General features: G+C 44.1%; 5 protein-coding genes, 1 non-coding gene and 2 pseudogenes across 8 annotated transcripts in view; 3 read left to right on the top strand and 5 right to left on the bottom strand.

The window, feature by feature from the left end:
- The window catches only part of SARS1 (seryl-tRNA synthetase 1), a 21,657-nt gene extending 2,598 nt beyond the window's left edge, over positions 1 to 19,059 (bottom strand). The window contains exons 1-7 of the mRNA XM_059375632.1: positions 18,845 to 19,059; positions 10,535 to 10,605; positions 6,461 to 6,538; positions 5,325 to 5,483; positions 4,185 to 4,328; positions 3,273 to 3,428; positions 92 to 313 (exon numbers count right to left, since the gene is read on the bottom strand). Coding sequence (XP_059231615.1) covers positions 92 to 313; positions 3,273 to 3,428; positions 4,185 to 4,328; positions 5,325 to 5,483; positions 6,461 to 6,538; positions 10,535 to 10,605; positions 18,845 to 18,980 — 966 coding nt within the window. The 5' untranslated portion in view covers positions 18,981 to 19,059. The remainder of the gene's footprint in view (positions 1 to 91; positions 314 to 3,272; positions 3,429 to 4,184; positions 4,329 to 5,324; positions 5,484 to 6,460; positions 6,539 to 10,534; positions 10,606 to 18,844) is intronic.
- Positions 543 to 625, top strand: LOC132002290 (U4 spliceosomal RNA; annotated as a pseudogene).
- Positions 19,060 to 26,355: 7,296 nt separating the features above from the next.
- Positions 26,356 to 95,463, bottom strand: ELAPOR1 (endosome-lysosome associated apoptosis and autophagy regulator 1). 2 transcript variants are annotated; one of them, XM_059375628.1, is made up of 22 exons: positions 95,147 to 95,463; positions 61,094 to 61,214; positions 58,788 to 58,980; positions 52,869 to 53,016; positions 52,301 to 52,381; positions 51,613 to 51,718; positions 51,330 to 51,479; positions 43,820 to 43,908; positions 40,227 to 40,404; positions 39,912 to 40,040; positions 39,421 to 39,511; positions 37,383 to 37,488; positions 36,935 to 37,072; positions 36,158 to 36,421; positions 34,002 to 34,175; positions 31,178 to 31,358; positions 30,775 to 30,871; positions 30,200 to 30,301; positions 28,738 to 28,864; positions 28,482 to 28,660; positions 27,786 to 27,951; positions 26,356 to 26,673 (listed from the first exon to the last, which is right to left on the bottom strand). In XM_059375628.1, the coding sequence occupies exons 1-22, from the start codon at positions 95,297 to 95,299 to the stop codon at positions 26,632 to 26,634; spliced, it is 3,015 nt and encodes a 1,004-aa protein (XP_059231611.1). In that variant the 5' UTR covers positions 95,300 to 95,463; the 3' UTR covers positions 26,356 to 26,631. The 2 variants fall into 2 exon arrangements, with proteins under 2 accessions (XP_059231611.1, XP_059231610.1); XM_059375627.1 differs by having other exon boundaries at positions 26,356 to 26,642; positions 95,147 to 95,460.
- LOC132000614 (large ribosomal subunit protein eL29-like) lies at positions 84,098 to 85,077 on the bottom strand (annotated as a pseudogene).
- An 888-nt stretch (positions 95,464 to 96,351) lies between the features above and the next one.
- Positions 96,352 to 105,671, top strand: CFAP276 (cilia and flagella associated protein 276). Its single transcript, XM_059374219.1, has 5 exons — positions 96,352 to 96,547; positions 103,849 to 103,965; positions 104,483 to 104,598; positions 104,958 to 105,088; positions 105,525 to 105,671. Exons 1-5 carry the CDS (start codon positions 96,467 to 96,469, stop codon positions 105,593 to 105,595), a joined length of 516 nt encoding a protein of 171 aa, XP_059230202.1. The 5' UTR covers positions 96,352 to 96,466; the 3' UTR covers positions 105,596 to 105,671.
- A 1,487-nt stretch (positions 105,672 to 107,158) lies between these two features.
- LOC132002392 (small Cajal body-specific RNA 2) lies at positions 107,159 to 107,569 on the bottom strand. The gene has a single exon (XR_009399877.1). It is a non-coding gene; the product is annotated as a small Cajal body-specific RNA 2 (non-coding RNA).
- Positions 107,570 to 108,794: 1,225 nt separating this feature from the next.
- On the bottom strand, positions 108,795 to 114,261 carry TMEM167B (transmembrane protein 167B). The gene is made up of 3 exons (XM_059375626.1): positions 114,113 to 114,261; positions 112,020 to 112,151; positions 108,795 to 111,268 (listed from the first exon to the last, which is right to left on the bottom strand). Exons 1-3 carry the CDS (start codon positions 114,120 to 114,122, stop codon positions 111,186 to 111,188), a joined length of 225 nt encoding a protein of 74 aa, XP_059231609.1. The 5' UTR covers positions 114,123 to 114,261; the 3' UTR covers positions 108,795 to 111,185.
- An 11,492-nt stretch (positions 114,262 to 125,753) lies between these two features.
- On the top strand, positions 125,754 to 139,846 carry TAF13 (TATA-box binding protein associated factor 13). 2 transcript variants are annotated; one of them, XM_059374218.1, is made up of 4 exons: positions 125,754 to 125,840; positions 126,703 to 126,781; positions 129,997 to 130,094; positions 139,647 to 139,846. In XM_059374218.1, the coding sequence occupies exons 1-4, from the start codon at positions 125,814 to 125,816 to the stop codon at positions 139,746 to 139,748; spliced, it is 306 nt and encodes a 101-aa protein (XP_059230201.1). In that variant the 5' UTR covers positions 125,754 to 125,813; the 3' UTR covers positions 139,749 to 139,846. The 2 variants fall into 2 exon arrangements, with proteins under 2 accessions (XP_059230201.1, XP_059230200.1); XM_059374217.1 differs by lacking the exon at positions 139,647 to 139,846 and adding an exon at positions 132,675 to 133,796.
- Positions 139,847 to 142,131: the final 2,285 nt, after the last annotated feature.

The raw sequence follows: 142,131 nt of genomic DNA, 5'->3' as shown, positions 1-142,131 counted from the left end.
GGTCTGAGCACCACAGAGCCTGCTGCCCCTCTAATCACCCCAGAGATATCGAGAGAAGGCTCCTACTCCTCACCCTGACCTGTCCACTCACCTTCTCAAACTGATGGACTCGGAAGATGCCGCGGGTGTCTCGGCCATGGGAGCCCACCTCCTGGCGAAAGCAGGTGGACAGGCCGGCATATTTGATTGGCAAATCCTCGGGCCGCAGCCACTCGTCCCGGTGCAGAGCAGCAATGGGCTGCTCGGAGGTGGCAATCAGATATTTCTCATCATAGGAGTTGTCATCAGACTTTTCACTGCCTTTGCCAATCACCTGGAGGAGGAGGGACCCCTACTAGTTAAGAGTGAGGGATGGGGACCTCAGCTAGAGCAAGAAACCATAGGGAATGCTAAGAAGACAAAGGAGGGAATGGGTCACTCCAAAATGGGAACCCTCCTAGAGATCGAAAAAATGCAAATTAAAAGGAAAGAAAATATTCTGGTAATTTTTTTTTTTTTTTTACTGATCTAATAAATAAAACATTTATATATAATATATGATAAGCTTTGCGCAGTGGCAGTATCGTAGCCAATGAGGTTTATCCGAGGCGCGATTACTGCTATATATAATATATGATAAACCAATGACAGCAGTGCAATAAAACCTGAGCTAGTAGCAATATACATCAATCCACTCAACAAACATTTGTTAGGCATTTGTAAGGGCCAAGTTTGCCAGTGCTGGCCAAGAGGAGACACAGTCTCTGCTCTCTTGGTGCTTATGAATTAGTGCAGGATTACACTCCTTCAAGAATCACTTTGGTGTTCCACTGAAGAAAGTAACACAGAAGAAAAAAAGGTATAAACAGGACAAAGTTCATTGTAACATTACTTATGGATGGCAAAAAAGGAAGCCCCCTGAATACTTCCACAAGGGAAGAGTCGGCTATCCTACATCCAGACCACGTAATATTATGTAACCATTTGAAAATGTTGGCAATGAAGACCACCAAGGAACAATGAAATAGGCTTCTGATGTACTGCTAAGGCAATCTATAGACATTGTGATTAGAAGAATGAGAAAATGATGGCTGTATGAAAAAAGCCCCCCAAAGTGTATTAAAAATGACAATTATGGGGTGCCTGGGTAGCTCAGTGGGTTAAGCCTCTGCCTTCGGCTCAGGTCATGATCTTGGGGTCCTGGCATTGAGCCTTGCGTTGGGCTTTCTGCTCAGCAGGGAGCCTGCTTCCTCCTCTCTCTCTGTCTGCCTCCCTGCCTACTTGTGATCTCTGTCAAATAAATAAATAAAAATTTTTTAAAAAATGACAATTATATGAGGTAATGAGAAAGAAGATGATATCCCCTATCATTTCCAAATTTTCTGTCACGTGGTATTATTTTAATTTTAAAAAGAGGAGGGTGGAAACCTGCTCTGGGTCAGCATTTGGGGATCTGGAAGATGACATTGCTATTCTACAGTGGGAAGTTAGCCACTAGCCACAAGTGGCTATTTAAATTAAACTAAAATGTAGTTCCTCGGTTTCCACTAGCCACATTTCAAGTGCTCAACAGCTATGCGGCTGATGCTGTCAAACTGGACAGTAGCTACAGAACATTCCCATCACTGCAGAGAGTTCTACTGGAGAGCACGGCTCCAGAGAATTCATAAACTGAGTTTATTCAGCAAGATGGGCCAGCCCAAACTGTCACTATGGGGACTCTCACTATGTGAGTCTCCCTGGACAGGGATCCAAGAAGCATCTGCAGAGAGATAGAGAATGTAGGAAACATAGCAGGGACACCTGCTACCTAGTGTCTCTCTCATAACCCTCATGTAAGCTTCTCCTTGACGTTACCCACGGAACACCCTTCTAAAGCTCTGTGATGATCCAATCTGGGGGTTGAGATGAGGAAAAGAAGAAAAGAGATAACAGCTTTTGACCGATACATGAACACATTTCTCTCCACATTAAAATAAAGAAACGGGAAAGAAAGAAAGAACAAACGAACACATGCACGCACGCCTGGGTGGCTCAGTTAACCGTCCGACTCTTGATTTTGGCTCTGGTCATGATCTCAGGGTCATGGGATCCAGCCCTACGTTGGGCTCCCTACTCAATGCAGAGTCTGCTTGAGACTCTCTCTTTCTCTGCCCCTCCCCGCCTTGCTCTCGCTTGCTCTCTCTAAATAAATAAATACATAAAATCTTTAAAAAAAGGGAAGAAGTGGGGGAGGACACCAAGGTTAGAATAGTCCTTAGGGTTTAGAGAACATTTTGCTTCCCACGGCATTCTGAATGAGAACATAATTTGAACTCATCAACAGGATCCAGTGGGAAGAAGTTCTATTAAATTCCTAAGGGGCACCTGGGTGGCTCAGCGGGTTAAGCCGCTGCCTTCGGCTCAGGTCATAATCTCAGGGTCCTGGGATCGAGCCCCGCATCGGGCTCCTTGCTCAGTGGGGGGCCTGCTTCGCTCTCTGCCTCTCCCTGCCACTCTGCCTGCTAGTGTGCACGCTCTCTCTCGCTTTCTCTGACAAATAAATAAATAAAATCTTAAAGAAAAAAAAAATTCCTCTCTAAGGTAAGTCATGTGAGCCCAGGAACACTGTCTAACTCCTCCCCAGTAAGAGCCAAGTCATCCCCTTCTGACAGAACAGTCTTGGAGGGGAAGGACAGGTGAAAAGTAGACTATGCTGTGAGGGGCAGCCGGTAGCAGAACCTCTAGAAATTCTGAGTACTACAGGTGGCGGTGAAGACAGCTCATCAAAATGAGCTTCTGACTCTGAACGTGAATCCTCTCATTCTCCCTGAGATGCTCTGGGGTTGAGAAAAAGCCCCAGACTGGAAGCCACATCAATCCCAAGGGAAATATGTCTTCCCCTCTAGCTTCTAGTCCGGGGTTAGGAATAGGAGGATATGGGAAGATCAGCCGCTTCTACAATTGTCTTTAGTCCAAGCACTCAAAAAATGTGCTTTCTTCTGAAGCTCATGGTGTTAAAAGTATGCTTCATTTAGGTAAGTCATATAGATTATCTGGGGAAAGATAAAACAGGCTCTATATCTGCACTGTCCAGTATGGTAGCCACTAGCCACATGTGGCTACTTGTTAGAATTAATAAAAATGAAAATTCTATTTCCTCAGTTGCACTAGCTACATTTTAAGCACTCAACAGTCATGATACAGGCAACCTCCACACCATAGAAGTTCTCCTGGACAGTACTGCTCTGTATCTTTGAGGTTAAACTTTTTATAACTTAAGTCATCCTGTCACACTACCCCAGGCTACTTACCTTATAGAGTTCTTCATCAAACTGGCTGAGCTGCGCCACTTCTTGCATGACCTCCTTCCTCATGAAAAAGGGGGTATAAATGGGGGTGTAGCCCCGACTCCCCAAGGTGCGAAGGGCATACTGGATGAGCGCCTGTTCCAGGAATACCAGGACACCCTACAGGAGCAGAGACAAAGCACTGTGTGACTGGGTTCTGTCGCCATCACATTCATCTGTTACAATTTACACTCAGAGGCAACTGGGGGCCCAGGGGAGGCCAGCAAAGACAGTGAACCTCAACACCTGATTGAAGAGATTCTTTCTTGATACCAATGCCCAGCCCATCATCCAGGCACACTGTCAGGAGAAGCAAAGCGAAGCAGAAAGGATGATTTGCTCAGGGTGCACAGGAGAGCTTTCTTGCACTAATTTTAAACAGCAGACATGTGTGTGTATGTAGAACATACTCTGTATATATGTATCCCCAAAATTGTTTTGGGGGATGCCCTCCCAGAAGTCTTCTTTGAATTCATCAGCCCTCTGCCCCAACTACTCCAGGTCTGCTGCCTCTGCTTACCTGTTCTCATAGCTCTCTGGGCCCACCCACCCGGCAGCACTCATCAGTGGGTTTCAACTCTTCATTACTTGTCTCACGGTCCAGTTCCACTCAGCCCCTTAAAGGCAGCCTGCTCTGATCCAGACAGCACATGTCTCCATAATGGAGGATCACATAGGGGCTCTGGTTCTAGGGAATTCGAAGCAGCATTCTCCTGCCTCAGAAAGCGAACTGCATCTGACTGCCAATCCATTTGCAGGAGAAAGGCAGGAGAAGTGGTGGATTTGTGGGCCTCTTTAAGTAGGTTATGTTTTCCGCACAGTTTTTTTTTTAGCTCCTTCTTTAGAATCCCATCGCCAAGGGTTCCTGACTCTTACCTTCAGGAAATAGCCTCGACTTCCAGCCACCACGGCCCCCTTTTCGCCTTCAAAGCCATCTACCATCACCACCAGGTCCACATGAGAGTACTTCTTCCTGACTGTACAATCGCCCCAGATCCTCTCTACTTTGTTGTCAGCATCCTAAGGAAAGAAGACGGGTGACCGCTGAACTGCACAACCTCCAGCTTTCCAAACCCCATTCCAAGAACAGCTTAGAGATTTGCAAAACTACTGCTTAACTCAAACAACTAGGTTTTGGTCGTTGTGTCCAGAGACTAAGGAAAAGAATTTGCTAGAGAATTTGTGTTCAATGGAGAAATAAACATTTACAGATTCCTAGAAGTGATTCTAACTTTGGAACTGAAATCATGAATTTTTAAGAGATCTGTCCTATTCTCACATTTGTTTTTTTGTGTTTTTTTTTTACCCTTTTAAATGACTCCTTGAAAATCCTGCTACATGACATCCACCCCCCCCCCAACCCCCATCAGCATCGCCTGGGGTGCAGAGGAGAATGTAGACTTTTTTTTCTTTCCAGGCTCTCATTGGTTCTGGGGCCATATGAGGGCGGGCTCAGAGCCCTGACCTCCCAAGTCTCCCACCCCAGCCTACAGTGAGTTTAAGGGCTCGTTCACCAGGGAATGAATGAAAGAGGCACAGATGGGCCCAGCCATGGCTGGGGTGTCAGAGAACAAAGGCTGGGCTCAGAGCAGCTTTGTGCTGGGGAAGCTCCCACTCAGCAGGAAACTTTTATCATGCAGATTTCCCTGCAACCTGCAGCTTCTCAGTGGGGTGTGGGTGAGGGGTGAGGTTGATTTCGCAGATCCCTCCCACAGGACTCACTGCTACCATGGGCAACACGCAGTGGAGGACAGCAGCCCGATTTAGAAGAGATTTCTGGGCCAGGAGTCTCCTCCTACCTGCTGTCTCTGCTACTTCCCAATCAGGCAAGGATCTGACTCTTTCAATTCTCAATTGGTGGGCAGAGCGAATATACAAAGAGCCTGCTTCTGACACAGGCCTATTATACAGAGAGTGCCAGCTTTTCCCAGTGCCCCTCCCGCCCCCGCCCCCACCCCCTCCCCAACAGAGGGGAGCGCCAGGCAGGCTGCCGCCCGCTGGGGCACGGACACCTACCTCATCATTGCTGATGGGCACGGAGGGATGCAGGAGGTTCCCGATCTCTCGGAGGTTCTCAAACCGCTCTGCTTCCAGTTTTATCCGCTCGGCATCACATTTTAGGATGGCCTCATCGATGAGGAGTCGGACTTTTTTGATTTGTGAGACTTTCAGGTTCTGTAGATAAACAGGCCAGGCCGGCACCCAAGCCACAGCAGGTCAAGGTACAGAGGAGGAGTAAGATTCTGTCGCCCTCACCTTGTTGTGCTCAAATGACAACCCTTGCAAAAGCATTTTAAAAATCAACAATGAAGGCTTTCGAAGAACTGAGATTTATTTGAAATGCACGCACACAGCTTTACCCTGACAAATGTGTTGGCATTTTCTTCAGGGGTACCTAAGGAAGAGTTGGATTAATTCTGGCCATTCTTCTTAGTCCTATATATCTCAGGGGTTTTAATACTGTATCTCTTTTAAGAGCTCTTTCTCTTAATGCATACTTTCTGATATTCCTGATGAAATCAATTTAGCACTCTTATGTACTACATTTAACCGTTCTCTAGGGAGATTACAAATTTATTAGAAGCAAAAGAACCTGTCCTAAGCTTCTTTTGTATTCCTTTTTGCAAGTGTATCAAATTACTGATTTCGTGGCGATGGGAGAGCCCTTAGCAAGTGGGGCTGCGCGGGAGCGGTGACCCCAAGCCACCCCTTCGAGCCCCCGCAACTCTGCTTTTCTGTATTTATGCTCTTGCCATGATTTTGTGCTGCAGGTTTACAAAAGGGTTCGGTGACTAACAAACTTGAAAATTACTTCTCTAGGTTCACTGTTGTGAATATTTACTGAATTGTGGCAAACTGAAAAAAAAATCCTTGACTTTGTGAAAACGAAATTCTATGAACCAAAGGTAGTTGGGCTCCTTTTTCCTCTTCTTCCTACTCTTGACTTTTCTACTCCATCCATCCCCGTCTCTGCGATCTAATAAATACTCAAGGATTGAAACCAACAAGAGTGGAGGGGGACATTTCCCAGCTGCACACATTCAAGGAGGCTGCAATGCTGTGTGGAGCCGAGTGTCAGCACTTGCTTGTCTAGGAACAAAGTCACGATGAAAGAACAGAAATCCAGTCTAGAAAAAAGTACAATAACTTACAGCTAAAGTGTCTACAGTGAGGTCATCGAGATTTAATACATCCTCTGGAATGGACTCATCTCCCACTGGCTCTTTTTTCTGCAGGGGAAACAAAACCAAAAAAATCCCAATACTATTAAATAAAAGAAAATTTCTGACCGAGTTTTACAAGGGCACACCAAATTAATATATAAACTAACCACAGAATTTTCTACACAACTGTATCTAAGAGCTGCAGCCTGTGAGAGAAAAATTTAGTGAGAAAATTTTAAGTCCTCATCCTGCCATTTTCTGGCTTTTTGGATCCTGGACAGATCAATTAATCCATCAGGGTCAAAGGGCTGTCATCAACAGGAATGTAAGAAGAATGTCCTCTCTAGACATAGAATAGTTATGGGCACCAAGAAGGTGTGAAAATGCTCGTATCACTGCCCAGCTCCGGGGCAGGTGCCTGGATGTGAATCTGAATCCCTGGCCACTCCCTAAGAAAAATCCCAGCACTGAGGCTAAGGGGGAAAAAAATGGATGGGATGATAGAATCGTAGGACACTGAGGAAAACAAAATTTTTGAGGAAAAGTCACCAAATCTAGAACCAAGTTTAGAGCAATCAGTGCAACTTAGCAAAACTGGAGAACATAAGCAGGGCTAGATTTTCTGGCCTGGTTCTCTTCTCACCCATTTTTGTGATATTCTGTCAGATCATTTTCAATCCTCGCCCAGAGCCATGGAGAAGATAAATTGAGTCAAATTCTTCCCAAATTAGAAATAGTTAAAGAAAATTATCACAGGCCATTATAACAAGATATGTACAACTTCAGCAAAACTTGCATAAGAGTAAGTTGAGGAGATTCAGGGTCTGCTTTGCAAGTATAAGTCATGTCGTATTCTAAAGATTTTTTAAAAAATTCTATACATATAACAATAGGCAATTATGTTTATACAACCTCATATACCACTGCACAAAACTGAGTCATAAGAAAGAACTATATTTTCTTGGGGTAAAACGTAGAAATCCTTTAGATTTATTACACAATCGCATATACTAAAGTGAGAAGTCAAGATGCTAACCATAACCAAACTCACACCTTTCAGTGACTCAAGTAAAATCATCTTAAAAAGTTGCAAACGGGGGTGCCTGGGTGGCTCAGTGGGTTCAAGCCTCTGCCTTCGGCTCAGGTCATGATCCCAGGGTCCTGGGATCAAGCCCTACATCAGACTCTCTGCTCAACAGGGAGCCTGCTTTCCCCTCTCCCTCTCTGCCTGCCTCTCTGCCTACTTGCGGTCTCTGTCTGTCAAATAAACAAATAAAATTTTTTTTAAAAAAAGTTGCAAACGTCTGAAAATCTCAGAATGAGTCTTGCTTAAGAATAAGCAGAGACTAGGGGCGCCTGGGTGGCTAGGTGTTGTTAAAGCCTGTGCCTTCGGCTCAAGTCATGAGGATTGAGCTCTGCAATGGGCTCTCTGCTTGGCAGGGAGACTGCTCCCACCCCCACCCCCACCCACCTGCCTCTCTGCCTACTTGTAATCTCTGTCTATCAAATAAATAAGTTAAAAATCTTATATATATATATTAAAAAAAAAGAGTAAGTAGAGACTACTGAGGTAGAAAGAAATGGCCTAAACCTCAAGATTTTGCCAAGAGAGCTGAGGTCCCTTTGCTATCTGATAATCCCTCAGAGCAGCAAATTTAAGTTCTGAGTTCAAGTTCTGACTCTGCAACTAACTTACAATGTGATTTTAAGCAGGCTCCTTAATTTCCTAAGCCTATTCTCTTGCCCTTTTAATAAGGTTGACAACGGTACTACCTACACTCCAGGTTTGCAGCAAAGATGAAAAACCAAAATGAAATGAATACTTTCAAGTGCTATACATATTAAAGCACTTTTTTTTTTTAAAGATTTTATTTATTTGGGCGCCTGGGTGGCTCAGTGGGTTAAGCCGCTGCCTTCGGCTCGGGTCATGATCTCAGAGTCCTGGGATCGAGTCCCGCGTCGGGCTCTCTGCTCATTGGAGAGCCTGCTTCCCTCTCTCTCTCTCTGCCTGCCTCTCCATCTACTTGTGATTTCTCTCTGTCAAACAAATAAATAAAATCTTTAAATATAGAAATTTCCTTTAAAAAAAAAAAAAAAAGATTTTATTTATTTATTTGATAGAGATCACAAGCAGGCAGAGAGGCAGGCAGAGAAGGGGTGGGGATGCGATGCAGGGCTTGATCCCAGGCCCCTGGGATCATGACCTGAGCCGAAGGCAGAGACTCTAACCCACTAAGCCACCCAGGTGCCCCTATTAAAGCACTTTTTAAGACCATTCTAATGGATAGGAAGGGAGAACACTCCTTGTGGGGCTACAGTGAAGGGATCTAACAATGCTACTGCAAATTAAAACACTTCCATCTTCTAGCTAGGAAAACACTAGGCTGGTACTATCTGTATGTGCCCCAAAGAATACACAGGCACGAGTGTACACTGGTATTTACATAATTATGGGGCCTCTGACATGCAAATGATTAAGCATCATGGGTCCCAAAAGGAAGAAAACTTTATGATTGTCGGTATCAATTTCCACAGCCAGTGAAAAGCTGAAAGTGTAACAAAATACTGGTAAAGAGAACAATTCAGACTATCATGAAGTGTACTAGAATCCAGAGGGAGTCTTTTGTTATGTTCTTTTCTGGTTCAGGTTCCAAAATTTTATAATTTTTTTGATTTAGTTGAGAAGTTTACAACTTAAAAATGAGACAGATTTGAGGGAGCATTTAATATGTTTTTTAAAAAATGACTAAGGAGCTAAGAGGATATTTTTGAGGAAAGATTAAAAGCATAAACTATTCTGGATAGCAAAGCCAGGCCAAGCAAAAACTTAACATTCTTCAAGCACAGGAAAGATTTTTTGGATGAAGGCCAGTAACGACTTGCCCTCTGCTGTTACTTGCAATTGCTGAATAACTACAGGGTTCTAGGCATTGTGCCAGCTTCTCTACATTTAAAAAAATTAGTTCTCACAATTCTGCTCTATAGGTGAATGTTAGTATTGTCATTTCACAGATGAGAAAACTGAAGCTTAGAAATTAACTTGACTGAAGTCACATAGCCAACAATCTAGGATTTGGACTTCATATCTGTGCCCTTTCCATTAAAGAGCACGACTACACTGAGACAAAGAATCTCAAGTCCACCCTAAGAAAATCTTTCTGTCACTGTAGATTGGGCTCAAGAGGTAATTAGATAAGATTACTGGTGGAATTTATATTACTATAAGCACAAAACAGACAACGAATGAGCAACATTGCAAGAATCTTATCTTGCTACAGACTGAGTATTTGTGTATCCCCCCAAACTTGTATGTTGAAACCTAATCCCCAGAGTGATGGTGTTTGGAGGTGGGGTCTTTCAGAGGAGATTAGGTCATGAGGGCAGAGCTCTCAGAAATGGGGTTAGTGCCCTTCTAAGAGACCCCAGAGAGCTCCCTTCTATCAATGTGAGGACACAATGAGATGACGGCTATTTATGAATTGGGAAGTGGGCCCTCACCAACACGGAATCTGCCAGCACCTTGATTTTGGACTTCTCAGTCTTCTGAACTGTGAGAAATAAACTGCTCTTGTTTAAAAGCCACCCAACCTGTGGTATTCTTTTTTTTTTTTTTTTTTTAAAGATTTCATTTATTTATTTGACAGAGAGAAATCACAAGTAGATGGAGAGGCAGGCAGAGAGAGAGAGGGAGGGAAGCAGGCTCCCTGCCGAGCAGAGAGCCCGATGCGGGACTCGATCCCAGGACCCTGAGATCATGACCTGAGCCGAAGGCAGCGGCTTAACCCACTGAGCCACCCAGGCGCCCGACTCAACCTGTGGTATTCTGTTACAGCAGCTTGAAGGGTCTAAGATTTATAGGACAGAAGACAGACTCACTGATCCCTGAAAGTGCCTCTTAGTCCCCTTTCCCACTTCCTTCCTCTCTTTTTAAAATATCTGTCCCTTTCGTAAGAAATTCAGTAGCTCACAGAATTAGACACTAGATTAGAAATTATGTGAGCACCAAGAGTGAGATTAAATACCTCTGCTTAAGCTCCCAAGAATGTTACCTAGTTCTCTTACCTTCATTTTCTCTCCAATTGTCTTGCTGCACAGGTTCTTCAGCTTGTTCAAGTTGTCTGCCCGAAATCTGCCTGAAGAATAAAGAATCCAAGAATCTCCTTAGACAGACCTAAAGGATCTCATGAAATTGTGAAATCTTACATCTTTAGAGGCCCAAATTTAGCTGGCATATATTGGTGACAGTAGGGTTCTCCCTGCATTTGGTGACAAGGAAAAGGCCCTTCTGAGAATGAAATTGGAAACTACCATAATCTGGACAATGCCATGGTCAAGTAACAGATCTGAGGAACCTAGAAAAAACTCAAATAACCATAACCTGCTCAATTTTCTAAAATCCATTGAAAGAAACTATGTGATATGCACTGGGATCTGGAAAGAGAGCAATCCTGTTTCAAGTCCTGTGAACGTGGTTACAGCATCTTTGTGCATCTCTGTGCTGGCAATAGTTAATGTTACTCCCTTTGCTGGGACAAAATCTCACCGGACAGCCTGGAGAAAAAGTTTCTTGTGCTTTAATTTCTTTGGGGAAAGACAGTGCACTAATCAGCCTACATGGGTATTTGGGGCCAAACTATTATATCGGTACTGCGGTTCATTAAGCTAAGTCTAATGAGCAAAAATCAGACCTCTTGAATCCAGGCTCAAGGACCAACATGGTAAACAGCAAGTTTTTGACAGGTGACATGACAACTAGAAATGAGACAGCTCCTTGGCAGCTATTTTTTTTAAGGTTTTGCCAAACTTGAACTAAATGTCAGTACAAAATGATCTAACTACTTTCTCATTCACTTACTTGGATTAAAGAGATGGGAACAGAAGAGTGGTCACCAGGGGTTGGAGGGGAGAGGGGAACGAGAATGCACTACAAAGAGACAGTGAGAGGGATCTCTGTGATGATCTCTGTGTCCTGTCCTAGACAGTGTGACAGTGGTTATACAAATCTACACATGGGATAAAGTTGCAGAGAACTACACACACACACGCACACACACAAGTGCATGTAAAACTAGTGAAATCTGAATAAGGTCTGTGAATTATAGCAATGTCAATTTCTTGGCTTTGATACTGTACCAGTTGTGTTAGATATCATCTGTGGGAGAAACTGGGTAAAGGGTACATTGGAACTCCTTTTACTATTTTTGCAACTTTATGGGAACTTTTAAGTATTTTAAAATAAAAAGTCTTTAAAAATTTTATTTAGTCCCTCCTATTTGCAAGGCCCTGTATTAAGTGCTGGGAATAAAAAAGAAAATAGCATGCTAGGTGCTGAAAGTAAAAGAAAATAAGACAATTAAAAAATAACAGTGCTGAATGTTTCAATCAATGAATATAGTATATCCCATCACTATCTTTAATTTCTCTCAGCAATGCTTTTACAGTTTTCAGTGCAGAGATCTTGAATGTCACTTATTAAGTGTATTCTAGGCATCAGATGCTTTTTGTTATTTATATATAGAAATATCTTGTGATCTCTGTCAAATGAATAAATAAAATCATTTTTTAAAGATTTTATTTATTTATTTGACAGAGAGAGATCACAAGTAGACAGAGAGGCAGGCAGAGAGAGAGAGAGAGAGAGGGAAGCAGGCTCCCTGCTGAGCAGAGAGCCCAATACGGGACTCGATCCCAGGACCCTGAGATCAGGACCTGAGCTGAACGCAGCGGCTTAACCCACTGAGCCACCCAGGCACCCCTGAATAAATAAAACCTTAAAAAAAAAAGAAATATCATTGATTCTGTATATTGTATAGAGTGATCTTGCTAAAGTTAATTTTATTGGTTTATCTATCCTTAATATTTTATTTATTTAATTTGTCCAAGAGAGAGCACACAAGTAGGGAGAGGGGCAGGGGCAGGACCCTGGGATCATGACCTGAGCCAAAGGCAGACACTTAACTGATTAAGCCACCCAGGCGTCCCAAATTTACTTTATTTTTTAAAGAGTTATTTATTTATTTATTTGACACACAGAGAAAGAAAGATAGAGACAGAGAGAGATCATAAGTAGGCAGAAAGGCAGGCAAAGAGAGAAGAAGCTGGCTCCCTGCTGAGCAAGGAGCCTGATGTGGGGCTCAATCCCAGGACCCCTGAGATCATGACCTGAGCCAAATACAGAGGCTTAACCCACTTAGCCATCCAGGTACCTCCCAAATTTACTTAATTTTAATAGTTCAGGTCTGCATACATAATCTAGTCATCCACAAATAATGACAGCTTTACTTCTGTACCAGTCTTTTTTTTTTTTTTTTTAAATAATTGATATATAACATCGTATTAGTTTCAGGTATACGACATAATGATTTGTTATTTGTATACAATGCAAATGATTACCACAGCAAATCTGGTTACCATCTGTCATCACACTCTATTCTAATTTTTTTCTTCTTTTTTTTTTTTTTTAAAGATTTTATTTATTTATTTGACAGATTACAGGTAGGCAGAGAGGCAGACAGAGAGAGAGGGAGAAGCAGGCTCCTCGCTGAGCAGAGAGCCCGATGTGGGGCTCGATCCCAGGACCCTGAGATCATGACCCGAGCCGAAGGCAAAGGCTTAACCCTCTGAGCCACCCAGGTACCCCTTTTTTCTTCTTTTTTAAAGCAGGCTTCATGCCCACTGTGGGGCTTTAACGGACAGCTCTGAGATTAAGAGTCGCATGCTCTACTGACTGAGCCATCAGGCACCCCCCTTTTTTTTTGGCCTTATATCATACTCTCTAGAACCTTTAGCATGATATGAATTAGAAGTGGTGGTAGCAGATGTCCTTGTCTTGTTCCCAACCTCAGAGGGAAAGCATTTGGTACTTCATCATTAAGAATATTAGCTATATGGTGCCTGGGTGGCTCAGCTGGTTAAGCAACTGCCTCAGGCTCGGGTCATGATCCTGGAGTCCCAGGATTGAGTCCCACACCGAGCTCCCTGCTCAGCAGGGAGTCTGCTTCTCTCTCTAACCCTCTCCCCTCTCAAGCTCTCTCTCTCTCTCACTCTCTCAAATAAATAAATAAAATCTTAAAAAAAAAAGAATGTTAGCTATAGGGGACGCCTGGGTGACTCAGTCAGTTAAGCATCTGCCTTCTGCTCAGGTCATGACCCCAGAGTCCTGAGATCAAGTCCCACCTTGGGCTCTCTGCTCTGCCAGGAACCTGCTTCTCCCCTTACCTGCTGCTTCCCCACTTGTACTTTCTCTCTCTGCCAAATAAATAAATAAAATCTTAAAAGAAAAAAAAGAATGTTAGCTATAGGTTTTTTGATAAATATCTACTACTAGATTAAGGCAGTTCCCTTCTATTCCTAGCTTCCTGCATTTTACCATGAGCAACTGGAGCAACACAGGAAAAAATGAACTTGATCCCCATCTCACATCATACACCAAAATCAATGTGGGATGAGTCATCCACCTAAATGTGAAAGGCAAAGTAATAAAACTTCTAGAAAAAATATTGGAAAATCTCTTCAGGAACTTGAGATATGAAAAGATTTCATAAACACAGGAAGCACAAACTACAAAGAGGAGATCTATAAATTAGACTTCATTAAAATTAATATATTTTTAAAAGATTTATTTATTCATTTTAGAAAGAGAACGAGAGTGCATGAATGGGAGGAGGGGCAGAAGGAGAGGGAGAGAATTCTCAAGCAGACTCCCTGCTGAGTGTGGAGCCCCCTAGAACCCTGAGATCATGACCTGAGCTAAAATCAAGAGTTGGACACTTAAATGACTGAGTCATCCAGGTGTCCCTAAAATTAGTAATTTCTATTCCTTAAAAGACTGAAAGAGCAAGAGGCAAGTTATAGACTGGGAGAAAATGCGTACAATATACATATCTGACAAGCCTTCCATCCAGAAGGGATAAAGAATTCCTACAAATCAATAAGAAAAAGACAAACCACCAAATAAAAACTGGTCAATATTCTTGAACAGACACTTCTCAAAACAGGCTATCCAAATACTAACAGGGACATGAACAAGCGTTCAGTATCTTTAGTCACCAGGAAAATGCAAATTAAACCAACAATGAGATACCACTATATACCCACCAGAATGGCTAAAACTAAATTAAGTATTAAATTAAAATCAAATTAAAAAGACTGCTAATATTAAGGGCAAAGAGGTATAAAACTAGAGTTGTTATTTTGCTGGTGGGAGTGTTGACTGCTATAACTACTCTGGATAACTATTTGGAAATATCTACTAAATCTAAACATGTACCTACCTTATTATCCAGCAACTCCACTTGTATACACTGAACAGAAAGGAGTGCTTATGTCTACCAATAGACACACAAAACAATGTTCATAGCACTTTATTCATAATACCCTCAAACTGTAACAAACCAAATGGCTATCAACAGAATTGACTGATACAGCTATATGATAACTGGTGTATTTACATAATGGAATACTGTGCGGCAATGAAAAAGACCAAGCCACCACTTCACATGAAAAGATGGAATAATCTTACAGATATAATTTTGAGAGAAGCCCAAATCAGGCAAATTAATTTTGCCTGATTTTGAACTCAATGTTAATGGAAAAATATATGCTATGTAAGTCCATTTACATTAATTTCAAAATCAGGCAAAATTAACTGATGGTGACAGAGCGCAGATAAGGTTATTTTTGGAAAGGGCATGAGGGAGCCTTTATTGGGGTGCTACAAATGTCTCTGATCTTGACCTGGGTGGTGGTTAGACAGGTATACAGCTTTGTAAAACCCATCAAACTACACATTAAAATCTATACAGTTCGCTGAATACATCTCAGTAAAAAAAAAATAAGTTTAAAAAGGTTGTACATAAAAATACCATAAATGTGACAATTAAACATATGAGATAATATATGGAGAATACACAAATAAGGGAGTGCTATGGGAGCAGAGTTGGTCTGGCAAGGAAGGCTGATGGGAGCGGGAGAAGCAGGTTGATAAGGAATATTCCAAGCAGCAGCAATAATCATGGACGTGTAAAAGACCATACAGGTAGTGTAACAAGGCTAGAACAAAGATTGGAGGGGATATGTGGGAGAGTGACAGAAGAAGAGGCTAGGAGGACATGCGGGACATGCGGGGCTTTGTAAATTGTGTTAAGTAATTTGTATTTTCACGCTTTAGGGCTACACTGTCTGATATGGTAGCCAACAGCTAAGTGAGCCTATTGAGCATTTGAAACACGGCAAGCCCAAACTGAGATACATTGTACGTATAAAATACACACCAAATTTTGAAGACTTGTAAAAAAGAAAAAGAATGTAGGGGTGCCTGGGTGGCTCAGTCGGCTAAGAGTCTGCCTTCGGCTTAGGTCACGATCCTGTGGCCCTGGGATCGAGCCCCATGTTGGGCTTTCTGCTCCGTGGGGAGTCTGCTTGTGCCTATTACCCTTCCTCCTGTTCTCTCTTTGGCCCACTCTCTCTATCTCTGTCAAAAAAAAAAAATTCTTAAAAAAAAAAAGAAAATGTAAAATATCTCAATTTTTATACTGATCATATGTTAAATATACAATTTTTGATATACTGAGGTAGTTATAGTATCTTACTAAAATGAACTTCTTGTTTTTCTTTCCCTAATTGGCTACCAGAATGTTTACAAATTTATTTATTTGAGAAAGAGAGAGAGAGAGTATGGGTGCATGCATGAGCAGGGGGAGAGGGAAGAGGACAGGGAGAAGCAGACTCCCTGCTGAGTGTGAAGCCAGATGCAGGGCTCCACACAACTCAGGGCTCTATTCCAGTACCCTGAAATCATGACTTGACCTGAAGTCAGAAGTCAGACACTTAACTGACTGAGCCAGGTAGGCGCCCTCAGACAGCACTGCTTTAAGGTAAGAATGTCACAGCAAGACTTAAATCCAGATATCAAATGATTCGATTTCCATTCCATACAGATCACATGTCCTGGATGTGGCAATAGGCTCACCTATTGCATCAGGTGAGACTAAGGTAAAACTGAAAGCCGTTAGAAAGTTCTCCCAAAGAGAAGGACCTGGCTTAAGGCATGTGCAGTAAGTCGGTAAAGAGAAATTTCATTCAGTATAGCACAGGCTAGATAGAATTCCTGTAACTACCAGCAGATTTCAAGATACACTAGTAGTTTTGGAAATAGTTGAGAAATCTAGCAGCTTTGGAAATAATTGAGACAGGGGTGCCTGGGTGGCTCAGTGGGTTAAGCCACTGCCTTCGGCTCAGGTCATGATCCCAGGGTCCTGGGATCGAGTCCCACATCAGGTTCTCTGCTCAGCGGGGAGCCTGCTTCCCTCTCTCTCTGCCTGCCTCTCCATCTACTTGTGATTTCTCTCTGTCAAATAAATAAATAAAATCTTAAAAAAAAAAAAAAAGGAAATAATTGAGACAAATCCTTATTGTATGTTCAAATGCGCTATTTTACTCTAAATTTAAAAAGAAGAAATCACAGTTTGAATCCTTGGAGTTAGAAGAGTTGTGGTAAACACCAATATGATACTATGATTCCACGTTCTATCAGATACCTGTGTTTCACACAGAGCCCTAGTGGCCCCTTGAATGTCCACAGGCAGACACATAGGTATACATGTGTCTAGGTTACACATCCTTGTTGCAGTCAATGACAGAAGAACCTTGATATAAAATATAAGATCAATCAATGTCCAACTTGGGCTGCCAGTGACCTGGGAAAAAATCAGTAATTCCTTTTGTCTGGCAAGAGAATATTGGGAAGGGATGTTAGGTAAAACAGAATCAAATCAACAGATGTGTTGAAAATGAACTACAAATAAACAGTTTTTCATACAGAAGGGCAAAGTGCCCTGAACACAGAAGATATTCACGAATTCAGTAAACCTTTGTCAAGTCCTTACCAAGAACCAGGTGTGGGAATTATATGTAGGTAACCTGATAACATACTGGGATTATATGTATACATGTGTATATGCATAACCTGTATGTGTATGTATACCCCAGCTATTGGGACATACAGGTAAATAAAACACAAACTTGTCCCAGAAGAACTTATCCCCTCACCACATAGCCACTCATCAAGTAAGGAACAGAACTTCCTGTAGAAGTGTACATTATACACAAAAGACTACTAAAACATTCAAAGTCACTTAACAGTTTTACAATAACCAGACTGACACAAAATCTGATACTTCTGACTTCTAATTCAGTAAAGCAGCGTCTAGGCTAATTTTTTTTCTTCCACTTAATTCCACTGCAACTCAAAAATTTAGATTTAGATTCAGGAAGTAGGATATCACAGTCAAGCAAATACCACATCTGAATGAATGAGACCACAGAATCAGCAGACAACAGAAGTTAAATCAATACTCTTTTCCTACCCAATGACCTGATAAATTTAGGAAAATCAATTTTTCTAACAGAAATCCACCACACTTTCGGACAGCGAGGGCCTTTGCAGTGTGCTGTCATAAAACCTGGCTCTCAGCTGGTTACAGACCTATTGCATCAGACGAAAAAAAAAAAAAAAAAAGAAAAGAAAGAAAGAATCACATGTGCTTGACAGCTTCCGGCCAATCAGTGACTACCCCAGTTAATCCAGGCACAAGTTGATAGGCAGACGGTTCTCTGGTTTTATTTAGCTTCACGAAAGATGCCCGGATCAGATCCTAGACCAACTCTGCTAATGTCTTTTCCGGAAAACTTGCACAAATCACAAACAGGCTCAATAATTACAAGCTTGTTCTTGCCTCACGGCACTCCTCTCCCCATGCTTGTTCTACTACGGTAAAGTCTTCCCTCGATTTTTAAAGGTATGCCTGCAGGTCAGGGGGATGGCCTCTTCCAAAGCTTTGGGATCATTGCTTTTTAGTCATGAGCGGCTTCCGAAGTCCCCAAACACTTGCAATATGGGTGGACTGAACTATTAAGCTGCAGATGTGACTCAGTCTCAGGCTGGAGCCTTTGCCCCTACCAAATTAGAGGGAGACCACTCGGGCGTTGCTGAAGATGAAAAGGGACCAAAGGAAACCAAAGATGAGTGTTCGGAAGTCCCCGAACCTCCCGCCCTAGCTTTCTTTTGGCTACCCTTGCTGCAGGAAGACTTGACAGCTCTCGCTGCGCACGCGCCATGCTCCTTCCCAGACAGCCCAGGGATCCGCACTGAGCACGCGTGGAAGGGAGCGCCCAGGGCCCGGGCAGAGGGAAAAGGCAGGATGGTCCCGGTTCGCACAGTGCGTTTTAGGGGACAGTGAGAGCCTCGGAGTCACCGCAACCAGGGAGGGGACTAACGAGGGATGGAAGCTGTGGCCTCAGGAGCAGTAACGAGATCGGAGAGATGAAGTTGGGATTAGGACCCGGGGATACCCGGCGCGTCCCGGTACTTACATCGTCGCCACTCTCCGTCTGCCTTCACCAGCTGATCTACTAGTCCCGGGTCTTTGAAGCGCTTCTCCTGAGTCTCTCGGATGAGGGCTGGGTCCCCTCCTTTATCTACCCGAAACAAATCCAGATCCAGCACCATTTTCCCTTCTCCCCGGCCAACGCTAAGGGACGTAAGGAACGTAGCACAGCGTCCAGTGACCACCGCACTGCGCCGGCGCGCTGACCCGCCCTCCCCGCGCAGGCGCAGCCAGAGAGCGCAGGCGCCCCCTCTCGGCCGGAAGCCGCTGCGTTGGAGGCAGGGTTGCGGGGAGGAGGAACGTGGAGAGGTGGGGCGTGGGCTTCTCAGGTTGTGTGCAGGTCTGGCCTGGCTAGTGGGTTGTCCCGGTCTTGTGCATCCTCCCCAGCCCCGACCTCTGTAGCATCTCTGATTATCCTATAGAAGCGAGTGCCTCAGTTTCCTCCTCATGTTAAAGGGCATCTCTCTGGTTAGGCAGAGGCCTGCCAGTATGATCTCCGGCTTGGAAGCTAGAGCTTCCGGTAGTTGCCAGGTTTTGTCTTACAAGCGTGGTTCCTAAGACTGGACCCTCTCCCTGGACCTCTGTTCTCTCCATCATCTTGAGACAAGAATATATGGCTACATGTTTTAGTCCCTGCGTTACCTCAACTCAAGATTCCTGCTCTCCTGCCTTAGAGCTAGGATACCTTTCTTTTCTTTTCTTTCTTTTTTTTTTTTTTAAAGATCCTAATTATATGTATCTGACAGAGATCACAAGTAGGCAGAAAGGCAGGCAGAGAGATAGGAGGAAGCAGGCTCCCTGCTGAGCAGAGAGCCCAGGATCATGATCCCAGAGACCCTGGGGATCATGACCAGGGCGGAAGGCGGAGGCTTTAACACACTGAGCCACCCAGGCGCCCCTAGGATACCGTTCTTAACATGATTACTGAGTAAATCAGGTTGTCCTATTACCAACCTTTCGGATCACAGGATTGGAAAGGTGAGATTGAACTATTTTAGAGAGGGGCATGAGGAGACTTTTCCACGGGGTAAGTATTCAGCGGATTTGAAGGCAGTACAAGGTATTGAAGTCACTTCTTGGGTCTATTTAAAACTCCTAGAAGGAATATTTCACCGTATTTTCATTTTATAATGTTCAGGCCCTTACAGTGAAATATTTTTATATATAATTTTTTTAAAAAGATTCTATTTATTTGACAGAGATGACAAGTAGGCAGAGAGGCAGACAGAGAGAGAGGAGGAAGCAGGCTCCCTGCTGAGCAGAGAGCCCAATATGGTGCTCAATCCCAGGACCTTGGGATCATGACCTGAGCATAAGTCAGAAGTTTAAACCCACTGAACCACCCAGGCGCCTCTTACAGTGAAACATTATGGCTACTGATTGGAGCCAAAGTTATCAAAAAGTACTGCTGATAAGGAGATTATTTAGAACCCCACCCCCAATGCCCCCCAGCTAGCTGTGCTAAGTCTGTCTTGGTCTTACAGCCATTGCATGGGCTCCTGTGATGAGGATATGGCATTGCTATCCCTGCTTTCCAACAATGTCTGCCAAGCCAACTTAGATGTAATATAGGGCAAAAGACAGTGGTGAAGCTGACAAGTAGAGATCCAGAGGGGGGCTTCGGTAAGGGGATTGTCTGGGTTTGCCTCCCTAGGTTCAGTTTGCCTAGGATGCTAGACTTAAAACAAGTGGAAAAGACATGTAGGCAGCTGCAGTCTCCTGAGAAAACATGTAAGAAAACTGTGTTAGGTTCCCTGAAACCTTCTGAGAGCAAAGTATGATAGGGGCTGACTCTTCCCTGTCAGTGAAGGCACTGCCAGAGTGTGTTCTTTGCTAAGTTTCAAGACAGTGATGGATGTTCTTGAGGGTGCACTGGGGCCCAGGCCCAGAGGAGGAGGTCCACAGGGCTAATCCTATAAGGAGGTCATCAGTATAATTGGATGGATGGCCTTAAAACTTCAGCCTCCACAAATTTCCTTAGGAATTTTCACCATTAGTCTTATCATTATATTATAGTCATCTTCCTTTAAAATGCTTATGTTAGGGGCGCCTGGATGGCTCAGTGGGTTAAAACCTCTGCCTTTGGCTCAGGTCATGATCCCAGGGTCAATCCAGCCCCACATCGGGCTCTCTGCTCTGTGGGGACACTGCTTCCACCTCTCTCTTTGCCTGCCTCTCTGCCTACTCGTGATCTCTGTCAAATAAATAAATAAAAATATTTTAAAAATAAAATAAAATGCTCATGTTACCTGATAAATATAGCAATTACCATAATGGCATACTTCATCAACTTAGGAATCATAGAATTTTTAGAGCTGGAGGTGAATCTTAGGTAATTGCTAGCCTAATAATTCCTAAACTTTTCATCACCTTGTCCCCTGTGTTTTAAAATATGTTTAACAAATGTGATTTTAAAAAATCTCAGTTTTTACCAGTTCAGTGCTGGCTAAAGTAGGAGGGCTCTCCTGGGTCTTGTTTCAGTACCTCTTTGCATTCCTTTTGGTCTTGGATCTGAAGGAGGATTTCTCAGTGTTGGACAAGCAGGCCCTACCCTCTCACTCCCCTGCTAGAAACCATCAGTGGCTACCTGTTACCCTTAGGAGACTGTCCAGATATGCCTTGCAAAGCCCTTCATGATCTGTCCTCTACCAAATTCTCTCAAATGTTCCCCTTATCTCTTGACACTCCTCCTCACATTCTCCATGCTGCGCTACCTGTAGCACACCTTTCTTGTCTCTGAGCCTTTATACAAACCCCTTCTACCTGGAAACCCCCTTCCCTCCCCTGTTTCTCCAAACTGGCCAATTCCTCCTTCCTTCGGGAAGCTCTCTGCTACGCTATTCACCCTTCCCCCCAGATCAATGCAGCACCCACCCTTCTAGGTCCCCAGAGTACAGTAGCATTATCATACTGTTTCAGGAGAAACTGACAACCCAACTTCCAGCTCGAGGCTGCCCACTCCCTTCTATCAGAGAGAGACAGTAACAACGGAAGTTATTGTTTCTGTCCTTGGATGATGTATGAGGAACCATCTAAAAATAACATGGATCAGGGAAAGTTGCCAGGATCTGGGGGGACTTTGATCCTGCCTCTTCCTGTTAGAGTTGGAAGGAGGTGTCCATTCTCCTACCACACTGTATGGTTTGGGCTATCACATTTTATGTGGAATTGTTAGCTTCAGTGCTAATATGGAATTAATATGCCAAATTCCCCCCAAATTATCGATGAACTTTTGTATATGCAACCTACATCAATTTCTTTGTCTCTTCAATAAGGCTTGTTGCTCTGTGGTTTTCAACGAATTGTCTTCTTTAAGATTTAGATCAGTATCTTCTTGCCTTGTCACCTGACAATGTATTTCACTTCTTTGTCGTTGATTGGGAAACCCTTAAAATCGTCCACATATCCATCCCACACACACATACCAGTTTTTTTCTTTTTTTAAGATTTTATTTTTAAGTAATCTCTGCATCCAACATGGGGCTCAAACTCAAAGCCCTAAGGTCAAGAGCTGCATGCTCCATTGTCTGAGCCGGCCAGGTGCCCCTCCCACAGTTTCAAGCTTGGTCATGTCTGCTGCTTGTTTGACGCACAGTATATGATTGAATTCATGTAAATTAACTGTAGTACTCTCATGTCAGTGTTTCTTCACTATTGTGTCCTCTGTGGGTGAGCCAGGGAAAGATTCACAGTGGGGTGACTTTTTTTTTTAAAAGAGGTTTTTATTTGTCAGAGAGAGAGAGAGCGAGAATGTGCACACACAAGCAGGGGGAACAGCAGGCAGAGGGAGGACCAAACTCCCTGCTGATCAAGGAGCTCGATGTTGGACTGGATCCCAGGATCCTGAGATCATGACCTGAGCCAAAGGCAGATGCTTAACCAACTGAGCCACCCAGGCATCCCTGTAGTGGGGTGATTTTGAAGGCTGGGTGGGGGTCAATCAGGTGAAAAGGAAGGGGAGGGGCAAAGGCAGAGGCATAGGCCAATGCTGGGAGGTGCAAAAGAGCTTGTGAGGGACAGTCCAAAGTTGTGTGAATAGTGAGGTGTCTGGCTGGCTCAGTAGTGTGTGTGACTCTTGATCTCAGGGTTGTGAGTTCAAGCCCTTCATTTAATGCGGAGATGACTTAAAAATAAAATCTTTTTTTTTTTTTTTTTTAAGTGTAGCTGGAGTAGATCCAATGTGGGCAGAGAGGGGGCACGTAGGCTGTTAGGGACCTTACATGCCACAACACTAACTCCGTTGCAGATGCACTTTCTTCATCCATTACAATGGGGATAGTCCTTGCCTCTAGTTTAGATTTTATACCATAAACTGGACTGATATTTAGTTAACCATCCGTACAACCAGGTACAACTCAGTCCTAGGAAAACAACCAGCTGAGGGAGAACTTTCGGAGGGGGTGGGGGAGCGGTTAAATGCCTCAACCACAGTGAAGGAAAGTACTGAGGCAGGAAAATCCAGCTAACCCTGGAAATGGTAGGTCCTGATGTCCTCTGTGATTTTCTTCGCATGTAGTCTATAAGAATCCACTTTGTATCCAAAGAAGCAAATTTTACTTGTCTTTGTAGATACATTGTTCTGTGGCTGGCCTCAGTGCCACATGGGAGAAAACTAAACTGGAAAGGAAGGGAGGGAAGATGTGAAGAGTTTTATGTATTCTCTCTTTGATCCTCACCCAATCTGGAGAAGTAAGGCATCATTAGATGCATTTTATTACTGTGGAAACAGGCTTTGGTTGTTGGCTGATTCCTCAACAGGTGGTGAGAGGCTTTCCATCCTAGGTCCCTATTGCTCTGAAGCATGCTCTTTTCTGTCACTCTGGGGTTCCAGAATGCTCTTCACCTTCAGCTTAAGCTTCCATTTCTCACTCCCCCATCCAGCCACCCAACCCGTGTTCAAGAGAAACAACTTGAAACATACGTTTTATTTCACACACACACACAAAAAAGAAAAGAAAAAAAAGGGAGGAAAATGTGATAAGTCATAGTCATCCCCTAATAAACTACAAACTCTTGGAATACAAAATAAAAAGGAAATCCAAACAGTCTTGATGGGACAAAAATTTGGTTTCACAAAGCTGAAAAATCTGTCACAAAGTCTCTGTTGTATAAATATAGTCAATCCTATCTTTAATGCAGAGTCAGACCAAAAAAAAAAAAAAAAAAAAAAAGCCTTGGCATAAGAAATCACCTGGTCCTTGAATATACCACAATGTTTGTTTATCTTCCCAGCCAAATCAGGTGATGCTTACGTGATGAGAATTACTTGTGTCTTCCAGCACTCTAGGTGACCAAATGGGATTTAAGTATTTTGTCTCCTGAGCCCACACTACCTCCCCCAGTAGCCTGTGCAAAGCACTATAGCCTTAGTATAAGAGTTAAAGGCTTTTCCCATATAAAAATCTAACATGTGTCTGTCCTAAAATTGAGCATGGTGATGGCTGCACAGTTCTTTTTTTTTTTTTTTAATATTTTAGTTCTTTGAATATATTCAAATCCATTGACTTGTACATTTTCAATGAGCCAATTGTATGGTATGTGAATTATATCTCAATGCTGTTAAAAAAAAAAATACTGAACATGTCTGAGCAACAGGTGACCCCAATTCACAGCTCAGGAGCTCCTGGCAAGACACAGGGAAGATCCATAGAAGTTGGTACACCAAGGGATAGATAAAGGGAGATGCTTAAAACGTTGTGACTCAATCAGTGGAGTTTGAGGTTGCTCTGGGGGCACTGAGGTTCAAGATGTCGGAATAAAGAAGTCAGCAGAGTAGATATTTTTTTCCTACTGCTTCCAGTCTAAGGACCATGTGTGCCTCTTGCCACAAAGAAAGTTATTCAGCAGGAAAGCAGATGCTTTCTGGGTGTTGCTGAGGCCACAGAAAACTTTCCGCTGGAGTTCAGGAGCGAAGTATCTGCATCCGTCGGGAGAAATTCCAACATCGCTTAGAGGGTCTGAGAGCCTGACTCCCCTGAGAGGAGCACGCCCCCCACCCCAGCAAAGCTCCTAGATTTATTGAACCAAAGGGACTGCCTGCCTTCAGTGATCCTACTGATGACCAGAAGTTCACAGCAGGGCCCGGTTCTCACTGACCCTTTTATAAGGGCACTGCCGGAGAAGCAGTGCCTAATCAGACCAGCAGACCATCTTGGTGGCAGATAAACCACTCTGAGAGACCATTCCCATTCTATACCTACCCTCTGGGGACCACGTGGCCACTCAGGAAAAAAAAATAGGCACAACCAAGGTTGAGTGGGCCCTCACCCAGGGACGGTCATGCCAACCTGATAGCGAGGGAGGGAGAACACCGGGAGTAAGAGAACAAGAATTTAAGCTCTTGTGCTGGTTTTGCCGTTGCAGTTACTTGAAGTTCATCAGTTACACGAGGTGCCAAAGTGGGGAGAAGGGGCACAGAGGACACTCACTTTACTCACCTTTCAGAAGGGGATCTGCCAGAAACTGGGACCAGAAGTCTTTTTCATTTTTAGCACACAGAAGAAATGAGAACAGGAAAAAGAGAAAGCTAGGGGCTCGGGAGGGTGAAGGATGACAGTTTGCTAAATATCTTTTTCAGTTCCCCTAGTCGTCTTTCCTCCAGGAAGACCGATGTGGTCTTCTGGCTGGAGTATGGGCTAGGAGTCAATTCTGGTTTTGGCCAGCCCAGAAAATGTTTATTCTGGAGCTGAGCAGATGAGTTAAGCTTAGAAACAGATATCCTGGCCACCTCGGGTCCATCCCATTGTGGGGCAGATCCCCCAGTACGGCCCCACTAAAACCTTGGCCTCCTCGTGTTCTTTCAAAATAAGATACCCCTGGTCCATGATATGCTCAAGCCTGTACAAATGGGGACCTCAAGTGCAGGACATTTTCCTTGCTGGTAAGGTTTGGCGTGTCTGTGGGTACAAGCAAGCAGAGAAGAAAGCAAGATCACCTGTGTTTGGGGCTTACCTGGTTCTCTTTAACATCATAGGGAGATGGTGGGACATTAAAAAATAAGCGGGGAGAATAAATTCACTGGGGCTTTGGGCATTTTCTTGGTGCACTTTTTCCTTTAGCTCTTGTGAGAATATTCATCGCTTATTGAGAAAAAGGAAGTCAAGTACCAGGTTTCAAAAACAAAAGGAAACTTTCCTTATTGCTTCTCTTTGTGCTTATCAAGACTTTTCTTCCCAGACCTGACTCACCTTGCCCCCAGCCTAGCCACGAAACTCAGTCTGAGCTGGTTATCCAGGAGAGAAGAATCCAGACTACCGTCACAGACCAGGAGAGAACACCAACACTCTCCTTACCCAGCCTCTCTCCTAAAGAGATCATAAGCAGAGGGCAGATCACCAGAAAAACTCCCAGCTGCTTCTGCCGTTAGGGCAGAGGAAGTTGTTTCTATACTTCAGAAGAGAGAAATATTTTCATTCCGGAGCTCTATGAATTATGAGCAGACGAAGCTATGGCTCTGGCAGCTAGACCATTTTGGGAAACAAGATGCGAGCAAGGGAGTAATATACAAACAAAGTGTGGGTATATTTGACAGGTTTGAGGCAAGCAGAAAGGAAGGTTTGGGTACTCTATAAAAAAAACCAGATATCGGAAATCCAAACTTCTTCTGATAAGGCCACAATGAAGAGATTCCCAGCAGGAAGCTGGCAGCCAAATCGCCACAGGCTTGCAAGGTGGTGTGCCCAGGTGAAGAGGCAGGGGAGGCAGGGCAGTGCCTCTTACAGGTCCATGTCTGGGCCTCCTGACGATGTCTTCAGTGGCACGGAGTCAAATCCATCAGGAGTCCTCTGAAAGAGAGATGGTGACAGGAGCTGGCTGCTGCACGGCGGCAAGATGGGGAACAAAGGAGAGAAACGGAAAAGAGGTGACAGGAGGAACCCTTATGGAATTCCTGCTTCCAGTGGCTTTGTGGAAACAGACAGAAGATACCCTCTATTCTTCTTGGTCCTTCCAGTCAGTCAGAGGGTAAGAAAAATCTTTAAAACCCCCTGCTTTGCATCTTTGCTGAATTCTAAAAACCCAGAAAGACTCAAGGGTCCCAGGGTGAATGGTTCTCCCATTGGTCTTTCACACACACACACACACACACACACACACACACACACACACACGCATCACCCTGCCGGGTTAGCACAAAGGGAATGAGATTCAGCAGTCTAAACTCCTCCTCGCCCTCCCCTGCCCATCCTGGTTACTACCTTCCCACCCACACCTGTTGGATGAACTGGTTCAGGACAGGAGGGAGGTGTGGGCTCTGGCAGGCTAGGGCTGCACAGGGCTGTGGCCCCGGAGGCGTTGCTCAGATGCTCTCTGCTGGCCCCACACCTGGCGACAGTGCTGTCAGCATAGCATTTATGAGCTTCAGATCTGCTCACCCACACACACACACACACACACACACACACACACACACACACACGGAGCCAACTCTCCCAGCTCCACAGCGCTCAGTGGTGAGCAGCGCGGCCTTAGCTATGACTCAGCCCCCACAGGACAGGACCCAGACATCAGGGGACAGCACCCTCCACTGGTCAAAGGAGAGCCTCACTTCTATCAGAAGTTGATCCTAGGGTTCGCCTCTTCCCCACCCTCCGAGAAAAAAAAAAAAAAAGGGAAATGATTCTTACAACGTGGATGGTTCAATACTCCTTCTGGAAGTTAAAAGGCCCAAACAGTCCATCAACTGGAGTGCATGTTGGGAGAGAAGGAGCCTAGTCAAGAGCAGCCTTGGGCCCCATGGGAAACAGTAATGGTGTGGAAATACAGAAGGCAGAAGCCAGGATTTTGAGGGTGGGGGGCTGGAACAGTAGGAAGGGTGGGGAGTAGAGTAGTGAGTGGTCCCTGAACAGTGTGGGACCATTCAATGTCCTAGGACTGGTGTCTTCTCCAGCCCTCCAGGCTGACCTCAGTGTGCTGGCCAGCCTCCCTACCTTAGAGGTAAATGATTTGATCTTCCCAAAGAGTGACTTCTTGCTGGTAAAAATGAGGTCATCCTCCACGTCCTCGCCTTCCATGATGGCACAGCTGTCAGCAGCTGGCAGGTCGCAGTCCTTGAGGGTAGCGTTCATCACCAGCTTGGAGTACTTGTACTCCAGTCTGTGAGGCGGGGCAATGAGAAAGGTTAGACAAGGAAATGTGGAATAAGAGAGGGGAGAGGGAGAGAGGGAGAGAGGCTGGGCCCTAAACAGGGAGCCACAGATAAGGCAACTGAAGCCTAGCAAAGTGGTGTGAGGCCTGGGCTTACAGCTAAGGAATCTTGATTTCCAGCTCAGTGATCTTCTTCCCTTAAGGCTAGCTGTGTCTGTGTTCTCAAAGCTTAATAGAAATACTGGAATGATGAGGTCATTATTTTAATTAGTAATAATAACAACAAACTAAGGATATTCTGCTTTTCCTTTGAGCATCTAACGGTCTTTTATAGACCACCATGTGGTACTGTCCCTGTTCAGGAGTCAGGACAGCCAAGGCAGCTGCTGGATAAGTGGCTCAACAAGTCTCTGGCCGGAGTCACAGGGTCCATGGCCAACCCCAGAGAAAAGCCTCATGGATTGAATTCTCAGATGTCCTCTTCCCGGTGCAGTGACCCAACCCTGCCCATCCCCAGACTCCAATACCCCATCACATACTTTTGATTCTTTTTCCAAAAGTAACAGGTCAGGACGGTGAGCAGGATGGCAGTACAGGTGCCTGCAGAGATGCCCACTTTCAGCCAGAAGTCGATGGTTTTGCAGATGGTGACTCTCTGCTCAGGCAGGGAGATGCCACCCGCACACAGCTTTGGCTCGCGCCACACGTAAGTGGTCTTCTGTTGGGGACAAAGACAAGGAACTCAGAGATTACATTCCCTTCTCTCCCAGGACGTCCCTGAGCAGAGAGACCCACCTGGATCCCGGCCACACAGCTGCTGACGATAGCGTGGTAGTCAGCAGGGGAGCAGAGCGGACAAGCAGCCAGGCTCTCCCACAGGAAGTGGAAGTTACAGCCGTCACAGGTCCCATCGGAACATGCGCTAGCAAAGCAGAAAGGAGACGTGAGGGCTTATGCGCTGGGTGGTGGCAAGAGCTGGTGGGAGTCCCATCATCTCATAGCTCTCCTCGCCAGACTCTTAGCCCCACCAGCGTCCTTCCCGCTAGTCCTTAATACAGGTTTTGCTCTCCAGTGTCCCTGATAACAAGAGGCCTTCCCAGTCTCCACCAGGTTCTCTACCCTCTGCCCACTTGTTTCTGCTACATCAGATGAGAGCTAATGTCAGGTGTCTGAGCTGTACCATGGCTGCCCCAGCCAACGCCCCCTCAGAGGCTTCTGTTCTCCCCCATGGACCTGTGACATTTTGCAAAAGCCTCTTCAATGCAGCTTCCTTGGGCGGGGGTGAGGTGGGGTGCTGGGTTTCAGGAACAGACTTAGGTCATGGATATCTGTTAGTTACTTTACTGCAATGTTTATACCAGCAAGAACAATGGTCTTATATTTTGACACCACAGAGTTAAAATATCTTGCATTGGTCCCCATCTACCCGAGCAGCTGCTATTTAGAAACAGCATTCCCTTGGGTGCCTGGGTGCCTGGGTGGCTTAGTCGGCTGGGCATGTGCCTTCAGTTCAGGTCATGGTCCCAGGGTCCTGGGATCAAGCCCTGAGTTGGGCTCCCCACTGAGTAGGGAGCCTGCTTCTCCTTCTACCCTTCCCCCCTGTTTGTGCTCTGTCTCTCTGTCTCTCTCTCTCTTTAATAAATAAATAAAATCTTAAAAAAAGAAAGAAACAGCATTCTCCAAACCATCTTCCTCAAGACATTAGCGCCCCTCAACATGTTAGTTGGGGGAAAGAAGGAGGTGAGGGAAGGGTCCTGCAATCAAATTGGTTCCAGAATTCTCAATTCAGCGCACCCAGCTATTAAACTCATAATTGGGTCCTTTGATTACGCAGAGATTGCTAAAACTGTTACTCCTCCTAATAATAGCAAGTACACACCAGACACCACAAGAAGTCCACAAGTCTCCTGGTCTCACTGAAGCCTCAAGATCACCCCCTGAGGGAACTTCCTGTTATCCTCATTTTACAGATAAGGAACAAGAGACCCAGAGAAGATAAGAAATGTATCCACGATACATAGCTGGTAACTGGAGGACATGAATCCAATAGCTGTGCCTAGCTGTCCCCGTAATGGTATGGGATTGTGAGAATAGCTTGGACTCTTCCTTCTGCCCCACTTCTGACACCTGAAGATTGAGAATTTGAAGTCATGACTGTGTCCCCAATAGCCCACTCATGCCTCTCAGAGTGTTTTCTCTTTGACTCTTGGGATGAAACGAGTCCAAAGAAGGGAGACCTTGTTACACACCCCTTTACCTCGGCAGCGACAGACGTCCAGGAGCGGGTTTCAGTGGACTGCATCGGACACGGATGGTGGTCGATCTCCCAGAACTGCAGGACTGGGTCACGTCATTGGACCTGCAGAGCAAGCCAGCCCCCGGTGGGGGTAGAAGTCACTCACCTGTTTCATTGGGGAGTCACTAAGTGAGGTCAGCACCAAACAGTTCCCTTGCTGGGGAAGTCAGGACTTGGGGGTGCACAGGAGTTGGTTTATACACTGTGAGAGTGGGGATTGGGGAGAGCTCGTCAAGGGGAAAGGCATTGGTCCAGGAGAGATTAGCATAGGCATAACACCGGAGTCTCCTAAGGCAGGAAGGGAAGTCAGCCACAGATAATCCCATATTTCTCCCTGCCTCCAGGGCAGTCCTGCCCCAATAATACCCCAGAAGCTGGGACCAGTGAACTCCCAGCCTGTAGCTGTCATGGCTGGGTCAATCTGCTAGACATCGGACATGTTCTGGCTTGATAAGTAGGTGGCTGGAGAGAGGGATGCACCAGAAACGGTGGCGGGGCTAGGTTTCCCTTGCATCGGCCTGGTCTCTCATCTTCACCTATAAAAGAAGATCACGTCCGGTATTCCCAAGGACTCCGGGTGGAAAAGTTCAGCTGGGGAGGTGATTCCATCCAGAGTCATATCTGTTGTCACCCCTGCCAAATTAGAGCTCCTAATTAGTTGTCACTAGTAGCATGAGCCAGCAACCACTTCAATTCTTCCAATACCTGTCAACATCCAACCTTCCTCCATCTCCTCACATTCCCGACTGGCTCATGAAAGGGTAAACCAAGGTTTGTCAGAGGCCCCAGGATGGAATACAAAACAGAGATCAAGAGGGTGGGCCCCTCATCTGGGGCCTTTTTATCTCAGAGCCTGGTAGCCTCACTCTCTCTTACACACTCACACACACTCACACACACTCACACACTCACACAGGCTGGAGCAGCTGGGTCACTCACCGATAAGACGGTCGGCGAGGCTGACAGGCTGCGAGGACACTCCAGCCTTGTAGCCTGTCACCTCCGGGGGGATGATGACCGCCTGGCAGACGTAGGCTGTGATGGATTTGGAGAAACCCGACTCACCCTCAGGAATCCGGAGGTCGGTGACATTGTCGGCACACACGGACATTTTCTTACCCTGGGTAGGGGGACGTAGGGAGGAAGGAATGGGAAGGAGTGAATGGTCACACAATTCCCAAAGGGGAAGAGGGCACATTGCTTTCACATCTGAAATTTCAGCCTTCCAGTGGTATGCTGCAGTGGAATGATTTCATCCTAGATCTAATTACAAGACACATTTTTTTTTTTTAAAGCTAAAAATAAGGCCTCGGTGTCCTAGTTTCTGGAACTCTGGCCCAGAGGTCGCCAAGCCTTTTTGTTTCCTCGGAGTCACGTGGGAGCCTCATATAAGCAGGGTCGGGATGGTGGCAAAGACCTGGAGTTCTAATCTACCAGCCCACCAGTTAATAGTCTTCCTTCTCCTAGCCAGATTTCTAGATAGATACTGAAATATATAACCGAGTCTCTGAAGTTTTTGAACATCTGGCTTGGCTCACATTCCCTCTCTATCTCCCTTAGTGCTTGTCGTGAGAGCACTTTCCAGACAGATTCCCAGCAGTTAAAACAGACCCCACAACTAGCCCCCTCCCTGCCTTGAGATAGGACATCTTAGAAATAATTGGAACCTAATCCACTAAAAAAAAAAAAAAAAAAAAAAAAAAAAGGACCAAGTGAAGAAAGTCTGTGTTTATGTAGAAAACATGACAAGAAATAAAATGTTCTCTAACAACCCTCACTGTAGAGAACTCTGGAAGATGGTAAGATTAAGTCTCCTTCTTCCTGGAGATTTTGTAATAGAGGAAATACTGAGGTATTATTCCTTCAACAACATTACATTTATGGAATATCAGTATATAATGTGTCAGCATAAAATCATTTGTTCACTACTTTAAATTTGAGTGTACTAAACCCAAAGAATAAATACAAAAGCACTTATTCAAAAGGATATGTACACCCCTAAGTTTATTGCAGCATTATTTACAAAAGCCAAATTGTGGAAGCTGCCCAAGTACCCACTGATAAATTAATGGATAAAGAAGATGTGGCATATATACACAATGGAGTATTATTCAGCCATAAAAAGGAATGAAATTCTGCCTTTTGTAACAACATGGCTGGAGCTAGAGAGTATTATGCTAAGAGAAATAAACCAGTCAGAGAAAGACAAATACTATATGATTTCACTCATATGTGGAATTTAAGAAACAAAATAAATGAACAAAGGAAAAAAGAGAGAGAGAGAGCGAGGGAGGCAAAGCAGGAAAGAGACTCTAAACTATAGAGAACAAGCTGATGGGTGGGAGAGTGGGTGAAACAGGTGATGGAGACTAAGGAATGTACTTGTGATGAGCACCAGGTGATGTATGGAAGTGTCGAATCACTACATTGTACTCCTGAAACTAAGGTAATACTACGTTACATTCTAGTAATGTATGTTAACTACCTATACTGGAATTAAAATTAAAAGCTTAGTAAAATGTTTAAGAATGGAAGTGTCCTAAGCACTTACCCTGTCAGATTTCCAATATTCTAAATTTTATTACAAGTGAAGTTATGTCAATTGCTAAATCTGGTGATTCTTAGTTTATTTTTCAGATTGTAAGAAATTAGGGACAAGAGAACAGAAAGAAACCTTTGCGTTATGGTAAAACAAAGACCCATTTTTGTCTTTGAACTGACAGTAGTGTGACAGCAACAGGAGACATTTCTGAAAAGAATAAAGGGGAAAAAACCAAAAAGTCAATCTCTCCAAATTCCCTGTCTTCATCTCTCTCCCCACTCACTGAATGAAACTTTTGCTACATGGATCTTGCTTTAATCAGCCTCAGTTTCTGAGTTACCACTAACCCTTGGAAGCTTCATTTGAACTTCAAAGACTTGTAAAAACAAGATAGAGACATGCATCTCTAATCTTCCATAGATTATTTCTTTTTTTAAATTAAGATATAATTGCCATAGAACATTGATTGGTTTATTTCTTGGCGTGTTCTCTATACAAACACAAATCAACTTTTTTTCACATGTTCCAGAAGGTGGTAGAAGACTGACTGTGTGTTAAGTGAGGTCTCACTGCCACACAGGGTCTCAGACTAAAGGCTCAAGATGCCCTTTATTTTGCTGCATTTGAAACTATCTCTCCGACTGCTAATCCTGGCTTGTTTGTAATTTAGTTAAGTGCTGTAGTGCTGGGATTACTCTTTACATTTCTGTCTTTGACTTGTACATCCAACACATTTACAGCAGCGTGAAATGCCTAAAGGTAACATTCTTCCCATATCCTGGAAAGCCTTTCACATCCCTTTTAAAAAACTGCCCACAAAGTTTCTTAGAGATGAACTACATACAGTTTATTTTATCCAGTCTTTAGGAAACAAATGTCAAATGCCTTGATTAGTGAAGACTGCTCAGACTGCTCTTTAAAGGGAAAAAAAAAAAATCTTCCTCTGGCATTGCTTTTTAATATTCAGTTTGAAAGAATTAAAGTCAGGTAGGAGAAATGAATATCTTAACTCAAACACCTTTATTTTCCTAAATGTTTATATTCCAAATGATTTAATTTTAGAGGAAAACGTCCTCCGAGAGAATTATCATCACTTAGAAACGCTGGCGTCTTCTCAGTCGCCTGCTGCCTGGATTTTTGGCTTTGCGCCTGTGTCCATCTCTGGCTCTGACCCTCTGGTGTCCCATTTCGATATGATGCCCCGACACTCACACAGCTTACCTCGTTTCCACACAGACTGAGGGTAAAGTGGTGGAAATATTTCAGCCCTTTGGAAGTGAAGCTTGGCCCTCCAGCCAGAGAGACGGTGTTTGCCAAAGCCAAGAAGTTGTAGTCCAACCCCCTGGTCGGAGTGCTGGTGGAGAAGGTGCAGTCATTGTAGCACAAAGAGTGGATCTGAGGGGAAAGTCTCGGTCAGGTGGGCTGTTTGGGCGGGGCCTGAAGGGGACTGTATGGAGAGTGGCAGCTATTATCCCCAGCCTGGTCCAGTTCAGGAGTGAGAGAAGCAGACGAAAGGATTGGGTGGGCATTAAAATAAGGGAAATGGGCTAGTGAGGGTTATGTACATCCCACAGTGCACTTGTTAGCACGCATATGGTATACAGACCCGAGTCTACTATTTTTCAGTAAGGAATTCAGACAGATTTTATAGCCTTGTCTCTCTGCCTAGATGGCTGAACTCTCTCTGAGGACTTAAGGTAGCCCCTTCTTGCTTTTTAGCAGAAGACAGGGAGGCGCGAACTAGAAGGGTATTCCGGATGGCAGAAGAGAAGCTATAAGACTTTCCCGTGCCCCATTTAAAAGTCACTGAAGCCTGCCTCCTCTCTCCCAGGTTCTCTGCAGGACGCTGAGCCTCAGAGGGGATTTAGGGGACCTGGGTGCTTTTGGCTCAGGTCATGACCTTATGGGTCCTGATCTTGTGGGTCGTGAAATGGAGCCCCACAAGGGGCTCTGTGCTCAGCATGAAGTCAGCTTCTCTCCCTCTCTCTCTGTCCTCTTGCTCTCCTTCTCTCCCTCTTTGGCATAAATAATAATAATAATAAATAATAATAAGTAATAAATAAATAAATCTTTAAAAAGAGGGGACTACATCCCATAAACCCCATAAACACCTTACTCCTTTCTAGAATCTCCGTTCAGCAGCAGCCTTATGCAACTGTCATTCCCTCCCTCAGCGGCAGAGGGAGCCCTAGGGGACGAAGTTTGCAGCAAAGGCCTGGGGTGCCTGGAAGAGGTTCCCCAGGTCTCAGAACTGTGGCATTTACTGCACAGCTAAACTAAGCAGCATTTGCAGACTGTATAAATAATGCCTCACAGATGTTTGTGTATCGAAGTGTCTGTGATAAGTAAAATATAAGTTCATTTAAAAAGGATTAATGGGGACGCCTGGGTGGCTCAGTTGGTTAAGCCGCTGCCTTCGGCTCAGGTCATGATCTCAGGGTCCTGGGATCGAGTCCCGCATCAGGCTCTCTGCTCAGCAGGGAGCCTGCTTCCCTCTCTCTCTCTCTGCCTGCCTCTCCGACTACTTGTGATTTCTCTCTGTCAAATAAATAAATAAAAATCTTAAAAAAAAAAAAAAATAAAAAGGATTAATGATTTGTCTCCCTCCCTGTCCGCAAGAGACTCTTAATCTCAGGAAACAAACTGAGGGTTGCTGGAGGGGAGGGGGGTGGGAAGGATGGGGTGGCTGCGTGATGGACACTGAGGAGGGTATGTGCTCTGGTGAGTGCTGTGAATTGTGAATGAATGATGATTCACAGACCTGTATCCCTGGAGCAAATAATACATTATATGTTAATAATAAATAAATAAATAAATAAATAAAGCGTTAATGAATACTTAAGAACTTTTCATCATAGTACTTTCTTAGCTTCAGAAAGTGCATGGGGGCAACAGCACTGTTATTTTACTTTAGAAAAAACCTCTAGGATAGAAGACAGCAATGCCAGTTAACCGTATGTCCCAGCGATGGTGGGTTGCCTTCCCAAAGGAGAGGGGGGCCAACTCCCATGACAACAGGCTGCACTGAAGTAGGCTGAATGTGAGCCCAAGCTCTCATTCCTTCCCTTTAGGTCTCTGCAGAGATGCCAAATAACCCTCTGGACCGGATGGTCACAGATCTCCCTAACCCACCCCGTGAAGATGAGACTTGTCATGGCTGAGGCCTAGACCCTGAAAACCAACTTCTCTGCAGCTAAGAACTTGCTCTCCACGCTCAAAGCCTGGGCAGGTATCCTCAAGGACTCTAACCTGGGAGTGAGCTACAGGGAATGCTTGGCTATCGACCCCTCAAGAGCCCCCCCCCCCCAGGTCCTGGCACCCTCTGAGGTGGTCCATTCAGAGATCCAAGGTTAGAATGCATGATACATGGTTGGCACCTTGTTGCTCTTGGTCCCTGGACCGCAGGGCACACAGGCCTGGATGCCGTAAGGCTGGTGGGCCTTCAGGATTGTGTTCGGGGGGCAGGAGTGGCAGGTTCCTGAGTCCCGATCAATGTAGTAGCCAGGAGGACAAGAGGTGCAGGAGGAGCCCATGTCAGAGGCTTCCAGGGCACAGGGACGGCAGTAGGAGGCCACCCCGTCCATGACGTTGGTGATATTGATGGAGTAGATTTTGGCGACATCATTGGTGTACTTCCTGCCCTGGAAACGGGAGGAGAGAGGGGAGAGGCCTGAGATGTCAGCAGCAATTGGGTTCTCTAGAAATAGCAAATGACTACTTAACCCTCTTTACCCTCCAGTACTTGAGAAAAATCTGAGAAGCATACTATTCTTCTTCACTGAAGAGTAGTCCTTTGTGAACATTTTGTGTCACATTAAACCAACACGAGCCCATTCTAAATGTTCTATAAAAATATTAAGTGCCACAGGAGAAATATGCAGTAGATACCATTACATGAAAAAAGCAGGTCTCTTCCTTGTGAAAGGGGACAAAAAATGTACTTGAACTTTTAGTGCCATCTTCCTGGGAAGTCATTTGGACAAGACCAGATGCTTCTCAGGGGTGGGAATAGGCCGTTCCGTGCTTGACTCTTTCAGATCCTTCGAACCCTTGGGTTCTGAACCTCACACTCATACTTAAGCTACTTCCAGGAATTATCCTGGCTCAGAGGTCTCTTCTGGAAGCCAGGGGTCTGGAGAAGGGCAGCAGCTTACCATCTCATGAAAAGTTGTCCTCTGGAAGGCCCAGGTGAAGCTCATGGTAGCATTCTCCTCAATGATATAGGTGTAAGACTGTTTGCCTTTGGAACCTTTCCATGTCTCCACGGGAGTATTGGTCCTAGAATTCACACCCTGAATCCAAGATAGATAAGTGAAGAAGGCACAGTGGCTGGGTGGCTGGCTGGTGTGCATGGGGGGGTGGGGGGCAGTGTTCCCATACTGCTGCCATCCCGGCGGTCAGAACAGTCGGTCAGACCCATGTTAAACTGTGAAGTCCCTGAAGGACAGTCTAGGCCCTTCTGTGAAGTTACTATAAACAGGGCCATCAGTTACACTGGCGCACCAAAGGGGGCCGGCGGTCAGTTATGTTGATGGCCGAAGGGAGCCAACCTTCACAATAGTTCCCCGAAGCCCCACAGCAGACAAAAAAAGGGAAACATACCACCATGAAGTAGAGCTCACAATTCACAGAACAGATGGTCTCAAAGACAAATGTGATCCTGGCCACCTCTTTATTCTCTGTGTCTGCCGTCACTGACTGTGGAGGTCTGTGGGGGCAGAAATGAAAAGTCAGCTCCCAAGACCAGGCAGTGCTTCCTGAAGAGCCCAGACAGCAGCAAAAGGTCTGCTGGGGGACAGGATTAAGTTCTGAGGACTTTGGAAAGAGCATGGATTAAGTCCAATTCTGCCACCTGGCTATGCGATCAAATTGCAGTTTCCTCATCTGTAAAATGAAGGTGATAATACCTTTCTTATTTACCTTCCATCACTGTGGTGCGATCCAAGGGCATAACAGAGGGAGGAGTGCTTTGTAACATGCTCTAGAATCTCACTAGCAGAGTGGGGTCCTCAGACCAGCAGCATCGCCCTCACCCGAGCTTATCAGAGGCCCGGAACCTCAGGCCCCCCACACAGACCCACTGAATCAGAATCTGCACGTTAACGTGATTCCCAGGTGATGCAGAAACACATCAAGGTTCCAGAGTACCTACATGCACTTAGCAGCTCACTCTCTGGGGTGGTGAGAGATTTTCTCGGGTCAAATGAGCAGATATTTCAATTTGTCATCTCTTCAACCAAGTTCTCGGGCTGGTCCTTCTTTTGGGAAGACAGAGCCAAGCCCCAGGGAGCAGGTGGGGTAGGGGTGGTGAGTGGAAGAGGTGAGGAACCACTCTACTGGAGCAGTCAGCTTTGCAAATTAAAATGTCCTTTTGGGAATGTTACCCCCATCCCTCCAAAGCCTAAAAACCGAGCTCACCCTGCAAATGGGTTATAAATTAATTTACACTGCTCAGCGATAAGCTGAGTAAATTAAGTAAGTAAATTAAGAGAAGAGACATTATTCCTTTTGAGCAACTACCATGGGCTTGAGCACTGTGCCAGTGATGGAAAGGAGGGAGCTTGAAGAAGATAATGGAGAAGCCAGACTGGCAATAGGAAAATGCATTCAGCAGTCCTCCCTCATCTTGAAAGCTCATATGGGCAGAAGAATTCACTTTGGCTTTGGAAATCCATTTATGGCTTTTCTTTTGTCCTTGGCCATTTGCTTGTGTCCTAAGAACCACCAGTCCCAACTCCTATCTACACAGTTATGCTAACCACTGGGCTGGAAAAATCATCTCAACCTGAGTTAGTCCAAAGTCACAGACTATCAATCCCCCTGTTTTACCAACGAGGAGCCTGAAGCCTACAGCAGCATGGTGACTTCCCCGAGTTCACAAAGCCAGTAACTGGTGAAGTTCAAGTGCCTGTTTTCAGTAGAGTGTTCTTTTCACCACACCACATTGCCTGTAGTCTTTATCTTAATGGCAAACGCATTGCTTAATGTCCTAGGTCTTCTTGGGATATGGGGATCATTATGACAGCAAGAGCCATCCATTTCAGTCTTCTTGTCCCAAATGAAGACGAACTGTCTGGCCTTCTTTGTAAATTTTTAAAAATTTATTTATTTATTTATTTACTTTGGGTTTATTTACTTATTTTAGAGAGAGAGAAAGTACACAGTGGGGAGGGGCAGAGGAAGAGAGAGGATCTCAAGCAGAGTCCCTCCTGAGCTCAGAGCACAATGCGGGGCTCCATCCCACAACCATGAGATCATGACCTGAGCCGAAATCCAGAGTCGGATGCTTAACCGACTGAGCCACACAGGCACCCCTGGCCTTCTTTTTAAAAGTTGTGCGTTTGTTTGTAACATTTTATCTGATGGCGTGAAGAGGGAGAATTCAAGTAGCGAGCGTGTGGCCAATCCATGAGAGAAGCCAGGTGTGAGAGAGTGCCAGCGGGAGGTCTGCCAGTGTGGGCAGCAACTAGGAAACCACCTGAACATTCAGGTTAATGCTCTCAGACCACTACCCTGCTCCCCTCTGTTCTGAACTCATGCTTCCACACGCCAGAACCCTCTCCTCTACAACACTCCAAGCTATGTGGGACTTGGATGTGGTCAAGGTGGTGTGGGCTTCCTTTAGCTCTGTATCCCTCACCTGAATCCTGGCACAACCAGGGTGAGAATCATGAAGTCATTGTCTGAGGCTCCAACAGCTGTATATATGTGATCACCGGCCACCTCCCAGCCTGGAAAAGGAGAGGGGAGAGTCAGTGTCCCAGGGGTCCCAGGTGCAGGGAAACATGCACCCAGCTGACACTCTGAGAGAGAGAGAGAACACCGTCCTTTGAGGCATCCAGACCCACCACCAAAGCAAAACCATGTTATCTATCCTGCTACTTCGGTCAAAGACTCTGAAGATCTTAGAGCAAGCCCTTTGGAGTGTGTGCACATGGTTGCTAGCTCTGGTTCTATCTACAAAACTAAGGTCTGGCAGAACGAACGTCCATGGGGAGTGGAACATTCCAGAGGATACATGGCGTGATTAGCTCATTTTTCTGGGGATATCACTGTTATGAAGAAATGTGAAGCGGGAGAGCTCCCGGACAGCAGGGAGCTGACAGCTCACTGCGGTGAGGAGGTACTCACCAGTCATGCCCTTGTACTCAAAGTTGATCCCACTGAGGACTGTGGTTTCCATGTTCGAGGGCAGCGTGTTCCACCATTTGTATTCGAATCCTACTGCTGGCTCAGTCCCAGCTGGACAGTGGCTGCAATCTGGGGGAACCACAAGATCCGTGCCTTTAGCAATGAGGCCGCAGCCACCCTGACGGGAGCTGCTGTCCCTCAGACAAGGGACAACAGTGGTGGGCAGTGTGCACGTTCCACTGACCACTCTGAGTGCCACGCCACCCACCCAGGTAGGGGACATGGGAATGGACAGGACGCAGACAGAGAGGTTACCAGAGCCGTTGGAGTAAGAGCCGTAAGGGCAGGGCTCACAGCTGCTGTTGTTGGTTTTGAAGAAGCCCGGGTTGCAGGGCGGGCAGCGGGTCTTCACCCCAGAGGCAGGCAGCTTCACGGCCCCCTCGAGATCTTCTCCACAGATCTTCGGCTGGGCCCATTTGTACATGAGCTGGGTCTGCAGAAACGGATGAAGAATGGCTCAGCCTGTGTGGGATTTAGCACATCTTTAGAGTGGTGGTGGTAGGGGGTACTCGGGTCTATGATGAAAGTTTCATGAGGGTAGGGGACCCCCTTCTGGTCACCAATATATTCCATGCTCCTGGCCCAGAGCCCGGCACATGGCCGTGCTCAGTAAATATCCGCTAAGTGTTGCCTGGATGAAGAAGGGTATACTCAGCGAGGACATGTGTGACAGGGAGAAGGGAAGGACCAGTTGTCTCCAGAGAAAGCTCTGGTTCCAGTGTAGCATCTTATGACTACCAAGGTCACAGGAAAAGTAGCTGATGAAAATCCCAAAACATAAAAAGGGATGTCTCCATGTGTCTTCCAAGTATTTTTCTTGCTTTTGCATTTATTCAGTAGGCATGTATAGAAGCCTACTACACTTGTGTGCCAGAACTGGGAAGAGACATGGCTCCTTCCCTTTAGGGGCTCACCATCTAGCAAGGACAACAGTCGCGTAAGAACAATCTGCGTGGGTGGATGGATACTGTCTTGATGGGACATCAAGACAAAAGGGACAATGTTGGCCAAGGGCTACAAACTTCCAGTTATAAGACCAGTAAGTTCTGGGGCACTAAGTTGCATCAAGGTGATTACAGTTAATAGTACTATACTACTGTATATACCCGAGAGCTGCTTAGAGAGTAGATCTTAAATGTTTTCACCACACAAAAGGATAATTATGTGATATCATGGAGGTGTTAATTAATGCTATGGTGGTCAGCATTTTGCAATATATAAGTATATCAAATGAATACAGTGGGCACCTTAAACTTACATAAAGTTATGCATCAATTACATCTCGATGAAGTTGGGGGTAATGGGAAGAGGAAAGGTCAGCCATCAGATCAGTGGACAAGGAAAACACTGTATCTGTCACTCCATAGGGCCATCCCTACTCTTTTGATGGAGGTATGGGATACAGAAGAGGGGATGACATGGGGAGGCTCCTGGTTCCGCAGGGGAAAGCTACTTGTGTGGCCCTTGGGCCAAGTCAGAGATAAAAGGTGTAATCTACAAGAGCAAATTGCATTGAAGGGAGGATGCTCTGCTCCTGGCAGCACAGCAATGCATGTGAAAAGGTGGACCAATAAGGCATCCATCCACTTTACTCAGCATAAGAAAGGACCAGTCTTAAGAGGAGCCTGTGCTGTCTTGGGTCCTGGGGCTCCTCTCCTGACCCTCTCCATTCCACCGTGAAGAGACTCCTCCCTGTGAAGAGCAGCCAATGGCCAGAGCCCCAAACTTGGGCTCTAACCTGGGTGCTCTCTTCCTGCTTGTCCCCCGAGTCTGATGGACAGAAGGGTCTGGGGAGCAGGAACACTGCAGGGGCCATCTCCTGGAGCAGCACATGCAGCAGACCCGGAGGACTGGTCAACCTGTCCCTGAGGAACCACCAAGGCACGGCAAAGACCATAAGGGCGATCATGGGAGTGGACTCAAGTTATGGCCCTTGATTTAAAAATACAGTTTAGAAGACAAAATGAAAGCATGAGACAGAGCAGAGCCAGTGCAGGCGTGAGAGCTCTGCGAGGCAATCCTGATGAATGCATACTCCTGTGCACTCATGCTGCAGGGCTCCTCCCCTGAGCCTTGGCTGGGCTGCCAGGAGGAGCAGTGGCTCTGGCCCCGCTGAGCATCCAGAGGCCCCAGGCTGTTCTGGCAAGGGCAGACGCCCCCGCTGGCAGGCAGCAGAGCTCGCTGCCCCTCCAGAGGGCCTTGGCTGGAGGTTAGGAGAGGATACTGGAGCAGAAGGAAGCAAAGACCACCACATTCAGCCCCATGTTATGCCAAGGGGGGAGAAGAGCAGCAGGATTCAACATCCCCATTTAATTAGTGAGTCAATTGATGCCAAGAAGATGAAAATGATTTTTACAAGGTCATACAGAATCCCAGACACTGCACAACAGAGGTAAAACTGATGAGATGTGTAGCCATTCTCCCTCGGCTGCTGGGGGAGAGAACGATGCTCGAAACACGAGGGCAGGTGTGGGGAAGGGTGAGGAGTAAGAGAGGATGATGAAAAGCAATCACTGCTAAGGACCAGACTTTATCCCATGCTTATCTGGCAAGAGGAGAATTCATCCAGCCGCCCAACCAGGAAACACTTACGCATCCTAATAATAGCCAAGCCTATGCTTAACGCTGAATGCAAATTTCCCAACTTCTATCTTTCTGAGAGGCTGTGGTTTAGGGATACAGACAATTCATCTGGAACCTCTGATCTAAAACAAATCCTTCCACTCGTGCCCCTGAGCCATCCTAGCTCACTTTCTGCTGTTCCTCGAATTTGCTGGACACAAGTCAGCCTCCTCCACATGTGCTGTGTGCACAGAAACCACGGTGGCCACCCCTTGTCTCACTCAGGTCTCTGTTCAAATGTTACGTCCTCAAATGTCATCCCAACCCTCTCTAAAACAGCACTGTCACCCTTTGTCATTCTCTGTCTTTTCATCTTTTCTTAATTTTTTGCTTCCACTCACTACCATCTGATATACTCTTATTTATGTTTTATCTGTTGTCTCTCTTTCCACTGGCTCCCCAGCAAGAAAGAAGCCCCGTAAAAGTAGATGTTCCCCCACCCTGTTTGGTTAACTGCTGTATGGGAGGTACCAGGCACAGGCACAGTAAATGACTTTTGAACATGTGACCTCCTCTGAAAGGCCTTCCCTGGCTCCCCAGTCCTGGTCACGGCTCTCCCGGAGGCCCCCAGGCCCCTGCACTTCCTCCTCCTGTTCTCATCTCTCACCTTCCCTCCCAGAACAGTGAGCTCTGGGAGGGCAGGGCAGGAGCCTTCATCACGTGACCCCCAGCCGGGGCACAAGGCCTGGCAGAGCATTTGTTCTCAAATCACGCCTGCTGACTCAGAGGTGACGCAGACTACAAAGGAAAGACTCTCTGAGGCAGAAAGCCTGGGGGAAAGAAGGAACCAGCAGAGACAGAACAGTCAGCCCATTCTCCAGTGAGACAGGAAATGGGAATGAATTCCCTTTGCCAGCCGACAAAAGCAGTGCTGAGGGGACAGGTCTGATGAGTTCCATGAGGAAATAAGAGCACCATGGCCCAGAGGCGCCAAGGGAATGGGAGAAACCAAGCAAAAGAAAATGCAATGGCTTTTTTGCAACAGAGCATGTGTGAATAAGCAGTGGAACAAATGGGGCAAAAACAGTTTCTGACCTGAAGATGAAAGAGGCCATCTCGCTTTGCCTCCCCACTCCCCCTCCCAGGCCCTGGAGTCCCCACAGAGGTCTGTGGGATTTTCTCCCTGCCAGCTCCACTGACTTCTGGAACCCCAAATGTAGTAAAGCCCAAGGAGTGGGCAAAGGAGCTATCTGGGGGCCAAGGGGCTCCAAGACCATGCTACCCACCTCTCCGTTGGCATCACAGGCTGTGTGAGTATAGAAGTAATCTTTATCCGTGCAGGCCGGGCGCACTTTGCAGGAGGAGGATCCCTTCTCTAAATTGTAAAAGCAAGGACAAATAGGTGAAGTCACGTAAGAAATCAGAGCTCTTCACCACTTGCTCATGACCCTAGGACCTCCAAGACCCTGGGGTACAGCACACAAACACAGGTATTGCGGGAAGAAGAAAATCCAGCCCACCCACCCTTCCTTCTGCTTCGCTTCCAGAACCTAAAGCCCCACTCAGATACCCCCTTTGCACCTGTCCCTGGTGCTATGAGAAGGCACTGGTGGGCAGGGCATCAGGAAGGGGACGCGCCAGCGGGCCAGTGAGAGGGGTGGGGAGCCAGAGACAGCATCTTCCAGGCTAACCACAACTAACGCGGTTTTTTGAGACCTGCCATGTTCCATTTGCTTCATAATCCTGTGCAGGTGTTTTTTTCCACTCCTGAAGGATTACAGCAAATCTTAGGAAAGCTTAGGACAGTGTCTTCATACTCTTATTCCAATTCTTTCCCTGCATTTTCTCTGAATATCTCCCTCCAATGAAGGCCTTCCACCTTCGGCGTTTCCCTTTCTCCAGGCACCCACTCTCCACAAATAAGGTGGTCATTTCCTCCAACTCCACTTAAGACAAAGAGTTTTTTCCACTTTCCCCTCCCCCAAACATCCTGCCACTATCTCTAACCCTTGACCTGTTCCTAATAAAAAAGGTATCAACTATCATTTTATTTATTCTACTCTCTGTATGTTAGCTCTGCTTTAACCCTGTGAATGCTTGAATGGCAAGAACTATTTCAGTGTATCCCTCTTTAAAGCAGTGGACTTCACCTTTTTGGAATTAAAAACATTTTAAGAAACTGAAACAAAAGACCAGTTTGGTTTTTCCAGAAAAATATATGTAATTTATGCAAATTAATTTTTAAAACTTTAAAAAAAAAATTTTAAAACCAGGGAATTTATTTTCTCCAGAATGAGAACCACTGCTTCGGGCACCTGGGTGGCTCAGTCATTGAGTATCTGCCTTCCGCTTCGGGTTGTGATCCCAGAGTCCTGGGATCAAACCCCACATGGGGCTCCTGCTCAGCGGGAAGCATGCTTCTCCCTCTCCCACTCCCCCTGCTTTTGTCTCTCTCTGTCAAATAAATAAATGGAATCTTAAAATCTTAAAAAAAAAAGAAAAGAAGAGAAAAGAAAACCACTGCTTCATAGAGGACCAGTGCAGCACTATTACTACTGCTCCTGTCATTGTCATTTCTTTTTTTTTTTTTTTAAGATTTTATTTATTTATTTGACAGAGAGAAATCATAAGTAGGCAGAGAGACAGGCAGAGAGAGGAAGGGAAGCAGGCTCCCCACCAAGCAGAGAGCCCGATGCGGGACTCGATCCCAGGACCCTGAGATCATGACCTGAGCCGAAGGCAGAGGCTTAACCCACTGAGCCACCTAGGCGCCCCTGTCACTGTCATTTCTAAGGTGACTGCTGTGTCACCTGCAGGCAAGCATTTGATACAAGTGTGCCATCCTCTCTCTGTAGATTACCTGACAGGCCATGTGATAGACTGAAATGAGATTTTCAGTATTACGATCTGGGTTTGGATCCCGTTCCATTTAGTAGCTGTGTCACTTTAGGCAAGCTACTGAACCTCTCTGACTCGTAGAGCTCTCCTCCGTAGAGCATGAATAATAATATCTACCTTACCTGAGCCAGCACGTTCTTGGTGCATTGCAAGTAGGGGCTCACTAAATGCTGGTAACTATTACTCTCTGTGTTTGTGGGAATTATTATTTTTTTTTAAAGATTTTTATTTATTTATTTGACAGAGAGAAATCACAAGTAGTCGGAGAAGCAGGCAGAGAGAGAGAGGGAAGCAGGCTCCCTGCTCAGCAGAGAGCCCGATGCGGGACTCGATCCCAGGACCCTGGGATCATGACCTGAGCCGAAGGCAGCGGCTTAACCCACTGAGCCACCCAGGCGCCCCTGTGGGAATTATTTTTATTTGTTAACTGTTATGAGATTTAAAAAAAAAAAAAAAAGATGTTTTTATTTGTTTGAGAGAGAGAGAGAGCCCAGGGGAAGGGGAAGGAGGCAGAGGGAGAGAGAGACTCTCAGGTAGACTGCTTGCTGAGCGCGGAGCCCAACCTCATGACCCGGAGATCATGACCTGAGCCAAAGCCAAGAGTCTGATGCTCAATCTTCTGAGCCACCCAGGCGTCCCTTGTCATGGGATTTTATCTGTCTATCTACTTATTTATTTGACAGAGAGAGACAGCAAGAGAGGAACAAAGCAGGGGAAGTGGGAGAGGGAGAGTTGGCTTCCCACTGAGCAGGGAGCCCGATGCAGGGCTGGATCCCAGGATCCTGGGATCATGGCCTGAGCTGAGGGCAGACGTCTAACGACTGAGCCACCCAGGGGCCCCTTGTCATGAGATTTTAAATAAGGATTGAAAGTTTCTTTCTCTCCCTTCCAGTTAAGTCTTATACCTCAACTGATCCTTTCTTCTTTCTGAGGCACCAAATGAGTTCCTAGATCAGAGAATCTCCTAGTTACACCCTTGTTGGCCTGCCCTAGGGAGCTCCCTCCACTGCGTGTTCCCACACCTCTTCTGTTCCCATCTGATTAGCCTGGGCAAGAGGGAGCTACTGCCTGAGGAACAGCTGGAGTCTTCTCAGCTCATTGACTTGGTTAACAAGCAGAAGGCCCTATTCAGCCAGAGGGATCCAGGGATTCCTGCTTTTGAGAAGCTGGGCCAGGAGGATTTCGGAAGGAGATGCTGAAAACACACCATTTCCCAGGATCCAGCATAGAGGGTCTAGCAGGTTGCAAGTTCCATGTTAAAAAGTACATTTTACACAAGGACTTTTCTCTGCTTGTTCAAATATTTGCTCAACCTGATACCCTAGCTCCAGGTTTCAGCAAAAGTGGTCCAGGTGTTTATACACTTGATGATTGCTAACCTAGTTTTAATAAATGATTAACCCAAATGCTGAGCCGGACCTCGCTTCCCTAGCTCAGGTTTCATCAAGGTGTTGAAGTTGGGTACTGGTCAAGTTTGAAAGATCTGCCTAGATGTTCGGGCAAGGGAGCAAAAAGGGATTCTTCTAACGTTGGCCCAGGGAGCAAGACTGTGAGAAGATAAAGTTTATCATGGGGGCTTGGGATTCTCTCTCCGAGCTTTCCTCTTCCTTTAAGGACTTCTCCCCACCCCCAGGAGTATAATGTCCTCTCATTCAGATCCATTTCATCAAAGGAAAACATTCCCCTTGATGACTGAATCATCTAATGAAGGCTTGGTCCAGCTCAGATACCCCCTAACCTCTCTGAACTGTCCTTTATTCTTCTATACACAGGGAGATCACTCCTGCACTCTGGGAAATTGTAAAGTACTATCCAAGTGACTTGTTATCACTGTTACCTATGCTAAGAGTCCTTTCAAGGAAAGAGAGGCCAGCTGGGATAAGCCTCAATGAAAATGAACACAGTTGACCCTTGAACAACAAAGGTTTGAACCGGGAGGGTTCATTTATATGTGGAACACACACACACACCCAGAGTACAGTATTAGTATTGTAAATGTATTTTCTCTTCCTTATGATTTTCTTAATGACATTTTCTTCTCTCCAACTTCTTTTATTGTAAGAATACAGTATGTAATATAAAACACAAAATGTATATTGACCAATTGTTTATCAGTAAGGCTTCTGGTCATTAGTAGTTAAGTTTCTGGAGAGTCAGAAGTTATTGTCCCTGTACTGTTCAAGGTTAAGCTGTGATAAAATTAGTGCTTACTACAATGCCAGGCACTGTTCTAAATCTTTCATCTGTAATAGTCAGTTGATCCACACAATAACACTATGAGGTAGATGTGATTATTGCCATTCCCATTTTATGGATGAGGAAACTGAGGCACAGACAAGTGACCTGCCCAAGGTGGCAGAGCTAGTAGGTGACAGAGCAGAGATCTGAACCTTAGTAATTCCGTTCTGGAGTTCGTGCTCTTAAACCCATGCTATTCTACTAGGAAATGAATCCCTAATATTGAACATAACACAAAGGAATAATTCTTAACAATCACATTTTAGGTATTAATAAGAAAGATGCTTTTAGTCAAGCCTTTGTCCTTAACTTCTGCATTCCCATTAGTTCCACCTCAGTCTAGGCCCTAGATACCAGCAATGACGCCTGTGGAGAAATCTCCGGACTGTGGCCTCTGCTTCCAACTGTTTCCTTCCTCATTCATTTTCCCAATGGCACCTAGAGTGGTCTTTCAAAGTCAAGAGCCAAATCACATCACTCCCTAGCTTAAAATTCTTGAACGGCCCCCACTGCTTGCAGAATCAAATCCCAAATGTTCAGCAATGGCACAGAAGGGCTGGTCCGTAGTCTGTTCCCTACCCACCTCTTAGCCTTGGATGCTAGTTCTCTCCAAGTCAGCTCCTGCCCTGCTGAGTTTCTCCAAGACCCCCAAGCCTTCTGGCTTTGGCTACACTCCCTCCTGAACATCCATCAAACCACCGACTCCTCTTTCTTTCTTTTCTTTTTTTTTTTAAAGATTTTATTTATTTATTTATTTGATAGAGAGAGATCACAAGTAGGCAGAGAGGCAGTCCCCCCTCCATCGGGGGACTCTCCCCCGATGTGGGACTCGATCCCAGGCCCCCGAGATCATGACCTGAGCCGAAGGCAGAGGCTTAAACCACTGAGCCACCCAGGCACCCCCCGACTCCTCTTTCAAGACCACTGCCACTGAAGCCTTTCCTGCCTCCTCACAGAGGACTGACCATGTCCCTTCTTTGCCTCTACTGTGCGCTACACTCAGAGTTCCTATCTGAGTGGCCACTGCACAATGCACTTACCACGCTTAGGTGCTCCTATAACTACATTCCCACTTTTCGACCCAAGCCAGAAGGCAGGCACCAGCTCCAACCAAGCCCAGGCTTTGAAACTCACAGGCACTCGGGACTTATTCGTAAACGGATGACTAAATGCTCTCAGTGTCTTCTGTCCCTCCCTTTATGCACATTCCATCACAGGCTCTGATCAGATCTCTTTGCATCCTCCCCCCGCCCCCCAGCCTCGCAGGGACCCTGTATTCTGGAAGAGTCAAGTCATGATAAAAACTCACTTTCCCTTCAAAGAGGTGGATTGAGAAATGGGTAGCAGGAGAACAGACCCCGAGGGACTCAGACTCCCAACCCAACACTTTCATAACAGCTCTCTGGATAACAATTAATTTACATACAGAGTTGATCAAAACATTCCCAGAGGGGTTTTCTAGAGCCACCTTGCCATTCAAACCCTTGAACCACTGCTGGGCTGGCAAGGCAGCTGGAGACGAAGACAAACAAGGGCGCCATTGATAGAGCACGGAAGGAGAAGAGGAAATTCAAGTGGAAAAACAGGAATGTAGACTCACCGATTAAAAACTTCCCTCAAGATCTAAACATTCCTGTTCTTGCTGAAAACGACACTCATTTGGCAAGATCTGTGTCGATAACTAGGACTTTTGTTTTAGAAGCAGCGTAGAAATAAGCAGTTCATAGGGTCAATGGCTGGTCTCAGCTGGGCAAACACGTCAGGCAATGCCTGTGTGAAGGACGGGTGTGTCTGTGGACAGATTTGAGGGTCTGCTTGAGGGAGAGCCTTGAGCTGGGGGTGTGAGTGTGGCTCCGTGTAAGAAAGGAAAAATGGAATAGTTATGGGCTGTCTGGGAAGAGGGTCCTCTGGGGGGACTGCCCACCTTACACCAGAGCCCTGAGGCCCTGGGACTCCCTCACATGCCCAGGTTCTCTTTCTTAAATTGGGATACTTCAGGAAGCTATTCAGAGACTGTAGCCACAGGCTGCTACACCTGTCCCCTTATTTGCCCTCAGAATGCTGGTTTGTTTAGAGAAACAGAGAGAGAGCATAAGAGCATGCAAGCAGGTCCTGAGGGGGGGTGGGGGGGTGGGGGAGGGGCAGAGGGAGAGGGAGAGAGAATCCCAAGCAGACTATGCTGAGTGCCAAGCCAGTGGCATTGTGGGGCTCAATCCCACGACCTGAGATCATGACCTGAGCTGAAACCAGGAGTCAGATGCTCAATGGACTGTGCCACCAGGAGCCCCCAAACACTGGTTTTTAAACTATGTTCTAAGGAAGCCTTGATTTCCTGAGAAGGCCTTTGAATTCAGTGGATCATCATGCTGATAAAAGATTGTAACTTCCAGCTTTAATCTTTGCTATCAAAACATTTTGCTCATCAGGGCACTGGGTAGTCCAGTCGGTTAAGCCTCTGCCTCTTGATTTCGGCTCGGGTCATTATCTTAGGGTGGTGGGATCAAGCCTGGCTTCTGGCTCTGTACTGCAGGGGAGTGTTCTTGTCCCTCCTCCTCTGCTCCCCCACCCACCCACCCTAGCACCAACTTGCTCTCAAATAATAAATAAATAAAATCTTTAAAAATATATTTTGCTTGGGGTGCCTTGGGTGGCTCAGTCATTAAGCATCTATCTTTGGCTCAGGTCATGATCCCAGAATTCTGGGATTGAGGTCCGCACTGTCCTCCCTCCTCAGTGGGAAACCTGCTTCCCCCTCTCCCACTCTCCTGCTTGTGTTTCCCCTCTCGCTGTGTCTCTCTCTGTCAAATAAATAAAATCTTTAAAAAAAAACTTTGCTCTTCAATGCAGCCTCATGGCTCTTCTAACCTAACTCTGTTAATAGCTGTTATGAATTAAAATATATAAATGTATAACTTTTACTTACTGTATCTATTATTTATAATTATAATATTATATAAGATTTCATTTATACAGACAGGGTCACCTGGGTGGCTCAGTGGGTTAAAGCCTCTGCCTTCGGTTCAGGTCATGATCCCAGGGTCCTGGGATGGAGGCTTGCTTGGGGCTCTCTGTTCAGCAGGGAGCCTGCTTCCCTTCCTCTCTCTCTGCCTGCCTCTCTGTCTACTTGTGATCTCTGTCTGTCAAATAAATAAATAAAATCTTAAAAAAAAAATTTCATTTATACAAATTTCACTGTTTAGGGCAAAAAAAAAAGATTGCAACCTCTTTCCCTAACTTTCCTAATCCCTCTAGCCCTGACCTGCTTTTTCTTTTTGCCACAGCACCCTGCACGGTTTACTGTCTACCATACTATAATTTATTATATATTTATTATCATTCTTGTTTATTGTCGGTCTTCCCCTCCCCCTACCAGAATATAAATTCTGTGAAGTTAGGGTTTTGTTTGCTGTTGCAGTCTAGGCACCTAGAATAGGACCTGGCAGATAGGAGAGGCTCACCAACTACTTGTGAATGATTTCACTTTTGCTTCTGGAGTGATCGGTGGAGTATGGATCAGCAGGGTTCTTCCAGCGTCCAGGAGCAGGGGTTCACGAAGAGTCGTCTTCAGCATGGCCAGAAGTATGGTTCTCCTTCCTCTTTCTCCCCTAGATTGTTGGTACCCGCCGCTCCCCCAACTCTACCTGCCCTCAGGAACCTCACCTGAGTATTTGTCGGGGTCACACTGGTGGCAGGAAGTTTCCCCCTTATTTGAATAGGAGTTGGCTGGGCAAAGTTCGCAAAAAGAAGAGCCCTGCTTGTCTGCATACGTGCCAGGTTTGCAGGGAAAACATTCTGAAGTGTAGGCCACCCCTAGGGAGGAAGAACGGCATGGAGAAGCAAGGGTTGAGCCCCGAGACTAAGCCCTCTGGGGGTTGACAACCACCGCCCCCCCACCCCGAGTCAGGAAGTCCACAGACCCCAGGTCCCGCTCCCTTCTCGGTACCTGTTATGGCGATGTTTCTCACCAGCACGGGCTTGGAGATTTTGGACCACACTGAGAAGGCTGTGGTTCTCCAATAGAGAACATTATTGCCTCGATTTAGCTCGACCTAAGCCACAAACAGGAAGACAGATATCCCTAATCCATGGGATTAGCCTCTGGTAGGGACCTGTCCTCTTACCGGCTGCGGCTGCGGGGCAGCACCTTTTCTGATCCCCTTCCTGACCTTCTTCAGCTTTGCCTTTCCACCCAGCTCAGCTCAGCTCCCCTCTGCTTTGAAGCCTCCTCTTAACACCCTCTCGTGGCCTCTCCCTCACCCACATAAACCATGAGTATCTCCAAGGTGAGACCTATGAAGGGGCCTAACAGGACTGACAGGAGTGGTGAGTGGAGTTCCTGCATTCTTCTCTGGTTCTGTGTTTCCACACCCCATCCCCAGAAGACCTGGGCCTTAGAGCTGGCAAGCTGCTGATCCTTGGGGTCAGGCCACGAGTGCAAGTTATCTCCCACCCATACTCTGTCAACTCAAGAGGACAGAAACTACAATGTCCTCATCGGGTCAGACGCCTGGCCTCTAGGGACGGAGAGGTGGGAGCCCAGACTGGGAAGAACCACCCCTTGGAGGAAAAGCCCACGGCCCCTTTGCTGGTATCCCCAGGAAAGGCTCCTGGGAGGCTGGCAGGATACTCACACTGTGGAACTCCCATCCTTTCTCTGTGGTTTTCATCCACCTGGAGTCATCTACATTGGGCTGGCATTGGTCATTCTGAACCTGAGGAGGCAGGAGTTTGGGAAGAGAGTCTCAGCTTTCCAAGAAAATGGGTTCCTTACCCGCCCTGCTATCACAGCCTTCCAGAGGGCCCTTCTTATGGGAGAGGAACTGCCAATTTCCTTTAGGGACTGAGGTCAGAACACATGAAACTTGAAGCAGGGTGGGAGCTAGCTACACACACAAAACAACAGGGCATCAATGCCAAAGAAATAACTTGGAACTCAGAAGCCTTTACACACTTTTTCATGTCTGCATGGGCAAAATGCCTAGAGTCTCCAGTTCCCTCCTCTTTCCCTTCAGAGGCCCCCAGCTTCTCTCTCCTCGCCTCGAAGTGTCAGCTCATTTTGTCCACAGTTCTCTCCAGAGGGAAGACCACTGTGGAAAATCCCCAACCAGAAATACGCTTGCGATTCCTGTCAGTGGATCTGAGCCCTGGACAGTCTTTACCTCCCATCCCCCCCCCCCCCCCACAGCGACGGGAGCTTACAAAAAACTCAAAGATGATGCTGGAGTCTGGGTAGTAGTACTCAAAGTTGACCGTGCCAGACTGCTTTAGGTTGACGGCGTACATCAGCGTGGCTGTGCATTCGTCCGTGTTGGAGGAGATGTAGTCACCCAGGGGAACCCACTTGGACCTGTAAGGAAACAGAAGCCATGTTCATCAGCAGGGTCACGGCCCTCTGTGCTTTGTGCAAAGTGCAGTTCTCATGTCCTGCTAGGTCTCTGAGAAACTCCAGACTTGTGATTCACCGATGAGAATTTAGACATGAACAAGAGTGACCTCCAGATCAAGGAGCTTGGGGATAAAGCAGACACAAGGAAGACAGGTGGGTGCGTCCCCACATTCTACAGAACTATCCAGAAGATAGATGGCAGGTGTTGTGAGGGGAAGAGGGGTAACATTTATTGGTTGCTTCTTATCTCCTGGGTACTGAACTACAGTGTTTTGTATGCATGACTTCTTTTCTTTCCCATTTAATGGATGTTGAAACTGAAGCTCAGTGGAGGCCTTGCCCGATGTCATGCAGCCAGCAAGTGGCAGGGCTCAGATTTAAATCCAGGTCTTCCCAACTCCAAAGCCATCAGGGAAAGTCAGCAGACACATCCAGTCCAGCTGGTTTTCTGGAAATGCCCACTTTTGAAGAATTTTTTTTAAAAAGATTTTATTTATTTATTCAACAGAGAGAGAGAGATCACAAGTAGACAGAGAGGCAGGCAGAGTGTGTGTGGGGGGGAAGCAAGCTCCCTGCTGTGCAGAATGCCCAATGTGGGGCGTGATCCCAGAACCCGGAGGTCATGACCTGAGCCGAAGGCAGAGGCTTAACCCCCTGAGCCACCCAGGCACCCCTGGAAAGGCCCACTTTTAGATGCTGCATATAACTGGTAACTGGGAAGAAGGAAGGCCAGAGAACATCAGAGACAATCAATCTGTCTTGTAATTTCATTTTCTAAATATCTCTCAACTTGGCCACACCCTACCCCAGCGCTCTCCCTCCTCCTCCACCCCCAGCTCTGAACCAGTCCCTATCTTCCCTCCCTGTATCCAGTCCTGCCTCCTCCAATGCCTCCTCCACACTGTGGCGGCAGAGGTCCTCCAGAACAAAAATCTGACCATGCCACTTCCCTGCTGCCCTTAGAATAGGGCACAAACCCATACCTACTCTCTAGACTCCAGCTCACCAGCATTGTTTGCTTGTTTGTTTAGAGGAGCGGGAGAAGGAGAGAGAGAATCTTAAGCAGTTTCCATGGCCAGGAGCCCCCCATGGAGCTCCATCTCACCACCCTGAGATCATGACCTGAGCTGAAAACAAGAGTCAGACACTTAACTGACTGAGCCACCCAGGAAGTCCCTCCCTCCCTCTGTTTAATTCCTGTGTAATCCTGAGTCCCTCTTGTGTACCAGGCATCTTAGAATAAATGTCACCTCATTTGAGAAGTCCTCCTTGACTCTATTGGCATCTGCTATGTGTGCACTCTGAGCTGTCACCGATTCTCTTCCTGTAGCCACAGCTCTCTTCCACTTCACTTACACATATTATGAAAGATTTAAGGCCACCACTGTGCTTGAGAAATACAATACAGAGGCTGCCTGGGTGGCTCAGCCAGTTAAGCATCTGCCTTTGGCTCAGGTCATGATCTCAGGGGCCTGGGTGTGAGCCCTGGGTTGGGCTCCCTGCTCAGCGGAGAGCCTGCTTCTCCCCTCCCTCTCCTTCTGCTCCTCCCCCTGCTTGTGCTCTCTCTTTCTGTCAAATAAATAAATAAAATCTTTGAAGGAAAAAAAAAAAGAAATACAATACAGCAGAAGCCTTGGTGTACACCTGGAAAGTCTCAAGCCCTTGACTACCTTACTCCTTTCAGCCAAGTAACCACTTTCTGGAATACGGTGCTTATCATCTCCATGCGGTTCTTTACCCTTTACTGATTATACAGGTATTTCTAAACAATATGTCCTATGATCATGCTTTTTCTTGTTTTTAAACTTCACGTAAATGGCATCATACGTCTGTGTTCTGAAACTTGCTTCTTTTGTTAGTTTCAATATGATTGTGGGATTCATCCATACCCCCACACAAAGCTCCTTCTTCATGTTTGCTACTATCTAAGCTACTATCAGAGCCTTGCATGGCTCTGACGTATTTACTTACCTATTACTCGCTAATGGACTTTTAGATTGTTTCCTGGTTTTTTTGTGTGTGTTTTTTTGTTTGTTTGTTTGTTTGTTTTCGCTCTTGTACATACTCTGTTCAAGACATTCTTGTACCTCTCCTTGTATGCATGTCTGAGGGGGAAGCTGGGTGAGAGGGCATGTGAACCTCCTACTTTACCAGCTCCTGCCACAGTTCTCCAAAGTGGTTGCTACGGATGTGCCCCTCTTGGCATGTGAGAATATTCCTGTTGCTCCACAGACTCCCCAAGTTTGGAATGGTCAGACTATAAAGTTGTTGCCAATGTGACATGGTAGGCGATAATGGCTTCTTGAGCTTTAAATCTCTTTTCCTTGATTATTATCGAGGTTCACCATCTTTTCTTTGGTTTATTTGCCATTTGGCTTTCTCCTCTGGTCATATTCTAATTCCTCTTTAATTTATTTAAGTCTTCTTTAATTGTCTGTCCTCCTGGCTGGCTGACAGACTCTGTGAGAGCAGAGATCACCCTTGTCTTGCTCACATTGTTGCTCGGGCACCAAGCGTGGCTCTGGCAAACAGGAGGGACTCGGGATTACACAGGTGGGTGTGGAAAAGGGTGACCAAAGATAAGTCCATTATATCATTGTTTGGCCTGAGAGCAGCCCAGGCGATTATTAACAGTGGCCAGTGAAGGGGACCTCCAATAGTCCACTGGATTCCCCCTGAGTTTGTTAGAATAATAACAGTTCTTCGACGATGTTATTCTCAAATGGAAGCTTATCCGAAATACCTAAGCTGAGCTCATCCCAGACATCTCCCCTTAACCTAATAGTATTGATTTCTCCTGTTAAAAGAGACAACCCTTAGTGCTGATGGGCTCCATGGCATTATCTATAAATAACTCCCAAAGTGAGATGAATAATTAAAAGGATTCCGTCAGTGGGCTACATTTGCACAAGGCACCATGATTCTGGGTTTTGTTAGAGCTGTCTCTGGTGCAGATCATTTCCTGTTCAATAACAACATGTGTTGATTGATTTCTAGTGCCAGGCATTGCTCTAAATTCTTCACACGGATCATTTCATTTAACCCTCACCACAGCCTATAAGAAAAAGACCATGTTTATCACTGTTTTTTTTTTTTTGTTGTTGTTTTGTTTTGTTTTGTTTTAGGATGAGGAAATAAAGGCACTGAAATGATTAGGACACTTACCTAATCACAGAACTAATCACATAGTAATCAGTCTGATGAGTGCCGTAAAGAGAAATAGAAGATGAGCAGAGTGTATGTAATGGGAATCTATGGGGCCAGGTTTGGCAGCTCCCAGGAAGTGACTTTTAGGCAGAGACCTGAGGGTAAAGCAGGAATCAGCCAGAAGAGCTGGAGGAGACTGTGTCCAGAGAGCTAGGCGGGGAACACCTGGGTGTTAGTTGAGTGTCCGGCTTTTGATTTTGGCTCAGGTCATGATCTCAGGTTTGTGAGACAGAGCCCTGTGTTAGGCTCCTCGCTGGTGTGGAGTCGCCTTGAGATTCTCTCTCTCACCCCTCCCCCTACTTATGCATGCTGCACGCTCTCGCGCGCTCTCTCTCTCTCAAATAAATAATAAATAAATAACGTCTTAAAAAAAAAAAAAACACAAAAACAAACCCACACACAAAACAAAGACCCAGGAGTGAAGGAGCATGGTTGCCAACATGGCTGGATCCTGGCGCAATGGGCGGAAGGCTGCACCAAGGCAGGGCCATGCAGGCTGTGGCGAGATACTGGATTTTATTCCCAGAAAACAGGAATCCGTGGAATATGGAGTTTTGAGCGGGGAAGTACTGCAGTTGGCTCTATGTTTTAAGTAGATGGGTCAGCCACTGATGGCCAGGGGCCCCGCAGAGGCTGGAGTGGAAGCTGAGACCAGCTGGGGGCACCTAGAACAGGCAGGAGGTGGGTTCTGGTCAGGGTGGAGACGGTGGGGATGGATTCAGGTAAATACTCAGGTGAGCAGAAAAGCCAGGCACTCGGTTTCTTGGTACTATTTCCATGGCCGCCTTTCTGAGGGCAGTGTGGAAATCACAAAGCCTCTCTAGGTGCCCACTTCCTCTCTGTTTCTACAGAGGAGAAACATCCTTTCCCCCCTCCTGGGGATGTCTCAGGCTCCCTGAAGGTCCAGGCCCTGAAGCCTTCTGTGCTATGGAAACACAAGTTGTTATTAACCGGCCCACATCCTGTCTTGCTGAGCGGTAATGATTTCTGGACTCTCAGTGAGGTCCCCAGAGAGAGAGAAACCCTTTCTTTGTGAGGGTAAGAATTGATTGAGTGAGGGAGGCCTGCACCTTGTTTGGGGTCAATCACATTCTCTATTAAGGCACAAATGGGTCCCCTTTCAGCTTTAACCCTCTCTGGCTCTATCTCTGCTGCCAACCTTGTCATACAATGATTTTGACACAAATATTAAATTCTAAAGTGACATTAAAATTGGACCATAAAATGCCTGCTGCCTGGCTCTGATAATGGTGCTTCCTTAATTTTTTTTTCTCTATATTTCTTATTGAGAGAATAGGAGACATTGGTCCCAGTTTTAGAAAGGGGAGGGGTTTTGGTCCCAGTTTTAGGAATGGGAGACATTGGTCCCAGTTTTAGAAATCCAAGTATAACACAAGTGTAAACAATTATCAACTTCTTTTTATCCTTTTGATTGCTTGGGTATAAGAGAAACTTTCATGTGCTTTTCTCCCATCTTCTTTTATTTTTGGGGGGAGGGGGCAGAGGGTGAGAGAGAACCTTAAGCAGGCTCCATGCTGAGCACTGAGCCTGAAGAAGACTTGGGGCTCATCTCACAACCCTGGGATCATGACCTGAGCCAAAATCAAGAGTCAGACCCTTAACTGACTCAGCCACTCTGGTGGCTCTTCTCCCATCTTCTTTGTCAATAGTGAACAAGAAGCAGTGGGTGACTGTCTTTCACATCTGTACGTGCCTCCACAATTCTCCCGTAAGGACCTAACATTGCTTCGCGTACGCTACATGTTCCTTGAGAATGTCTGCACGGGGCAGTAGAAAGCTTGGGACTGGGTCTGCATTCCAGTGTCACAGGTTTGAAGCTGGGTAAAAAAAGCACGAGTCACTTAACCTCTCTGAGGCTCCTGTTCCTCATGTGTGTGAAGGGAACAATAATACCAATTTCAGAGGGTTCTTGTGAGAATTATAGAAGATAATATAGGGAAAGCATTCAGAACAGTACCTGGCACATAAAAGCCGCATCATTTAATTCTTGTTCCTGGGATTAAATATCCACAGCTACAAGAAGGATAGCTCACCAGTTCCCGAGGAACCTGGCACTGGTCCCCGGGGTCTTAAGGGGTTTGGACCGCCACTGACCAAAGCTCTGGTCCTAGCCTATCCCCCCCAACCCATAAACACTGGTTGGGCTGGCCCGTTTTAGGAGTTAGCACCAAAGCCCGGGAGATACCTAAGGCTTTGCACATTGTGTTGCACTCAAGTTGAGGAAGTTTACTCCTGATCCAAAATCCCTTGGTGGAACTCCAATTCGGTTTTGTTTGAAGTGGACTGGCCACTTAACCCTTGTCTACCTTATCCCCTTATTGCCTCCAGTTTTCCACCTTTCACAAGTGCCTGTCAGTCACCAGTAAGTTTGGATCGGTAAGAGTGTGCTGAGGTGGGCGTCATGTCCTGTGGGAAGCGGCTCTGGTCTCCCCTTGGCTACTTGGCTCTCTTGTTTCCAACCTCCCTAGCCCAGCACAGGGGAAGGGAGAGGAGGAGGCACTCACGCAGTGCAGTTCTCCACGGACTCAGTAGTGCTGTCCTCCATCTCCATGTTGGTTGAGAGGCTGGCAAAGCCATGGGGCAGCTCATCCCACTCGTCGAACCGGATGCCCGTGCCGAGAGAGTAGCGGCCCTCGGCGCACGGTTTACAGGACTGGTCCTTCATATCCAGAAACTCCCCTGCTTTGCAGGAGAAGGCTGGAACACAGAGCGGGGATAAGGGCAGGGTGGTGAGACTCCTGCCGCCTCAGGAGAACTGGGCAGCTTGTGGGCACCTGAAAAGGGGGAACAGAAGTTCGAGATCTAGGAGTTTGCCCCGCAAAGATTTAGAACCATGGCACATCTTGTATGATTCCGTGTATATGGAATGTCCAAAATAAGCAAATCCACAGAGACAGAAAGCAGATTTGTGGTGCCTGGGACTTTGCGGGGAGAGCATGGGGAGAGATTGCTTGTGGATGTGATGTTTCTTTTGGAAAAGAACTGGACAAAAACTACTGGACCTTACACATTCGAGGGGTGAATTTTATGACATACAAATTATATCTCAATAAAGCTGTTACTAAAAAAAAAGAAAAAAAAGATTTAGGGCTATAGGAACTCTGCCTTGCTGAGGGACTTTGGGCATGTCCATGACATTTCCTAAGGGAAAGCCTCAGCTATTCTAAGAACTCTGCAGTAGAAGATACCATGGCCTCTTGTGCTGACCCTTCTGTATGGTGCCCAGCCCTGTAGCCATGAATTTCCCCCTTGAGTCTTTGGCATCTGTCTCCTTTCTGGTTCCACTGCTGCCATGTTGGTCAGGATTCTCATGCCTATTGAGATAATAGTGTCCTCCTGCAGTGTCCTCCTACCTGGTTCCCTATTTCCTATTGTTTGCTCATTCTGTGGTCAGAGGTATCTTTCTAACACACTGATATGTACTATTATTCCTGTTATTTAAAAAAATCATCAGGCACTCCCCCTTTGGTTATAGACTTAAGCTCTCAGCCAAGCATTCCAAGTCTTCCATAATTTTCCCTCAACTTAACTTTCCAGCTTGATCTCCCCCTACAGGATTTTCTCTGCCTCAGCCCCCTCTGTTACCCTCCCTCTGTTGCCTCTGCCCCAGACCACATGTTCTTCCCTGGATGTGTCTGGTGTTTTTCCACCTGCAAACTTTTTGCCCAGGTGGTCTCCCCAGCTCTTCCTGATTCCCAAGCATCCATCCGTAACTCCCATTCTTCTTCACCCCATATTAACACATCGTATTGATGTGAGCCTCCTACAAGGCTCTGGGCTCCAGGGACAGTGGCCAGTGATGGGCACAGACATGGCAGGGGCTCCGCTAAGTTTTGCTGAAAAAAATGAATGGAGATGTGAATGTCTGCTTCTTCTAGAAGACTGTAGGCATCCGAAGGCAGAGACTGGGCCTTAGGTCTCTTCGTGGTTCATAGCATGTGCCCATAGGAGGAACTCAACTGAGTTGGCTGAGTTACCTGAAGATGGCTCATTTGTTAGCATTAGTCACACCTTGGTCCTGCTCAGACCCTAGCAATATCCACTCATTAATTTAACAGGCACTTGCTTACCGACTGAACCAGGCACAAGGCAAGTTTTTTTTTTTTTTTTTTTTTTTTTTTAGAATTTAAATGTCCCCAGTCTCCTTTCCAAATCTTCAAGTGTTCCTTGACCATAGTCCCTATTGTTACCCCCTCACATTTCTAGAAAGAACAGTGGAGGGGAAAGAGCTGCCAGCTGTGGAAAAGTTGGGACAACAGAGTCACAGAGGTGGGGACAGAGCTGCAGACAAGTCACCACCTTCCCCACTGCACAGGCAGCTTCATGGCTGGGTAAGATTCTCTTCCCTGAAGCGATGCCCAGTGCATTTTAAAGATCTGTTTCTGCAGAAATTCATCTTCTCTGGTTTCCTTTTCAAGAACAAAAGCAAATCACAGTCTTTCCTAGGGACTGATTGTGGCTGGTGAGTGTAGATTGGAGAGACCCGCCCAGGCACAAAAGCAAATGGATGTGAACCAAAAAAAAAAAAAAAAAAAAAAAAAAAAAAGATCTGAGTGGCACACAGCTGGAGTTGCTCATTCTTTATCCCCTGATGGGATTTCAATTAAAAGAAAAATGAAAATAAAGGCAAATTTAGATGCCCAGTTTGCAGCCATGAAATAACATTTCTGCGCCAAATCTCAAAGGGGTGGGGGGGTTAACCGAGGGAAAAATCTGATTTCTTAAGTCAGCGGCACTGTTGGGGGAGGTCCTAGTTCCGATGCTGGGAGGTTTGGGGCAAAGACCAAGGGCGAGAAGCAGGACTGCTTACAGCACTCAGTGCCCTTGACTGGGTCAGGGAGGCTGGTGCACAGGCCCGGGGTGTGCGGCACGGCGACCCTCCACCTGGATCCTGTGCTGTCACACGCAGTGTACTCGTAGTGGTACTCGGACTACAGGGGAGACAACAAAGGGCAAGATGTGCATTAGCAGGGATCAAACATTAATAGCTTTCCACCCACTGCTCACCCAGCGTGACGGCTACTGACACTGGCCAACATGGTACCACGCCAGACCCCTGCCTCCACCCCGCCCAGCAGGGAGCAAGGATCGTGGTGGCTACTGACACTGGCCAACATGGTACCACACCAGCCAATCACCCCCTTACCCCCACCTCTTCCCAGGCAGCAAGCAGGGATCGTGCCCAAATGCTTGTTAGGAAGCCTACAGGAGCTACAATGACTTGGATCCTTCCTTTCCACCCGGCCATGGTCTAGTCCTTAGAAATCCTTTCTGGGTGGTGACTCTCTTGGCCGTTGTATATAAGAAATGACCTGATAGGCAAGAGTAAGGTGAGAAGGGAAGTTCAGAACGGGCTAGAAACAGGTGCAGTTTTCTTGTCCCCAACGATAGAATTATGAGCAAGTTCTTGTTCCTGGAACGTGTGCAAAGGATTGTCACAGAAGCTGTATTTACTTGTTCTTCATACTCTCTTCTGCCCAGAAAGACTCTAAATCCCTCTTTGCATTTTATGAAAACGTCATTATTTTCACCCAGGCAGCTCTCATCACCGGAACCTATTCATACCTAATTTCTCTGTGTACTGGGAAACTCACAGTTCAGTCGCTTTCCTGAACTAAGTCTAACCTAAATAACAGCCACTACAGCCTAATCAGGCATTTCACAGAATAATAATAATAAAAAGCACTATGTGGGAGGAAAAAAGACCACCATAGATGCATCCCACGCCCTTAAACATTTCTTCCTCTTTTAAATCTTATGAGTGACAGACCACAGGATTAATGTAATTTTTGGCTCTGACAAGTATTTTATAAGCTGCCTTTACCTAACTCTATATTCAAGTGCCAGAGTACTTGGTACTATAGTATCCATAAGAAAAATAGGTTTACTGTTCCCCTTCAACCCACCTAAAAGAATGACTGCATACCACGTGTAAATGCAAGGAGCAGAGACTAAAAATGATATGGTTTTTAAGTTTGCTAATCTAAGAATGCATCAGAACCAAAAGGAGAAAACTTAACCTTTTGGAAGAGGTAAACACACTGCACTTCATCTGTTCTAAGATGCATATTTCACATTTTAACATCTGTGAAATCACAGCTGACATAATGAGAAAGCACTGTGTCATATTTTTTTTAAATATTTTATTTATTTATTTGACACAGAGAGAGATCACAAATAGGCAGAGAGGCCAGCAGAGAGAGGGGGAAGCGGGCTCCTTGCCAAGCCGAGAGCCCGACGTGGGGCTTGATCCCAGGAACTTGAGATCATGACCTGAGCCAAAGGCAGAGGCTTAACCCACGGAGCCACCCAGGCACCCCCACGTATTTTAACGGATACAACTCTCCTCTCTTAGCGATACATAAAAATAATGGGTTTTAGAAGCACTGGCGTCTCAGATTTGTGGAAACACGGTGAACGTGTTTTCTCGAGCTGTCGTTTCAGAAACTTAAGATTGCAAGAGAACAACTTTATTTCTCTCTATTATACATATTTACCACATACATATTTTATGTCCAGCCATTAGAGTTACTGAGTGTTGTGTCCAGTAGGGCTCAAGATAGCAACACAAACTCAACATTTTCATCCACAGGGAGAAGATGTAGAGAAGGGGGAACTGTGAGCGTAACTTTTGATGAGAATCTTTGGCTTTGGGCTTAGATGTCAGTGTCATCTAGGAAAGAAAGAACAGCAGGGTGGCAATCCTTTGTGCTCTTGGGCTATTGTCTCTCTGGGTCTATTTTTCCCCATAATTCCAGTCTTTTCCTTATCTCAGAGGATGCTGAGATTAGCAATTCCAGGTCTAAAAACGATACTCCCCAAAGGGTTTTCCTGCAAGAATGAGAGTTAAAATCCACAGCGTGTAAATTAAATGCAGAATTGAGTGAACTGGGCAGAAAGGATTCGATGTTCTGCTTGTAAGCATAATTACGCTGGTCATCTGCATAGTAATTTTAGAGTTCTCAAACATGGTCTCATTTGATCTTCAAATTTCCCGTAAGGCAAACAGAGCAGGAATGTTTCCCTCATTGTAAAGATGAGAAAAAACTCTCAACGAGGTGAAAGGGCCAGTTCCAGTTCACACAGCAGGTAAGTCACCGAGCTAGAACCCAGGCCTTCCCAACCAAAATCCACCACCTTCATACGTCCAATCAAACACAATTTCCCACTGGGCCAAATTTAACGGTCAAATCTAAAAATTAAATAAGGCAGTGTTGGCTGTCTGCCAGCAGTCAGACTCGCTTCTGAGGCCTGAGAATTGGTGTTAAAATACCTAATCTGTTCGGGCAAATCATTTCAGTTCACTTGGACTGCATTTGGCTTTCGGAGACACATGGGCCAAGTCTGTTTCTCTTCGCTGCCTTTCATTTGGCGTCCCCTGGGGCTCACTTGGGTGGGAGGTTTGCTGGGAAAATGGTTGATTCCAAGCCTTAGAAAACTCCCCTTTCAATATGTGCTAATTTACTTTGTGTCACTTGGGGATATTTCCACCATCCAACGTGGTGAGTCTGCTGCAGCTGTTTCAAATCTGAACTAGGAGACCTCACCACTCAGGACATAAGCTTAGACAGGCAGTTGAATCAGAGGCATTAACTGACAGCACTCCTTGACTGCAGTCAGCGGTCCATGAACAAATCAGGTTTACCCAGTGATCTGTCCTTGGAAGTGTACAGTCTGCGTAACATATGGGCAAAGGAGACATACAAATATATTTGGTATGTGTGTCCAGCTCACAATTCCTTGCTCTCCATGCACAGTGATATGACACATATCCAAATCACAGGTTGTTGTTGTTGGTTTTTTTTTTTTTTTTTTTTAAGATTTATGTGTATTTATTTGAGGGTGGAGAGGCAGAAGGAGAGAGAGAATCTCCAGCACATTCCTCGCAGAGCATGGAGTCAGACACTTTCTCCAGGGCTTGATCCCACAGCCCTGAGATCATGACTTGAGCCAAACCAAGAGTTGGATGTTTAAGCAACTGAGCCAGCAAGGTGCCAACCCCTCCGCCCCTGGGCCAAGTTATAATTTTAAATGGGCCACAGTAGGCAGTGGCTTCAGGAGAAGGGTAGGGTTTGGATATAAGGGGTGGGCACCTTAGTTTATCTGCCCTCTCCTAAGTCATCCAGCCACATGGCGTACTCCTGGGGAACATGAGAAAGAAGAAGACAAGAATCCCAAAGCTGGAATTTCTTTGCTCAAAAACTGAGCTGTTGGTAAATGAAAATGACGTCAAGTGAATTAGGCTAGTCACAAAAGCCAAACACTACGTGATTCCACTTGGATGAGGTACCCATACCGGTCAGATTCATAGAGAGGAAAAAGTAGAATAGTGGTTGCTGGGGGTTGGGCCCCTGAGTAGAATTTTGGTTTTGCATGATAAAAAGAGTTCTGTCAGTGGATGGTGGCGATGGCTGCCCATGGGAATGGACTTAATGCCTGACCTGTACACTAAAACTGGTCAAGGTAATTTTATTTCAAAGATTTTATGTATTTATTTGAGAGAGAGAGTGGGAGGGAGAGGGAGAAAGAATCTGAGGCAGACTCCATGCTGAGCACAGAGCCTCACATGGGGCTCAATCCTATGGCCCTGAGATCATGACCTGAGCCGAAACCAAGAGTCAGATGCTTAACCTACTGAGCCACCCAGGTGCCCCCAAAGTGGTCAAGATGATTTTATGCTATGTGTATTTCAAGAATTTTTTTCTAGTTAAAAAAAAAAACAACAAAAAAAAAAACGATTATGCTACAAGAACCTGCCCAATCTCTGACTTAACCTATTAAGTACACCACAGAGTAGAAGCCTATGATCTGGTAGTCTGTGTTTAAGAAATATCCCTAAAAGAGAAGCATATATATTGGGCAAGTTAAAAAGACACCAAGGAGGAGGAGGGGAGGAAGGGGTGGAAGACAACAGACAGAGCGGCCATGATGACCGTCTCACTGGATACGCCCCCCGCCATGGCGGTCCCCTGGTGCTTATGTGCTTTCTACCGACATCTGAAAGTAGCGTGCTGCAATTCTGCAAATAAAGAGTAAGTGCCAAAAAATATTGTTTTTCAAACATTCTGCTCTTTTGGAATTAAAATGTTTAAACTCTGGAAATACTGTTCACTTGGAACACGTCAGGTCTTCCACATTCTAGGAATGTGGTGTTCACTCATTGCTCATTCAACATGTAGTTCCTGAGGGCCCCTTCTGTGCTAAGTTCTGAGGAGGCAGGGATGTCGGAGACCGTCTCGGCTCTCAAGGAGTGTAGATGCGTCCGTGGTGGGGAGTGTGCTGGCAGGGATGGGGCAGGGAGGAGACAGGTCATAAACACGTACATATGTAGGCTAATTGCTGCTCTTCCACCGCTCTCTACAATTAATTATCCTTGCATGTTCTTGCTTGCCTCCACTTTCTCCAGAGAAGGTTTTGATATCTGTTATGGACTGCTTATTTGTGTCCCCTAGTGAAGCCCTGGTATGATAGTATTTGGAGGTGAGGCCTTTGGGAGGTAATTAGGACATGAGCCTGGAGCCCCCACGAAGGGATCAGTGTCCTTATATGAAGAGGAACAGAGTCTCGTATAAGAGAGGATACAGTGAAAAGAAGGTTACCTTCCCAGGCAGAGTGCTCTCCCCTGACACCGGATCTCCCTACACTTTGATCTTGGACTTCCTAGCCTCCAGAACCATGAGTAAGAAACGTTTGCCTTTGAAGCTGCCCAGTCTACCGTATTCTGTTAGAGCCGCCCAAATGGACTAAGACCATGCCTAAGGACTCTGGCAAAGGCCATAACACGTCTCTGACTCCAACCTGACAGTAACCATGCAACCACACTGTTTCTTTTTCAACTCACAGTGGTTTGAAAGCCAGAACCAGACACCATGACAAGGCCAGACACCACAAAACGTGAACCTCACTCCTTACTTAGAAGTAACGAACCTCTGTCATAGCAAAGCCGAGACAGAGAGGTTTGCGCAGGACTGTCAGAGGGACAGGCACTTGGTGATCGGGTGGCTGTGAGGCCCATTGCTCCTCCAACCTTCTTCCTGCCAGGGCATTTCCCCAGGCCAGCTGGCCACAGACGCCGGCAGCAGGCGACCCAGACTGGCTAGTAAGTCAAATAGCTGGTTCCCGAGCGGGACCTGCTAGGATTGACACCATGTGTCCAGAGTCCCCAGGATCTGGAGTTGCAGAGGTCCCTGGAGGGAAGTGAGGGCTCAGGGTGGTGCTCAGCAAGAGGTCCGAGGGACTCTGGGCCTCGGTCTTTGCATTTGTAAACTGAAAAAGTTGAGTTTAGGCCTTTTCTAGATTCCTTCTGCTTCCGGTACCCTATTCTTCTATGGCTGGAGCCAGCACGGTAATCAGTTCTCTCTTCCACTGTTGCCCCCTACTTCCTTCAAAATGGCTCTGCTCAGTTTTTAAAATAATTATCAAAATAATCCATGTTCATTGCGGAAAAGATGAAAATACAGGCTACAATTAAAATGATAGTAAAAAAATTTTATTTTAAATAATAAAATAAAATGATAGTAAAAATCGACCATAAGCCCAAGCAAGTAGAGATCACTACTTTAAACGTACGATTACATTTCTTTCCAGAGCCTTTCTCTATACGTGCACATGTATTTCTAAAAACAAAATGAAGATAGTACAGTTTGGAGTTTTGTGCTGTGGCTATTTTGTTTTGGTTTTTGTTGTTGTTGTTTTTTATAATTTTGGCCACAAGCACTTTCCCATGTCTTTAATGGCTGTACCACAGTTCCTTTAACATTGAGTTTTATCCAGCTTTTTCTTTATTTTAAATAGCACTACTATGAAGCCTTCTGTGTATCTCCCATTATTTGATTTGGATACATTCCCAGAAGTGGAATTTACTAGGGTAAAGAGTATGAGTTTCTTTAAGGTTCTTGATCAGGGAAGGAGATTTCTAAGCAAAAACAGACATCTCTAAGTCCTTTTTATTTATTTTTTTCTTTTTATTGTAAAAAATGTCAACTATTTACTTTTTTAAAACGGATTATAATGATGCCATCGCCCAGTTTCAATACTTAATTTCTGCCATTCTTGTTCATCTACCTGGACCCACTCCACATTTATTTCCACCCACTCCACCTTCTGAAAATTGTTGCTATTTTTTTACTTTTAGGTAAAATTTATACACACTGGACTGCACAAATCTTCACTGTTTGATTTGGATAAAGGGCTACACCCGAGCAAAACACCGTCAGGGTGAAGAACCACAGCAACGATGGTGGGTGGGGGGTAGATACCTCCCCTCCATAGGCAGGAGAAGAGAGAGCCCTGCAGGGGGTATCACCCCTAAATCTGAGTATCACCAAGTCACTGTTGCATAAAGCCACAACCACCCAAGGAAGCAGGAGATAAACACGACTTGCGTTTGTCTTGGCTGGGATAGGACCTGCGTCAAGAAACAGGTTCTTAAGTAAACCCGGATTTTGACTATAGGCCCTGGGTTCTGGAGGAGGTCACCTCCTGCTCTTCCCTTCCCTGCAGGCTCATCCCCTTCTCTCACCACCCTTGAAAAAGCAGATCCTCTGGAGAGAATCTCAGGATGGAGGCAGAATAGGCCAGGCAAACACACTAAGCTTGGTAGAGTGGGATCGATAGTTATTTGTTGACTCAGTAGCAAATGCTCCTTTGCTTGGAAAGCACCTGACTCCCGATGGGAACAGATCGCATTAAACAATCCTGACTATCAAGGGGGATACTAACATTTTCTGGTAGGGACAGCATACAGAACATGGGAAACCACAGAGAAATATCAGAATTTGGGGTGCCTGGGTGGCTCAGTGGGTTAAAGCCTCTGTCTTCGGCTCAGGTCATGACCTCAGGGTCCTGGGATGGAGCCCTACATCGGGCTCTCGGCTCTGTGGGGAGCCTGCTCCCCACTCTCTCTCTCTGCCTGCCTCTCTGCCAACTTGTGATCTCTGTCTGTCAAATAAATAAACAAAATCTTAAAAAAAAAAAAAAAGAAAGAAAGAAATATCAGAAATTGAACATCAGTGTCCCAAATGAGACTTTCTCTTAGGCCCAGCCTTAGTAGGATGAACTCCTGCTCTTTGTTCTTTTTGTTTTGGGTGAATGGTCTGGCTGAGGCTCAGGGGCACAGTGACCTCAGTTTCCCATTGTGAACACAGGCTCTTTCTTATTGTTCTCCAACCTGTCAGTCTGGGGAGGGCAGCAGGACTTCTCCCTCTCTCTCTCCTCCTCACCCTCAAGAGGACTACTAACTCAGTAGCAGTGTCTCCTGCGCCCCAGGACCCTAGACTGACCACCTCCAGGCCTCTGGTGCTCATATCTCTGATCTTCACAACTGCCTGGAGATAGTGTTAAAAATACAGATTCCTGGGCTTCATTCCTAAGATTCTGATTTCTGTCTAGATCTTTTTCCCCCTTGCTCTCTCCCTCCTTCAAAACTCACTCTTCTATACCTCAAGGCTGAAGTATTTGTCTCACTTGGAAGCAAATTAGGTAAACAAATGTCCCACAGGACAGAGATCCTTAACCTACAGCCCATGGACCACTTCCCCAATACAACGAGATGCAGAATTGCAGGTATGTGCATTTTCCTGAGCAGAGGGTCTACAGACTTCATCAGATCCTCAGAGGAGTCTGTGATCCACCACCCCTCCCCCAGCAGAAAACCATGGAAATCTGTCATAAAATTAGTAATTTTTAAATAACTATTTCATGGAGTAAAGGCTGTTCACTTTTTAACAGGGGGCTGAAATACTTTAAAGTCAAGGATTTTCAAATTATGGTACAGAGTCTAGGGGTTTAGAAATCTCCTTTCGAGGGGAGTGGGGATTTCCCCTGCTTGAATGAAGCAACCCTGTGTTGTTGGCTTTTTTCCTAAAATCTTACAGATCTGTTCTCCTCAGTGAAGATTTTGTTTTAACCAAAAGTTTCACACCCCAGACTCGGCTTGAAGGAGCAAATGGCTCAAGGTGGAATTGCAGGCACCAAAGCAGACTCAGACTCAAGGATGTCTTTGTGGTCTTCCTCTAATCATGCTTTAATCAGGTGTTTCCTCTCCTTGCAAGTGACACAGCCTCTCCCAAGAACAGGCACCAGACCCAGCAGCAGCCAAAGCAAACAGACCCCAGGCAGGCTGCACCCCCCACCCGCGTTGGCTGTCCTCAATCTGTGTGCTGTTGCCTAGCAACATGGTGTCGGGAGCCCTGGGGTTCCCAGTATGGGGGAGCCCTGGACTTACGCTGCCCCTTCTTTCAGCATTTTCTATTCTACTCTGGGTTTTCAGCTTCCATGTTGTTAAAAAACAACAGAGATGGTGCTCGTTCACCCTTGCAGGACCTGCCCTGCTGGTCTGGCCATGGACACATTGGATCCTGGATCTTTACAGGATCCTGGGTCTTTACCCCCGGCTCTGGCACTTGGTGCCGCCATGCCCTGGGCCAGGCAGGACCCTGACCCTGCTGTCCAACCTGCCTGGAACTTGAGCTGCCTGTCCATTTTGGGCACAGCCTTGGCCTGAGGGCTCCTGGGAGACCCTGACAGGGCAATAGAGAGACAGATTTGGTGTGGTGATGACAGCCACCATTAGTGAGCACTACGAGCACGCTCTGCTCCGGGCTCTGGGCTGGTCACTTCACATTCACTTTTAGCCCCCACCAACGCCCGTGACATTATCCCTACCACTGTGACCTCCCTGTTTACAACTGTAATCCTATCCCCTCTACCCCACTGATCCTCAAATCCTGAGTGACTTTTCCATACACTTACCGCTTTCAAACACACTTTATAACTTATTCATTATGTTCCTTGTCTATTTCTGCCCCATCCTCACTCCAGATCAGGTGCGAACTCTGTAAGATGAGGCATCTTTATTTTCAATCGCTAATGTAGCCCAAGTGCCCAGGACAGTGCCTGCCACACAGTAGCTATCAGTAAGGATTTGTTGAATGACGGCATGGTGGGGAAAAGGTAGACTCTATAGAGGTTCTGGAGCTGTGCAAGGCACTTTTGATTAGAGCCCAAAGATCCAGACTCTCACCTTGTCCCGCCACCCCAAACTGCACATTTGGGGATCAGTTATTAAATCTCCCTGTGCCCACAAAACAGGGATGACAGCGCCCTGCTAAGATGATTTTTTTTTTTAAAGATTTTATTTATTTGACAGAGGGAGAGAAATCACAAGTAGGCAGAGAGGCAGGCAGAGAGAGAGAGGGGAGGAAGCAGGCTCCCTGCAGAGCAGAGAGCCTGATGCGGGGCTCGATCCCAGGACCCTGGGATCATGACCTGAGCCGAAGGCAGAGGTTTTAACTCACTGAGCCACCCAGGTGCCCCCTCAGATGATTTTTTAAAATGAACTAATTATTATTATCTATTTTCTTTTTCTTTTTTTTTTTTTAAAGATTTTATTTATTTATCTGACAGACAGAGACCACAAGTAGACAGAGAGGCAGGCAGAGAGAGAGGACGAAGCAGGCTTGCTGCCGAGCAGAGAGCCCAATGCGGGGCTCAATCCCAGGACCCCGGGATCACGACCTGAGCTGAAGGCAGAGGCTTTAACCCACTGAGCCACCCAGGCGTCCCTTATTATCTTTTTTTTTTTTTAAGATTTTATTTATTTATTTGACAGAGAGAGATCACAAGTAGGCAGAGAGGCAGGCAGAGAGAGAGAGTAGGAGGAAGCAAGCTCCCCATTGAGCAGAGAGCCCGATGCGGGGCTCGATCCCAGGACACTGAGATCATGACCTGAGCCAAAGTCATAGGCCCAACCCACTGAGCCACCCAGGCGTCCCCTTTATTATCTATTTTTTAAGTAGGCTCCACGCTGGGCCCAAACCCACAACCCTGAGATCAAGACCTGAGCTGAGATCAATCAGTCGTTCAGCTGACTGAGCCCCCCGGGGGGCCCCCACATGTTATTTTATTTTATTTATTTGTTTTTTTGTTTATAAGATGATTAAGTAGATCTCACCCACCCACCCAAACCTGAATAACAGCAAATTCTCGGGACAATTAGGAGATGATGTTCAGGAAAGATCTTTGTAAACTGGCTAACAGAAGAAAGAAAACAAAGCCAGCAGTTGCCATGACCCTGCCTGGAAAGAGCTCATGGAGGGGGTGCCCCGGCTCGTCCCTCCTCTTCCTGGCAATAAGGTTGCGAGGAGAAGACATTTGTGGCCTAACAGCAACGATGACAGCAGGAGGTGGACCCCCTCCTTGGTTCCCCTTGCTGTTTACCGCCTGTCCCGACTCACCCTCTGATCCCAGTCTGCTCATACATATGAAATAACATCTGTCCTTTTCCCTCTTTTTCTTCCCTAGCAACAACCGCCCCCCCCCCCCGCCCCCGCCACCAAAGCTAATCTCTCCACGAGAAAGGCTGGTCGTTGACATTTAGACACTTGGTACCTCAAGCCAGCCTGTCAGGTGCAGAGAGCTTTTCCGTATTGCTTATAAACATCCCTAGGATTGAAATGGCTTTGTCGCCAGGAAACAAAATGTCCCTTTATAAATTCCAATCCCTCTCTGATAGCTGAGAGCTCCGTACACACATCTGTCTACAAGGCACTGCTTGATGAGATTATGTTTCAAAGATGCGCTTTTCTTGGTTTTTCTAATGAGATCAAAATGTTCCGTTAAATTTTTTTACCTGAGCTTTTAATCACGCATGAAAGAAACAGGGCAGTGAGGTACTGGCCTGTGCAAAACTCTCCAAGGACACCGTAGTGTTCAAATGTGTTTGCTGTTGATGATGGAGAATTTGAATCCAGAGGACAGACATCCAGCCTGGAGAGCCAGGTCAACAGACAGGGCTTCTGGAATGCCAATGGAGCAAACATATCTGAACGGCTGCGACACCGTGGTCTTCTAGAACACTGTTTCTTACTCTGGGGCTTAAGAGTCCTCAAACTCTTACCCAGCAGCAGTCACTCTGCATCTTCCCCTCCACGAGCTCCTGGGACCCACCAGCCTACTTTGTATGTGTGTGTTGTTTTACCTGTTCCTGACATTTCATATAAATATAATTATACACCTGGTGGCCCTCTGTGGTTTTGGGTTTTGTTTTGTTTTGTTTTAATTTTATCTAAGCAATCTCTACATCCAGTGTGGGGTTTGAAGTCATGACCCCGAGATCAAGAGTCTCCCACTCTACCAACTGAGCCAGCTGGACAACCCTAATAGGCAGTTTTTGCATCTGGCTTCTCTTAATCAGCCTAGTGTTTTCGAGGTTCTTCCATGTGGTAGCACATATCAGTATGTAATTCCTTTCTATGGCCCAATAACGTTCCATTGTATGGATATACCACATTTTATTTACCCATTCCTCACTGGGACACTTGGGATGTTTCCACTTTTTGGCTATCGTGAATAATGCTGCTATGACCATCCATGTCCAAGTTCTGGTGTGAATGTCTGTTTTCAGTTCTCTTAGAAATATACTTGGGAGCGGAATTGCTCGGTCCTACGGTAACTCTATGTTTGACTTCTTGAGAACGGCCCAACCACCTCGCATAATGGCCGCACCGTTTTCTATTCCCAGAAGCATGAAGGTTTCAGTGACTCTGCACCCTCGTCAACACTTGCTTGTTCTCTGTCTTCGAAGCCACCCTAGCCGTCCATGATACCTCTTAAACATAGCCAGCACTACTCCCAGCACTACTCCCGGCAGAACCCTCCCTCCCCATTAGGACTGTGTCTAGATGTGTGCTACGTTCTCTTGCTCCTAGCAGGAGCTCCCCATGCTCAGGAATACTGATAGCTGGACACCGACTTTGATGGGAGCATTTATACCCTGGAAATCAGCAAGCACGATAAACCAGGGTTTCCCTTCACCTTTTTTTTTTTCTTTTTAAAGATTTTATTTATTTGTTGGACAGACAGAGATCACAAGTAGGCAGACAGGCAGTCAGAGAGAGAGAGAGGAGGAAGCAGGCTCCCTGTGACACCGAGATCATGACCTGAGCCGAAGGCAGAGGCTTAACCCACTGAGCCACCAAAGTGCCCTTCCTCACCTTTGAAGAGCAGGTTGTTAGACCTTGACCAGCACACTGCTAACAGTATCCGTGTATCCCTAATGCCACAGCGTTCTTGGCTTTGCTCTTTCCCTCCACTTGTAAATCATTTCCTCTGTGTTTGCATTTTCTAGTTCAACTAAAATCCTAGCCTTTCCTAAAGCTCAGTTCAAATCTCTTACACAAAGCTATTTCTGAAGTTTCAGTTGTCTTCATGGACTGATGATTCCAAGTTTACACCTTGAGCACAGCCCTTACCCTGGAGTTCCTAATCCTTATCTTTTACTGCCTCTGAGGGTGTTCCTCAAGCACGTCAGTTCCAACATTTAAAAACAGTTTTCAACTCTGCTCACCCATTGGTGCTCTACATCATCCTCCACTGTGGTGGCAATACTGGCAATACTGGTCTTCAGGGTTTATAGGGTTTATAGGGTTTATAGGGTTTCTTTTCCTTAATTTTATCTGCTAACAATTTATACTAGAATGATAATAATATTTATATTTTTATAAATGTACATTTTACTTGATGTGCATTTGAAATGTTTGAATATTTAGCTTTACTTATTTCTTTAAAATATTTACTAAATTCCAAACACTTGGGGATGTCTAGATGCCCCAGTTGGTTAAGCAGCTGCCTTTGGCTCAGGTCATGATCCCAAGGTCCTGGGATCAAGTCCCGTATCAGGCTCTCTGCCTCTGTCTGCTGCTCCCCCTGCTTGTGCTCTCTCTCTGACAAATAAATAAATAAAATCTTTTTAAAAAGAAAGAAAGAAACAAACAAAGAAAAATTCCGAACACTTGAAAAAATAATATAACCAGTCTTGGCATTGCCTTTTTGCTCTGTTATTGGTTAAACTGCTACATTCAGCCCCTGTTCAAGTCAAGAAGTGTTTTCTTTTTTTTCTTTTTTAAGATTTTATTTATTTGACAGAGAGAGATCACAAGTAGGCAGAGGGAGGCAGAGAGAGAGGAAGGGAGCTGATGCGGGGCTCAATCCCAGGACCCTGGGATCATGACCTGAGCTGAAAGCAGAAGCTTTAACCCACTGAGCCACTCAGGCGCCCCAGGAAGTGTGTTTTCTACCTTCACAATATCTCTCGAATCAGTCCACCTCTCTCCATCCACACTGCTACCACTGAAGTAAAAACACAGTCATTTCTCACCTAGAGTTGCCTCCTCACCTGTCTCCCAAGCTTTGCTCCCTTCTTGCCTCCAAGCCACTCTCCAGGCCACAGCCAGCATGACCCACCGAACTGCAGAACAGAATGTACCACTGCCCCATCGTTGCCCTCAGACCAAGCACTAGACACCTCGCAAGGTTCACTCTGCTCCCTGGCCCCTACTTACTTCTACCCTCTCTCTCTCCCTATTCCGACCCTATGCCCTCACCATAACACTTTGAGATGTTTTCCCGCTTCACCTCAGAGTAACTCAGCTAAAAATACTCACTACAGATAGGGTAAGGAGATATAAATATGATCAAGGCTGTTCTGGCATATACGAGCACCGGGACAGTTTTCATTTTATGGGACTAGAAGGGGAGAATCTGTTCCGTGCTTCTCTCCTAGCTTCTGGTGATGGCCAACAATCCTGGGATTTCCTTGGTTTGTGGCAGCATAACCCCAGTCTTCACATGGCATTTTCCTTGGGTGTGTGCATTTGTGTCTGTGTCCAAATTTCCTCTTTAGATAAGGACATCAGTCATATAGGGGTAAGGCCCATCCTAACGACCTCATCTTAACTTGACCACAATCTGCAAAGACCCTATTTCCAAATATGGCCACATTCAGAGGTGCTGGAGGACATAGGACGTACACTAACATACATACTTCAACTTTTCTTTTTCTTTCTTTTTTTTTTTTTTTAACTTTTGGAGTTTTTTGGGGGGGGTTTGTTTGTTTTGGGGATTTTTTTTTTTTTTTTTTTTGAGAGAGAGTGTGAGTGGGGGAAGGGGCAAAGGGAGAGGAAGAGAGAGGATCTTAAGCAGCCTCCATACTCCATGCAAACCCCAATGAGGGGCTTGTTCATTCTCACCTGAGACCATGACATGAGCTGAAATCAAGAGTTGGATGCTTAACCAACTAAGCAACCCAGGGGCTCCTTTACCTCAAATTTTCTATCTTATCAAAGAGAATTATTGCTCTAGGTCTCATGCTATAAAATTTGAAAATGACTTTTTGGATTCCCCACCCTCCTCTAAAAAAACAACAAACAAACAAACCCAAAAAGTAGAATCACGTTCTCTCCTATGAGGGAAATGCAGTGAATATTTATTAGGCATCTCTCAGGGTCCTCAACCTTTGCAAGTTTTATCTTTTTAATCTTCACAACCACCCCAAGTCCTTCACATCAAAGACTGTCTCATCCATTGTCATGTCCCCACCACCCAGCTGAGGACGCAGTATTGAAATATTCCTACAACAAATACGTGTTCAGATCAATGACCTGTGGGGTAGATATTATTTACCCCATTTTAAGAATGAAGACGTTAGTTCGGAGATGCGCATACCCCAAAGTCACACGGCTGATGAGTAAGCAGCAGGTTTGGGGCTCAAGGCCAGACCCACCTGTCTTCAAAGCTCTTATCCTTTTCATTACATTTAAATCGGTGGTTCTCAAAGTGTGGTCCCAAGACCCAAAAGGCCCAATCATTTTGGATTAGAAATGCAAATTCTTAGGGCTCTTCACTGACCGGCTGAATCAGAACCGCTAGGGTGGGGCCATCAATCTGGGCTCTAGGAAGTCCTCCCCATCAGTGAACACCAGCTAAAGCCGGGAGCCCCCACCCCACACTAAACCAGGAAGCTGGCCCGGGAGAAGTGGAGAGTAGGTGTGGACTGAGAGATCGGCTCAGTCTTTTTTGGAGGGTGGGGAGGTCACCTATATAGTTGCAGGATTTCCAGAAACCTCGCTCTAAGAGCCTACTTCGCCTGAGTGAGCCATTTTGTTGTTTATGCAGTAAACTTAGATTGAACCTGCCCCTTCCCCCCAAGAGGAAAGCGCTTAGGAACAGAATTGGTGAAATACGGCCAAATAGCCCCCAATAACGGAGCACAGATACCAGGACATGTCAGGCTGGGCAGAGATAACGGAGCCCACATACAAGGACGTGTCCGGCCAGGTGGAAACGTCCAATCAGTAAAAGCGCACGTATTACCTCCCTACCCGCCAAGGATGAGCCAGGCCAGGTGGAGACATCCAATCAGGAAAGCACCTCCCTAACCACCCAAAATCGTGGGCCCTGCCTTTTGGGCGCCAATTCTGACCAGAGTGATACGGTAGTTCAAATAATTACTATAGGGTGAACTGTAATTCAATTGGCCACCTGTGTGTGGCCAGGCTCAAGCACATGGCCTTTGCTGTATAAAAGTTAGTCTGTGAGACTGGGAGGGGTCGCCTCTTTGCAAGAGACCGCCCTGGCCGGTCCGTTTGAGTCTTGATGCTTGGCGCGAAATAAAGCCCTGCTTAACTTTCGCTTTGTATCAGTCTCCACCTTTTGTCTACGGACCCTTTCACTCGACTTCCAGGTCCAACCACTGTTACTATTTTTTATGTTGGGAAATTACATTACCCCAGTACTTCTAAAAAGGAGGGAGGAGAGAGAGTGCCTGGAGGTAATTACTTACATCTGTTTCTTTCCTCTGCTGGAAATGTTGGGACATCCCTGGGAGAAGCTCTGACAACACCACCCCCCCAAGGACTTTCCACCTGGAAAGGCGAACAGACAGTCCTCTCCGGGATGAGGTGGGCAAGATGCTTTGAAAGTTGCCAGAGAGCTTCCAAGTTGCATGAAGTAAGGACAAAGGTGGAATCCACTAGCTCTGCAGAACTTCGTCTACACCTCATGTAGAAAAGACCAGAGCAGGAAACGCAGCAGCCATCTGAACGCATAGCTGTTTCCTATCCAGAAACCAAGGAGGCCATCATAGAGGCCACCCGTTCACAGGCCAGAGGGCCAGGTCTCAGCCACCCTTTCCTGGATGACCTGGTTCTCAAAGGAAGTCACTTTTCTTTCTGAGGGTCTTGGTGGCAAATGAGGGTGGCAGCCAGATGATGCCGGCCGCCGGGGGAGAGGCCCGGAGCCCTGGGAGGTGGCGAAGGCCTGCATGGAGCCCAAACCAGCTTTCTACCACCAGGCTTTGCCTGGAGGAGGTCGTGAGACTTTGTAGCAGAAAATGGGCAAACACCTGAAACTAAAGCAAGAGGAGGGAACTGTGCCACTGACCTGCCTGCAATGTTTTCCTTTGGGAAACTGTAATTTTGTCCATTGTGAGAAAGAGAGGTGGGGCTGGAGGGTGGGTGGGAAGGGGAACTGCAAGAAAGAACAGGGCCCAAGGCAGAATGCTCAGCTCCAAGCCATTTGCCCGAGTTCACTTTTGCAGATGGCTTCTGCTACAAAGTAGAAAATGAAAGCCTTCTTTATGTGGTACTAAAATTGGTATCAGGGTTCCTCTGCCCCCTCCCACATCCCCCCACCCACGGCCAGGCACCTGACAGCGCCTAGGGCTCTGGCAGCCACTGCATAAAGCAATCTCAAAAGGTTCCCCGGGGACCAGCCTGGGGCTCCATCACTGGGAACTCGGTTCACATCAGCACCTCTTGCTTTGCCAAAGCAGAAGTGGCCTGGGTCCAAGAGTGAAATTTGGTGGAAGAAATTAAAGCAGGATGCTGTTCTCTCTAATTTCCAGGAAGGCCTTAGATGATCCTCCTGCTTTTTAGCAGTCGCAGGAGAAATCAGGACAGATCTCCTACTTATTTTTATACTCACTGATCAACAAGCCATCTTGTTTTTTTCCTCCCACTCCCATACTACCAACCTCAATAATGGTTAACAGAGAGGAATTAAACATCATATCCCCTGCGATTTCAATTTGACACCAAAGGAAATTATCCGGGCTTAAAAAGAAGCTACATTCCATATCTACTTCATATATACATACATATATGAGACAACTCATAATCAGTGGGCCCATAAGAGTCTCCACAGATACTATAGAGTTTCAGCAATGAAATTAACTAATCAATGAATCTCTCTGCAATGTCTTACCCTGATGTTCCTAATCTGTTATTCTCGTGCCATCATGCCACAGCTTGCCCATCGGTAGTACATGGTTCTGTTGCATCTGCCTGCTAAATAATCTTCTCGTGTTTTCTTAATGGGCTCGGAGCACTACATGTCCTATAATGTTTTCATCTTTTACCTTGGCCACCAGGGAGCTCAGGGTCAATTTTCCAGTTCTTTTGCTTCTATAGTATTTATATGTTCATTTAATTATTCTTTCTGTATTTGTCATTCTAAATTGTATTTTTTCCTGCCATAATATTCATCTTATGTTTGGATTCTACTATTTTGATGGAATATTTCCTGAAAAGTGAAGTCCTTATAGGTGGAGGCACTATTAATTACTTAATTAAAATAAGGCCATTCAAGGTTTGATTACCTTCCTCTCCTACCTCATTGCTCATCATGTTCTCCTTCCCTCCTTTTCTGCTCCTCACAATACACTGGCCTTCTTTCAGTCCTTTGTACTCACTCCAGGGCCTTTGCTTGTGCTGATTCTTACCCCTCATGGCTGCCTATTGCTGGACATCCTTCAGACCCCAGCTGGGTTATGGCTACCCTAAGAGTTCCCTGAACTTTCTGCTCAAGTCAAATCCCCTAATGTATTTTCCTTTTGTAGCACTTGTCACAGGTGTAATTTTATCTCTGTGATGATTTCATTCATATATATATATATATGAATATATATCTATATATATCTATATATATCTATATATATATCTCCCACTAGACTACAAACAATGTCTGGCACATAATGAGTCTGCAATAAAGTTTGTTGAGTGAATGAATGAGTGAATGAATGAGTGAATGAATGAGTTCATACACACAGATACATTCGTTTCTCTGGTCCAGCTTTTTTCCTATTCTCTGAAACATTTATCTAAGCATTTACTACTCTCTAGAAAAACTTCTTTAATATATTCATAATCAGGTTCAATCTTTCTCCCTAACACTATCTATTCTATAAGGTCCTCCAAGGCTTGCCTCAATCCACCTTCCCATTCCCTTTCCTACCCCTTCCATGAAAGCCATCCTGGACAACCTGAAATTCTCCCATATGTAGCCCTGCACATTCCCATCTCCTGGTCTAGAATGTCCCACCCCAGTGACCTGTCCAGCATCTACTGGGAGGAGGCTAAGTTTAGGATGGTACCCTAGGCACTCAGATGCCACCTACCCCTACAGCTGTCTCTGATTTCTGCAGTTTCCCTCTTATAGTACAAACCCAAAGCCTTTTGTTTATATTAACTTTTATCTCTTATTTGAGTGCATTATACTTATAAGACATTTCCCTTGCCACTGGACTGTAAACTCCTTTAAGGCAAGCATCAGGCCAATCCATTCCAAACTCCCAGCTGCAAGCACAGTGTCAGGCACACTGTGAGAGGCCAAAATGATTCCTGTGTATTAATACATAATAATAATAACAACATGGAGATATAGGAACATCAAATGTAGGAAACTAGTCCAACAGCTTTTGCTGTTGGATGGATGATTTCATGATATGCTGTGATGTGGTGGTTTTAAAATATGCCCACATATTCTTGGATGTTCCTCCCTCCAAGAGGAAGAGAGAGTTTAATCCTCTCCCCCTCCACTCCCCGGAGTGTGGGCTGGATTCACCCACATTAGAAGCAACTTGCTTCTAATGAACGGAAAGAACATGGCGAAAGTGATGGTGTGTGACTTTTGAGAGAAGGTCATAAAAGGGGCTGAGGCTTCCTCCCCACTCTCTGTCTCTGACTACCCTCTCTGGAGGAAGCTGGTTGCCATGTCATGAGGGCACTCAGGCAGCTCCAGAGAGAGACCCAGAAGGTGAGGAACTCATTCCTGCTAACAGCCATGTGAGTGGATCATCTTGGAAGCAGATCTAAACAAGCTTCTGAGGACTGCAACCCCGGTAGACCTCTTGACCGTACCCTCATGGGAGACTCTGAGCCAGACTCGGCCAGCTTAGCCAGGCCTGAATTCCTGACCCACAGAAACTGAGATCATGAATGTTTGGGTTTTTAAACCACTAGGTTTAAGGGCAATTTGTTATAAATTAATTCCTGTTGGACCAGAGGAGATCTCTGTCTCATTAAGAGCTGATTTTACAAGGTTAGTAACCTTGGTGTGAAAGAATAGATTTCTGTTGCTTTAGGACCCCCAACCCTAGCAAACAAATACAAAGAGTCATACTGTGCACATCTTATTTCTCATTTCTACATTCATAAAAATGCTTCAAATTAAATATGATTAGTTCCTTTGATAAATGAGTCTGACAGTCGGTGAAGCTGTACCCAGGGTACAAAGCCAGTCTCCAGAGACTGCTCTGCTCCGCTGCTCCTCCCTCTCTGGCCTCATTCTATCATGCACTGATCTCTGTTTGTAACTGCTTGTTCCTTGAAAGGCTGTAAGTGCCATCAGTGTCGGTTTCATGTCCTACAATTCTCCCATGTCTCTTTTTCAGTCCATGACGTTCAAAAAATACCTGGTGGATGAATTATTTCAAATTTCAGAGAAAAAAATAAGTGCAGAGAAAACTTGACAATGGCCCATGATCTCTAGAGGAAATCTGTCATTAATATTTTCAAATTGTGAGTACTCTGATGATCACTGTTCTCTGGGACCAGGTACTAATATGAACAGTATCTGTCACCGGAGGAAATGAGTATTGGAGACAATGGGGCTGTCAGGTTGCTTCACAGTTACAAAGTTTAAAAAAGAATACTTTTTACCCCAATTGTAGGAGTCCGCTCCATAAATAGTGAGCCTCTCATTCTCTGAGGTAAAAGTATTTTTTTAAAATATTGGTAATTGTGGGGCACCTGGGATTAAGCCTCTGCCTTCGGCTCAGGTCATGATCTCAGGGTCCTGGGATCAAGCCCCGAATTGGGCTCTCTGCTCAGCGGGGAGCCTGCTTCTCCCCACCCTCGCCCCCCCTCCACCGCCTGCCTCTCTGCCTACTTGTGATCTCTGTCTGTCAAATACATAAATAAATAAATCTTTAAAACGTTGGTAATTGTTAAGCAATAAAACCCACTTGAGGGTAAGCGCTCACCAGGCTGTCTTAGGGAGGCTGTGAGGTTGTCTTTGTCTGGTTGGCCACTGAGATCTACCCTGACACCAGCTTTTGGTGAGGTCACAGTTTTATATCTAAACAACACTCCCCAGAGTGAACCAACCTGTTGATCTCCTTGGTCCTCAGTTTCTGCGAGTATAAAATAGGGATTTTAATGGCGTATTGATCATAATGGAAAACAAAAACCTGAGATTTTTAAGTTATCTAAAACTCAACAGGACGTCTCCTCTTTCAGAGAAGCTCCTGAAAATTTGTGGCGTATTCCCAGCGACATCACCTTTATCTGCTCATCTTCATTCATGCCCACCCTCATTGTTTGCCCATCATCTGACTAAAATGATAATTACATCAAAGACAATAAAGCACACTGGCCATGATCACTCATTCTTCTGAAATGTTACCCAAATCTATCACCACCCAAGAAAAACGAGCTAGTGAATATAAAAATCAGGACTCATCTTTGGATAATCCAGGACTAAAAACTCTATGTATTCTTTTAAAAATATGCCTTCTCCCCCTCCCCATAGTTCTTTGTTTCCCTCTGACATCCTGCTACCTTGTTTCTTATTCTGTGTTTGGTCATAGCCCTTTCCTTTCTTGTATGGATGATTTATATAGCTCAATATTTGCAAAGGGAAGCTCTAGCCCTCATCTTTAAAAAAAAAATGTTTTACAAGGAAAAAAATTGAGCCATTAATTCAAGATTTATGGAGCATCTAGCCTGTGTTTAGCACATGGCTGGGAGCACCTGACTTTTCTGACATGCTGTCCTGAGCCAGCACCACCCTTAGGAGAATCTGAAGCAAGTCAAATAAATGGATACCCTTGATGCTTCCTTTTATCTTTTCTCTTGGTGGCTTACTTGCCACTCTTTTATCTTCATGTGATTGAGGTTGGAGGGCAAAGTAATCAATTTCAAGCAGAAAATTAGCCAATTTGTTTCCTTTCTAATTGAGGAACAGCTTTCCTTGAGTGTTGTGCATGGGGTAAGAAGAGGGGCGTTCCAACAAGGACGCAGGCTTATTACATTAAACTCCAATTATTATTACGGGTTTTTGCATTTTATTGTATCATCAGCACAATTCCGATTTAGAAAATCATGCCCTAGGACTGTGAAAGCCACTTTATTTATTTTTTTCCCACCCTGCAGAGTTCGGTGGGTCTTTTTAAAAATGCTTTTAATAACACGTGTCAAATTGAAGGAGAAGAATGGGTGATAACCTCACATTAGGGTTCTCAGACTTAAAAAGATTTTGAAAAGCACAGAGCTAGGAAGTATGAAAAATATATTTTCTTTCGGCAGCTGTCAAGCACTAACTATAATTATCTGTTCTGTGCTTTATCTGGTATGACATAGAAAGAGAGCTTAGGAAGAAATGTGACAAAAGGCACAGTTTTTATCACTTTACTAGACGAATGATACAGACTGAGGAAGAGCTCTGAGTTGGACCAAATTATTTTCTGAAAATCTGGCAAAATTAGCCATCAGGCCCATCTGTCCTGACGGGGAAAAGCTGGCAGCTTGATAGAGCCGACAGGCTCTGCAGCCCGGCCCTCCGGTTCTCGGTGATTCCTGGGGGAGAAGAGAGTGGCGGCGGCCCTCCCAGACAAGGCCTCCCTCCTCCCTCTGACTGCAGATGGAGAAGGCTAATGCTGTCTTTAAAAATCCATGCTCCCAACCTGGCACACCTCTATCAAAATGCTAAACACTTGGACTCTTTGACAGACTCAGACAAGTTGCCTCAGTACACATAGAGGACAGTCACTGCAGCTCTGTTACCATATAAATGACGGGAACTGACCTAGTCATCAACTTTGCTTTAGCAGATCACGGCACATGTTTATCACAAACCACCATGGAGCTGTTAAAAATAAAGACGTGGATCTGTAGTAAGGAAAATAATAAAATACAGAACAGGACACATATTCTGATCTGATTTGTACAGAAGGCGAAAAAATAGATGTGCTTGTAGAGGCATAAGATATTTCAAGAAGAATATCGAAGCAGGAGCTGACAGAGGTTAGCCTTTGGGGACTTGTGAGGGGTGGGGAGGGGAAACTTTTACTTCTAGGCTTCTACCCTTTGCACAATTGGGGCTGACATGCAGAAAACAGCACGGTGGGGAAGAGCCCAGCTGCTTGAGTTCCTGCTCTCTTTCCAGCCAAGTAACCTCTGGCAGGCTAATCTCTCTGTGGCAGGCACTGGGAAATTAGAAATGATTAAAATGTACAAGAATACCAGCCCTCACAGAGTTTACATTCTAGTTAGAAAATACGGACAATTAAAAAAAAATGTGTGCGCGCGCACACACAGATGTATGTACGTAAACTACATGCCGGAGGGCCGAGAGGGCTGTGGGAGAGAGTGGAGCAAGCAAGAGGAGAGGGATGGGGTGGAATGGAGGTGGGGTGCCTACCTCACAGAGTTCTTATGAGGACCAAATGTGTTCCTGCCTGTAGGTCACTTGGGGAACTCAATAAATGTAAGCTATTATTATGGGCATATATTACCTTATGATGGAAAAATTAATAACAATTTTTAAACAAACAGTGCCCTCCGGGACTTTTGCTTAAGATATCTTCTTTTAATAGCTTTGAAACTTCAAAATGGGGATATACATTTCTCATTTTGCAAGTGTAAATTGATGTTGCCCAGCCACGCTGGCCTTCTCTCTGTCTCCTAGGCACAGACTCTTTTTCTTTTTTTTTTTTTTTACAGATCCTGCCGCAGGTTTATTTGTACAAATAGCACAGGAGGACACCAGACCCATGCGGATAGAAGCCCAGGGGTCATACCAGTCCTTCTGTCCTCACACTGGCAGTCAGAAGCTTCTGCACTGGAGCCTTTGTGGGGGCCTGAGCACCTTTGGGAGTCTGAGCTGCAGCAGGAGCAGGAGCTGGAGCTGGAGCTGAAGTCGCAGCTGAAGCCTGGGCCTTGGCCTTGGACTTCGGCCGGCAGAGCCTGAGACCCTTGGCAATGTAGGCATGAGCACGTTTCCCGAGCTTGAGGTGAGCGATGTAGGCAAGTCGATTTGAGCTTGCGGCTGCTGCCCTTTGGGATCTTGGGCTTGACCTCCTTGGGCTTGATGAGGGCCTTGATAGCCTCGGCTCGTGCACTCATGGCCTTGGCGTTGTTGGCCTGCATCTTCTTCAGGCCCTTCTTGTTGTGCTTCTTGGCAAAGCGCATGTTCCTCAGGAGTTTGGGGTCTACCCCCTTAAGGGATTCGTATCTTTGGGACTGGGGTTTCCTGATGCCATTTCTGTGCCATTTTCATGACTGGTTGTCCGTGGTGTGCTTCTCAGACTTGGCCATGTCTGCGCCGAAGCCCACAGCTCCCGAAGCGTCTCGGACCGGAAGAGAAAGCGGCACAGGCTCTTTCCTGCCTGCAAGCTTGTCCATTCCTTTTCACGGGCCAAACTTCTCCACAGCTTTCATTGAGCTCGCCACTTAAACCCACTCCTCAGAGAGGCCAGCTGTCACCTTCCCCATCTACCATCTAGGGTAGATCCACGATCTACAGTTAGGTCTCCTTGTCATATCTTCTGCATTTCTTTCATATCACTGAACCAAATTTGCAAGTCAATTACACTGGTTATTTGGGAGTATCAAGTCTGCTATTCCAAGCCCAGTTCCTCCCCAGGGCCATTTACACGGGAAATGGGGAAACGTGAAAGAGGGGAGAGGGGAGCTGGAGGCAGCGTGGCCAAGAGCACTGCTCGCTGGTGGAGGGAGAAGAAGCTGAGAAGCAATTTAGAAAAAGACTGATGTATAGGGATTTGTTTGTATTGCTTGCTATAGAATGAGTGAGAGTCTGTCCCTCAGTTGCAGTAATAGCTTTGAGAAACATTCTAAGGTCTCTTGGGAGCTCTAGGTTGGGTCCTTCTTGAAACAGGAGGGGTCCTTCAGCTAGGGGTCAAGCAAAAACAAAGGGGTGTGCGTGTTGCCTACCGCCCCATTTGTTAAGTTTGAAAGGACTGACAATATTGCCAGAGATATGAGAAAAGGTGAGGACATGCAGAGTTCATGGAAAATAAAATTGGTGCAATTTCCCCAAAAGAGAAATTGGATAATAGGGAGCAATATAAAATATATGTGCACTTTGTGGGGCGCCTGGGTGGCTCAGTGGGTTAAAGCTTCTGCCTTTGGCTCAGGTCATGATCCCAGGATCCTGGGATTGAGCCCCGAGTCAGGCTTTCTGCTCAATGGGGAGTCTATTTCCTCTTCTCTCTCTGCCTATCTCTCTGCCTACTTGTGATCTCTGTCAAATAAGTAAATAAAATCTTTAAAAATATATATGTGCTCTTTGATCAAGGAATCTTCATGTATGGAATACAGCTAAGGGGTTAACAGGATAACAATTGAGCAAATGTTTACAAATATATATGCAAAAGCATTCATTTCAGTATTGTTGATAGCAATAGAATTTAGAAGCCATCTGAATTGGTTGGTTAAATAGATTATACTCTATACATGCTACAGAACTCTTTGTAACCTTTAAAATGATGAAGTTAGGGGTGCCTGGGTGGCTCAGTGAGTTAAGGCCTCTGCCTTCGGCTCAGGACGTGATCTCCAGGGTTCTGGGATCGAGCCCCGCATCGGGCTCTCTGCTCAGCAGGGAGCCTGCTTCCCTTCCTCTCTCTCTGCCTGCCTCTCTGCCTACTTGTGATCTCTGTCTGTCAAATAAATAAATAAAAATAAATAAATAAATAAAATGATGAAGTTAGACCTATATTTATTAACAGATAGAGATGTCTTTTGCAAATTCCTGTATGAAAAAAAGGGTTATGACACAGCATGTATGATATGATCCCATTTATGGAAAATTATATATTTATATCTCTACATTTACGTGTAGAAGTATAGAAAGTCTACAAGTATAAAAGCAAGCCTGGAAATAGGCAACAAAGTGTTTATAGTGATGTTAGCCAGTTATGAAATTTTGGGTAAGTTTTGCATCCCTGTTCACATTCTCTACTTCCTGATATTTTAGAATAAGAATGTACCATTGTTACAAAAATAATAAAGCTATTTAAAAATAGTATTCAATATGCCAAAAGAGAATAAGGCAATCTGGAGCTCAGTCCCATTCCTCAGTCCCCATTCCTCAGTTTTCAAAAAGCTGATCATAAAACGGTAACAAGCGCAACATTAAGCACTGACTCTACGCTATGCATTTTGCAAACCACTGTAAGCATTTTGCTTAATCCTCCCACCAATCCATAAAAGATATAAATTATCCCCATTTTCCAAATGAAAAACTTGAGAAGAAGACAGGTGAGTATCTTGCCCAAGATAATGCAGTTGAAATGGTCAGTTGTCACTGCCAAGTGAACACCGAACACAGAAACATGTGAACCACATACAAGGTTTTAAAATTACCAGTAAGCACATTTGAAAAAGTATAGAGACACAGGTGAAATTATATTTTTCGGGTGAAATGAATTTTAACACTACATTTCAACATGCCATCAGCATGCAATATTATTGAGATGTTTCCCATTCATTTTTTCTGTACTAAGTTCCGTTAGAAACTTAGTTTCTTTTTTTTAAGATTTTATTTATTTATTTGACAGACAGAGATCACAAGTAGGCAGAGAGGCAGGCACAGAGAGAGGAGGAAGCAGGCTCCCTGCTGAACAGAGAGCCCGATGCGGGGCTTGATCCCAGGATTCTGGGATCGTGTGACCTGAGCAGAAGGCAGACACAAAACTGACTGAGCCACTCAGGCACTCCAAGGAAATGGATTTTTAATTTTATTTAATTTTAATTAAAAGTTAAAGTTAGGAATGCCTGGGTGGCTCAGTGGGTTAAAGATTCTGCCTTTGGCTCAGGTTATGATCCCAGGGTTTTGGGATTCAGCCCCGCATGGGGCTCTCTGCTTAGCAGGGAGCCTGCTTCCCCCCACCCCTCTCTCTGCCTGTCTCTCTGCCTACTGTGATCTCTATCAAATAAATAAATAAAATCTTTTAAAAAAATAAGAGTTAAAGTTAAAATGCACACTCAACTCAGTCATTGAAAATTTGTCAGCTGTGCTTGCAACTACTTGGGTATGTGTATCTACTTTCTTTCTTTTTTTAAGATTTATTTATTTATTTTAGAGACAGAGGGTGCAAGTAGGGGGACGGGCAGAGGGAGAGAGGAAGATTCCCTATTGAGAGCGGAGCTCTCTGGGCTTATTCTCTCCACCCTGAGATCACAGCCTAAGCAGAAACCCAGAGTCAGTTGCTTAACCAACTGAGCCATCCAGGGGACCGCATCTACTTTCTTTCTTTCTTTTTTTTTTTTTTTTAAAGATTTTATTTATTTATTTGACAGAGAGAGATTACATGTAGGCAGAGAGAAAGAGGAGGAAGCAGGCTCCCTGCTGAGCAGAGAGCCCGATGTGGGACTCGATCCCAGGACCCTGGGATCATGACCTGAGCCGAAGGCAGTGGCTTAACCCACTGAGCCACCCAGGCGCCCCCCCATCTACTTTCTTAACCAGAAATTTAATGAAATCCAAATAGAGATCCAGTATTTTTTATGAAAATCTAGCATCTGAATTCAGTCATGCTGTAAAGTGTAACACACATACCGGACTTGGAACAGAAACTTAATTTCTTAGTTAGGAACTAAGTTTCTGGGGCACCCGGGTGGCTCAGTGGGTTAAAGCGTCTGCCTTCAGCTTAGGTCATGATCCCAGGGTCCTGGGATCGAGCCCCGCATCGGGCTCCCTGCTCAATGGGGAGTTTGCTTCTCCCTCTCCCACTCCCCCTGCTTGTATAGTCTTCTCTCTCAAATAAGTAAATAAAATCTTTTTTAAAAAAATCCATTTCCTCAGCTATACTTGCTGCATTTTCATGGCTCGATAGCCACACAAGGCTAGTGGCTACCATATCTGGATAGCACAGCTCCAGACCCTTACCTGCTATGCTCTCTTCCTTCTCTTTGCCAAGTTTTGCCAACTTTGTCCTCAGAATACCTTTCACATCTACTCTTTTTCCCTTTCCAACACTCTTACCCCTGTTAAATTCTTATTATCTACTACTGTAAGACCATGTTAATTATACTTCCACTAAAAAATCTAGAACAGCTAATGTTTATTGAGTACTTACTATGCACCAGAAACTAGTCTAAGCACTTTATATGTATGAATTCACTTGATTGTCATAATATAGTAATCAATTAAGTGGACTTTATTAATATTCCCATGGCAATGATGAAGAAGCTGAGGTGTGAGGAGATTAAATAGCTTCCCCAAGGGCATGCCATTACTGAGCGAAGGAGCTGGAAATTGATCCCACCCCACTCCATATATCCAGACCCCACACTCTGTACCATATTCTGCCTCCCTCTCACAAAAACCTATGTAAAATTCATAGTTTGAATGCTAGGAGTAGAGGTGATTTTTACTCTCTTCTTCTTATTTATCTATTTTTCCCCAAGTTTTCTGCAAAGGAAATGTGTCACTTTTACAATTTTTAAAGTTTTTCTTTTTTTTTTTTTAAGATTTTTTATTTATTTATTTGAAAGAGAGAGAGAGAGTGCACACACAAGCAGGGGAAGGGGCTGAAGGAGAGGGAGAAGCAGACTCCCCACTGAGCACAGAGCCGACATGGGGCTCAATCCCAACGACACCAAGATCATGACCTGAGCCAAAGTCAGACACCCCACTGACTGAGCCACCCAGCTGCCCCTAAAGTTTTTCTTTGAAAGTAAGGCAGATTGGGGTGCTTGAGAAGCTCAGTCAGTTGAGCAACTGACTCTTGATTTCAGCTCAGGTTATGATCTCAGAGTTGTGAGATTGAGCCCCGCACTGGGCTCCACACTCAGCTTGGAGTCTGCTTGAGATTCTTCCCTTCTCTTTCTGCCCCAGCCCCCATTCTCTCTCTCTCTCTCTCAAATAAATAAAACATTTTTAAAAATAAAGTAAGGTAGATAATGATCAGACTGGTCCAGTTTTAGTATACTCCTACCTTGAGATGGGAGAATAGACAAAATGACTCCCCAAAAGCCTTCAGATCTCAAATATCTATTACTAAAACCAGCACATCTCACAAGCCTACAAGAGTACCTAGTGAGGGATGCCTGGGTGGCTCAGTCGGTTAAGCAGCTGCCTTCAGCTCAGGTCGTGATTCCAGAGTCCTGGGATTGAGTCCCACATTGGGCTCCCTGCTCAGCAGGAAGCCTACTTTTCCCTCTCCCTCTGCTCCTCCCGCCTGCTTGTGTGCTCTCTCTTTCTCTGTCAAATAAATGAACAAAATCTCTGGGGGGAAAAAAAAAGTACTTCATGACAAAAGGAGCCTTTCTATTTCCCCTCTCCACCAAATATGGCAGGATGTTTTAAACATTCAAGCTTGGTGACTCCCAACCAAAGGAGTCACTTCAAATCTTTTTTTTTTTTTAAGTTTAAAATAAATTTTTTTTAAGATTTTATTTATTTATTTGATAGAGAGACACAGCGAGAGAGGGAGCACAAGCAGGGGAAGTGAGTGAGGGAGAAGTAGACTTCCCGCGGAGGAGAAAGCCAGATGCAGGACTCGATCCCAGAACCCTGGGATCATGACCTGAGCCAAAGGCAGAGCTTAACGACTGAGCCACCCAGGCACTCCTAAGTTTTTAAATTTTTATTTAAGTAAGCTTTACACCCAATGTGAGGCTCAAACTCACAACCCTGATTTCAAAAATTGCACGCCCCTCCAACTGAGTAGCCAGGTGCCCCAAGTCACTTTGTTTTTTATTTTTTTAAAAAGATGTATTTATTTATTTTAGAGAGAGATCGAGAGAGCAGGGGGAGGGAGAGAATCTCAAGCAGAGTCTCTGTTGTGTGTGGATCCGGATGTTGGGGGCTTGATCCCCCAACTCTGATATCATGACCGACCAGAACCAAGAGCCGGAAGTTCAATTGACTGAGCCACCCAGGCGCCCCGCAGGAGTCACTTTAAATCTTAGGCTCCCGGTGAAATAGTTCCTGAAATCTCAGGGGTCCTGAATGTTTTCCAGACCTACTCATTTCCCTGTGGAACCCAAACCTTAAATAATGAGTTAGAAGCAAATACAGGAGGAAACATAAAAGGTCCGAAGATATGATCATGCAGTGAAATACTATGCTGGGATCTCGGGACTTTCTCCCTCCTGGTAGAGGGGCTGATCGGGGGGGGGGGGGGGGGGGGGGAGTCAGAACTATGAAAGTCCATCACTCTGCTCCTAAAGCTGTTCTTTCTACATCTCCCACACCCACTCAAAACCCCTGACCAAATTTGACCCATGGCTTGCCCCTCTCCTTGACCCTACACTTAAAGTCAGTTGCCAAACCCTCTAACCTCTACCTTCAGCACATTCTTCCCATCTACACCTCTCCATGTGTCCCACTGCCACCTGCCAGCACCGTCCTGTTAGCCTCCTCCTTGGCTGATCTCCTTGCTCCCACCTCCCTCTCTTACCTTCTGGCCTTCCTCAACCATGTTTACTTTTCATTCCTATTATTCCACACTGAGAAGGCTGCTATCTCTGCCAGAAATCCTTCAGGGATTCTCCACTTCAGATTTCTAACTTTCCAGGCTGGATTTCTATTGTCCCCCACACCTACTCCACACGTTCCAACCTTATCTCCTGTTGTACTCACACGTACTTCACATTTCTGCCGCCTGATCTACTGGCAATTCCCAGGATCCCTTGCATTTGCCTCGTGGACCTTTCTGCAGGCTCCTCCCTCTATCCGATCCATCTCTGCCCATTGCAGTCCTCCTGATGATTCCAGAACTAGGTCAAGTGCCAACTGTTCAAATATGTTTTCTTCTTCTCCTATTTAACTCTGTATTGCCACTCTTGCATCGCTTACCATATGTTAACTGTGCGTTATCATTTATACATCCTTATTTGTGTACTTACTTTTCTGCCTACCAGTATTTCTTAAGCACCTGTGACATGTCAAGGGTATGCACTGGGCCTTTTGCATGTGTTATCTAACTTAATTTAATCTTCACAGCAGCCTTGTTAGAGTAAGAATCATAATGTGTATTACCATTCCCATTTTACCGATCAGGAATCTGAGGCTGCAAGAAGTGAATTAACTTGTTTGATGCAGTATCCTTACTAAGTGGCAGAGTCATCCCTCACTCATCCAATTTTATTACAATCCAGGTGTGCCAGATTCCCAGGTCCTATGGATTTCCCAGTATAGATTGGGAAGTCCCTTTGGGGGCAATTATCACTGGAGCCTCAGGACAAGACAGATCTGTTAAAGAGGGTTTTCTGCTCCTCTCTCATTTGATGTATATTCATTGTTTTATGGGAAATGCTCCCTTGGCTCTCAGCACTCTGCCCAGGCTAGCACAGGGCTAAAGAAATGATTCATGAAAACAAATACCATACAGGATGCTTAGTTCCACTGGTGACCTTGATTATTGTAAAATTGTGTAAGCAAAGGCACGCCACACCCCAACATAGCTTTAGCAATCTATAACTCCCCGTTCTCTGTCACCTCAGTTTAAACCTCCTGCTAAATCTCTCTGTTTCCTGGGGTGCCTGGGTGGCTCGGTGGGCTAAAGCCTCTGCCTTCAGCTCAGGTCATGATCTTAGGGTCCTGGGATGGAGACCCACATTGGGCTCTCTGCTCAGCAGGGAGCCAGCTTCCTCCTCTCTCTCTCTGCCTGCCTCTCTTCCTACTTGTGATCTGTCAAATAAATAAATAAATAAAATCTTTAAAAAAAAAAAAAGATTAAATCTCTCTGTTTCCTGATTAGATCCAGAGGGGTACCTCAGATTTCAGAAACAAGGCTGGAACAGCACTGTTGTCATATCAGGTTGGCCTGAAAAGAGGCCCCGCCAGTAATACCCAACATGGGAATTGAATTCCCACAAGGAATTCATATGAAAATTAAGAATAGAAAAGCGTGGGACGCCTGGGTGGCTCAGTTGGTTAAGCAGCTGCCTTCGGCTCAGGTCATGGTCCCAGCGTCCTGGGATCGAGTCCCACATCGGGCTCCTTGCTCGGCAGGGAGCCTGCTTCTCCCTCTGCCTCTGCCTGCCATTCTGTCTGCCTGTGCTTGCTCTCTCTCCCTCTCTCTGACAAATAAATAAAATCTTAAAAAAAAAAAAAATAGAAAAGCGTTAGTCTACCCTGAATTGATTTTTCACCATTTGGGTTGGAAGCCCCCAAACTTGTTGAGTCAGTTCATATTGCCAAATGAAGACTGTTGTAACAATGCGTTTATTCTCTTCCTTATTATTTGGAGTCAAGGGTGTCCAGCAGCCACTGTTTGCTCAAGGAAAGTCTAAACAGAACTTGCAGGAACGCCTGAGTGGCTCCGTTGCTTAACCGTCTGCCTTTGGCTCAGGTCATGATCCCAGGGTCCACGTATCGAGTCCCACTTCAGGGTCCTTACTCGATGGGGAGCCTGCTTCTCCCACTGCCTGCCTTTCCCCTTGCTCGTGTTCCCTCTCTTTCCCTGACAAATAAATAAATAAAATCTTAAGAAAAAAAAATAAATAAACGGGACTTGCTGACGCCTGTGGCCAACTCCTAAGTCATTTTGACTCTGGCATGGGGTATGGATCTAATGGTAATGAAGCTGAAAAGGAAAGGGGTTAGGTAACTCTAACTTGTGTTTGATTTTTATGGTTTTGGGAGTTTTTTGTGTGTGTATTTTCTCTTTCAATACTCAAGGCAATCCTTTTTGTGGTAGGTGTTACTGAAACACCCATTGTACAGATCCAAAAACTGTGTGGTAAATAACAGGTAGAGACTAGACCCCTGGTATGTTGAGTTGCACAGGTAACACTGGCCCGAGCTCAGGCTCTGCAGTAAGACCTTTTGCTTAGACAAATGGCAGCCATTTAAAAAGGAGTAAATGCAAAAATATGTGCCCAAGTTAGAGGTCTCAAGCATCAGTATTCTTCCTTCCCTCCAAAACAAGATGATACAAAGTGTTTAATTTCTCAAATGTCTCACATTTTCCAGAGTTGACAATATCTCACCAAGAAGCAGTAGTGGAACTGTTAAGATTCTTACCTTCCACTCAGAGGAGACTCCCATACTGGATTCTTAGGCAAGGGTGCTTGGTTGAACTAGGTATCTCAGTTGGTTAGGCCACACACCACCAAGCCCAGTAAGCCACAATCACTGAAAAGATCATCCTGTTCCTAGCCATCTTTAAAACAGGTCATAAAGGGGCTCTGGGAAGGCTCAGTTGGTTAAGCATCTGATTTCGACTCAGATCATGATCTCAAGGTTCTGGGATGGAGCCCACAGGGACAGGCTCCCTGCTCAGCAGGGAGTCTGCTTCTGCATATCCCTCTGCCCCACCCCCTGCTCATTCGTATGCGCGCGCTCTCTCTCTCTCTCTCTCTCTCTCTCAAATAAATGAATAAAATCTTAAAAAAAGAAAAAACAGTTCTGAAAAGTGGCTGAGTGAAAATGTAGGCAGTCCAGGGAAGGTCTTCATTGGAACTGATAAAAAGTTATCAAGAGTGCCACTGACTGGGATCACTTGTGCCATATTCATGAATGAAGTACAAAATTCTCTCTCCTTACCCCACCCTTCAGTTCTTCCTGATCTGTTTTGTTGTAGACAGTCTAATGGATAGAGCACCTTCATAATAATATATTTCCATATGAGAGGGGGCTGCTTTTACTAATCAGTGAACACTAACAACTCATAAAAAGTATTTCAATCTCTCAAAACCCTAGCTAAGTATGACAATGGAGATTCTTCTTACAGGGCTAACCTCTTGGTGTATTATGAAATCTTTCACATCTCACAGAGATAACAGAACAACTCTTATTTTACCTTCCCCAGTGCAGTTCTTGTTGACGTCTCTGCCATATGGTTAAAAAAGCTTACCCAGAGAACAACCAAATAATGGTATTTCAAACCTATAGAAACTACTGAGTTTTGTTACTACTTAATACCTTGGTATTCCTCCAAAAAGAATGCTCAAAGGATTTTCAGTGGGAAGACATTCACTGCCTATCGTCTGAATTGTGCAGGCAACCTTTTAGAAACACCTTGAAAAAGACTTGTCACATATGTCAGCAGAAGTCCAGAGAAGGAAAGTAGAGACTGGCGGAAAGCGAGATATTACAGACTCAAAGTCTTGTCAGAGGGGTTCGTGGGCTGTCAGGTACACTAAACAAAGCACACTGGGGGAGGCAAAGTACTTAGCAGCCCGCAAGGTAACTGGATGTTTAAGAAGGAGGGGAGGGGGAGAAAGGTGATGGGTTCCTTCAGTCCCCCTGTCACATCTCCCAACTTCACACTTATTTGAAACCATAATAAAACCACAAGGATGTCCGCTTTTCTCCCCTACTTTCCTCGGCCTTCCTAACACCTTTCTTACCCCGCTCTTCCCTCTCACTTTCCAATTTGCCCCTCTGTACATAATCTTTTGTTTTCAACTACTTTTAAGGTATTTCATTGCAGCTGGAAAACCATCCATGTCTTCTTCCTTGATTTCCGAGCCCAGGGACCCAGGTCCTTCCTGGGCTCCTTGGAGCTGGGACCTTCTCCTCTGAGCTCAGCAGCCCAGACTGTGAGGATGATCTGTTTCATGAGTCCTCCAGTGGGCTGGCCTCTCCATGACGCCAGTCCGCTCCTCTTCCCGCCCCCCCCCCCCCCCCCCCCCCCCCCCCCCCCCCGCCTCATCCCCAAAGAAACCTAAACTCCGTGGCCTCTGAAACTGTCTGTGCCTGGGTCCCCAAGGTCTCCGCCAGGATCCAAGATTGTCTGACCAAAGTAGGGTCAGGTCGGGGAAAACAGTACCTCTTTACAGGAGTGAAGCTCCGGTCCCGCTCCCTGGGTCACCTGGAAGGCGGTCCCAACCCAGAGCAGCAGCCGCAGAAGCCGGAGTGTGCGCCGCTCCGTTCTTCCCCTGCCTCTGGCAGAGGGATGGAGGCTGCGCCCCGGCTCAGCCATAGCGTTGTCCTGCGCGAGCGGCAGCAGCGGCTCAGGTGCTGCGGCTGCTGCTACTGCTGGCAGAAGGCGGAAAAAAAGGGGAGGGAGGTTCACAGCGGGAGGATGCAAGGGGCTGGGCTCACTTCAGTCACCTCCCTGCGGCTACGCCGAGGCCGCCCATCCTTCCTCCTCCCTCCTTCCTCTTCTCCTCCTACCCACGTCGCCTTGGCAACCGCCTCCTCTTTCCCTCCGCGCGGGTGGGTCAGGGACCACGCGCTCCTCTGCCGCTCACCTGCCGGTCGCCATGGCAGCCGCCGCCGCTGGCGCGCGCCGCGTGAGATTGCGCGCGCCCGGGGTCTGCAACCGGCCCAACAGGCGGGCCGGGGTCGTGTAAAGAACGCAGTAGAAACATCCTACAGGCCAACGCCACCAAATTCACGTTTTCCATTGCTCTTTCGGGTCATGGGCCATTTATGAGCATCTCTAATTTTGCAGACGTGGCGTTCGACAATACTTATTGTGCACCTCCTTTGTGTGCAGCGATAGAAGGAAGATTGAGGCGCCGTCTCACCTCCAGAAGTTACAGCCCCCCGGAAGAGTGGCCCGGGTAGATGTTACCTACTGCAACAGCCGCTTCTGCAGATCTTACTTCCATCCCGCCAAATCCACCCGTGCCTTTACAACCGGCTCTATGCGAAGCCTTAAGACTTAAGCAAGGAGGGTTTGCGTTAGCCTGAAATTTTCCAAGCACGACACTTGGGCTCTTCCGTCTCTTAACATCTTCATTCTCTCATTGCTTTGAAAAATTCTTTCGTTAGATGTGAGGGAGAAGGAAATTCCTGGGTCATCTTTCAGGACTTCTTTACTTAACTGAAGTCTTTTGCAAGGCGGGATGCCGACGTTTTTCAACTAAGGCTCCCAAGTGCAAATGCAGGGCTCCCCGGTACGCTCGGTGGCGCTTTCCCCTCTGCCTTCCCCAGAGCTTCCTCCGGAGGGTTCTCCCGCGCCGGACCGCCAGGTGGCGCCCTCCTCGAAGGGAATGCACCTCAGTCACAGATGGCGGGAGAGTTGCCTGGCAACCGAAAGTGGGCGTTCCAAACAATTGGGAACCGGGATCCTCCGCGTGCGTTGTGTGCGGCTGCGCGAGCTTTCCATCCTTCACACCAGCTTCTCACTCCGCATTTTACCATGCCTTTCACCCGAGACCCTTTCCAGCACCCTACGTTGGATAACGATGAGACCTACCTGGGAAAACTCCGGGCTTCCAAGGTACTGTGATTTCTTGCGTAGATTCCCACCGAGGGCGATGGCACTCTTCTTTCTGTTGGTGTGATGAGCAGGGATGGTAACTTAAAGCACTCTGGTGAGGACACTGAGTAAGGTATCGGAGAAGTTTGTTTTCTGCCTGCCTCTTGGCTCCACGTTCAGATCTGCTAACGTTTCAGAGATGCTTTTGAGGAGAGGGAAGTAGAGCTCTAGCCCAGAGGAACAAGGGGCTTTCGTTGCCCAGAGGAGTGCTTGGTATAATGTGGATAATCAGGCCCGGGTCCCACCAAGCCACCCTTTGCTCTGTTTGGAAACCTGTTCTCTGAAGAGATATGAGATATGGAGTGGGAGAGAGTGCCCTGGAAGCCACCAGGCCATGCTTTGTACATCTGCCCTCACACCATCTCTGTCTTTTGGTTAATGCTGGAATGTATTTTTGTATGTGTGTCAGTGATTTGAGGAATTTAAATAATCTTTTTCTGGCAGAAGTATTTGGAAAGCTTGAAATGGTTCAAAGTAAGATTAATTTGATAGTAGTTGTGGCTTGATAACAGAATCAAGGAGCTTCCTTTCGTTTATTCAACATTTATCATTTACTATACGCTGGCATTCTGCTCAACACTGAGGATGTGTAGGTGAGTGAAATATGGCTCCTGCTTTAGAGAAACTAGTAGAAAAGCTGACAACAGCAGCAGCAGCGAAAATGCTCGCACAACAGCACATGAGTTATACTCTGTGTCATATTTTGTGTTAGGAGAACTGGAGGCTTAAAGAAAGCTGCTCAGAACAGGTGAGTTTTCACACCCAAATATGAGTGAGCTGGACTAGGGTGAGGGAGAAGGTGGAATGTGAATTAGAAAAAAGCAAAGAAGAACCAGACATTAAAGGCACGGGGGCAGCAGGTGCACGTCCATGGAAAGGAGAGAAAGATGGCCTGCTTGGGGCCAAAGAGTCCAGAGTGGCTGGAGCATCAATGTGAGATGGAGGAGGGGAGAGAGCAGGAGCTGGAGTCACCTACTTGGACTGGGTGTGCTGTGTACACCATGCTTGTGAGCTAGGAAGGCAGCTATGCTCACCACTATACCACCAACGCTGCTTGTGAGCTAGGATTCCATCCTGGAGGTTCTGGGGAATCACATCAGGATTTTAAGCACTAGAGTGACACGGTCAATGGGTGTTTTAGAAAACAAAGTGGTGTAGTTTGGATAGAATGGGAGTGGGGACAAGAAGAATTAGCAAGGAGGAAAGAGCCTCAGAAGGCAGCAGTCTCCAGGAGGAATAACAGGTCTAAATCAGGGGATGACAATGAGGCGCAGATGTGAAAAAGTTGCCAAGGGTAAGACTGATGTAACTTTGTGGCTGGATATGGGCCCACGAGAAGGGAAGTCTAGGATAGCTCTTAGGTGTCCGAAGGCTTAATTGATACCATTTACTGAATGAGTCATCCAGGGGAAGCAGGTTTGGAGAGAAAGATGTGCAGATCAGTTATGTAGATGTTGCTTTTGTGTGCCCGTGGGACATTTAAGTGAAGATGAATAGTGGGCAACATGGTTGAGAATTCTAGGTTGAAAATATATATCTAGAAGCCACAGTACCCATGTGGTGATTTAACCCAGAGGACGGAATGAGCTCATCCAGTGAAGGTGAGAATATGAAAAACAAAAACGAAACCCCTGAAGAAGGCACTGTCTAAGGGAGCAGAGGGGGAAAGTAGAGCTGACAAGGGGGTTGAGCAGTAACAGTTAGAGGCAGGAGGACAGCCAGGAAGAGCTGGACCCACAGAGCATGGAGAAAACATTTGAGAGAATCAGAATCATGGTGCCAGAAAAATGCAGACGTCTGGAAAGGACCCACCTAACCTAGTTAAAGATAAAGAGCATTGGTCACCAGCAAGAGTAGTTTCAGGGCTTGCTTGAGAAGGAGGCCAGGCTGTGGTGGCTAAAGAGGGCATGGAAAGAGGGAGGAAGTGAAGATAGTAAATGTTGACTCTCGAAGAAGTCTAGATCTGCAGGCAAGGTGAAAGAGTGGTAGCTAGGCAGTGATAAAGAAATGAAAGAGAAGCTGGGTATAGGGGATGGACACCAGGATGGTGCCGGTCTCTGAAGTGCAGGGAAAGGCTAGGTTCAAGGAAGAAAGGTTATTCTTTTTTATTATTAGTTTGGAAGTATAGTTGACTTTCAGTGTTCTCTTCATTTCAGGTGTACAACATAGCTATCTGACAATCCTATAAATTACTCAGTGTTCCCACAGTAAGTGTAGTCAACACCTGTCACCATACGATGTTACGACAGTAGCATTGACACTCTCTCCTATGCTGCACCTTTCATGCCCATGACTTACTGGAAGTTTGTATCTCTTAATTTCTTCACCTGTTTCACCCAGATCTCCACCCACCTTCCTTCTGGCAATTGTTAGTTTGTTTTCTGCATTTATGGGTCTGTTTCTGCTTTTGTTTGTTTTGCTTTGCTTTTCAGGCTCCACATATAAGTGAAATAATACAGTATCGGACTCTATTTGTGTTATTTCACTTAGCCAAATACCCTCTACCTCCATCCATGTTGTTGAAAATGGCAAGATTTTTCTTTTTTATGGCTGAGTAATATTCCATTGTGTATAGATAGATAGATAAACAGATAAAGAATGAAGCTATATATAGATATATAGAGATATCACATTTTCTTAATCCATTCATCTATCAATGGGTACTTTTGTTGCTTTCATATCTTGGCTACTGTAAATAATGCTGCAGTAAATATAGTACATATGTCTTTTTGAATTAGTGTTTTCATTTTCTTTAGGCAAATACCTAGTAGTGGAATTACTGGATCATGTGGCATTTCTATTTTTAATTTTTTCAGGAGCCTCTATACTGTTTCCCCAATGGCTGCACCAATTTACATGTTCCCTTTTCTCTACATCTCCACCAACACTTGTTATTTCTTGTCTTTTTGATACTAGCCATTCTGACTGGTGTGAGATGATATTTCATTGTGGTTTTGGTTTGCATTTCCCTGATGATCAGTGATGTTGAGCATCTTTTTTATGTGTCTGTCAGCCATTTCTGTGTCCTCTTTGGAAAAATGTCAACACAGGTCCTCTGCCCATTTTTTAATCAGATTGGGGTTTTTGGTGTTGAGTTGTATAAGTTCTTGATGTATTTTGGATATTAATTCCTTATCAGATACAGCATTTGCAAATATCTTCTTCCTTTCACTAGATTGTCTTTTCATTTTGTTAATGGCTTTCTTGGTGCGAGAACTTTTTATTTTGGTGTAATCCCAATAGTTTATTTTTGCTTTTGTTTCCCTTCCCTGAGAAGATATATCCATAAATATGTTGATAAGGCTAACATCTTAAGAAATTACTGCCTGTGTTTTCTTTTAGAATCTTTACAGTTTCAGTTCTCACATTTAGGTTTTTAATCCACTTTCATTTTATTTTTGTGTATAGTGTAAGATAGTGGCCAGTTTCATTGTTTTGCATGTAGCTGCCCAGTTTTCCCAGCACCATTTATCAAAGAAGCTGTCTTTTCCTCATGGTATATTCTTGCGTCCATTTTCATAGATTAATTGACCATATAAGTAAGCATGGATTTATTTCTTGGCTCTCTATCCTATTCCACTGTTCTATGTTTCTCATTTTGTGCCAGTACTGTATTGGTTTTTGGTTTTTTTTTAAGTTTATGTATTTGTTTTAGCAATCTCTACACCCAATGTAGGGGTCAAGCTCATGACCCCCAAATCAAGAGATGCATGCTTTTCCAAGCAAGTCAGCCAGATGCCCCACATAACATATTGTTTTGATTACTATAACTTTGTAGTATATCTTGAAATCTAGGATTGTGGTACCTCCAGCTTTGTTCTTTCTCAAGATTGCTTTGATATTCAGAATCTTTTGTGATTCCATAAATTTTAGGATTACTTTTTTCTAGTCCTGTGAAAAATGCTATTGGCATTTTGATGGGGATTGCACTGAATCTGTAGATTGCTTCCGGTAGTATGGACATTTTAACAACATTAATTTTTCCAATCCATGAGCATGATATATCTTTCCATTTGTACTGTCTTCAATTCTTTCATCAGTGTCTTATAATTTTCAGTCTTTCACTGCCTTGGTTAAATTTATTCCTAGATTTTTTATTATTTTTGGTGCAATTGTAAATGTGATTCTTTTCTTTTTTTAAGATTTGATTTTATTTATTTGACTCACAGAGAGAGATCACAAGTAGGCAGAGAGGCAGGTGGGGGTTGGGGGGAAGCTCAATCCCAGGATCCTGAGATCATGACCCAAGTCAAAGGCAGAGGCTTACCCACTGAGCCACCCAGGCACCCCAACAGATTTCTTTATATTAATTTTGTATTCTGTAACTTTAGGGAATTCATTTATTAACTGTAACAGTTTTTTGGTATTTTATGGGGTTTTCTATATATATAATATTGTGTCATGTGCAAATAGTGAGGGTTTTACTTCTTTCTTAACAATTTGGATACCTGTTACTCCTTTTTCCTGTCTGGTTTCTGTAGCTAAGACTTCCAATACTATGTTGAATAAAAGTGGTGATTGTGGGCATCCTTGTTTTGTTCCTGAACTTGGAAGAAAATCTTTCAGTTGTCACCATTGAAATTAATGTTAACTGTGGATTTTCATATTTACCTTTATCATGTTGAGGTACATTCCCTCTAAACCTACTTATTGCGATTTTTAATAATAAACAGATGTTGTATTTTGTCAAATACTTTTTCTGCATCTATTGAGATGATAATATTTTTATCCTTCCTCTTCTATTTTTTGGAATAGTTTGAAAACAATAGGTATTAAGTCTTCCTTAAATGTTTGGTAGAATTTGTTTGTGAAGCTATCTGGTCCTGCACTTTTGTTTGTTGGGAGTTTTGTGAATTACCATTTCAATTTTGTTACTAGTAATTGGTCTGTTCAAATTTTCTATCTCTTCTTGATTTAGTTTTGGAAGATTCTATGTTTCCAGGAATTTATCCATTTTTCTAGATCGTCCAATTTGTTGGCATATAATTTTCATAGTATTTTGTTATAATTCTTTGTGTTTCTGTGATGTTGGTTATTGTTTCTCCTTCATTTCTAATTTTATTTAATTCCTTGTGCACTCTCTCTCTCTCCCTTTTTTTCCTGATAAGTTGAGGTAAAGGTTTATCAGTTTTATGTTTCCCAAGAACCAGCTCTTGGTTTCATTTGGTTTCCTGGATCTTTGTATATGTGTGTGTGGAGTCTTTCATTTATTTCTGCTCAGATCTTTATTATCTCCTTCCTTCTACTGACTTTGTTGACTCTTCATTAGGCTTTGTTTGTTCTTTTTTTCTAGTTTCTTTAGATATAAGATTAGATTGTTTGAGATTTTTCTTGTTTCTTGAGGTAGGCCTGTATCACTATAAAACTTCCTCTTAGAACTCTAAGACTTAGGACAGACAGTTGTATTTTCATTTTCATTTTCTCTGTATTTCTCTATTTCCTCAGATTTCTTGGTTGACCCATTGGTTGCTCAGTAGCATGTTGTCTAACCTCCATGTGTTTTTGTTTTCCAGGGTTTTTTTCTCCTAATTGATTTCTGGTTTCATACCATGTGGTTGGAAAAGTTGCTTGATGAGATTTCAGTCTTCTTAAATTTGTGATTTCAGTCTTCTTAAATTTATTGAGACTTGTTTTGTGGTCTGACATGTGATATCTCCTAGACAATGCTCCATGTATTCTGGAAAAGAATGTGTATTCTGGTGCTTTGGATGGAATGTATATATCTGTTGTGTCCATCCGATCTAACGTATTGTTCAAAGCAATCAATTCCTTCTTGATTTTCTGTCTGGATGGTTTATCCATTGATACAAGTGGATATTAAAGTCCCCTAGTATTGGTATATTACTGTCAGTTCTTCCTTTATGTCTATTTATATTTGCTTTATGTATTTAGGTGCTTCTATTTGGGGTGCATAGCTATTCACAATTATGATATCCTCTTATTGGATTGATGCCTCTATCATTATGAAATGCCCTTATTTGACTCTTGCTACAGTCTTGTTCTAAAGTTTATTTTGTCTGAGTATTGCTACCTCTTTTTTTTTTTTTTTTTGCTTCCATTTGAATGGACTAACTTTTTTCATTCATAAGGGTTATCCTGGAGTTAAAGGTACACCCCTTTCTTTGAGATGGAAGGACACTGGATGTGTGGATGGTATTCATGCTTGACAGTCTTGACTTTCTCAATGAAAGACAGTCTCATTCTTCTGCTGAATGAGGACATTTGAGGCTTATGTAGTCTTTAAGGAATGGGAGAACTGCCTATGCCTGCATCATATATTTGTAGTTTCCTTGTTTCATTTGTAATCTTTTTGGTGATAGCACACTGTCTGATACATACTATCCAATTAATGTCTAACTGACCTGAGTTACACAGCACTGCCCTATATAGAAGGGAAGAGGGTTCCAACACAGGATAGGTTGAATTTGATCTCAACTAGGTTGAAACTGTACTCGCAGTCATTATTCAAACAGTATTTAGTTTTTGAACACCAAGTATTGGGTTGCGGTGCTAGGTACAATATGGCATTTTTACATTAACTGGCATTTATTTCTGTATAGTTAACAATATGGCATTTTTACATTAACTGGCAAAATCAGTTACATACTTTTCACATTCATGCTTATCCGGTTCTATTTAGAAGACTGACTATTCAGTGTACTTTTTCTATGACACTTCTGCAGCCACAACGACTCATCCCTGCTTACTGCAATCTTTTTCTCTTCCCGATTAGACACTGCACTCTCCCGATTCTTTTGACTCTGACTACCTTAGCATCCTCTCTCCTCCCCTCTCCCCATTATAATATTGTGCAATCATGAGCCCTTTTGGACACCCCTCTTTTTGTAGGCATCAGCCACTACTTCATGTAGATGACCTCCATACCCCTATTACTTGTTCCGAGCTCCGAGTTTCACACTTCCCATTTTCCACCTGTTGACTGCATTTGGACAACGTATCTTTTCTTCAAACTCAGTATGTCTAAACCTGAGATCATCGTCTTTCTTATCTTCTCCACGCTCTTGACCCCGTCCCACTCCACCCCTTTGCCTGTATTCCTGGCCTACTTCTGTCAGTTCTAAGGTTGAAAACTTAGGAGCATCAAGCGCCTGGGAGTTTTGCTTCGTATCATTCTTCCCTTTGAAGATATCCCCCTGAGGTTCAGTTAAAATAGGCTGGAATAAGGAGATGGATGTCACTGAAACTATCACATCAGCAAGGCCTCCTGTAACCAGGTCCTGCGTGTGGTTTCTCTCTTGCAGAAACTGCCATATAAGAACCCAGCTCACCTTGCTCAGCAACAGGAACCCTGGAGTCGGCTCAGCTCAACTCCCACAATCACCTCCATGAGGCGGGATGTTTATTTTTTTGATCCTGAGGTACCTATAGCATTGAAATGCTATTTCTCTTTACATCTGCGTAAGACTCATGAATCTCTTTTTTGAAAGGTCATCTGTCCTTCATGGCATCAGCATCTTTACTTTGTCCCCAGTCCAAGGTCCTACCAAATCTAAAACCTAACACTAATTTATCTGGCCTCTGTGAAGTTGGAAGGCTTGTGTTTTGTCCAGTTGATTATCTGGAGCAAATCATTTTCTCACCAGACTTTTCACTCTTCTGATTATAACCAGAAATGAGGTAAGGCCCAGTAAGCCCAAGTGAAGGACAATAAGATGTCCATAGCTCCTGTGAGAGCTCACCCCTCATTAGACCTAAGCATGACATAATTCTATATTGACAAGAGTTAAAATGTCCTTGGTATGTAAGGAGTTGGTGGACCTCAGGCCCCAAAGGGGTTCATTCTGCTTCTGGGGAAAAAGTAGGGCCCAAGAGAACCTGACTAGAGTTGGGGTAGAGGTAGCAAGCTAACCCTGAGGTGACTGACTTTCTCTGTAGATACCAAAGGATGACCTGGATTTTCGCTTAGCAGCCTTGTACAACCACCACACAGGGACATTCAAGAACAAAAGTGAGATACTCTTACACCAGGAGACTACCCAGGATACCCATGGGTAAGTGGTGGAGGCAGAGCCTCTCCACCCTAAGGACAATGCCATCCAGTCTTGTAAGGTAAATCGTCATCTGGGAAATAGAAATAATCAGTAGATACTCATTTGTAGACCTATTCCTGTGCTTTTTACATCTATATCTATAATGCAATTTCTGTATTTTTATTTACTAAAAGGAATAGAGATCCTCCAGCATTGTGCTCATCTGTATAAACAAACAAAATCTTCAGTTAATTCCTAGAGGGCAAAAAGGGTCTTTGGCTGCATTATTTTTGAGGCTGCATGCAACTCTTATTCCCTCCTCACCTTTCTTCTTCTGATTGATTTCACTCTCCCTTGTTCTTCCCCATACCATCTTCTAGAATCATCAAGACCCAATTCCCTGGAGAACTTTTACCCCCTCCTCCACCACCTTCCATCACTTCCCGGTCTAACATCAGATACTGGATCAACCCTAAGAAGGAGTCTATCCACAGCATCCAGGGATCCATAGGTAAGGGTTAGAAGACTGGATGGGCAGAGGGGTGGTACCAGAATTTTTTTAAATTGACCCAGGAATCAGGGAGTTGAGGTGATTGGTCATTAGGGAACTTCAGGGATAACTGAAGGTCTTGGAGTAGTAGTGACTAAGCTGGCACATTATTAGACTAATACCAGAGGACATACTGCCTAAAAGCTAGGAAATGAATTCCATTTTTCAAGAGCTTTTAACAGGCTTAGTTCTAAGGGACAAAATTGTAGGAAAGGGCAGAAACCTGGGAGTGGAAGACCTACAGCTGTCTCCCATTAGTCCTCTCTATAGGTCAGTTTCCCCACCTACTGAAGAACCTTCTCCACAGCACCCAGAAATGTGTGGGTGATTACAGGTTCCCAGAAAAGGCAAAGGATTTGAAATTCACAGCCTACCCCCTGTTCTCTTTTCTCCACAGTGTCCCCTCACACTGCAGCCACCAATGGAGGCTACTCCCGAAAGACTGATGGTGGCTTCTTCTCTACCTAATGTTAACAGGCCCCTGGACTAATTAATCATAGTGGAACATCTGCTGCCCATCTCCATTAAATAGATTTGTGCTGGATGAAGCCTGAAGTGTGTTACCCATGGACTAAAGAGTTGCTACTTGACAGCTCTTAAAATGTGGAAGTTTCCCAACTTTAGAAACTAGTCCTATTGGACATTTTTGCAATTTGTTAAGTCATCTTGCTGAAAAGCTAAGGATCTAGAACAAAACAGCATATGGGGTGCCTTCAAGGCTCAGTTGATTAATTATCTGTTAATCTCAGCTTGGGTCTTGGGGTCATGAGTTCAGGCCCCACATAAGGCTGGGTATGGAGTCTACTTTAAGAAAAAGAAAACACTGTTTTTGGCAGGGGACAGGTATTTATATTTTATAAACTGGGCTCATTCCAAACATAGATATATCAACATTTCTGGCAAACTTGTATGTCAGCCACTGAGCTAAGTGTCAGGGACATAGCCCATTCTCTTAATGAGCTTACCACACCATAATTCTGGTAACTCTGTGTAGCATTAACATTTACGCTGAGGTCACACTTAACGTATTTCAGACCTTCCGGATTTAGTCATCTGCTGAGCTCTACTTTTCCATAAGGGTTCCATCTTCCTAGACCTGGCTCCTTGCTACTGTTCATTCTCTAATTCTGCTGTCTTTTTGCCTGGGAGTCAATTCCCTTTTGTCAGTTTATGCTGTGAAATACAGCCCCTGATTATTATAAATGTGGTTCAACAACCTGGTGCTTGGGTTTGAAGGTTATCTAAAAACATTAACCACATTAATGTGGTTTCTAAAATTTTAAGTTACTCAGGGGAACCTGCTGTTAGATTGGACAAGAAATGGCAGAACTTTCAGAAGATTGTAGGGTCAATTCCCATTTCTAAGTTTGGACAACATATGCATTGTTGAATAATTCAGATATGAATTTCTTCCTGTTACTCAGGTACAGGGTCCTTAAGTTCCATTGAACTATTGCGGCTCCTCTTCCACAGAGATACTCCAACGTATTCAGAACATTTGCTGCTAAGTGGCAATATCAAGTTTCAGTTCTCATTATTTAGAATGGCTGAAAGGGGCAGAGAGGGGTGACTCTCTAGCTAATCATCTCATACAGGTCGATACTGAGTATTAAAAAATGTATTATCGTGACCCATAAACCGAGTCTTAAAAATATAGACTCGTGGACCTCTTTAATAATTCTAATTTAGTAAATCGGGGGGGGGTGGGGTGTCCTCGGAATCTTTTTATAAGCTCTCCAAGTTCCCTTATGGAGATATATATATGTATAACCTTAAGCGGCATACACTGTACAGGGGGCCACCAGTGTTAGTACCATACAAAGAGTCATCACACGTCGGGCCTAAAGGAAAAAAGGAAAGGGACTAGGGAAAAGCACTGCAGCACCAAACAAGGCGTCCGTGGCCTTCCCGCTCCCGGGAAGGTCGGGCGATAGCTCCTTCACCACCGCCTCAGCCCCCAGCGCCGGGCCCCGCCACCGCCTTTTAACGTTTAGCCCCAAAGCCACGGGCGATCACGCTCCGGGGCCGGGCTCAGATCAGAATCGCCTCGATAATCAGCGGCCCGAGACAAGCCCGGCCTCGTCTATCTGATCAATTCATCACTTCTGAGCGCCGGGCCCCGTTAAGACCAGCTCCGGGACCGCGGCGTTGCCGCCGCCCAAGGGGCCTCGCTGCACACAGCCCCGAGGACGGGGCTTCGCAGGAGGAGAGCTTTTCATCTCGGGTTGGCCCGGCGGGGCTACGGTCTCAACCCGATCAAATAAGATCAAGGTGTAGGCGGGGGGAGGGGCTCAGGGAAGGGCGCTCACACTCGTCTTGCACGCCTCATGCGCACACTCACGCATTCGCGCGTCCATTCACTCAGCCCACACGCGCCATCCACGCAGCGCCGTAAAAACACACAATCCACCCGGTCCCCAAGCCGTGCTCCCTCCGGGAAGGAACCGGAACTCTCACCCTCTTTTAAATCTCTCCGCCCCCCTCCGGCCTCGGAGGATTATGGGAGGAACCACTGAGTTTAGCCTTTCCCTTGGTGTGCGCTTTGCTGCCCCCGCGTGGCCCGGAGGGGAACCCGGGTCCCAGAGAAAAACCGGACAAGTTCCCACAATACTAAATTGTGATGGTCTTAAGATCTTTGTGCAGGTACGTGCTTATATCCGTATATGTAGCTTTCCTTTGGTCTTTGACCCAAGTCTTTGATTCAGGTTCTGAATATAAGATGATTCAGTGTAGGGGGTTTATAGGTGACCTAATGCTTTCCCGTGGAAAGGCAAATCCTGGTCACTAACCAGTATCAGCTTCTCCAAGAGCTACTCCCCCCCCCCCCCACCTGGGGAAAAGGAAAACACCACTTTAGCAAAGAGAAAGGTGGGAATAGATTGTTTAAATCCAATGTCTTGGGAGTCAGGATACTGTGAAATGAGTAAAAGTAAGAAGGCATATCCCTGGCATTTACAAGAGCCCCCTTGTTACCGGGAACTTGACGCTATCTATGGCATTCATATTGCTGAACCTTCACTTAAATTTCACATCCATTACAGCATGTCTAACTTTCAAACTCCAGAATAAGTAGTGAAAAAAAAGTAGTGTTTATATAATGCGAATTAGCTCCATTCATACTGGGGAACACGCTTTTAATGTCTCAGTTCCTTCTTTCTCCTTCTTCAATGAAAAAGGTATGTGTGTGGGTAGGATAAATCAGAATTTTGTGAATTTATAATTTGTAACTGCCAGTTCCACCATACATTTAGAATAAACAAATAGGGGGATACTATCCATTTATGTGCCATGGCTGGTTAACCTGATTACCTCATTTGAATGTTTATGGCTGGTAATAACATAATATTTGTCTTTTAATAGCAGGGGTAGATAAAATGTATTGTTGTCTTATTTAACATGCTTCAAAACTTATCCATATATATATGTATATATATGTAATGTATATATTTATATATATAAGCTGATACATTATTAGCTCCCTCAAAGGAAAAAAACTGCACCTTCACAAATTCTAAACTACATCGTATATTTGGTGACCATCACAAGGGGTCAACTGGAATAATGATATTCACTAATGTAAACTAAAAGGGTATACTTGGGTAGAACCAAAGGGAGTATTGAACAACGTTCAATTAATTCATCATGTGACAAATAAAATGGACAAAAATGGTAGGGAAAGAAATTTTATTTTCAAGGATTTGTGCAGATAATGGTGAATAAAAATTTGTATTTTAACTATAAAAGGCTGACTTCATTCCACCCTGGCATTCAGAGCTTACGGTAATGCCAGTTTGAATCTGAGGCAATATCACTTTCCCCCTTCTTCCACCCCAAAACATTCCCTCAGAGGAACAACTTCTACAATTTTCACTCAAAAAACATATGACACATCAACCAAAGCAATGAGTTAAACAGCCTTCTACTTCTCTGCTTACATAAAGGCAAGAAATGAAATAAGCTGTGTATTTGTTTCTTGCTGCAAGTTGCCTTCATTCTGTGCACTTTTTGGTACATTCTGTTAGGAAAACATCTCAAAATATAACAATTTATGTCAAGATGACCCACCTGGGAGGCTGTAAAAATTGGTTTCAAGGCCTAGAACTGTGAAATGAAATGGGTTTAAAATCCGAAGCAGCTCTCCTCACTGAGCTTAGAGACATTAGCCCTATTGGAAAACAAGTCATTAAAGCTACAAAATAACAAGTGCAAAACATGCTGAACCTGTATTTCCAGGGAGTAACCTTCCTGCTGGCCAACAGGTCCCAAAAACACCTACAAGGTGTAACTCTTTTTTTCTGTCCCAATAGATGTCCTTTCCCTCGTCAAAGATCCTCAGAAGAGACAATGGAAAACATACTAATCATTGAAATTGATTTACCCTGTCGGCCAATTCTTGGAGACAAAAAAGCCACAATTCTGAGATGATTAGACATGTAGTGTTTACTTGAGGACTTTTTACACCTCTAGAAACTCTCAAACCACTAAACTGGCTTATTTCAGAACCAAACTTTCTAGCAGCTTTTCTTCGGAGAAAAGACAAAAGACAATTTCCTGCCACACAGGGGTCAACCACAACTGATTTGTCCACAGTCAAGTTTTACTGGAATGGACAATTCAATTGGTTCCTATGTTGATGCCTGATTTTTACAAGAATTAGACTAACACTCTCTTTTTTAAAATGGAGAAGTCTTCCCTTCAAATGTTGAGTCATCTAAAATGATTTGTGTAAGAATTGCCATATCCATGGAAAAGCCCATTAATCCCCATTGCAAACATCTGTTTTACTTAACTTTAGAAAATACCCTCATTTTATTTGTGGATTCTGTGAACTTTCCAAACATGCCCATGAATAGCAGCAACTTCTCTCACTCATTTTAATTTATCATGTTCTTGTAATACAAAGAATTTCCAAGAGCTAGGTAGAGAGTACTCCAATATGAGGAAAACTAAGAGTTGCCCAAGAAAAACAAGTGATCAATTAAAAATTGCCATAATAATCCAGACTCAAACAAAGTAAGGTTGTGTCTTGGATAACATGACAAAACATCCATCTAACATCACAATAAATTCTTAAACTAGATGACCTTACTAGTGTATTAATTATATACTAGATTTCTTTTACCCTAACTGCAAATATATTAAAAATTATTTCTTCAATACTTTCTCTTTCCCCTAGTGGTGGCATTTAAGACTGAGTAACACTATTTAGCACTCAGTAATTCAGAGCATATAAAAAGGCTTTAGGAAAATTGCAACAGTGGATTCATTTTCCATATACCATTTGATGGGATAAAGTCTCCTTTGGGGGATATCGGTAAATAGAACATTTTTCCTTATCAAGTTACCGCTTTTTGGTCTCATTATGGACAGTTAATTCCCAAATCTTATGTAGGCCCGGATTTTCTTGGCAAACTCTTGAGCTACCAGCACACAGTACATTTAATTCATCTGTCCTCTTTTTGCAGTGAGGACCATGCCTCTCTCTCTTATGTTCCCAGATGGGTATATGAAAGAGAAATTTCCAAAGCCAAAAAATTTTCTTGGCATTGTGTAACTCCTGTTCCCCACCCCCCACAAACCCCACCAGCTCACCCCCCCTCCCCGCCCTCACCAATTTGCCAAATCCAAATCAAACAGTGGAAAAAAAAAAAAGTAAAGTCTTGAAAATTCTCTCTCTTCTCAAGAGGTGTGAATACTGAGCCTCAGTTTGAAAAGATCCTGATGATAAGCTGGAGAACAGAATAGATGACAGGTTTTTATGCAGGAGGTATGTAATCTTATCACTGTGGGGTGTAATTTATCTGGACATCATATGCTCTCTGCTGAGGACTGATTCACACAGATCCAAAGAAGTTGGCCTTCTGGAGTCCCCTGAAGTATAAATAATGTTTGTAACCATGAGGAATTTCCCCCCTATATGGTAGGGGCAAATGCTGTGGTGTCATCTTGGGGACTTTGATGATTTTAGCTGAGCTCTCTTACGCTGGGCCCAGGCCCCGGACAGTTTCTTCACTCTCATCCTCTTGGTTGGCAGCTGAAGAGACGGATGCTTTGGAATTCATTTTACAAACAGGACGTAAAAGGCCATTACAACACAGGCGATTGCCACAGCAGCGTGCAGCCTGGTTCCAATCACAGCGGCTGGCAGACAAAAGTAAAAAGAGAAAAGAAATCACACCCTGCCTTTCATCTAAGTCCTCATTTTCAAGGTGGTATTTTGAAATCTCTAGTCACGATGAAGACACCTATCAAGGTTCTCAAGAACCCACCCAAGGATGCATTTAAATACTAGCCATAAGCCGCAGATTCTAGGTGAATACCCTGTTTTTATTTTGTATTTTTTGTAGTTTTTATTTTGTTCTATTTTGAAAAAAGATGTAGGTAGGTAGGATATACCCTTAATAAAAAGTAAAAAGTAAAAAAAGCATCTGAGTTAATGAACTCAGTCTTTTTTTTTTTTTTTAAGATTTTATTTATTTATTTGATAGAGAGAGACACGAGAGAGAGAGAGAACAGAAGCGGGGGAGTGGAAGAGGGAGAAGCAGGGTTCCCGTCAAGCAGGGAGCCTCAATCCTAGGAGGCTGGGATCATGGCCTGAGCTGGAGGCAGATGCCCAACAACTGAGCCACCCAGGCGCCCCAATGAACTCAGTCTTAAAAGAGACTCCAATATATTCTTTTCTGAAAGCAGGAAAACTTTTCATTGGGAAGAAATTCCAACAGTTCTAGGCCAGTGTAAACTGCTTTTATTTAGATGCTTTTACCCCACAGAGAATATTAAAATTACCTTGATGCTAAAATAAACTTATATAAAAGTGGAACCAAACACACTGCAGGCCAATCCCCCTCCCCCCTACACTTAGAAGCACCCCACTGTCCAGGGATGATTATACCTTTGTAAAACACACCCCAAACTCCCTTCTTCTCTGATAGCAGCCAGGTTTTGAGACGAGGTACCTTCTTGAAGTAAGCACAGGTGCAAACAAAGAGCAAACCAAACACCAGAATCCCATCCAAGGAGTACACTGTTACAGAAAGAAAAAAAAACACACATACACCTTTGGTACAAGTCTAGCTTGCGACAGGTGATCCCATTTGAAAACTCCAAAGAGAACAGAATGATATAATATCCAGATTCTAAAATCAACTAGCAATGCCAACACTTGACAAGATTGAGCCAAAATCCTGGGACTAACAAAGTTACTTTATTGTTCCCCAAATTGCTTGGAGACAACCCCCTTAGATTTCACTGCACCCTCTCCTCCCCTTTCAAGAGCTATAAGTCCTGAGAAGAGTGCATCACAAATCAGTCTCCCAGAAATGGTCAGTGTTGGTAAAAGTTTGAGAGAGGCTTAAGAATCCTTGGAGCCTGAGCTGAAGAAAGTACCCATGTTGCTATTATCAGTCACTCATGTGATAAAGGAGAGCCAGATGTTTAGCCAAGTCTCTCAAATCTGCCTTTGTTGAAGAATATGTTAAGGCAAAAACTAAAGCTTTATTGGAAATACCAAGAGTTAGAGTTCATAAAACTACAATTTTCCTATGCTTATCTTACACCTCATGCACAATATTCTACTTACAAACCAAATTTCAGCTAGAATAACAGGTTCTTGTTAAAAAAAAAAAGTATCTGAGGTATCAACATAGAACAATTGTGGAAAAAAGTGTTGAACAATTAGCTCTTTTTCTTGCATATGTAAAACAAGCCATTTCTTGTACATGTAAGCACAGTGAAGCACCCAACTGCAAATAAGTAAATAAATAAATAAATAAAATTTAAAAAAAATTCAGACCATAAAAGGAGGGAAGGTAACTAAAATTTACTCAGTGATTATTACGTATCAGACTGCTTTCTTATTTCCTGGCTCAGATGATTTCTTCCTCCAGTGATGTTCCTTCTGGTACTGTGCTTAGTAACTTCAGACCTGTGACTTGCCCAGGAAGCTTCAAAAGGTTATTTTACATAATCAGTAGCTGCCAGTTCCGCATCACTCTATCTCCCTCTCTCCAATAAAACTATCTCATAGCCAGCTGTCACATAAGAAAGGGTCCGGTAAATTAACACATACATGCAATTCTTATGATGAATGACAGTTTAATATATTCTTTAACTTTCATAAGTTCTTGCAGACAATGCCAAAATTTACTGCCAGGCTTATGGAAAAGGTACTTCTAAGAAATACCTTCCTATGCCCCTCAAATCATACTAGGAGGCCTTCTCTTCTTTCCTGTAAAGCTGACTCTAAAAACCATAAAAGTCCTGCTTCCTGCACCTCCCTGGAATTCGGCAATCATGTCTATAAAGTGTTTGAAGGCGTCTGGAAAATTAGGTCGGATAAACAGGGTTGCAACTGCCACATCGTTTAGAAGAGGCAGTCTCTAAACTCAACCCCTGCAACACTAGCCAGGATCTCCAGATGAGATCACTCTCAGGCAGGACTTGAGAATCAAACAAGAAAAAGCTTTCTGGCATTTTTTTTTCAAAACAAGAACTTTGTTTAAAGGTCTACATTCGCCTCCAAAAAGTGTGAGGCTTGGCACTCTCTGGGATTTTTTTGGTCCTCCCAACGAAGCTACAGTCCGAAAAGTATGAAAACGTAGGGGCTGAGACGAGGATCCTCTCTCTTCCCTGGTGCAAAAGCAATAGTTCAACTGGGACTACCCTGCCCAGAAGTCTTGCAAGGGCTAGGACGAACTTTTAGGAAGGGGGAAGAGAAAGCACAGACTTTCTCTTCCTAAGGACTGATGACTCGTGTGGAGTGTGGAGACGAAAGGCACTGGTATTTCTAGATGAGCACTGGACCGGGGAGCCGCGGAAGGGTTTGGGGAACAAGGGTTTGGGGAACAAGGGTTGGGGCACTGAAAGGCCAAGGGGGGGCCGGGCCGGGGGGGGGGCGGGGAGAATGGCCACGTCAGTCCCGGCCCCGCCCGCCACGTTTCTCCTCGTCCTTTACTCCCATTCTCCACTCTGGGTATTGGCTCTCACCGTTCGTCATGGCGGCTGGGCCCGGGCCTGGCTAGGGGTTCCGGGATCAGCTGTGAGTGGTATCGGTGAAGTCTGGAGAACCCAGCTCCGTGTTGACACTTCCCGATCGGGGCCGCAGCGACGGGTAGAAGGCGTTGTACGCAGGCGCAAGGGCAGAGAGGCGAGCGCCGAATGCACTCAGGAGTGGCTAGCAGATTGCGGAGCTAGGGGACTCGTTTGGGCGGTGCTTGCTGTGTACACACGCGTAAAAGCGGGCTTTCCGGGTGGCTTCTGAAGTGGCCATGGTAACCACATTTTTCCGGGTGTCTTTGCGGCAGTAGCGCGGAGGCCTAACCTGACCTGTTCATGTTGGTGAATTTGGATAGGTAAAGGCTTGCAGCTTTGCACTTTTTTTCTGCGCTGTGACAGCTAGTGTGTGTGTAAGCCGCAACCTTCCTGCGACGGAAAGGTCTCGGTCCTGGGATTCCAACTAAGAGAACCCTTGACAGGGCGCCTGGGTGGCTCAGTGGGTTAAAGCCCCTTCCTTGGGCTCAGGTTATGATCCCAGAGTCCTGCGATCGAGTCCCACATTGGGCTTTCTGCTCCGCGGGGAGCCTGCTTTCTCCTCTCTCTGTCTGCTTTCCTCTCTGCCTATTTGTGATCTCTGTCTGTCAAACAAAATCTTTAAAAATTAAAAAAAAAAAAAAAAAAAAAAAAGACAACTCTTGACAGCAGGGCTCATGAGGTCTCCAGACTTGCTTTTGGTGCGCTGCCCTTTCTTACCTTTACTTCTTTTATTTTCCTTCTTTTTTTTCTCTTTCTTTCTTTCCTTTTGCTACTGGGTACGCCAGAATTTTTTCTCCAGTTTTACTGAGAAATAATTGACCTACATCACTTAATCACTTCTTTCTTACTCCTTATGGAAATCAGGATAGTTAGGCTCTGAACTCTCAGAATGAAGTAAGAAACATAACAGAAACAAGCCACATATTTCAGTCCCTAAAGCTCCACTCTATCGGGAAACATACAGATAAGTGCCTGTTTCTGTGGATCTTCCTTTAAACTTTCAGGAGAGGCCCAATACTCTGTTGTATTTAGTTAAATGCTGGGGTCACCTTGGACTGTTTAACCAGAAATCGGGGATATCAAGACAGCACTTTTCACAAAACTTTCACAAGCTGAGGAAAGAGATCTACAGCCTAATGATGGGGGTAGAGTAGAGGAGACAAAGCCGCAAGTTGCATTTTGTAATTCAAATTTTTAATTGGGCACAACTCGACCTGCTTTATTAAAATGCAAGGGTCGCCTGGGTGGCTCAGTCGCTGAAGCCTCTGCTTCTTGGTTTGGGCTCAGGTTACTGTCTGGGGTCCTGGGATGGAGCCTGGGTGGGGCTTCTGCTCACTGGGGAGTCTGCTTGTCTCCCTTTCCTTCTGCCCACCCCTCCATGCTTGCTTGCGCGGTCTGTCTCTCAAATAAAAAAATAAAACGTGGCGAGAGTGCAACTCAATCTTCTGAGGCCGAAATTTTAAGTAAGGTACCCAGTGATTTGACAAGGTCCTAAAAGAACTAAATGCCCCTCTTGTTGCAATGCCATCTGCTCACTGTAGCCCGCTTAGTTACAGGAAAAAAAGCTCCCAAAATGTCTCCTTTTAAGAGCCGAAGTGGAGAGGCAAGCCACAAGAAGTCTGATGCAACACAGACTCCTTGCAAAAAGACACAGAAATTCGGGGGGGGGGGGGGGGGGGAGGGGGGGAGGAAGACACAAAGGACAAAATGTAAGACAAGGCCAGATAAATATATGCCTATACACATACAAATCCCCCTGCCCAAATGAACTGCTCACAACCCTTCAAAAACAACATAAAAATCCATAATTGTCTTGTCCTTTGAATTTTTCATCAATTGTTATCTAAATCAGCATCAACACTAATAATATCACTAGCAACTGACTGTTGATTCCCTGCACCCACAGAGCCCAAACCAAGTCCTAAATAAATTCATGTTTACTAATTTGCATTGATCATGTAGCTCACCTTCAACTAAAAAATTTCTCCTCTTTTTTGGTTATTGTTGAAAGGTGCTAGCCTCACTGATCTGCACCTAATTGCTGTCTTTACTCAGGCTTTTCCACCGAAATACAGATGTTCCTAAGAAACCTACACCCTCTTTTTCTCATTATTTACTCTCACTTGGTGACCTATTCTGTTCATGGTTTCAACTACTAGCTCTTTGCAGAGTTCTTAAGTTGATGTCCTAGCCAAGCTCCAATCTTAATTTTTAATAGATGTTCTGCTGAAATCTGAAATGTTAAAAGCCAAATGCAATTCCCCTCCAATTTCCCAGTTTCTATGATTAATATTTTTCCCCCAATCACTAAAGTTTAAATTTGTCAGTTATCTTTGAGTCAATTAACTTTTTTCAAGATGTCATTCAGATTTTTCCCTTTTTTTGAAAAAAATATTGTACTTATTTATTTGACAGAGAGATCACAAGTAGGCAGAGAGGCAGACAGAGAGAGAGAGAGAGAGAGAGAGAGAGAGGGAGGGAGAAGCAAGCTCCCTGCTGAGCAGAGAGCCCAATGCGGATTCAATCCCAGGACCCTGAGATCATGGCCTGAGCCAAAGGCAGAGGCTTAAACCACTGACTCGCCTAGGAGCCCCCAGATTTTTCCCTTTTTAATCTCACAGCTATCATGTTAGTGATTTTACTATGTCAGTCTTCTTTAAACATCAGTTTTATCCTCCAGTAGTGAAAACTTACATTCATATAATGTTTTGACATTTCCAAAGCTACCACACCTTGTTGTATGATCCTATTTAATCCTCACAAGTGCCTTATTATAGTTCTGGTCTTCTAAACTGAGGACTAGAAAATTTTGCTCAAAATCACAACTGTTGTTTCCCGTAACAGCAAGAACTGGGTGCTAAATATTGTTTAACTCTTTACCCTGCTATTCATGGCCTTCCAGTAGCACTTTCCACTGTTCTCCCAGTGGTAGACGTTAAGCTTCAGCTTTGAAAAGACTTCGGTGTTCTTCAAATGTACTGTTTGCTTTCACAGTTTTTGCTCATGCCATTTGCTGTTTTAGTGATAACTTTATCTCCTCATTTTGTACTAGAAGGAAACCACTCCTTTTTTTTTTTTTTAATATTTATTTATTTATTTTGGAGAGCGAGAGAAGACACAAACAGGGGGAGGGACAGAAGGAGAGGGAGACTCTCAAGCTGACTCTGACTCCCCACTGAGCACGGAACCTGATTCAGGGCTCCATCCCACCACCCTGAGACCATGACCTGAGCTGAAATCAAGAGTTGGCCACTTCACTGACTCAGCCACCCAGGCACCTCAAAACCATTCCAATTTTTGTCACTCTCTGAAAGATAGGTCTTTTCCCCCGTCATTCTCAGAATTTACGAATAAAGGTTTTTGTTTTGTTTTGTTTTGCTTTTTTTACAAATAAAGTTTAAGGACAAAGACATGACAGTTGAAGAGCTGAGAAGAGTGATTGATTAGTTGGCTAGTTACTATTTCAAAGCACAGTGATAGACAGTATCTTATTTTGATTAAGTAGTTATTTTATACTTTGCTCAGAATTTGCCCATTTCTGTTTCTTTTTTCTACGTGTCTTTCTTCTTCCTTGCTCCTTCTTCCCATTCTTATATTTATGTCCTTCTTTCTCTCTCTACCACATTTTTTCTTTTCCAGGTTTTATAAAGTAGTTTATCTTTTGATTGAATAACACGAATCTCACCAGACTTTTGTTCCAAAATCTGTTATACCAAGAATTTTATATTTAAAAAATTAAATTCAAGTTTTCTTTCTGTAAAATTGGGTTGTACTGGTTGCTCCTTTCTAGGGTCATTGAAGGATTAAATGAACTGTTTACAACAATACCTGGCATGAAGTAAGCATTCCATAAAGGCTAGTTATTACTGTTGCTCTTAATCATTTGTTTAAAAAAATAATAACCAGTGTCTACTATGTGCTGAGCACTTTGCTAGATTTTGCAGGAATAAAGGCAAAAATGAGTCCCTGCCCTCAAGAACAAACTGTATTGGAGAAGAGAGATGAATGAACACATTTAATAGAGCACAGGCATTATGTATATAATGACATTATGACAGTTTGATCCTCATAACTGTTTTGCAGAATATTTTTCAAATGAGAGATCTGAAACTCAAAGAAGGCACATGGGTCACATCACATGGCTAGTTAGGATCCAAACCCAGGTCTGTCTGACTTCAGAGCTCCTTCCCCTTGTTTTCATACTGCTTCAAATTGGGATGCTTTCCACTGATACTAATCTTTGATGGTTTTATTCCAAGCATTAGTGTCTCTGTCATCCTGGAAAGCACCATATAGCCTTCCATCAGGCCAAAGCCTGGGCCTCGGGCTTTTGCAGCCAAACTGCAAGGAATAAATAGAGCCCCACTGACTGGGGACTCAGTTCAGACAGTCCCTTCTCAGTTCATTTCAGCCTCCACTGGAAGACAGGCAGTTGTTGCCAAACACCTGTCAGTCAAGAACAGTGGCCTATTTGTTCGGGTTGTTGTGGTCACTGTGGTGAACATTAATCAGGCATGGGGACCATGACAATGGCATTCTGGTTTAACCAAAGAGTAAGTTCAGTCCCAAAGGGCCAGCTTGCAACAATAGCTTCATTTGAATTACAACATATTTGAAAAAGGATGTTAAACAGGCATTAATTTATGCTATAAATATTTATTCCAGGACTTCAGAGCCTAAGGAATGTTTTAGCCTTTGGGAGCTCAAAGATGAATGAGAAACAGACTCCGTTTTTAATAAGATTTAGTAGACAAGATAGGCTGTGTGTATAAATCAGCAGAAAATACAGTAGAAAGTGAGAAGTGTTGAAAGAAAATGAAAATTAAGTGCTATGGGAGAGTAAAGGAAAAAGTGCTTTCAGCTGGAGAGCTCCTCCTTAGTGGAGGTGCAGAGATTTTAGCTGGGCTGGAAAGGCACGTGTAGCATTCCAGTGAGAAGGTATTCTAGTGGGAAAGGAATAGAGTGATCAAAGGCATGGAAATGGGAAGGCACAGGATAAATTTGGGGGTACAGCATGCTCTTGACTTTCTCCTTTAACTGGCTAACTCCATTTATCCCTCAGGTCTCAGCTCAAACCCTGCCTGCTCAAGGAAGGCATCTCTGACCTTCTTGGGTTGCCTTCCCCATCATAAACTATCAGAGTATACAATATCTATTCAGTTCATGTCCCCCTACTACACTGTAAGGTTCATGAGCTTGGGACTGTGTATTTTCAATGTTTGCCATTATCCACAGTCCATTACCAGTGCTGCACATTTTACAGGTGCTTGTGAAATATTTGTTGTGTGAATAGTTGAATGTGGTCTTGTGAAACTGGAATGTAGAGTTCATGAAGGAGAACAGCAGAAAATGCTGCTGAAAGATAGGTTCTGGAATAAAAACAGCTGAGACAGAATATTGACTACATGCCAGGTACAGTTCAAAGCACCTTCTAGGTGTTGACGCATCCAAGTGTCCTAATAACCTTAGAAGGTTAGTAAATTATCTCCATCTCACAGGTAAGGAAGGGATGTATTAAGAGGTCAAGTAAGTTGTCTCAAAAATAGCACAGTTGGTAATTAATACTGCTAGGATTTTTTTTTTTTTTTTTTTGAAAGAGAGAGAGAGAGTCTTTGTGTGTGCCAGCACATGCACTCTTGCACAAGGTACTGGGAGGGGCAGAGGGGGAGAGAGAGACTCTTGAGCAGATTTTGTGCTGAGTACTGAGTCCAACTCGGGGCTCCATCCCACGACGTTGTGATCATGACCTGAGCAGAAAGCAAGAGTGGGACGCTCAACTGACTGAGCTGCCCAGGTGCCCCAAGTACAACTAGGATTTTAAAACCGACTCATCTGACCCCAGAGCCTGCAAGTTTAACCAAAGGATACAGGCATTCTTTGGTAAAGAAGTTGATGGTTAAGACTGCACAAGATTATTGTGGAAATTCTGAAAGCCACCTAAAAAAAAAAATGACACTATCTCACTCAGCCCCAAACAGGGAGTGGCACTGTAGAAGTCTGTATACTAGGATGGAGGGGAAGAAGTGGGGGTGGGGTAGAGGGGGGGAGCAGAGTGAGGGTGAGATTGCTTAGCTTCTCCTGGATTTGGGGTATTTGGGACTACCTGCCTGCCTTCTCCTATCCCATCCTAATACACCACCCAGCCTCCTGTTTTCCTCATTTCTGATAGTCCCTCCCACTGCCTTTCTGTCCAAATTTTTCTCCCACAACTCAGCTCTACTGCTCCCTCCTATCAGCTACTGCTGTCTGCCTCTGTGCTGACTCCATTCTTTTGGGAACAAATCTCTTTTGTCATTAACCTTTCCTTTAGAAGCTCATTCCACCTTTTTTTCCCCCCATAATGAAAACCCGACTTTTTCTAGCAGTTAGCTAAGCATCCAGCACAAATTCACAGCTTTACTCATTCGGTAATCATTTATTCAAAGACCACTTTCCTTGATCTTATTGCCCTTTAAGGCTATTTTCACCTGTTTGCTTTTCTACCCTTCACTGTCCAACTATATGCTCATTCCTTAACCTCTTATAATCTGACTTCACTAGTGTCTTCACTAGTGTCCTGGAACTATTTTGTCCAGATTATTTTACCACTTCCTAATTGTCAGACCCAAGGTCTCATCTTAAATCTCTTAAACTCTTAATCTCTGTGGCATAGAGCATTCCTGACCACTTGCTTCTTTTTGGAGAATTTTCTCTTTTAGCTCTCAAAATATGTTCTTTTCCTCCTCATCTTTCTTTTTTATCTTTTCCTACTATTAAAAATGATTAAAGAGATTTAGAAAAGGCCTTGGATTTGAACACTTCATGAAGCAGACAGTCTTGGAGAACTGTAAAATGGGGTGTAAGGCAGAATGCTTTTATAGGATATAAAATAAAGAAAAAGAAAGAGAAAGATGAATATATCGGATTGGCTGGCTGATAGTCAACCTTGTTGGGAGTAAGAAAGCCCAGAATTGGCCTGGCATTTGGGAATTGGCTAAGGAATATGCTGCATTTCTGGTCAAACAGAGCAACTGAGTTTCCATTTGCTGATATGGCATCTGGGACAGGAAAGGTTCCATTGTGAGTCTAGAAATTTCTTTCAACACTACCTCTTAGACCATTCTGTCAGTCTTTTCTGTTTCTTTCTTTCTTTCTAAAGATTTATTTGACACAGAGAGAGTGATCACAAGTAGGCAGAGTGGCAGGCATGGGAGGGAGGGTGCGGGGAAGCAGGCTCCCCACTGAGCAGAGAGCCTGAAGCAGGGCTCAATCCCAGGACCCTGAAATCATGACCTGAGCCGAAGGCAGAGGCTTAACCCACTGAGCCACCCAGGTGCCCATGTCTTTTCTGTTTCTTGATGTACCATTTCTAAGGATCTGCTCTGTGACCCCCTTCTCTCTTGCCTTAGTTGCTACACAATCTTTTTTTTTTTTTTTTTTTTAAGATTTTATTTATTTATTTGACAGAGAGAGATCACAAGTAAGCAGAGAGGCAGGCAGAGAGAGAGAGAGAGAGAGAGAGAGGGAAGCAGGCTCCCTGCCGAGCAGAGAGCCCGATGCGGGACTCGATCCCAGGACCCTGCGATCATGACCTGAGCTGAAGGCAGCGCTTAACCCACTGAGCCACCCAGGCGCCCCGCTACACAATCTTTAAACTGTCACCTTTGTGTTGATGTCTTCCACACCGTTTTCTTTGGTCCTAATTTCTCTGTGGATTTCCAGGTCTACATGTCCGTCTGTCTATAGGACATCTCTAAACTCTTAAGACTGAGCTCATTTTCTTCCCCCGCCCCAATAGCTTTCCCATTTTACTTTCCAATTTATATTAATAACATTCCATCCATCTGGATGTAAACCTCTCTCTCCGTAGCTCTCAGTTTGATTCAGACACAAAGTCCTGTAAATTCTACCTCCTAAATTTCCTTCTTTTTAATTCAGGTTCTAATCATCTCTCATCCTTGGTCTCCCTGCTGTAGTGATTTTTTTTTTTTCTTTTTAAAGATAGGGTCGTGTGTCTCTTCTGCTGAAAGACCTCCCAGGAGCTCTGCAGAGTGAAATTCAGTCTCTGAAGAGAAAATGCCAGGCCTTTCACACTCTAACTCCAGCTTCATTCCAGCCTCATTTCCTGCATCCCCACCTAACAAACTGGGCTCTGGTAGCTCTGGTAATTCACCTGAAACAGTTCATTGAAGCATACAATTACTTTTCACTCTCTGTGCTTTATTTCTGCTCTGCTCATAACTGCATTTTTTAATCTTTTATATTTTGGATCTCAGGTTCAGAAGGCTCAATTATTGATGCTCTGCAGTTCATGACATACTAATGTAATTGGCCTTCCAAAGTCCTTCACCTGTTACTTATCTGTGCATTGCCCCACGACCTTTCGATGTATTTTATGTCTATGGTTTTTTAATTCGTTCCTGTAAAATATCTACTTTTTTGTGTGTCTCTATATTTAATTTACATTATAGATCTCATTGTGTTTCTTTTTAAATTTAGCGTTGTGTTTCTAAGCTCCGTCCACATTGTCAATCTATTACTTCTGATTGATGCATAATATTTCTTGGTGTACACCCAGCACATTTTATCTGTGCATTGATAACGGACACTCTGAATTTTTTAAAAATATTTTATTGATTTATTTGACAGACAGAGATCATAAGTAGGCAGACAGGCAGGCAGAGAGAGGGGAGGGGGTGAAGCAGGCTCCCTGCTGAGCAGAGAGCCCGATTCGGGGCCTGATCCCAGGACCCTGGGATCATGACCTGAGCTGAAGCCAGAGGCTTAACCCACTGAGCCACCCAGGTGCCCCACTCTGAATGTTTTTTACCTCAACTCCCAGACAAGGCCAGAGTTTCATCACTATCTAACACAGCAATTCTCAACCCTATCAGACTCAACAATATTCCTTAAATAACAAAAGTATATGTCTCCTTTATTATTCTGAAATGACATTCACAGATCATATGACCTACTGTGGTAGGCAGCCTCTCAGAGAACTCCAATGATATCTGCCTCCTGGTATACTCATCCTTGTGTAATCCCCTCTCTTTGACTGTAGGCTGCATTTAATTGAATTCTCTTAAATAGAATTGGACATAAGTGATGGGATGCCACCTATAGGGTTAGCTTACCAAAAACCAAACCAAACCAAAACAACAACAACAACAAAATACCCCTGTGCTTCTGTCTTGGGCGTTCCTAATTCTCTCCCTCCTCTGTGCTGAGAGAAGCAGCTACCATGTTATAAGCTGCCATTTGGAGAGGACCATGTAGCAAGAAACTGAGGGAGGCCTCTGGCAATAGCCAGTGAAGAACTGAGGCCCTTAGTCTAACAACCTGAAGGCACTGAATCCTGTGGACAACCATGTAAGTGATTTGGGAGGTGGATCTTTCCCCATTAATACCTCAGACAAGACTGCAGCACCAGCCAAACACCCTGCCAGCAACTTAAGCGACCTTGAGCTAGCTGAACTGCACCCAGCTAACCTGCACCCAAATTCCTGACCCACAGAAAATGTGTGATAAATGTTTGTTTTAAGCCACTACATTTAGGGATAATTTATTACAGAACAACAAATAACAAATATACCTAACTATCCAATAATTTAAAAATAATATATAATTCCCTATTGTAATATAAAGATAAAATATAGATAGTGAATTATAATATGTGTTTCAAGATATGAATGCTCAGGCATGACTACACTAGAGGGTATAATGGTTCCGGATGCTTGCACCTATCTGTAGAATGACTATGAATGCAGGAACTACAAATGCAGAAGGACTCCAGTCCTTGGTCTACTCAAATTATTACAAGTGATGGTGACATTATTTCCTGAAATAGTTCATAGTTCTTGGTATGTTCCAAACAAAAGAAAGTACAGTATCCCTTCAGTTTTAGGGTACTTACTATTTTGGGAAAAACTGTCAGTTCATTCCTCCCTGTGTCTTTCTTCTTTACTTTCACAATGAACATTCCACTTTCACAAAGCTCATACAACAAATGCGGGTTTCTTTTCCCACACCAAACGTTCTGTGACGCCAGCTGGTGTCCTACAATCTAACTCAATTCTGACACTACCTACCTGGAGATAGTGTTAGATCCCATGGGCTAAAGGGCTCAGTCCCACAAGAGTGCCTCCCACTTTAGATGCCAATCACAAGTAGTAGGTCCCAGGTTACCCATATGTCTGTCCAACTTGGCTACAAACCAGAGGTTCCCATGACATCCTCCCCCTTGGATTTATTTGCTAGAACAGGTCACAGAACTCAGGGAAATATTACTTAGATGAACAGCCAGATGATGAGAGTGAGGTCTGGGAAAGTACTAAGTGAAGAGCTTCTGTCCCTGTGGAGCTGGGGGTGTGTCATTTTCTCCATAGGTGGATGTGTCCCCCAACCTGTTAGCTCTCCAAACCCCCTACTACTGGGATATTTTAATGCATCGTATAGCCATGATCAATTATTAACTACATTTTCAGCTTCCCTCCACTCTCTGGAGAATGGGAGCTGGGGCTGAAAACTCCAACCTCCTGATCATGGCTTGGTCTTTCTGGTGACCAGCCCCAACCAGGAGCCCACCCTGCATTGCCTCATGAGAACAAAAAATGCTCCTTTGCTCTTATCACTTAGGAAATATCAAGGGTTTTAGGAGTTCTTTGCCAGGAACCGGCACCAGAGACCACTATATGTATTTTATATTATCTCACAGTTGCATTCCTAGAAAATTCAATGTAAATTAAGAGCGTAGACATGCTTTGTGTCTATATGTTAACAAAGTTAAGTTCTAGGCTCAGATAATGAAAAATTTTTCATTCGCATGAATGTTTAACAGGACATTCACTGTGGGACTTTTCCTTGTGTGGCATCATGTCTTGCATGCAGAACATCTGATATCCCTGGCTTCAGCCAGTTTTCCTCATTGTTCTGAACACAAAGCTCCCCACCAATATTTAATCCTCAGCCTAAAGGGTGGTGTTTTCCTTTTAAAAACTAGTAGCGAATGGGGCGCCTGGGTGGCTCAGTGGGTTAAGCCACTGCCTTCGGCTCAGGTCATGATCTCAGGGTCCTGGGATCGAGTCCCACATCGGGCTCTCTGCTCAGCAGGGAGCCTGCTTCTCTTCCTCTCTCTCCGCCTGCCTCTCTGCCTACTTGTGATCTCTCTCTGTCAAATAAATAAATAAATCTTTAAAAAAAAAAAAGTAAAAACTAGTAGCGAAGAAATACATACCCAATAACCCATATAGTACTTGTCAATTAATAACAGTGTAACTATAAATTGTTAAAATTGTGTAAATACACTCTTGGGGCAGTGCAAGGACCACCGGCACCCCCAATGACGCAGAGCTTCACAGCCCCAAAACAGGAACTGGTGATTCGAGATGTAGAGTCCAATTCAGGGCCACAACAAGATACACACCCCTCAGCCCATGATTTCATTTTCTTTGCTAATGTTTATTAAATCGTGATCTTGATCACAAAGCCTAGAGCTCAGGACGCTCTCCCTAAACTCCCCGGGAGTCGGCTATTAGTCTGCTTGCATTCCCCCGCCCCGCCCCGCCCCGCGGGCCGACTAGGCCCCGCCCCGCCCGGCGCGTCACCGGAAGTGAGGCAGAGGAAATAGTAAAACCCGCTGGGAGGGAGGCGGCGGAGTCTTGTAGGGCTGGCCGGGGGCATGGCAGACGAAGAGGAAGACCCTACTGTGAGTGACCACCACCGTTCCAACCCACTCTTTTCTTCACTCCCTGGGGGACAGAAGCGGAGCCTGAGTTCAGAATCATTCGGGATTTTCCTTAGCGAATTCACTCGAGAGAGTTCGGGGACTTCACGCCGTGCTAGCCTTTCCCTTCGGATTCATCTCTTAGTACGTGGGGCAGGACGTTAAGAAGAGTAGAGATGTGGCTCGTTGTTCTTTGCTTTAGGGTCTGTATTTGCTAGACACTCCGTGAATCGCCTGGACAGTCATCAAAGGACAAAGCTAGTATTTGTTAGCTCTCATTAGCAACGAACACTGCCGCTGGTAACAAAACTACATGCTCACTGTAAAGTTGGAGGAAAATAATGGACCGACAGTTAGGGAATCTGGATTCCAAAATTTCTGTTTCTGTGAGCAAGTTCCTTGACTTTAAGCCTGGTTTTTGTCATAAAATGGGGCTAAGGCTTATTTGAGGAAAGTTTCTAGCTCTGTATAAGCAGTGCTTAGTAAATACTACTTTTGCTTTCTTTGACTCAATACCAACCCCTTTGTTTTAAATACCAACTCTTATTAGTAAAACTGTAGTAATAGGCTACCTAGTTGGTTAAAAAATAAATAAAGTTTGGTCATTGGAACTCTTCCAGGAGAGGCAGTAGGATTATTTGTTAGGAACGTTGTAGAAGCCATTCCTGCATGAGTGGGAAGTCGGACTGGACAGTCTTTAAAGCTCCCCAAATGCTCATATTTTATTTTTTTTTAAGGCTTTCTGGCATGATATCAGTGTTGAAAAATGGAAAAAAATTAATGTTAATTATTTAAAAATCAAATGCGGTGCTTGACATTTCTGTATATACGTTCTAACTTATAGTTTGAGGAAGAAAATGAAGAAATTGGAGGAGGTGCAGAAGGCGGACAGGGTAAAAGGAAGAGACTTTTTTCTAAAGAATGTAAGTAATATTTGACAACGATTTAATTACAGACAATAAAAACTTTCAGACACGTCTGTCCAAAGTAGATTAATGTTCTGGATGTGTTTCTCTGTGGGGACAGTATTCTCCGATTTGCTTATAAAATTCTCTTTAACTTCTGAATCATAGATACTAGTGATCCTAACCTCAAATTATATGTGGGTGGGTGGGTATATACACTTTTTTCCTTTTTCCTTTTTTTTTTTTTTTTTTAAGTGAGGAAATGTGATCAGTGTTTCAATTCAGGACCTTAGAATATTACCTCCATTACTTTTTTTGTCTGTTACTATTGCAGCAGAACTCCTTTAACTATAAGTCAAAGGTTTTAATGGATCCTGGGACAGGTGCCAAGGGTAAGGAATTAAGTTGGGGCTTTGGACTAACGCATTGGACAAGACAGAAAGGTGATGAACAGTGTAATACATGACAGTGAAATAGAGATTATAATGTATTTGTTCTGTAGTGCATTCCCTCAGTAGACATGTTTGACTCTTTTTGGCAGCAGCAAGAGGGAGCGCTGCTGTTCCTAGTGATGGTTAAAGTCACCCCCTGAAAGGCACTGTGACAACGTGATCTCCATCCTGTGTCCTTTACACATAGTAGTGGCTGAGTATTGACAGATGAGACAACACGTGAATATATGGTTTATTCATGCTGGGTCAGACAAGTGGTTCCCAAATGCTCTTGAATCTGCAGTTAGTAGGTTATATTTTTATTTTTTTAACGACTCAGATTCTCCATATGTCAATTTCTCATCCTAAGCCGACCACTCTTTGATCCATCTTTGACACTGTTTACTACATTTGTATGTGTTTTTACTTCTTACATCAGCCTAAGAAGGAGATTTCCACACCAGCCCATCCCAGAGTGATGTTTGCATCGTCAGTTCTTAGTAGAAACCTTTGTTCTACTTGGATTGCTTTATTTTTGTGATGATAAGAATTCGGGATTTTCGCAATCTTCTCCTTGTCTTACCTAAATCTTGATAGACCTTACTGGCAAAATCTGTTCTCCTAAACCTTCTTTTTAAAAAAATTTCTTGCTACTATAACATAAAGTTTCAAAGCATTCATTGGCATTTTTTGGTGTCTTTACAAAGCCTTTAACCAAATGCAGTTTATATACATACTAGTGAATTACACCCACCAAAATGGTAATGGTAAAGTATCTTCCTTAAATATTTAAGGCAGAATAGCAAGGTTACAATGAAGAATCCTGGCAGACAAGTGATGTCTAAAGTATTACCCAAATGATTAAAGTCAGTATCATGAGTAATATGTATTAATATCATGTACCTCTGATCTGATGCATTAAGAGGGCTCATCACCTCTATGGTACCCTCTCTGGTAATGTGTAACCACAGTCAAATCATGAGAAAACACCAGACAAATCCATATTGGAGAACATTCTACCAGATCACTAACCAGTATCCTTCTAGCATGTCAAGGTCATGAAAGATGAGAAAAGTCTGAGGAACTGTCACTGCTTAGTAGAAAGTAAGGAGGCATGATAGCTAAATAGTGTGGGATCCTGACAAAGAAAAAGGACATTAGTTGAGAAATTGGTACAATCTGAGTATCAGTGTTAATTTCTTAGTTTTGATAAATATCTGTGGCTCTGTAAGATGTTAACATCAGGGTATGGTGGATATAGGGTATTTGGGAGCTCTGTACTATTTTTGCAACTCTTGTAAAGTCTGAAATTACCTCAAAAAAGAAAAGGCAAAAAAGTTGTCAGAACCCAAGAGGGAGAAAAAATGTTGGCTCTTGTGTTTGCTTAGTACCCCTGTATCTGGACCTATAGGCTCTTGTCAGTTTAAATCATAGGGATATCTCTGTCCCAGCCTGACTTCCAAATCACTCCTTTCTTTTCCTCCCTAGGCTGGTGTACCTAATACTCCTTTCAGTTTGACCAGCTTTTGCTTCTCCTAAATAAGAATTACTCTTAATGTACTCATTTCTTCCTTTAGAAGTATTCTAGGGTTTTGTTGTTGTTGTTGTTTTACTGTACTTAAATTGTAGTAGTCGTAAATGAACAGCTTGATGAATTTTATGTATTTACCTATACTTATAACCACCACTCAGATCAAGATATAAAACATTTCCAACCTATGATCGGTTTTTTGTTGTTGTTATTTTTATTGTTGTTGTTTTAACATTTATATACCCCTTTCAGAATCTGATAAGAGTGGTTTATTCTTTGCAGAACAATCCACACACACAAACAATATATAAAATTTTTGCATATAATTTCAGCAGGGTTCAAAGATTTCTCAAAGCCTATCCATAGACTAACTGGGGATTAATAGACTATAGGATAATAATCCATCTGGATCCCATCTGGCTTAAGCCCAAGAAGTATAATACTTTTGAGGGTAGCACTATAGACTCTGGAGCCAGATCAGCTGTGTTCAAACATGGACTTTATCTCTTACTATCTGTGTGACCTTGGGTAAATCACTTAGCTCAGTGCCTCAGTTTTCTCACCTAAATGAAATAGGGGTAATAATAGTATTTACTGGAAAGGGTTGTTGTGAGGATTAAATGAGGTGGGTTTTTGTTTTTTTTTTTTTATTACTCTGTATTGAATTTTTTTCTCTTTTGCATTTTCCGTGGTTCTTTCAGATGTTAGCTGTGCATTGATCTGGAGAATGAAATATGAAATATCAAGATTCTACATAGTTTGCTTTTTCCATTTGATTCCCCTTTTCTTCATATAAGAAGAAATTGGAGCACTTTCTCTCATGTCCTTTTCCCTATGTTGGTATCAGAAAGATCTTGCCTTCTCTTTTCCAGTGCCCCCACTGCCCTCCCCTCACCCTACACCATATATGCACAGAACATTCCTAGTGAGGACTCAGCCGTTGGTACTCATCCTTTCACTGCCATGGAGGTTCCCAATTCAAGTTATTCCAGGGTTGTTGGCGAATAGGTAATAGAGGTTAGGGAAAGAATATTGATGTCAGGGTTTTGTAGTTGGGAGGGAACAGGAGTTCCTACTAGGGAAGGACAGGTAGGAATAGTTGGTTAGGAGATCTTGGTTAAAATCCCTTACATCTAAGTCCATACTTGCAGACACAATATAAATATGTTCATACAGGTGTTTTCTCTATCTTGGTCCATTTATAATTTGAGAAAAGTATTGTTAAATTGTTAAATTTGTTCAAGTGAACAAAAATGATTGTTCTTTTACAGTGCGATGTATGATGTATGGGTTTGGGGATGACCAGAATCCTTATACTGAGTCAGTGGATATACTTGAAGACCTTGTCATAGAGTTCATCACTGAAATGGTAAGATTTTTTTGTAATTGGTCTTAGTTAACTGAGTAGTAGATCTGAAATTCTAACTTTGAGTTAAGACTAGAACTATGCCATCCTTTTGAAATAATCTTACCCATTTGAGGGCCTTTTTGTGGAAGTTACCAATTACTATTTATCATTAAAGATATATAGAAGGGGCACCTGGGTGGCTCAGTGGGTTAAAGCCTCTGCCTTCGGCTCAGGCCATGATCCCAGGGTCCTGGGACTGAGCCCTGCATTGGGCTCTCTGCTCAGCAGGGAGCCTGCTTCCCTTCCTCTCTGCCTGCCTTTCTACCTACTTGTGATCTCTGTCAAATAAATAAATAAAATCTTTAAAAAAAAAAAAAAAGATACATAGATATATAAAGATATTCACATGTACATATGTACACATAAAATATGCTACCCTCTCCCGAATTTTATTTGTAAGAAAATAATTATAAGATCCTTGAATAAAATTTAAAAATAATAACCATAATGCAATCATCTAATGTAAGTTTTCTCCTTCCACTATTTATTTAAATGTATATAGTGCTGGGGTGCCTGGGTGGCTCAGTCCGTTAAGCCTCTGCCTTCAACAAACCAGAAGAGACTCTTAATCTCAGGAAAGAAACCGAGAGTTGCTGGGGGATTGAGGGAGGGATAGGGTGGTTGGGTTATGGACATTGGAGAGGGTATATGCTATGGCGAGTGCTGTAAATTGTGTAAGACTGATGATTCACAGACCTGGACCCCTGAAGCAAACAATACATTATATGTTAATAGAAAATTTTTTTTAAAAGCCTCTGCCTTCAGCTCAGGTCATGATCTCAGGATCCTGGAAGTTCTACATTGGGGTCCCTGCTTAGCAGGGAGTCTGCTTCTCTGTCTCTCCTCTCATGCTCTCTCTCAAATAAGTAAATAAAGTCTTTAGAAAAAAGTATGCAATGATTACATAGTAATATCATGGTAAACATTTTTTACTTAAAATTTTACAGTACATACTTTCTATATTCTAATCACAGTTATTTTAGTAGTTAAATGAAGTTACTTATGGATTATTAAGTGAATAGATACTTTTGAATGACCATATTCATGAAATTGCCTCCTGTCTCCTTAGATATATTCACAGGGATGGAAATACTGAGTTTGGTTGTGTTCCTGTGAATTTTTACTGTGTTATGGATTATTTCCTTCGTACAGAATAATAGAAGTAAAATTCCTGTGTCGGAGTATGCATTTTTAAACATTATTTTCCATTTATAAAAATAATACTTATTAAATTTAGGAAGAATAAAAAAGTTCAGGAAAGGGGCACCTGGGTGGGTCAATCGGTTGGGCATCTGCCTTCTGCCCAGGTCGTGATCTCAGGGTCCTGGGATTGAACCCCACATCAGGCTCTCAGTTCATCGGGGAGCCTGCTGCTCCCTCTCACTCTCCCTCTCTGCTCTCTCTCTCCCTCTCTCTCAAATAAATAAATAAATAAAATCTTTAAAAAAAAACATGTAGGAAAGAAAATAGAAATCTGTAATCCTTCCACTTATTGACAACTAATGCTGAGATTTTGGTGAGTATTTTCCCGTTTTTTTGCACATTATTTATTTATTTATTTGACATAGATCATAAGTAGGCAGAGAGGCTGGCAGAGAGAGGGGGGAAGCAGGCTCCATGCTGAGCAGAGAGCCTGATGTGGGCTTGATCCCAGGTCCCTGGGATCATGACCTCGCTGAAGGCAGAGACTTTAACCCACTGAGCCACCCAGGCACCCCTGCACATATTTTTAAACATCATTAAATTGAAATCATACAGTATATTTTGTCATAGAGCCTGCTTTTTCACTTAAGTAGAACTCTGTCCCCCATGTCTTTCCCTAACACTCTTTAATTTTAATGGCTTCATAATATTAATTGATTGGATGTGCCCAAATTTATTTAATGCCTTACTAAATACTTAGATTCCTCTTTTTTAGTCATTAGAAAAAATGCTATAATGAACCTTTGTATTTTAAAGTATTTATTTGAGAGAGAGAGAACAGGAGAGAGAATGAATAGGGGGAGGGTCAGAGGGAGAAGCAGATTCCCTGCTGAGTAGAGAGCCGGACCTGGGGCTCGATCCTGGGACTCCAGGATCATGACCTGAGCCAAAGGCAGATGCTTAACTGACTGAGCCACCCAGGCACCCCAGACTTTTGTTTCTGTACAGGATGAATATATGATAGGAGATGAGACTTTCTTGAAGAAAACCTACCACTATTTCTCAACTACTGAGACAATGAAGTGTGCGGTTACAAAGAAATTATAGAATTATTTTATAAAAATGAAGACAAAAGCTACGTAGATCAAAAAAGAAACCTCAGTAGATTTAGTTTTAATGTCTTTAGTATTAAAAAATGTCTATGAACCATTAAGAGAAACATTCCTATAACACAGTAGCAAGTGGACAAAGGACCCGAATAGAAAGACAATTCACAAATGAATAGCTATAATAATTCGAAGAGAAAATCTTCAAACTCACCGGTATTAAATAAATGCAAATTAAAAGAGTAAAATATTAGATTTGTTTAATTTAATTTAATTTATTTCTTTGTAATAGACTCACAAGGCAATGTCAATTGGAAGACAAGGTCGGGTACAAGTTGAAGATATCGTCTTCTTGATTCGAAAGGACCCAAGGAAGTTTGCTAGGGTTAAAGACTTGCTTACTATGAATGAAGAATTGAAACGAGCTAGAAAAGCATTTGATGAAGCAAACTATGGATCTTGACACCTGTACTTTCTGAAGCTTCATTATCTTTTGAGGAAACTATATATATATATAATAACTGTATATTTTCCACAGTGAGGTTCCAGTTTCTAGCCATGTATATATGCAAGATGGAGAAACCGATTTTTCAGCTTTTATTTTCAGGTCTTCGTTTTTAGAGTGATATTTGAGCCTTGAATTTCCTGCCCTTATCTGACTGTACTTGAATTACTTACTGGGTTTTTAATGGCCACATGTAAGTTGAAGTACCTTGCAAACCAGGTGGTTCCTTCTGACTGACTGTTTAAATGATGAAGTAGTATTTATGTATTGGGTGTATTTTGTGCCATTGTAGGCTAAACCATAGCTGTTTAATATATGAAATCTATAGGGCCCCTTTGACTATGATTGCTAAGACATGTTTCATGTATTCTAAAGTTTTTAGACTACAGTGATCTAATTATTAAAAGATAGTGAACTGGTTTGCTTTTTTTTTTTAAGGAGAAGATGATACAGGAAAATAACAGTCTTTTGTAGGAATGTTTATCTAACATATTTGTTTTTTAGTATTCTTTACATTACAAGAAGGTTTTTTTTTAATTTTTTAAACTAAAAGTTTCATGTGAATTCTTCCGTATTGGAAGGCTTTTGATTTAAAACCTTTTGGGCTTATAATGTACTAGTTGTCAAATTTTAAGGGAACTCATTTTCCCAGGTCACATTAAAGCTTCTAAAAATAAATGCTTTCAGTAGTAGGAATGGTATTGCTTAAAAAGCTAATGGCAGGATAAGCACTTGGGATAGTGTTTTATTAACCTATTTGTTAGTACTTGTTTGTGGAAACGTGTACTCGACTAAACCATATATGGCTATGGAAACCACTTTTGTATTTCAGGATATACAGGTTTTGTGTGTGTTTAGCTTATTGTATTAAATTATTACACTTAGTTTAAAATAAAGATTAAAACTGCATTTAAAGGGATTACTGAATATTACTCTTTGTGGAACAGTGTTTGTGCGGTGCTTATAAACATCTGTAAGTCAGCATGTAGGAGAATTTCCCTTTCTTAATCTGTTGATACAAGGAATAAAGTGGAAAATTAGATTAATAATTGAATTTGACTATGTGATTTATCAGCTTTTTCTCCCCATTACTAGTAATATGGTTCTGGCTGCTTAATCTCACTGAAGACTTTTTTTTCCCTATATTTGTATAATCCCCCTGAATTGATACTGAGATTCAAGATAGCTGGGCTGTTTTTTTGTTACTTAAAAAAATAAAAACCAGGGCATCTGGCTGGCTCAGTTGGTAGAGCCTGTGACTCTCAGTCTGAGGGTCATGAGTTCAAAGCCCTGTATTGGACATAGAGCCTACTTAAAAAAAAAAAAAAAAAAAAGAGGCAAAACCAATTGAAAAGCTACTCTGCTCCAGTCTAAGCTGAAATCAAGAATGCTAGTGGAATAGTAACATCTCAATATTGCTATTTTTGCTAACCAGGGTGTACTTCACCCTGAAGAAAGAACTGGTAATAATTGGTTCTAGGGGAGCTATCCTGGTACCCCTCTTAGCTAGGGCTGCTGTAACAAAATATCAGACTGGGCAGCTGAAACAACAGAATTCACTTTCTCAGGCTCTGGAGGCTGGAAGTCTGAGATCAGGGTGCCAGCATGGTTGGGGTCTGATGAAGGAGGACTCTTCTGGGCTGTAGATAGCAGCCTTCCCTGTGTCTGCTTGTCTGAGGGAGCTCTGTTCTTTCTTCCTCTTTTTATAGGGGCACCAGAGTTCCACTCTAACGACTTCATTTAACCTTAATATAGCCTCCTTAAAAGCCCTGTCTCCAATATAGTCAGATGGGAACGAGGGTTGGGTTAGGGCTGCAACATGACAAATTTCAGGGGATTACAATTCAGTCTGAAGCAGTGTCATTAATTTTACTATTTTGCTAGTGACCCTGACACTAAGTTTTTTAATGGGACCTTGTAGGTTGCAAGCCATAGAACTTGACTCAAAAACAACCTAAGCAGAAGAGAGGAATTTATTGGATTATCCGACTGAAACAAGGGAAAGTAGGAATGGAGTTGATTCCCTATGGTTGACTGGATGTAAGAACTTGAGAATCAGGACTGTTCATCTTTATCCTAATTTTGGTTTTATTCTCTCAGGAACCTCAGTGTGCCAAGGCAACATGATAGCAGTTCTAGGGTTCCCATCCATATAACTGATCGAGGGAGCTACTTGACTTACCAATACAGAAGATCCCCAGGAGTGAGGGAGGAGGTAAGAGCTGGGTACTATAAGTGAGAAAGGGAAAGAGAGACTGGGCAGACAAAAATAACAGATGTGGCACTGTCTTGATCCATGAGCTTATTTGAATTCTAACAGTGAGGTAACATGGCTCCCTTCTAATGTCTAGAGCTACACTGTGTAATATGGTAGCCACTAGCCACATGGGACCATTTAAATTCACTTCATTCAAATTAAATGAAACAAAACCTTCAATTCCTCAGTTGTACTGGCTGTATTTCAGGTGTTCATCAGCCCCATGGCTGGGGGCTGCTACATTGAACAGTGCAGACATAGAACCTTTTTTTCATCACCACAGAAAACTATTTGGAACAGTGCTGTTCAGGTGCTTTTTCTTAATTCGATTTGCTTTAAAAGACTCACTATGAAAAACCTCAAGTATACACAGTAATAGAATAGTATCATGAGCCCCCATCTTCAACAATTAACTAACCTTTGCCAATTTTAATGTCTTATATATTCCTCCACCTTTGGGGGGAAAGGGGCAGCATTTTAAGGCAAATCACAGCTTTCATTGTATCATTTCAACTATGAATACTTCACTATGTCCTCTCTAACAAAAAGTTTTAAAAGGTAGTCCAAATACTGCTATTATACCCTAACACAAATTAACATTAATTTCTTAATACTCCATTTAATACCCAATCCTTGTTTAAATCTCCTAATTTGTCTCAAAATTTAGAGTTTGTGTATCTGTTTTCTATTGTTTCTGTAACAGATTAAATTTAGTGACTTAAAACAACAAAGTCATTATCTTACCAGTTCTTTAGGTCAGAAGTCTGCTAGAGGCCTCACTGGTGCTAAAATCAAGGTACTACATTCCTTTCTGGATATTCTAGGAGAGAACCTGTTTACTTGCATTTTCCAGCATCTAGGGCGTACATTCTTTGGCTCTTAGTCCCCTTCTGTCTTCCAAGTTAGCAATGTTGCATCTTTCTGATCTTTCTTCCATAATCCTATCTCACTCTGACTCCCGCTGGAAAAGTTGCTCTGCTTCTAAGGACCCAGGTGATCCTTAGAATTCTGGGTTATCCAGATGGGTCCAATATATTGGATAACCCAGAATAACCTGACCATTTTAAAACCCTTAACTAATCACACCAGCAAAGTCTCTTACCATGTAAAGTAACATATTCACAGATTCTGAGGATTAAGATGTTAAGGTCTTTGGGAAGGGCTGTTATTCTGCCTCCCACAGGCTATTTGCAATAAAATCTAAACAAGGTTTCACCCACTGTATTTGGTTACCCATTGGATTGAGTGGGTCTAATTTCTATTAATCTCTAGTAGCTCTTCCTTCCCTACTTGTTTAAGTGAGACTTTCTCTTTAAAGAATTATACCCTTTTTTTTTTTTAGCTAGCATGTTTGTTTGCTTCATGCTGAAACAGAACATCTGATATAACTTATGATTCTCTTGAAATTGGTTTTACTGCATTTAAACTGATTTTCTTAAGTAAAAGCTGTAATAATCTAAGTGGAAATTTTTAAATGGGCTCCTTTGATGTATCAGTAGCTCCCTTGGCTTCTCATTGGTGGAAAGAGGTAGTGTCTGGAGAGTCAGCTGATCACTTTCCAAGAGACCTCAGGGGGCTGCATTACTTGGGTGAACGTGTAGTCCAGAGTTTGATTTGCACACTGCAGGCTTGGAAACTGATTTCATCAGCAGATGGAGAGCACGTCCATCTTTCAGGGTAGACTTAGAAACCAAGTTTGTAAGGCCAGCATATGAAGATGGATACCAATTTATAGATGTGGTAAAACTTTCATGGATTTGACCAGCAAATTCTTCCCTATCCTGGGAATGTGGGAAATGAAAACATAAATATGAAGATAGAATGAGGAGAGTTAGATGAACGCATTGCCTAGAGCATTGGGTAAGAGAAGGATAAGATTTATACAGAAACAGGAAGAATGGCTCCCTAGGCCCTGAAGCCGTGGGCTGGGATGTGTTTCCTTTGAAGCAATCTTCAAGATTCTTTTGCTGCTAATACTGGAGACTTGACTTGAGTTTTCACGTCCAGTGACAATACCCATCCAAGCACACGGAGCAGAGCATTGTGCCCGAAAATCAAGAACTTTTTAAGCACTCTGACTGTATCCCAGAACATTCCCAATTCTCTAGGCCTGATTTTCTTAATGACTGAACCACCCAGGTGCCTCTAGGCCTGATTTTCTTAGCGTCCCTATATTTATCTTCTTAACACAGAGACTGGGAAGTAGATAGATAACCAGTGAGCAAGGTGTTAAATGTGTTGTTACAGGCTACTGCTTTTCCCGGGTCCTGGTGAAAGACTCCATGAGCTAGACTGTTATTTCATGGGATAGGATCACAGAAAACATTTTGGTATATCAGCAAGTATTTAGTAAGCACCTGTTTTGTTTGAGGCATAGCACAGATACTACAGGGCTATCTGGTATCTGGATGAGTAGAATTCTAAAGTTACAGAGGTAAAGTAAGGAGGAAATTTCTTATCTATTACCAGTAGATTGGTAAGAGTCTCAATCTGAGCTTTTGTACAAAATCCCAATTCATGTATAATTTGTAGCATTCAGTCTTCTATGCACATCCTCACACAGAAAGCCCGGTAAGCTGCTCTGAAATTGGGTGTATTCTTTTTTCTATTCCTTTTTTTTTTAAGATTTTATTTATTTGACAGAAAGATGGAGATTATAAGTAAGCAGAGAGGCAGATGGCTGGAGAGGGAGAAGCAGGCTCCCAGCTGAGCAAGGAGCCCAATGCGGGGCTCAATCCCAGGACCCTGAGACCATGACCGGAGCTGAAAGCAGAGGCCTAACCCACTGAGCCACCCAGGGGCCCTGGGTATATTCTTTTAGAATAAGAAAAATAAACGCTGAAATGTAAATCATTTGTCATTTGCCTTTGTAAGGCTATTTTATTTATTTATTTATTTATTTATTTTAAAGATTTATTATTTATTTGACAGATCACAAGCAGGCAGAGAGGCAGGCAGAGAGAGAGGAGGAAGCAGACTCCCCGCTGAGCAGAGATCCCGCTGCGGGGCTCCATCCCAGGACCCTGGGATCATGACCTGAGCTGAAGGCACCCCTATTTTATTTTATTTTTTAAAAGATTTTATTTATTATTTATTTGACAGATAGAGATCACAAGTAGGCAGAGAGGCAGGCAGAGAGAGAGGAGGAAGCTGGCTGCCTGCTGAGCAGAGAGCCCGATACGGGGCTCGATCCCAGGACCCTGAGATCATGACCTGAGCCGAAGGCAGAGGCTTTAACCCACTGAGCCACCCAGGCACCCCTATTTTATTTTTTTTAAAGATTTATTTATTTATTTGAGAGAGAGGGCGCCTAGGTGGCTCAGTTGGTTAAGCGACTGCCTTCGGCTTGGGTCATGATCCCGGAGTCCTGGGATCGAGTTCCACATCAGGATCCCAGCTCCATGGGGAGTCTGCTTCTCCCTCTGACCTCTGCTCTCATGCTCTCTCACTCTGTCTCTGTCTCTCTCAAATAAATAAATAAAATAAATAAAGATATTATTATTTATTTATTTGAGAGAGAGAGTGTGTGAGGGGGCACACAGGAGTGGGGGGTCAAAAGAAGAGGGAGAGAATCATCAGGTAGACCCCTTTGCTGAGCTCTGATCACGGAGCCTAACTAGGGGCTCAATTCCACAACCCTGAGATCACAACCTGAAACGAAATCAAGAGTTGGATGCTCAATTGATTAAGTCTACCAGGTGCCCCTGTGTGGCAATTTTAGATAAATAACTGAAAATTTAGTAGGAAAGAGCCTAGTTACTGACCCAACTCTTAAAAAAAAAAAAAAAAAAAAAAAGCTAATACTGTACTTAATTTTTTCTGTAATAGGACTTTTTTTTTGCTTTTAATTTTTTTTTTTCAGTTTTGTTTTAAATTTCTTCTCAGTGTAACAGTATTCATTGTTTTTGCACCACACCCAGTGCTCCATGCAATACGTGCCCTCTGTAATACCCACCACCTGGCTCCCCCAGCCTCCCTCCCCCCACCCCTTCAAGACCCTCAGGTTTTTTTTCAGAGTCCATAATCTCTCATGGTTCACCTCCCCTTCCAATTTCCCTCAACTCCCTTCTCTCCATCTCCCCATGTCCTCCATGTTATTTGTTATGCTCCACAAATAAGTGAAACCATATGATAATTGACTCTCTCTGCTTGACTTATTTCACTCAGCATAATCTCTTCCAGTCCCGTCCATGTTGCTACAAAAGTTGGGTATTCATCCTTTCTGATGGAGGCATAATACTCCATAGTATTTATTTATTTGATAGAGATCACAAGTAGGCAGAGAGAGGGGGAAGCAGGTTCCCTGCTGAGCACAGAACCCTCCGGGCTCGATCCCAGGACACTGAAAGCACGACCTGAGCCAAAGGCAGAGGCTTAACCCACTGAGCCACCCAAGCACCCCTGATAGAGGACTTTTATAAGTATTTTGGGAGCACCTGACTTGTAAGACACCTACCTAGACTCATTTTGGTGAATCTCATGTTTTTCTTTGATCTTTCTAGCAAGTTCTACTAAAGAGTTTCAAGATTATTACCAGAAAGTTATTGACCAGGACGCTTGGGTGGCTCAGTTGGTTGGACGACTGCCTTCGGCTCAGGTCATGATCCTGGAGTCCTGGGATCGAGTCCTGCATCGGGGGACTCCATGGGGAGTCTGCTTCTCTCTCTGACCTTCTCCTCGTTCATGTTCTCTCTCACTGTCTCTCTCTCAAGTAAATAAATAAAATCTTTAAAAAAAAAAAAAAGTTATTGACCTTATCTTAAAAAACCCATCCAAAATTATGATGCTTAATGTGATTTATGTGTTATTAACATTTCTTAACCTATAGTTTCCTTTTTTGGATTTTGAAGTATGTCAATGACTTCATTAAAATGGGGTATTTATTTTTCTTCTAAAACAAAATATTTTTAAGATTTTATTTTTGTTTTCAATATTAACATCCAGGATATTTACTTAATATATAAAAAAAATCTCTTCTATGTCCAAACAAGAATTTTTCTTTCCTGAGTTTAGCCATTGACCTATAATTTAAGCTTTTGTTTAGGGGTGATAGGAGTGCTGGGAGACTCAGGTATTCTACCTACAAAATTCTTGAGCCTATTTGAAAGAGAGCCTGCAGTGGTGGTATTTTGTTTGTTCTCCCAGAGCCAGCAGTGCCCCAGCTCTAAAGCACACAGCTCTTTGCTGTATTTATGTGTATGTGCTCTAATAAGGAGAGTGGAGCTTTTAAAACAAGAGCGCATATCCCTGCTGAACTTACCCTGAACGGCTTGAGGCAAGATTTCCTAATTAAGGCTTGTGCTCAGATTCCTTTCCACTATTTGGGGAAAACCCAAAAACTTCTATTTCCCTTTTTAGAAATGAGATTTGAGAATCTTATTAAAAGGGGTGCACCTTAGCCTATAGGCATTTAAGTCACAAGGCACTATGAATCATTCCCACAAGTTAGAACCTGCATTTTCACATGATGCCTAACCTAGTTCCTAATCCAGAGTAGGCACTGGGTAAATATTTGGTGAATGATTGAGGCAGTACCTCAGAATCTAAGGACAGTCTTTCAACTAAGAAAGCCTTGTCCTTTCTGAACAATTCGCTGCTTTGCAACAACTAGAGTGAAAGACAAGATCTAATCTTAACCAGTGTGGCTGAGTATAGAAGGAAAGGTGATATACCCTAGGCTAACAGCTATTAAGGTTGTGGTGTAAAACTTGATGTTACATTAGGAAGCGAATATACAGTCAATGCATTTATCACTGAACGAGTGATAAGATGTACCAGATGTCTTGCATTTCAGTGCCTAGTTTCCCTTTATCCCACACCCCCCTTTTCTGAAAATATAATGATTATTCATTTGCTTCTAACAATTCTGATGACTACTTTTTGAAAATTTAGATGCACATAACACTTTGGCACATGATGGGGGGGGATAAAGATGAGTAAGACCTCTTATTCCCTCTACCTTGTCAGAATAAGGTCCACTTTTTTCAAGCTAAAATTTCCAATTAATACACTGAGGTAGAGTGCAAAAAGGAGGGTTTAAAAATCATAATAGTTAAAATCTTGGCTCTCCTACAGAACAGCTGTTTGACCTTGGGCAAATTATTTTCCTTAATCTCTAAAATGGGAATAGTTAACAGGCATTTTAAGGGAGTTTGTGAGGCTTAAGTGAGAACATAGGGAAAGCACTTCATTTTATGCTTAATGACTATCCAAACAATCTAGTACCAGATCAGGTTTTTCCTATTGTGTAGTGCTCTGCCCTCAGTAGGTGGTCAAATGTTTGTCAGATTGTCCCTGATTTATAACCCTTTGTAGATCTAGTTGAAAATTTAAATAAATAACTCTTGCTTCTTGCAATTGGTATTGTTTGAGACTCAAGATCAAGAAGCAGATTCTCAGATGAACTATACTGGCAAAGAGTATACCTGCATTTCCTGGATATATCTGCCCACTTTTTCTATTTAAACATTCTTTACCATTTTTTCTTCTTTTTTTCAAATATCCGGACCCTGAGTAACATTAACTTGTGCTTATATTTATTTGCCTGTCACTTTATCACAGAGAGTTCTTAATGAAGACTCTTCCAGGAGTTCATCAGGACTAGGCAAGATAAATTTTGCATAAACTGTTTTCCCTGAATTTGTAAATATTTTTCTTGGAAACTTTGCCTCATACTACCGCTCCTTGTATCTTGAATTGGATTAAATTCTTCCTGTTCAGAAATGTTTTTGATGTTTATTATTACCACTCTCTTTTACGTCCTTTCCCCCAGTTGGGAGGCCCAGATCGCTCTTGGCATTTGGCCTTTATGAGGACGAGGCTGATACAGGTTTGTGTCAGTTTATTCCCAGCTTTTCTACATGGTTATACCCACTGAATTCTCAATTCAGCTCGGTGAAGCATCACGTTTATTTGTGGACTACTACTGCACGGGTGGGGCGGGAAAGTGAGATCCTGTTGTCAAGGAGCTTACAACTAAAAAGGGTA

Source organism: Mustela nigripes, chromosome 14, assembly GCF_022355385.1.
Source record: "Mustela nigripes isolate SB6536 chromosome 14, MUSNIG.SB6536, whole genome shotgun sequence".
Classification (NCBI taxonomy): Eukaryota; Metazoa; Chordata; class Mammalia; order Carnivora; family Mustelidae; genus Mustela; species Mustela nigripes.
Note: the sequence above shows the minus strand (reverse complement) of the source record. Positions and strands in the feature narration are given on the sequence as shown.

What these genes read in the sequence shown, in the direction of transcription:
- TMEM167B (XM_059375626.1), bottom strand. An exon ending in TTGGGGTGTGTTTTACAAAG is followed by an intron (nt 111,269 to 112,019) that starts GTATAATCATCC and finishes TTTGTCTGCCAG; the next exon opens with CCGCTGTGATTGGAACCAGG.
- TAF13 (XM_059374217.1), top strand. Translation starts at nt 125,814, where the DNA reads ATGGCAGACGAAGAGGAAGACCCTACT. An exon ending in GAGACTTTTTTCTAAAGAAT is followed by an intron (nt 126,782 to 129,996) that starts GTAAGTAATATT and finishes GTTCTTTTACAG; the next exon opens with TGCGATGTATGATGTATGGG. An exon ending in TAGAGTTCATCACTGAAATG is followed by an intron (nt 130,095 to 132,674) that starts GTAAGATTTTTT and finishes TCTTTGTAATAG; the next exon opens with ACTCACAAGGCAATGTCAAT.
- ELAPOR1 (XM_059375627.1), bottom strand. Translation starts at nt 95,299, where the DNA reads ATGGCTGAGCCGGGGCGCAGCCTCCATCCCTCTGCCAGAGGCAGGGGA. An exon ending in GCATCATCTTTGAGTTTTTT is followed by an intron (nt 52,382 to 52,868) that starts GTAAGCTCCCGT and finishes CTGCCTCCTCAG; the next exon opens with GTTCAGAATGACCAATGCCA. An exon ending in AAGGATGGGAGTTCCACAGT is followed by an intron (nt 51,719 to 52,300) that starts GTGAGTATCCTG and finishes TTTGTGGCTTAG; the next exon opens with GTCGAGCTAAATCGAGGCAA.
- CFAP276 (XM_059374219.1), top strand. Translation starts at nt 96,467, where the DNA reads ATGCCTTTCACCCGAGACCCTTTCCAGCACCCTACGTTGGATAACGAT. An exon ending in ACTACCCAGGATACCCATGG is followed by an intron (nt 104,599 to 104,957) that starts GTAAGTGGTGGA and finishes ACCATCTTCTAG; the next exon opens with AATCATCAAGACCCAATTCC. An exon ending in CAGCATCCAGGGATCCATAG is followed by an intron (nt 105,089 to 105,524) that starts GTAAGGGTTAGA and finishes TTTTCTCCACAG; the next exon opens with TGTCCCCTCACACTGCAGCC.